A 143,043-nucleotide genomic window follows, 5' to 3' on the forward strand; every position below is an offset into this window, starting at 1 on the left:
TTTTTCAATAGAATTTATTTTTTAGAGCAATTTTAGGTTCACAGAAAAATTGAACAGAAGGTACGTGGAGTTTCCTTAGATCCCCCTGTCCACACACACGCACAGTTTTTTCTATTATCTACATCCGTCACCACAGTGGTACATTTGTTACAACCAGTGAACCCACATTGACACAAAATAGTCACCTAAAGTCCATAGTTTATGTTAGGGTTCATTCTTGTTGTACATTCTATGGATTTAGACAAATGTATAATGACATCCAGTGTTACAGTATGATACAGAACAGTCTCACTGCCCCAAAAATCCTCTTGGCTCACTATTCATCTCTCCCTACCGTCTAACCTCTAGCAACCACTGATGTTTTCACTGTCTCCATAGTTTTGCTTTTTCCAGAATGTCATATAGTTGGAATCATACAGTATGTAGCCTTTTCAGATTGCCTTCTTTGACTTAGTAGTATGCATTTAAGTTTCTTCCATGCCTTTTTATGGCTTGAGAGCTCATTTCTTTTTAGTAATGAATAATATTTCATTGTCTGGATGTAACCACAGTTTACCCATTCACCTACTGAAGGGCATCTTGGTTGCTGCCAAATGTTGGCAATTATTAATAAAACTGCAATAAACATCTACATGCAGGTTTTTGTGTGGACATGTTTTCAACCTTTGAACAAATAACAAGGAACACAGTTGCTGGATCATATGGTAAGGGTATGTTTAGCTTATTAGCTTTGTAGGAACCTGCCAAACTGTCTTCCAATGTGGCTGTACCATTTTGCATTCCCACCAGCAGTGAATGAGAGTTCCTGTTGTTCCACATCCTTGCCACCATTTGGTGTTGTCAGTGTTTCAATTTCGGCCATTCTAATAGGTGCATAGTAGTATCTCATTGTTTTACTTTACATTTACCTGATGACATATGATGTGGAGCATCTCTTCATGTGCTTATTTTCCATCTGTATATCTTCTTTTTCTTTTTGAGACAAGGTCTCACACTGTTGCCCAGGAGGCTAGAGGCTGGAATGCAGTGGCACTATCATGGCTCACTGCAGCCTTGACCTCCTGGGCTCAGGCGATCCTCCTGCCTCACCTCCTGAGTAGCTGAGACCACAGGCATGCACCACCTCCCCTAGCTAGTTTTTTATTTTTTTTTTTTTTATAGAAACAGAAGTCTCCCTATTTACCTAGGCTGAACTCAAACTCCTAGGCTCAAGCGATGTGTATCTTCTTCTCAAGTGATGTGTATTTTCTTTAGTGAGGAATTGGTTTCTACTTTTTATTGACTTATGACCTCATAATAGGGAAGGATTTCTTTAAAAATACTGTTGTATATTCTCAATATCTCCCATGTAATTTCACTTTTATCAGGTCTTTAACCTAAGTGGAAGAGATTTTTGTGTATGATGTAGGTAAGGATTGCATTTCACTTATTTCCAGCACTACATCCATACTTTACCTAGTGATATGCAAAACCATTCTTATATCCATCAGATGTCCCTGTGTGCATGAGTCTGATTCTATGCTCTCTTCTGTTCCGTTAGGCTACCACTCTATCACTGCACCATTAGCATTGCATGGTATAAGTTACTGAAATTTTGTGCTAGTGAATATCTGGGACATGTTGTCCACTCATCTTGTTCTTAAAGATCGTCATGGCTATCAAAGGCTTTGTACTTTCATATAAATTTTAGAATACACTTACTAGGTTTCATAAAAATGTATGAATTTGATTAGAATATCATTGAATCTATAAGATCACTTTGGGGAGTCTTTATGATATGAAGTCTCCCAATCTATTCTATTTGGCTTTATTGTCTTTCAATTACGTTTTGTAATTTTGCACACTGTGGACTTACACGTGCTGTTTTTCAGATTCTTCCTAGTTACTCTGCATTTTCGATACCATTGTACCTTTTATTGTGTTACTGGTGGTTAGAAATCATTGATTTTGCATGTTAATTTTTGTGTTCAGAAACTTTGCCAAAAACTGTTAATTCTAGTAATTAGAATTCTTTTGCATTTTTCGTGTTTTACATCATATCATACATATGAATAGTGAGTTTTGTTTCCTTTCCATTTTAGGTCTTTAGTACTTTTTCTTGTCCTCCTATGCTTGGTAGGATTTGTCGTGCAATGCCGATGGAAGTGGTAATAGTGGGCTCCCTGCCCTGTTTCTGATTTCAAGGGCAGTGCTTTCAGGGTTTCATCAGTAAGTGTGATGTTTGCTGGAGGTGTTTTCGTAGATAACCCCCTCAACTTAAGAAACTTCCCTTCTGTTATTACTTAGTGAGTTTTTATCCTACCTAAGAGCAATTATCAGATACTTTTACTACATCTGTTGAGATGTTCATATAATTTTTCCCCTCTTTTAAAGTATTAAGTTGATGAATTAATAGATTTTCTCAAGTACCTTTGTATTCTTGGGACAAATGCTAGTCAGTCATGATGTGTTATTTTTATTTTACATTGTTTGATTTGGTATGCTTACATATACACACATGTAAGTATTCACATTTACACATCTCATGGATTCATGTCGGGGGTGTGGGTATGTATATACTTCAGGTGTTTTTAATCTATGTTCATGGATGAGATTGCCTGTGACTTCCTGTTCTCTTCCTTGTTGGGCGTTTTTGTTTATTTATTTGTTATTTTAATTGACAGGATCTTGCTCTGTCTCCAAGGCTGGAGTGCAGTGGGGGCAATCATGGCTCACTGCAGCCTCAACCTCCTGGGCTTAAGTGATCCCCCTACCTCAGCCTCCCAAGTAGCTGGAACCACAGGCACGCACCCCTGCACCTGACTCATTTTTGTTGTTGTTGTTTTTGTTTGTTTGTGTGTAGAGACAGGGTCTTGGTTTGTTGTCCAGGCTGGTCTCGAGCTCCTGGTTTCAAGTGATCTTCCCGCCTTGGCCTCCCAAAGTGCAGAGATTACAGGTGTGAGCCACCATGCCTGGCCCTCATTAGGCTTTTCTGTTGAGGTTATACTAGCTTATAAACTAAGTTACAAGTGTTCCTTCTTACTCTGTTTCTAGAAAAGTTCTGTAAAATTAGAATTAATTTCTTCCTTGAATATTTGGAACTGCCTGGAAGAACTGCCTGAAAGCCACTTGGGCATGAACTTTTCTATCCAGGAAGATTTTTGATCAGTTGTTCAATTTATTTAATAATTATAGAACTATTCACACTTTCTATTTTTTGTGGAATAAGCTTTCATTGAGTTATTTTGGGTAAATCATAATTTTCTAGGAATTTATACTGATAAATTTGAAAATTCAGATGAAATCAATATCCTTCTATTATCTGTGTGATATGTATAAGATTTATAGGCCGGGCGCGGTGGCTCACGCTTGTAATCCCAGCACTTTGGGAGGCCGAGGCGGGCGGATCACGAGGTCAGGAGATCCAGACCACGGTGAAACCCCGTCTCTACTAAAAAATACAAAAAAAATTAGCAGGGCATGGTGGTGGACGCCTGTAGTCCCAGCTACTCGGAGAGGCTGAGGCAGGAGAATGGCGTGAACCCGGGAGGCGGAGCTTGCAGTGAGCTGAGATCGCACCACTGCACTCCAGCCTGGGCAACAGAGCGAGACTCCGTCTCAAAAAAAAAAAAAAAAAAAAAAAAAAAGATTTATAGTAATATCCTTTTTTTCTCATTCCTGATATACTTATGCCTTCTATTTTTTCTTGATCAGCTTTGCCAGGAACAGGCAGATTTTTTTCAATCCTTTTAAATAACCCTTACCAGCCATGTGTGAGAGATCAGTTGCTTTACATCCTGCCCAACACAGTATTTCCAGTGTTTTTAAACTCTTTAATTGTAATTTCTAATGGGTGTGTACAGTTCTTATTTTCATCTTAGTTTATAATCAGGGAATGATGTCAAGTACCTTATCATATGCTTATTGGCCATTTAGATATCTTCTTTTGTGAAATGCCTGTTGAAGTTTTTCTGCCTTTTTAAAAAAAAATTAGTTTGATTTTTTTTTAGTTGATTTGTGGGGGTTACTTCTGTATTCTGAATTTGAGTCCTTTGTCAGATTTACATATTACACGTACCTTCTCCTAGCAACAGCCTCTCTTTCACTATGTTAATGTTATATGTCAGTAAACAAAAGTTCTTAATTTCAATAAAAACCAATTTTCTTTTATGGCTAGTCATTTTGGTGTCCAATTTAAGAAACCTTTCCTACCCCAGAATTTTTTTTAATTCCTTTTTTGATACTTCATTGCATTGCCTTTCATATTTAGGTCTGTGATCCATCTGGAAATCGTTTTGTATATGGGTTACAGTAAGAGTCAAGATCCATCCTTTAGTTTTTCTTTTAGGGAAGGTCTGTAGATAGCAAACACCATTTAGTTTGTCTATAAATATCTTTATTATCTCTCACTTAATAGTTTTAAAAAGTAGAGAATTCTAAATTGGCCATTATTATTCTTTTTAGCACATTGAAGTTACTATTCCACTGTCTCTTGGCTTCAGTTATTTCTGCTTGAATCATCAGTGTAACAGCCATCATCCATTGAAAGTAGTCCACTCTCTTCTTTTCTGTTCCGTGTCACTGTGATACATCTGTGTGTGGGTTTGTTTTTTTCTGGTCCTGCTTGAGATTCTTTGGGTTCCTTGGATTGTTACTCTGAAAAATTCTCAGCTGTTTTATTTTCAAAAATGATTTCTGCCTCATTCTCTCTTTGCTTCTCTAACTCTGATAACATGTTAAAACTGTTGTGTCCTCCATGTCTCAACTTGTTTCTTGTTTTCCAATGCTTTATTGTGTTTTAGATTCTGGTAATTTCTTCAGAATTATGATCAGATTTGGAAAAGAACCAAATAGAGCATCTAGAAATGAAAACTACAATAACAGAATTTTTTAAATCCAACAGATGGGTTGAACAAAATTAGACACAGCTAAGGAGGTGTTTTTATTTTTTTTGAGGCAGAGTCTCGCTCTGTCACCCAAGCTGGAGTGCAGTGGCGCCATCTCTGCTCACTGCAAGCTCTGCCTCCCGGGTTCACGCCATTCTCCTGCCTCAGCCTCCCGAGTAGCTGGGACTACAGGCGCCTGCCACCACGTCCGGCTAATTTTTTGTATTTTTAGTAGAGACGGGGTTTCACCATGTTAGCCAAGATGGTCTCGATCTCCTGACCTCATGATCTGCCCACCTCAGCCTCCCAAAGTGCTGGGATTACAGGCGTGAGCCGCTGCGCCCAGCCCTAAGGAAGTATTTTTTTTAAAACTGGAATATAGGTCAGAATGTTTGTTTCTACTGGATGTTTAGGGGCAGTACCAGTTCAGGGCCAGTTCAAAGAATTCTTAGCTTGAAGTTCTTTGGACCAGTGTTGATTTGTGCTGCAAAATTTTGTGAAGCTCATTGACTCATCAATTATCAAGGTAAAATTTCCCTGCCTCCATTCAGTGCTGAGATTCAAATCAGGGAGCTTTTCCTAGCTCCCTCAGTGGGGTTTGGGTGGAGCGCCTTATTTCAAGCTCACTGCTGCACCAAGGGGTGGCTCTTTGGGATGCCAGCTTTATGGGCTGGAGTCTCCTATTTGATTCTTCATCTTGAGGTGGGCCCTGGACTTTTTTCTCTACCCCTGTGGACTTGAAAACAGCAGCTCATGGTCCTTACCCTCAGGGCAAAGCAGGCTCCAGAGCTTCCCTGACTTCTCTGGCTCCCTGCCTTCACTTGGATTTTTAAATTCTGTACAACTTTATCTGTTGTTTTCAGTGGGCACGCACTTCATCTCTCACACTGCCAGAAATGCACAAGTGGCGCAGTTTACTTTCTTACACTCTTCCCTGCACTATTGCTGAACCACTCGGCCCTGCTGAGCACACCTGAGCGTCTGCACCTGAGCTTCCTGGTGCTGTGGGTAGATACTTGTGGGGTGTTCAGCAGCCCCTCACCTTCCTTACAGTATCCTGACTTCCTTGTTGGGAATAAAGATTGAAATTGTGTTAACATGATCTAAACTGGCCTGCAGATGAATTGTAAGTTTTGCCTCTTGAAGTTTTGAATGCAAATTTGTGGGAATTCTTTCCCATTTATATTTTTATGCTGGTTGGATTGAACAGTGACTGTGGTGAATGCTAACATGCTTTGTACTGACCAGGACCCCAGGTGTTCCTTTGAGAAGAGGGCCTTTGCTTCACTTTTCCCAAAAAGTGCTGTGGCCTTTTGCAGAAGTGCTTCTTGGCGTCCCCAGCACCAGGGCCAGTCCACAGCAAGCACCGACTGTGCTGACAATGAACCAGGTGCCTGCTGTCTGCTACCACAGCCCTGCAAGTGAGGCGTGATCAGATGAGAACATGGAGGCTATAAGGTAAACAGCTTGTCCAAGCTTCTCCAGCTGGGGGCTGAAACCAGCTCTCACTCCAGTTTCCCCAGCTCCTTGCTCCCTCCCTGCTGCCTTGTGCCTCCCTGAGGAGCAGGGCCTATGTTCTCGTATGGGCGTGGTCGGTGTGTGTCACAGAAGTCTCCATGGCTTACTACAGATCCTTAGCTTATCATTCTGCTACATCTGACACTCTGACATCCATTTGTTCCTGAAACGTGTGTGAAGGGTGACATTCAGCCATCACACACAGCGATGTGCTGGTCACAAGGCACACAGACTATCACCCACCAAGTGCTTCTCGCACATACTGTGCAGCCCAGGGATTGGACTAGGCCCCCACCGTGTTGCCAATTCAGGAGGTGTGTGGAGGGGCCTAAGAATGGACATTCAAACAGGTTCCCAGGGACCCACACTTGAAAGCCACTGCCCTGGAGGAACTGCCCATGGCAGAGGATGGCCCGCCCAGCTCGAGGTTGTATCCAAGGCCAGAGCAAATCATGCACTCCCCCTTCTTCAGCTGAGGCAGATAAACACTTCCAAAAATAACTTCACCAGGAAATTAGGGATGCCATTGGATTTAAAGACCTAAAAAATGCCATTCACTAAAAGCTCAAGCATCATCTCCATGTCCCCATTTGCTCCACAGACACCCGAGCACCTGTCCTGCACTGCCCACTGCATGGGGTGGCAAGGCTCCGAGGCCCAGCTTCTGTCCAACACAGGGGCCCCTGGCTGTCCAAATTCACATCCCAAATTCAGCCCCTGGGTCACACTAGCCACATCCCAGTGGACAGGACCCACATGTGGTTGGCAGCTGCTGTACTGGACAGCACAGATACAGGACATTCCCTTACCCCAGAAAGGTTTCTGTTGGGTGGCGCTCACCTCGTGGGAATGATGACACTGAGCGCATAGTGAAAGACGAGCTGAGTTATCCCTGGGGTGCAGTCCCCACCGTCCAGGCCTGAGAACCACGGGAATGGGCAGGTTGGAGGAGCAGAGGGGAGTACCATGTCCTGTTCTGGAGCCTTAGTTCTTTTCCTTCAATTCCCGAGCTCTCATGTGCTCCCTCAGTGAACCCCTCTTCTCTGTTGCGCTTGAGTATAACTCATGACACCAGAAGCGGCCCCTCCAGACATGAATTCTGCAGGCTGCCCTGCAGGATCACGTCCGGGGGCTCTCCAACCTCCCCTGCCCCAGAGAGGCCATCTGACTCTTCTGCAGTAACAGTCCATACAGCCTGGCTTAACTAGGTATCCTGAACTTACGTGACCGTGCAATACAGCAGCCAGTGACATCTTTTTGGAGCTCACAATGAGGACAGCAGGACTGAACATGCCTCCTATAGCTTCTTTTGAGTCTCGCCTTATTCAGCGGAAAGCCCTTTGTCACAGAAAGCGTTGCCAGCTGGAGACAAAAGTCCCTTGCCCAGTCCCTCCTGGGAAGGCCACAGCAGGCCTGGCAGCCTCACCCTCCTCCCTGCCCCAGGGGACCCATGTCTCCAGCCAGCAGCAGGGCCACCCCCTCACCGTACATACACAGCAGGCAAGAGAGGGGAGTGATGTGTTCTTTTATTGAAGCAAGTATGTCCAGTCACACCAAAACTGACGTCCTGCATTATGGTACAGCTTCATACTCAGAGTTCATCTCAAATACCAAAACATCAAATCGGTATGTATCAAATTGGGAAAATAAAGTAGCAGACAGACACTGTTTCAAGTAGGTACTAGAACTGATCACCCGTGAAGTGCACGTGGATGTGTACAGAAACCGTTCTAAGGCTGTATTCCAAATATATATTCTCAAGTTTTAAGCCTTTCTCATCTCAAAGACATAAAGCAATATGTACTATCAATCAATATACAATCTGTACTAGCTAGAACCTCGGAAAGTGCAAACACACTGTGACAATACAGTGGAACTATTCCTGCTCCACCCAGGACCAGAGGCATGGGCAGCGGGCCCAGGGCCGCCTCCTCCCCAGGCCCAGCCTCTCCCAATGTCTTCAGGCTCTTCCAGGAGCTTTGAGAATTGGGACCTGGCCCATCCTCACCCAGGCTTCCCCATTGATCAAGGCTCCTGCGGAAACTGGAAATGCAGAGGGACGAGGATGCAGAGTTCCTGTGAGGAAGACGGTCCGCGTGGATGGACCGCACGCTTTCTGAAGGACAGCTGTCCTGCGCCATGGTCAGTAGGGCCCAGGGCTCACACCAGGAAGTCAGACGTGGGAAAATGGAGTGTGCTCCTCTAGCTGGGTGTAGAAAACACCTCTCAGTATTGGGCAGTTTTATCTGAATGGGCTCCAGCAGTATGGCCTGGCGGATTTTCTGTTTCCAATTCCAATTAGGGCGCTGCCTACCCAGGTGGGAAGAGGACTGTTGGCTGCCCTCCGCTCTGTAGGTAGGTTTCAAGACTAGCTCTAAATGTCACCACCCTGGAGTCGGCTGTGTATTTTTCTTCATCACAGCTCAGTGTGTCTTTCAGTCACAGCCCAGAAAACTGACAACTCCATGCTTCTTTCCCTTACCTTATTTTAGATTTTCTCCTTTCTAAAATGTAGTTGAAGAATGATTTGCTGGACACATTGTCACAGAAAATATGCTGCCAGGTGCCCCCTGCCCCTCCCTGACCCCACAAATCCCTGAAAGGAAAATGGAAATGTAAACTTTGGACAGCCCGTACTCAAAGGCTCACTTCCAGAAGTGTGCGGACGCGACCTCCCAGCCACCAGCCCTCCTGTGGAGCCTCGCAGCCCAGGCTCCTGAGGGCAGGCGCCTAGGTGGAGTGGGACTCACCGCAGCCCGAACCACAGAGCAGGAAGACCAGACCCCAGTACCCTCTAAGGCACTAACCCCGACGTCAGAGACACTGGCTGGAAAGGCGTCCGAGCAGGCAGGGCTCACGTTGGTTTTGGTTGGGTTTTTTAAAATATTTTTTTCATAAGATGTTAATAATCAAAAGTAGAAAATAAAAATCTACATTTCATTAGAATAAGATGTTATCATGGATACCATCTCCCATGATACTCTCCCCTCCCCCTCCCCAAAGCAGGGCCCTGCCCTGTTATTTAAAATAAACAAAAAAAACTTTGTAAGTGCCAAAGGTTGATGCGTGAAATAATTACCATTTTTTTTCTCATAAAAGTTATATACAAAATGGACCCCAACCAGTGAGGCCTCCTCATCTCAACCCACATCAGTCAAAATTTAAACCCAGTTAGTGCGCGTGCTTCCTCTGGCGTCGCGGGCTGCATCCGCCTCAGGCTCTGTTCAGGAGGGTGGTCCTAGAGGGGGACAGGGGACAGGCAGTGCTCAGGCCTGAGCAGGGTAGCTTGGGTCCAGGCCATCCTCAGTCTCCCACCAAATATGCCTGGCAGCCCTGCACCAGGGACGCGGCAGTGCCCAGGCTCTCTTTCCAGGAGGGTGACCCTCGTGCCCACCCTGAGTCCTCCCTCTTCCTCACAGGTTCCCGTGTCCCTGATGCCCCCCTACCTGAGGGTCTTCCAGCTGTCTTTTTCCATGTGGTTCTCGGGACCCTCACTTTCAAAGGAGGCGACGAAGAGAGCTGAGAGACGGGAAAGTCCCTCAGAGCCCGTGTCCCCATGCAGTGTCTGCCCGAACCCAGCTGTCCCTTCAGGGGTGCAGCCCAGCACAAGTGGACAGTGACCTCTGGCTGGGCTGAACACAGTTCTTTGCTGTGCGGGGCTCTCAGGCTGCCTGTTGGGGACTCTGGGAAGGTTCCTCGTGTTGCAGCACCTGCCCTAACCCCATGTGACCCTCTCCAGTGGCCGCTGGAAACTGAGTCTCTTGTCCTTCTCTTCCATCCATCCCATGACCCACCCTCATGCACACTCGCCCCTGCAAGCAGAGCCAGCCCTGTGTGGCATGGAGCAGCCAGCAGGCCACCTCCCAGGGCAACCCCAAAGGGCACCGGGCCTGGACAAGGAGTCAGGTGGGGAGGGAGGCATGCTGCATTGGGAGGTAGCCCTCACCTTCCTCGCTGTAGATGGGCGCTGTGAGCAGGTAACTCTGAATCTTCTTGTCCTTCTCGAAGGGACACTCTACCTGTGTCCATGTCATGAACTCATGGATCTGTCTCGAGATCTCCCAAAATTTCTGAAGGGAGCAAAACCAACTGATGTTCATCCATCACCTTAAGCACTGAACCCTCAGTCAGGGCAGGGGATGCAGGTTTTGGCCTCAGTCTCCTGCTCACTTCACTGGTCCCAGCAAGATGAGACAGTGGCCCTGCACACTGACCCCGTGGCCATGGTGGCACGCCATGCAGCCTCAGAGCCAGCAGGTGTCCCCGAAGGCCACTCTGTCTGGCCCTCCACCTGGGCCATCAGGCCGGCAGCAGGGTCTCTGCCTCTCTGTGCAGGGACCCAAAGAAGGCCCCACTGATGATTCCAGCCTGAGGCAGGCACCCCATCCAAACCTAGCCCAGCGGCGCCAACCAGAATGTGTCATGATGTCCCTTCTCTGGGACCTTCGGAGGGATCCCAGCTCCTGCCCACCCCTCACCTGTGTGAGATAGGCATCCAGCAGCCCAGAGCCATCTACACCTGCCCTGCCACCTATGTCCCACCCTCCCATCCTCACCAGGTGCCCTCAGGCCCACGAGGCAGGCTCTTCACTTCCATCTGGAATTCTCTGCCTGCCGCCTCCTCCCTGCTCAAGTCCCTTCCTACCCAAACCCCTCCTGACCTCCAATCCCACAGGGGTGGACAGGGCTCTCTCCCTGGTGGGGCCAGGCTGGAACCACGGTCCTGGATAAATACAATTCCCTGTGACTCCAAGCTCTGCAACTAGGCCATCCACCCAGAAGTACAGGCAGGCGCACCTCACACCTTGCAGTCAAACAGCACCCCTGACCCACCATGAGGCTTTCAGTCTTGAAGGCCCTTGTGAACCTCAGGCAGGGCTCAGGAAACCCACAGACCCCGACCCAGGGCTACTGCCTGGCGGCTCCAGTAGCTCAGTTTCTGCCTGGCCTGACCTGTGCTGGGATGAGCTCACCTTGAAGTTAATGTGCCCGTTGGGCAGGTGGTTGGTATGGATTTTGTGCAGGAAGTAGATGTCCTTAACGAAGAGGTTGAACACAGGGATGACGATCTTCTCACGGCTGCTGTTGGCCATCTGGGACCTCTGTGTGGCCCCCTGCAGGGCTGTGCGGTAGTTGCAGAAGTTGCTGGATGGGTCCATGTGATGCTGTGGGCACAGGGAGGACCTGGTGAGCATCACAGCCCCATGCCCCTCCGATCTGCTCCAGACGCCCCTCTGCAGAGCAGGAGGCAGCAGACAGAGAAGGCACCTGGCCCCTGGGCAGCCTGGGAGTTAGCACAGGGGAGGGGACGCCCAAGGGTGCCTGGCTGAGCCCTGGGGCCAGGGCTTCTGAGTTCAGGTCCTGGCGTCCTCTGGAAAGCCATAAAGAAGTGTCACTGCCCTGCCTGCCAGGCCTGACCCTCGCCCTCCTTCCTTCAAGACTTCCCTTTGCTCCTCTACTTAAATCAACACCTCCCAGACCTGACCAGCTCCACAAGACATATGCTTTGCAAAAATGGACTCTGTGATCACACACATCTGAGGAAGGCTGCAGGTGACCCTGTCTGCCGGCCTCTGGGCCATCTAGACCAGCCAGGACCTGGAGACACTGACCAAGGAAAAGGCAGTGTCTTCCAACACAACCCCACTCTTGTCAAACTCTTGCTTAACCGCATTCCACTCTGGAACTCGCCTTAGGCGATGCCAGGTCTGCCTGAAGTAACCAAGGACAACTTAAGTCCCCACTGCTGGAGGACGAACACGCCAGGCCAGCTCAGCCAGCACTGTAGGTGCTGACCCCAGGGAGAGGAGGGCAGCCCCCCACCCCCACTGTCAGGGCCCCCTTCTGGCCATTGCAGGACGAACTGGGTGCGGCTCGCAGCTGTGACAGGCGCTCAGGTGCCTACCTCCAAGACATCAAACTTGGCTGTCTTGACCTTGGACCAAGTTTTCTTCAGCCTTGCCACAGGACTGAGGTTCATGCCAGCTGCAGAGGACAGCAGGTAGGGTCAGGGCCGGGGGGTGGGCCACGCAGCAGCCCCACCTTGGGTGCCCAGTCACTCACAGATGATGGCCATCATGGAGTTGAAGTTCCCGATGTTGAAGCACTCCCGGGCCACATCAATGAAGAACTCCAACATGCGGGTCCGGTGTTTCTTCTTCACCACCTGGAAGGTGGCAGGTGACCTCAGCACAGTGCTGCCGGGGGACAGCAGGAGCTGGGGCCGCCGGGCAGAGGAACAGAGGGGCAGGGAGGACCTCGGGACTTAGCTTCTGGCCACAGCGGGCTGGTCCAGGTCCATGGCTGCATCTGGGAGGCCCAGACATGCGCACGGCCTATGCTCAGGCTCCTCAGTCATCAAAGGGAAGGCACCATGTGCCCCAGACGGGTATGAGGGCCGGCAAAGCCTCACACAGGTGAGAAAAATGGTGCCGGGCACAGGGGGAGCATTCCACGGATGGGGTGTCTGTTGTCATTGAAGCAATCACTGTATGTTGGGGTTGGGAGACCACCAAGGCCCTGACAATGCAACAGGGACTTCATGCATTCATTCTTAAAGTTCCATCATCTAACTTCTGGGGCAGGATCAGGGTCTTGCTGGGTGTGGGCATGGCAGCCACCCCACCATGTCTGCTGTGGGCACTTACCCGGCACACCTCAGTGGCCACCAGCATGCTCAGGCAGTTGAACCAGTTGTCGTAGGCCTCCAAGCTGTAGGTTTTGGTCAGGTCCCCTCGGCACTGGAAAGGACACAGCAGGTCATAGGGGGCCTGGAGGACTGTGGCTGGACAACTCAGTCCCCACAGCTGGCACTGGTCCCCAGCCATGGCTTAGCCTGCACCGCAGCAGCCTCGATCATGCCTGCCTGCTCCTTGATGCCCAGTGCAGGGCTGGCAGGCCAGGCTGGCTCCCCGGCCCAAGTCTGTGACCTCTCCCAGCATTCATCATCCATGACCAGCACAGCCATCTTGGAGCAGGTGCTGCCTCTTGGAGCAGGTGCTAGGAGGGCCAGTGCCACATCCATCGGGGCTCATGGCCCAGCACTCTAGAGATGCTCAGGGCCTGCTGAGTGAGGCCCACACCCACCCCGCATGGAGTGCAAGTGCCGGGCAGACAGAGCTGGCAGGAGTGCCGCGGGCCTTGGCCCACTTACCCTGTGGTTGTCCAAGGAGTCCATGTGGCTGACGATCTGCATCAAGTCCTCCGGGTAAATGCTGCTGACCCTGTCCTGGGGTGGAAGATAGCAAAGGGAAGGTGACAAGCCTCTCCTGGAGGAGAAGGGACAGCACTGCATAGGCATGAGGACAGGGAGAGGAGGAGCTGCCCAGGGCACAGGACCTTCACCTCCTCCCAGGCCAGTCCTCCATCCTAGGGCTACTGCAGTCCCCACTGCAGGACGACGCTGCTCCAGCTCCTCCCACTGACAGAGCACTGCTGTGTTCCTGAGGACATGAGTGCCAGGCACAGAGGTGCCTGCCACTCAGACGGACACACATCTGGCACGAAGTGTAGCAGTCGGGGCTGGCAAGCGGGCTTCCCTGATGGCTCAGTGTGACTAGCAGGGGCCTGAAGTGCTGTGCTGAAAGAGGCACTGTGGTCCCACAGCCCTCACCCCCCAGTCAGGGCACGAGGCAGCACTGACCAGCTCAATGTGAGTCAGCTGCTGGGCCAGCACCAGGGGGTCGCAGCACACGCCCAGGATGTCCTTCTGGGCGGCCGGTGGCTTGGTCTTGAGGATGGGCCCCTTGTCTACAGCCGGTGGCCGGAGCTTCTCTCGCAGTTCCTGGAGCTGGCTCCGGGCAGCCAGGGACAGCAACAGGCTCTGCGTCATCTGGGCAATGGCCTTCTTCACTGTGCCATTCTCCTGTGGGGTCAAGGGCAATAAGGGTGCCAGCATGGGCTGGCAGCAAGGCCACCACCACTGTGGGTAGGATCCATATCACCTCCAGGGATGTGCCTGACCAACGTGAGCCCACAGCCCCTATCTAAACCTCAGCCTTCAGGCCTTCAAGGACAAAGTGGGGCACAGTATGGGCTCCTCTGAGGACTGCTGGGGAGGGGTCTCAGTGGGCTGTCCTGCTGCAGGACGAGGCTAAGGGCAGAGACAGGCTCAAGGCTGAGCTTCTGGGTCTGAAAAGCATGGCTTTTTCAGAGGTGGCCCACTGAGCTGCTTCCTGCAGCAGGAGCAGCCCATAAAACAGTTCAAGGCATGGGAAAGGCTTCTGCCAAAGCCAGGAGTCTCTGCTCCCTAGGTGGAGGCAGCCTGGGGTCCCTGGCTCCTCCTGGAGTACTCTGGGTGAACAGGAGCTGCTAAGCACAGGGAATGCTTCCACTGTGGAGGCCCAGTTGGCCCAGGCACCTCCACCAAAGGCAAGGGTGAAGACATTTGAAAAATGGGAGGCCTATTTAAAGCCTTACCCCCACCTCCTTTCACTAATCCAAGACAGGCAGAGCCTTACAAACTCTCAATAGGCTCCCACTCCAGCGACAAGGACAGCAAGGGCCAGGAGAGGGTCGAGACAATGATCGCCAGGCCCACAACCGGGCTGCAAGGTCCCTGCGTGCAGTATCATAGGTGACCCTGGCCCACTGCTGGCCAGCTGAGCTGTCATCTGGGGGAACGGAGGTTGAATGGGGCCACCCAGCAAACCCCCTGGGGGAGTAACATGGAAGGGGACCACACACAGAGTTGTCCCCAAAGCCCCCACTCTCCCGAGGGCAGACCCTGGCACACACCCAAGGACCCTGGCCAGAGCCCAGGGAGCACTCACCTCGTCACACTGGGTGACACGGTGTGTGATGGCTTTCAGCTCGGCCATGGCCTTCTCGTCCTGGAAGTCATAGGGGAAGGCCTCCGTCCACTCCTTCAGGAGCTGCACGATCTTGGCTGAGAAGGACTTCAGCTTGGCCTGGGGCAGCAGGGGATACAGAGTGAGGCCCCACAGGGCAGAGTAGGGGACTAGATGACAAATGGTGCAAGTTTCCCACATCCCCAAGCCACACCCCAGGGCCTGTGCTGGGCACAGCCCCCAACTGCGTGCCACCTGCGGTTTGGCCAAACCTGAACCGCCACACGACTCCTGTTTGGTTCCTTCTTCCTTCCCCTTAAGTTGGCTTTCTTTTTCACTTAAACAAACTTACATTTAAAAAACCTACCCCATCTCTAAGGTGACAAAAAACTAATTCCATTTGCTATAATTAGAAGTTACCCATAAAAACAATACAGTAAAATAACCCAAGCCAAGCCATCCAGTTAGAGGAGAGCTCCCGTCTGCCCCCTGCGGTCGAAAGCAGGGCGACAGCGCTGAAAGGGGTGTGATCCCGAGGGGAGGCGACGCGCCCCCGCGCCCTAGTCCACAGGCATGCACGACCCCACCCAGCACAGGGCCTAGGGCATGGGGACTGGCCCTCTTGGCTGAAACGACTCCGACCCTCTCGGAAGATGCCCGCGTGTCCTCTGCCCCCGGGGAGGGGGGACTGTGCCTGATGCTCAGGCGCCGCGCCCCCATCCTCCAATCCCCCAGAACGCACCACAGGCCAAGCCCCTCCTGCGCCAGCCAAGACTCCGCGCCAGCCCACTCAGACCGCTGGACCCCGCCCCCGGCCCCCGCACCACCCAGCCCGCAGCCCTGCAGCTTTCTTCGCCCACGCCGCACAGCCTTCAAACCACCGGATTCCACCCACGTTGCCAGCCCAGGCCGCCCCCCACACCCTCCCACCACGCCCCTAACCCGGACCCAACCCACTGCTCCATCCCAGACCTCACCCCAGCCTGGCGTGGCGCCACGCCCCAACTCAGACCAGCCCCACAGCCCCAGCGAGGCCACGCCCCAACCCTAGCCCTGACCCCGCCCCCAGGCCCCACCAGCCCAGCCAGACCAGGCCTAACCCAAGCCCTGACCCTGCCCCTACCCGGAGACCCCACCGCCCCAGCCAGGCCACGCCCCAACCCTAGCCATGACCCCGCCCCCTGGTTCCACCCTGGACCCCACTCTGCAGCCCCAGCTAGGCCACGCCCAACCCTAGCCCCGACCCCGACCCTGCCCCAGCCAGGCCACGCCGCAACCCTAGCCCTGGCCCCACCCTGGACCCCATCCCACGGTCCCAGCTAGGCCAAGCCCCAACTCTAGACCTGACCCCGCCCCCCGGCTCCACCCTGAACCCCGCCCCATGCCTCCAGCCCCCAGCCTTGACCTCGCCTCCCGCCTCCTGCCCACGCCCGTGCCCCAGCCAGGCCCCGCCTCACCTTTTCAGGCCCGGCCTCCAGCTGCTGCTTCTGCTCCACGCAGATCTGCCCCACGCGGGCCAGCAGGTCATGAGGGGGCATAAAGACCCGGGAGCTCAGGAGAAAGGTGAAGATGTACGTCCTCTGAAGGCAGGAGACGGAGAGAGGGCGGAGGGAAGGTGAGGCAGGCCCCCGGGAGCTCACCGCGCTGCTTCACCTGGCCCGGCTGCCTCCCAGGCCCAACACCGCCCGTCCGGAGGCCATGCCTTCGCCTGCCCGGTTCCCTTCGCCTTGCAGGCCCTTCCTCCTTTTACTGCTACCCCGGCCCTGCCTACCTAGGAGGCACAGCTTGAGCCCCGCCTCCCAGCAGCTCCCCCAGGCCTCCTAGCAGTCTTCCTCCGTTGGGATTCTCCCCCTCTCTGCCCCACGCCACCATAGGGCTAACCCCAGCCTGGGACGTTGGTGGGGCTCCATGGTGCTCGCTGCGCCAGGCTGCAAGCCAGCTGCTGTTTCAGATCCTCGTGGGCCGGGCTGGGGGTCAGCGGTGGGGAGGGTGGGGGATGCAGGGAGGTTGGCACAGGAGCGGAGCCTGTCGGGAGCAGGGCTGATCCATGGGGCGGGGCCTCATCAGCAGGAGCGGGGCTCCATCAGCAGGGCGGGGGGGGGGCCATCAGCAGGGGCGGGGCCTGAGGGGCAATGCTGGTGGGGGCCCCTGCACTCTCTGACCAGCTCTGGGCCTAGACCCTGACTGCCAGAGCAGGGCCCCTCCATACCACATCCACGTGCCCTCCATCGAGATCCTCGTGGGCTGGGTTCTTGGGCCTTTTGTCTAATGAGGGTCAATGTCTGTGGGAACTTCACTCTAGCTCCTGCTTGTGGACAGGGTAGACTTGCAGGTTAAGGAGACTGCCTGGGGCTCCCTAGAGGGACTCCGCCCCACGTGGCTGCTGCAGGCTGGGCTACCCAGAAGCCTCTGCCTCTACTCCCAGCCCAAATAACCCGGTTTTTCTTGCCCCAGCCAGAAGCAAGCCAGGTTGTGTTTGCTGGGAGTACAGGCCTCCTGGAGCAGGACTCAGGGACCTGGGCTGACACTGCCCACTGCAGCCCTCCCTGGAGCATCAGGGACTCCTCTAACATCCTGCAAACTTCCTACGCCCTGCCCCAGGCTATGCAGCATGGGGAATTGGGGGGTCAAAGCCAGCACATCTGCCAGGGTCCCCCTTCTAAGGAGATAACTAAGACGTGGAGGAAAGGGCCCACCATGGAGCTCTTGGCCAAGGGCAGGGCACCCAAGGGGAGAGACTGTGCATCTCCAAGGAGGAGCATGGAGACCCTGTGTGAATGTTTGTGTGCATGTGTGAGTGTGTTCAGCTACCCTCGCACATGGGGAAGGGTGGGGTGGCGGGGGAGGGGTAGGTGCTCGGCAGAGGAGCCAATGCCCAACTGGACTCTCGTGGGAAGCTGGTCAGATCCCAGGGCACAGGGACCACAGTGGGTGACCGCCAAGTGACTCCTCTGGGGTAGGCCTCTGAGAGGGGCGGCTTCTCCAGCTGTGGCATGAGGCCTCTGCCCCACAGACGGCCCTGCCCTGGACTACTTCAGGGCCTTGAGCCCCTCCCCTGGCTCTGCCCTATGGGCACTCACCAGCCTGTCTGCACTGCCATCTCCAGCCCCAGCCAAACACTGACAGGGCTTACAGGACAGACAGAAGGACAGATGGAGGAGGAGGAGGAGGAGGAGGAGTGGGCAACAGAAAGGCAAGGCCCCCTCACCCAAAGCCCAGGAAGGCGGAGGAGGCCTGGCAGGTGGTGAAGCCAGGCTGACTGCAGGCCCATTCAGTGGAAGCTAGAGGGCAGCATCCCTCCCGCCCACCTCCCTGCAAGCTGTCTGACTCCCAGGCTGACAAGCAGGGCAGGGAGGGAGAGGGGATAGCATGACGCGGGCAGGACTGGCCCTCCCAGAGGGTAGATGCTCAGCTCACAAGAGGGAGCTGGCAGGCCCAGTGCCACTGCTGCTAAGAGACATCACCCTCCAGGGGAAGGGAAGCCACACTTAACAAGGGAACGCTTTCTCTGTTCCAAGACTGTATCATGCCACCTTGAGGTGAAAAGGGAGGATTAGGGTTGTTGCCTAAGAACAGTCCCGGAGTCAGCCTGAACAGCGCTCTGCTGACAGGGCAGGGCAGGCCGGGCCATCTCCTCTTCATTCTGGACCACCAGGGTTTATGTACAAACCAGCTTCCCAGCTCAGCTCTGGGCTCCAGGACCTGGGCTGGGTGTGCCCTCACCAGGACCCCAAGTGCTGGCTTTGCCCTTTAAAACTCCTCTTCCTCCTTGGAGGCCCTGCTCGGCCCTTGCGTGTTTCTGCTTCCCGTGTCCCCAGGATCATCTCCTCCTACCTGGGGCAGCAGCAGGGAAGTCACAGCAGGTTCCCCCAGGCCCCCTGCTAGCTGGGGGTGTATGCAGAGCAGAAAGCAGAGAAGGCCCTAGAGGTGGGCCTGGGCCCCCCACTGCCCTGCCCCTCCTGCAGCCCTGTCCAGCTCTACCACTCTGTGGGGGCCTCCCTCCCATACCCGACATCTCCTGGAGTAGTCTCACTCCACATTAGTGAGTAAGTCTCAATCCACAAGGCCCCACGTACTCACATCGGGGTAATAGTCCACCGTGGGAACAAGGTGCTCCATCAGGGCCTCCAGGGACCCAGAGATGAGGCGTCCATCTTGGAAGATGAGGTCCCCAGAGCCGCCACCGGCCCCACCTCCACGCTCCCCCATGCCAGGCTGCACGTGTCCGCTACAGCTGGGCCCGAGGATGCTGGAGAAGACAACGGACGTCTGGGGCATAGTTTCCTGGGAGAAAAGAGCAAGGACATGAAGCATCAAAGGCGCCTCCACAGCTCCACAGACCCTCCTCCCAGGCAGCCTGCATGCATGTGTGCAGGGGTGCGTGGCAGGGGCGCAGCAGCACTGGCAGAGGGCATCCCCATCCCAGGGCAGGGGCAGGCGGGCTCCTCGGTGGTCCCCCAGTCGCTGCACATCTGATCACTGTGTCTTCAGCTCCCTGCAGGCCAGGCCTCATTCCAGGGCCCTGGACACTCAGAGCCAGCAGAGAAGAGAAACTCTGGGAAAAATGTCCAAGAAGGGACAGGGAGCCCGCGGTGGGCAGTCAGGGCCGCCTGGGGTGAGAGGGCTGTGAACAACTGATGGGGCTGGCCGCGCAGCTCCCAGGATAAGAAAGGAACACCCTAGGCATGAGGGACAGTGAGTGCCGAGGTCCTGACCCAGAGATGTGTGTGGTGGGGAGCTGGGAGGACAGTCTGAGGACTCAGGGCTGGACATACAGACTGCATGTGCTGCTTCTCTGAGGTGGGAGCCTGGGGCTCTGAGCACAGTGGTCTGACTTATGGTGGATGCCGCGTGGATGGTGGGTCTTGCCACAGCCCAAGGAGAGCTTGCTCAGGCAGGTGGTAGCAGGAGTGGCGAGCAGGGCCACTCCACATGGTGAAGGTCTTGGGCTGAGTGGCTGACCAGTATGAGGCAGGGCTGTGGGCAGGGCTGGAGAGAGATCTGGAACTGGCTTTGGGGCCTGTGAGTCTGAGTGCCCCTGAGATGCAGATGTCTGAGCAGCTGGGCCTCCTGGCGGCCTCGGTGCCCACACTGGGACTGTCCTTCATGGCATGGCCCACTGTGATGGGGCTCAGGGTCTCACCACACCCTGCAGCTGGGAGTTCTTGTGAAGCCTAGGGGAGTCTGAAGCCCTCTGGGCCTGTTTCCCCAGTGGCCCAGACAGCCAACCATGCCTGGGAGGAGCCAAGTGGGGACTGGGTGATGCAGCATTTGCCAGCCTGAGAGCCAGGGGTGGCCTGCCTGTGGCCTTGCCTGCACACAGAGCCAGCCTCAACCTCCTGGCCCTCAAGGGAAGGCAGCACAGGTGCCAGCGGCTGAGGTCAGGTGGAGGAGCGAGACCCTCCTGCCATTTTGGCCTTAGTTTCCCCATTGCGCAGAGCAAACTGTTGCCATGATTACTTCAGTGCCATGACAGGACCATGGGCCCTTGCCCTGTAGGGGCCTTACAAGCAGAGAGCGGACCACCTGCCTGCACCCCCCCCCCCCGCAACACACACACACACAGCACATCCCTGTCCATCCCACCAGGGAAAAAAGGGCATCTGGCCCAGATGACACTGGTTTTCCCACCAAACGCCTAAAGGTTTTTCCTTAGAATTCTTAGAAAATCTTTGGCAAGGAGAGCAACAACACAACCAAAGGCCCCACAATGAGGCTGGGTGGAATGTCCAAGCCTCCAGGGTCAGTGCTGCCCCCACTCCAGGGCAGGGAGGTCATGGCTCAGACTCACACAATGCTCCCCTCAAACTCAGGCCAGCAGCGGTGGCTCACACAAGTTAGAATGCACATTCTCAGGCCTAGCCCCAGACCTGCTGGTCATAAACTCGGAGGTGGGCTGCTTCTGTACTCCAACATGCCCTCCCCTCCAGCTCAGGAACCACTGATGTGAGCCAATCCTTCATTTTTCAGATGGTGAAACTGAGGCCCGGTAGGAAGGAACTCAACTAAGGAAACCCCAGAGTTCCAAGTCCAGCCTAGGTGTCACCACCTCCAGGAAGCCTCCCTGGGTTTAACCTAGACTGTTGACCCACAAAGCCAGAAGTGGCTGTATCATTCACCTGTGTATCCTATTGCTGGCCCAGGGTGGCACTCAGTGACCATTTGTGCAATGAAGTCACGAAGGCAGGCTCACAGACCTCTTGTTGCCCACAGCTGCTCAGCACTGTCTCAGGCATCTTACCTGAGGCCACTGCGGGACAACTTCCCCAAGATCATACAGTTCTGGGTTCAAAAGGCAACCAGCAGGTGGTAACCTTGGTCAGTTGGGCCTCCTCACCCCAAGCTCTTGGGGTCATCAGAGAGGGCATTTGCCAAGCCACTGGCCTCTCTCACTGCAGGCTGCTCTGGTCAGGAGGTAGTATGTGGGGGATGCACTCTGACACCCCACAAACTCAGCCCCAGCCGATCCCCCACAGGGCAAGGCCACTCCATGTCCAGCCTGCAGAGAGACCTGCCTCAGTGCCGGTAGGCCTGCCTAGGAGCTGAGGAGCCATCCTGGGGACCCAGCCCACTGGTCAGCAGCCAGAGAGGGGCTGGGAAGGCCACGCCTTCGAGGGTGGGGGCCTGGAGGAGGAGCATGCAGGGGTGTCCCAGGCAAGCAGAGGTTCTGCACATGCTCAGAATCCCTTCGGGGAGTCAGCAGAGCTTGAGGGGGGCCGTGTGGAGCCACACTGACCTAAGATGTGGGGTGCTCTGGGTTTCTTCTGTCCTGCCTACCTGGAGACCCACCTGGGGACACGGCCCAGGGCTAGGTCTCCTGCATCAAACAAACCAAGACCCTGCAGGCCTGGGGGATGCCCCATGAGCCCCTACCCCCAAAAGCTCAAACCTAGCAGGGCCCACCCTGCCCAGCCACGGAGCACTTCGAGGAGGGTCTCCAGGGCTCAGTGCCAAGTGGAGAGGCAGGTTCCCTACATGGCTTTTCCCAGGCAGGAATCCTGGCCCTGCAGCAGGCCCACTCCTTGTTCCTGGGTGCATCTGGCCAGCCCTCCACCTTCCCAGCTGTGAAATGGCGATGATGACAGCACTTCCCCTGCGGGGTCCCCTGCCGGCCACCCCCACCCAGCCCTGAGGTCCCTTGTTCTTGCACCTGCTTCCTCCTCGCCCCAACAGCAGGGGCAGGCACTTCGGCATGCAGCTGCAAACCTGTGTATCCAAACGGCTGTGTCCACCACCAGGTGGCCCCTTCCCAGGGAAGAATTGCACACTGGGCTCTTGGCTCCAGTCACAGCAATAGCGATCATGATACAGCGATGGCCAGGGTGCTAAATACTGAAAACCTCAATGCTAGAGTTGAAGAATCGCAGTTACTCCTCCCAGTCACCCCCTATGATCCCAGAGAACCCGTTATTCCCTTACGCAGACGAGGGCTGAGTAACTGCCCCAGTTCACAGCCAGAGGGCAGCAGTGCCAGGATTCACGCCGAGCAAGCAACAGGGGCAGGCAGGGAGCCCAAGTCCGAGCCTGGCTCCACCACCTGTCTTGGCTATGTCAAGATCTTCAAACCCTTGGAGCCTTAATTTCTTTGTCTGTAAAATGGGCACAGGGAGCACTACTTCAGAGGTTTGCAGGGAAGATCAGAGGAGCCCCTGTGTAAGGTGCTGGGCACCAGGTGCCTCCTCACCCCCAGGAGCTGATTCCCACCAGCATGATTGCTCAGCACCCCTACAGACCACACAGGAGGCACCGCTTATTCTAGACACACTGGCCCTTTGTGTCTGGGCACTGTGGAGAGTTCAGGAAGCCCCCCCAGGGCTAGGCAGAGATAGGGCTGTGGCGGGTTAGCTTGTTCAACCAGCAGTTGTGGGAACCATCACCTCCACCCCAAGTCCAGCTGGGGCTGGCCTGGACAGAGCAGGCCACTCTGACCCCAGAGAGCCAGACCCTGCATGGATGCTCTAAGGCCAGGTGTGGTCCCCAGAGCAGGAGCAGTACCTTCTCCTGAGCCGGAAACTGGTGGGAGTGGGCCCAGCGCTCCCCTTTCAGGTAGCTCAGCTGCACACTGGAGTTCCAGACCCTTCCCCTACAGCCTCTCAGTTCCAAGTGTGGCCGCTGGACCTGCAGCTACAGCATGACCTGTCGATTGTCAAAGTGCAGATCTCAAGTTCCAGGCCAGGCCTGCTGGGTCAAATCTGCTGCTGAGCAAGACACCAGGTGAATCATGTGCAGGTGAATGGAAGGCCTGGGAAGCCCACCTGTGTGAGAGCCTCAGCCTCCAGGTAAGCTGCACTGGCTAACTCAGAGCAGGGTACGGAGGCTCATGCCTGTAATCCCAGCACTTTGGGAGGCCGAGGTGGATGGATCGCTTGAACGCAGGAGTTGGAGACAAGCCTGGGTAACATAGAGACCCCTGTCTCTACTAACATTCAAAAAAAATTAGCCAGGTGTGGTGGCACATGCCTGTGGTTCCAGCTACTTGGGGAGCTGAGGCAGGAGGATCACTTGAGCCCAGGAGGTTGAGGCTGCAGTGAGCCATGATCACGCCACTGCACTCCAGCCTGGGCAATGGAGCCAGACCCTGCCTCAATCAATCAATAAACAAACCAGGGCAGGCCCTCAGCTGTAGTACATGCACACCAGCACCACGTGGGGATTTTTCTAAGACACCGTGCCTGACCCCCGCCCCAACAACTCTGATTTAGATGTGTGTGGCACAGAACCACATATCTGGTTCCGCTCCAGGCACACAACCGCACTAGCTTCCGTCTCTCCCTTCAACCTCACTGCAACCCTTCAGGGAGGCGGGACAAGACATTCCACACCCAGTGTCCAGAAGAGGAAGCAGGCTCAGGGCCACCCAGAGGCTTCCCATGGTTGTGGGGACACAGCCTGTTCTCTGGCATGCAGTCCTAGGCCCAGGATCTGCAACTGCAGGAAAGGACTCAGGTGTGTGGGGGTGCGGACAAGGGCATGAGGGCATCAGGGGCAGGAGAGGCACTGGCATCTTCCACAGACTTCCAGGAAGCACAGGGAGCCTCTCTCCTGCCTCAGCTGCTCCTGGCTGCACCAGACCCATCTCAAGGCAGCAGACACTGTGAAGGGCTCAGGAAGCACCCTCCTCCCGCCTGGGATGTAGACACAGACAGGGCTGGGGCCAGCCAGTGTGCCAGACCAGTGTCTGTGGGAACCCTCACCTCCACCCCAGGTCCAGCTGGGACTGGCCTGGAAGAGCAGCAGCCCCTTGCAGAGAGTGGGGGACAGGCTTGCACCCAGCAGCCCCTCTGGCTCCTTGCAGCCCCTCCTCTGTTCAGGCAAGAAGGAAAGCGCCTCCTAATTATAGAGCTAATCAATGCAGAAGAAACGTGCTTACACAGAGGCGGAGAAGAGTGACTCACTGTCTCCTGGGGGACGCACCTCACTCCCTTCTCACCTCCCACACAGGGCCGGTGGACACAAGGGCAGTCCCAGGGGCCCAGCCTGCTGGTGAGAGGGGTGCCCTCTTCCATCTCAGGAGAGAGCCGGTTTCCATACCTGGCTTTACTTGGCCCTCTGGGGGCACCATTCGAGAAGGGGGTCCTCCCTGTATCTGAGCCCAAGTATTCCTGGCTGGGCCTTGAGGGTCACACCCCTGCCCTGCACAGCCTCAGCAGCACTGTAGGAGGTCTGGAGTGGAGGCTGCCTAGGAGAGGCTGAACCTAGAGGCCCCTTGCCACCTGCCTGCCAGGATGCGCTGCAGCAGGCCAGAGGGGAGGCGGCAGACAACGAGGCACGGGGCTCTCCCCAGGCCTCCACTACTCTGCCTCACTGTGGCTGTCCCAGCCTTTTCAGGCTTGGCCCAAGGTGCCCCACGTGGCACATGTGCTGCCGTCCCCCAGAGGATGAAGTGACTCGTGGGGTCCTGCTGCTGTCACTCCTTGGTCTGCCGCAGGTGATGCCATCCTGAGAGGCCCCCCACAGCTATACCCCCAGTCTTTCATGCCCTTGTCTGCACCCCCGCACACCTGAGTCCTTTCCTGCAGTTGCAGATCCTGTGCCTGGGACCGCATGCCAGAGAACAGGCTCTGTCCCCACACCCACGGGAAGCCTCTGGGTGGCCCTGAGCCTGCTTCCTCGGCTGGATACTGGGTGTGGAATGTCTTGTCCCACCTCCCTGAAGGGTTGCAGTGAGGTTAAAGGGAGAGACGGAAGCTAGTGCTGTTGTGTGCCTGGAGCGGAACCAGATATGTGGTTCTGTGCCACACACATCTAGGCCTTGCCTCAATGGTACCCAGTGGCTCGGTGCTGGGTGCCACTGCTTCAGACCTGTGGCCTCTGACCTAGGCCCTTAGGGCCATGGGCACACACCACACTGCCAGCCCTGGGAGAGGTTGGGGCTGGGGCAGGTTAACACCCTGTAGGAATCCTCACCCCAGAGGCACTGTTTTGAGACGCACAGGTTTCACAGAGCCTCCCCAGAGATGCCTGGGATGCCAGCTGTTGTTGCAACACATCCCGGCATCTCTCCACTCGCTCCCAGCCTCCCGCTGCCCGGGACTGTGCTTCCCAATAAAGCGAGCACAGCCAACATTTCTGTGAGCTCTGATCTCAGGTGTAAGATGGGCTCTGAGACCTTCACCCCGCCCCACAGAGTGAGTAGGGTAGAGGAGGGGCTGTCATCTGGTTTCTCAACCCCCTCTGACTCTAGAACAGCCACATGCTGATGGCGCCAAAGTGCCAGGAGGGGAGAGGCCAGGAGCCTGCATCCACATGTGGGCCAGGCCTCCCATCAGTGGTTGGCCTGGGGCAGTTCCTCCGTCTGTGTGAGCCTTAGTGGCACTGGCACCTGAACCTCATGGTGGCTGTGGGGAGTGCGGGGGTGGCAGGGAGACACATGGAGTGTGGCTTCCAGCCCAGCACGAGCGCTCACACGCAGGGCGTGCTTCAGTGCAAGTGAACGCTGCTCTTGGGGCTCTGCTCAGCCTGGGTGAGGGACTGTGGGAACACAGCCCTGGATCTCCGGGATCTTTTCCAGTGGGTACGTTCTGGAGCTCGGCCTCAATACAACTCAGGGGAGAGGCACTTTTAGGGGACACAGCCTAAAACTTTAGCTTCTGAATATTCACAGCTCCCCCCACAACACTCACACAGGTTCACATAGGTGCACACATGCACACACAGGTGCACACACCCCTTCGCACCAAGGAATACACTGTGCCAATCACGCAGCACTGAGAGTGGAGGTCACTATGTTAAGTGGAGCAAGCCAGGCACAGAAAGACCAACGCTGCATGTTCCCACTCAGGTGGGAGCTGAAAACCTTGCTCTCATGGAGGTAGACAGTAGAATAATGGCTACCAGAGGGCAGGAGCGGGAAACAAAGATAGCTTGGGCAACCAGTACAGACTCACATTTAGATAGAAGAAATAACTTCTAATGTTCCATAACAGACTCAGGTGGCTATAGTTTGCAGCAATGTATTGTATACTTCAAAAGAGATAGAAGACTTGAAATGTTCCCAACACATAGAAATGATAAATGCTCAAGATGATGGATACCCCAAATACCCTGCCTTGATCATCACATACCCTATGCATGTAAAAAATACATGTACCCCATAAATATGTAAAATACTACATATGAATAAAAGAAAAGAATAGCTTGAGGAGAGGAAAAAAGCATAGAGAGCAAGAATGGAAGCAGCTAGACTGAGGGTCCAGAGTGAGAAGAGGGGAGAGGGCAGCCAGGATCTGAGAAACTTTCCAGCCTTTTAAGAAAGTAAGAGGAGGGACCCTATGCAGCCCCAGTGCTGTGAGAGATCCTGGGAGACAGAGGAAAAGAGGGATGTTTTTGCGAAAGAGTATGAATGGCATTCCTTTTTGCAGCCTCTTCAAGGACGTTGGAGAGTTTTTTGTTGTTTTTTGCTCTGTGGCCCAGGTTGGAGTGCAGTGGCACGATCTTGGCTCACTGCAACCCCTGCCTCACAGGTTTAAGTGATTCTCCTGCCTCAGCCTCCCAAGTAGCTGGGATTACAGGTGTATACCACCATGCCCAGCTAATGTTTGTATTTTTAGTAGAGACGGAGTTTCACGATGTTGGCCAGGCTGGTCTCGAACTCTTGGCCAGCCTCAAGTGATCTGCCCGCCTCAACCTCTCAAAGTGCTGGGATTACAGGGTTTAGCCACTGCACCCAGCCTGCTACCCAGCTTTCTAATGTGACCCATGCCCATCCCCCAGGCAGCACACAGAGAGAGGCCATCTGCCTCTGGCCTCATGTGTGCAAAAGCTGGATGCGCTCCTCTGGAGGGGCAGCCACACAGTGTGTACACCTTTCCTGAGCTGGTGCACAGTCTTTCCCTCCACTCAAACTCCAGCCATGGACTCTGAGACCTTGCACTCTGCCCAGGAGTCCCTAAGAGCTGCAGCTACAATGGAGGCCCAGCGGCTCCGAGCCCAAGCCTGTGGCCTCACAGCAGCCAGGGCCTGCTGTGCGTGTCATCTTCCAGTGCACCCACTCATGTGTCCAGGCCGGGGCAGCAGCTGGGTCCCTTTCCACTCCCGAGTGTTCTTCCTGTGTCCTGCACTGAGGATGCCCAGCGATGAGGAGACCCAACAGAGCCACAGGAGGCCTGACACCACTGTGGCCTCATAAAAGATCCCCAGGGAAGGGGGACGCAGGGGTCAATGAGCATTCACCCACCCCGCCCCCCTTCGTAAGTGTGTGCACAGAGCACATCTGTCCAGCTCCCCAAAAGGGGCTATGGGAGGAGCATCAGAAGGTGGCCCCATGGGGTAACTGGCCATCCTCCAACACCGCCAGCCCCACCACAGCAGAGAGTGGGGACAACAGGCCAGGAGGGGACAGAGTCTCCTGCACAGCCGGACAGGAACAGGGTCAGGCCTCCGTTCAACTCCAAAGGGAGAAGCAGTATACGGCAGGCTCCTAGCACACTGTCGGAATTCTAGGACCCCTTCTGGATCCTGCAGTCTGCAGTTCTGGAAACTTCCAAAGCAGGGATTAGCCTTCACTTGACTAACCTTGCTTTGCTTTAAGTGTGCATCATTAGGAGTTAGAGTGAGCTGTGTGCTGGCCATTCCATGACTCATCTCAATGCAATTCTCCCTCACCCAGGGAGACAGCCCGGAGAGGCCCGTTTCTCAGATGAGGACTCTGAGGCTCAGCTCACAGGACACAAGAGGCCGTAATGTGCAGGTCTGCCCAGGTCTGCCCTGCTGTTCCTCGGACCTCAGCATTGCCCCTGAGAGCACCTGGCAGGGGCATGGCCCCCTGAGCATCAAGTGCAGGCTGAAGCCCTGGCCTGGATATGTGGACAAGCACACAATTCCCACGACCTTCTGCAGATGATTCTGGGGACCGATGAGCTCCCAGAAGCTCATCTGTGGACCTCAAATTAAGAAACCCAGCTTCCTGGAAAACTGGGACAAAAATAGCTCTCAGGGCCCATCATGCATGAGTCCCAGGGATCTGCCAGGAGGTGGAGGAGGGGCTCGAGCCAACCCCCTACCTCTGCCAGCCTTGGCAGGGGGGCTTCTTTCTGAGGCAGCACGTGGGCTTCTATTTTTTAACCTACTCAACAAAAACGGAGACTATTTTTAGCTCAGCAAGCTGCAGGGCATCACAATTAGCAACTGAAAATTACACATCTCGCCTGTCTCCCCTCTCTTGGCTGGCGGGGAGAGCGTGCTCCTGGAGGGAGCTGGGGGCAACCCTATGCCATGACCCTGGTGGGCCTCAGGAGGGGAGAGACCTGCGCATCTACCTGGGCTGGGCTGGATGCATGCCACGGACCCGACAGAATGGGCCCTTCGCCCTTCAAGGGATAACCGGCCGGTTCTCTGAAATTACCGGCACTGGGGTGGGAAAGGAGGTGGGTGTTCCCGGAGCCCTATTCTTTGCCCATTCATTCATTCACAAGTGGTAATGATCCCTGCCTAGATACTGGAGATACACCAGGGGAAAAAAACAGGGCTCTCTGGCCCCAGAGAGCACCCCACAGAGCCTGTGTGGTGCCACGCACAATGGCCACAGATGGCAACATGATATTATGGGTTAGGAGAGAATCAGTGCTCCGACAGAGGAGACAGAAGGTCATGAATGTGAGTGGGAAAGCAGTAACCTCTGCCTGGGCGGTGAGGTTGGCCTCTCTGCGGAGGTGAGGCCTCAGCTGACGGGAAGGAGCTTCTGGGAAAGGACGAGTGGAGTGGACAGAAGGGCTGGCGCCAAAGCCTGGGAGCTTTTGGCCCATTAGTTCTTGGCAAACCCTCCCTGGGGCACCTCCTGGCTGCCTCACTTACTCCAAAACATGCACTGACTGATGATGTGTGTGTCGGCCCTGCTAAACCTGGACCTGTGATGTGCCAGAGTCAGGGTCCCCAGCAGTGCCAGGATGCCCCCCAACCTGGCCCAGTCCCCACCCTGCCAGGAGCGGGGGCGCTGGAGCCACCAGCACCCCGGGCACATCCCACCACCACCGCCATTGCCATCGGTACTCAGGGTCTATGCCTACAGTGGGTGGGCCGCCTGCCCCACTCTTCGAGGGTGTGGGCTCCTCCCACCAGGACATCGGGAATGAGGCTCCCCTCCCCAGGAGGCTCCCCCAGGATGCAGCAGGTGATTCCTGGTTCCCTTGGGGGACCATCTTGTGGGGGTCCTCACCTTACCCAGCAGGGAGTCAGGTGCAATTTGTAAGTGAAGTGCTTGTTTGAGTGTATGGGAGGCAGGCACCACGGTTACAAGATTCCCCATGCAAATGCACATCTTTTGCTAAACCTTCAGTGGGCCCTTTGCCTTAGTGAGGATTTTGACCTCCTCCTTGATAGTAGACAGTGCTAGGTAGCCTGCCCAGGGGCTGCCCCACCCAGAGAAGGCCGTCGGGATGTGGCAGTGGGCCACGTCACAGGGAAGAAACTGCCCGCCTCAGGGAGGGTAGAGGGCTGAGTGTGCCCACTTAGCTTGAAGACTCAGCCACCCTCGGGGAGGAAAGGAGGGGCACTGCTCCTGATGGGATAAGAAACTGCATGAGGTGGCAGAGGAGGGGGAAGGAGGTTAGGGGCCTCCTCCCTTCCACCCAGCATGCAGCAAGGACAGACTTCACTCCATCTCTCTCCCGAGCTCCATCAGGACCGGTCAGATGGTGGAGGCAGCTGCGCCTCCTTTGCCACTCACCCTTCCCATCTTACACACCCTTCCCCATCCTCTGACCCTGCCAGTCCAGAGCTTCGTTCTCAGACCAGTAAAAAGAGGCCTCTGGGATCCCACCTGCACTGAGAGGCATCGTGGAGGGGGAGAAATGAGGTAGGGGCCACTCTCACCTCCTGGATGTCACTCACTGGCAGGGGAGCACAAGCGAGGGGAGCCAATGGCCCGCAGAGACAATGGGGCCACTGCACCCTCAGCTGGCGGAGCCTGCTGGGACCCGACCCTGAGGGCACCACCCCAGCATGGGGCTGGGAGACCTGTATGGAGCTGAGAAGAGGGGTGCCTGCCCCAGGCAGTCCCCAGTCCTTCCATCCCCCTTTGACTCCCACTTCTCTAACACCCCTGTCCTGGTGACATGTGTCCCTCGCTCATGCTCCCTCTTCCCAAGCCAGGGCTACAGTGTTGTCTCCAAGCTGGTGCTATAGTCCCAGGCACTGGACGACCCGCCTCAGCGCCTCCATCCCCAATGCACCTAGGCCCTCCCAGCTCTGTGGAAGAAGGCTGGGTGACCAGCCACTGCCCAGCCCCTCCACCACACCTACGTCCTCCCAGCTCTGTGGAAGAAGGCCGGGTGACCAGCCATTGGCCAACCCCTCTGGACATCATCTATCCACAATGCGCAGGCGAGTGACACCTGCCTGGGAGAGTCTGGGGCTTAGTCTCCACCATTTCTGAGATTCTAGTGCCTGCTAGAGGGACTAGAGCCAGGACTCTAGAAGCCAAACCCTGACTCTGCCCAGGTTGGCCCCAGGCCTGCCCTCAACAGCAGGTGGGCCACATCAGAGCCCCTTCCCACAACCGGGCTGCATCCACCTCCTACTCCCTGACCCAGGGCAGGAAGGGTTCTCCCCCAGCCACCCAGCCAACACTCAGATGTCCTCCGCATCCCCAAATCCCAGCTCTCAGACTGTCCTGACTGAGCTGAAACGTGTCTCCCTTAACTCCAGGGAGCCCTTGTCCCATCTGCTGAGGCCATGCACAGCAGATGGGCAGGGGCAGACTGCAGGCCCAGGCTGGATCTAGGCATGCGCTGGGCATCCAGTGGGAAGGGAGTGGGCCCCACCTCAGCTGAGAGCTGGCACCCTCCTCTGTGAGATGCCACCTCCAGCACCTGCTTCCCAGGCGACCGTGAGCACTAAGTGAAGCCACAAAGCTCAGGACAGGCTCAATGCCTGGTGGGTTCTGATGGCATCAGCACTGCAGAGCACTAGCGGTCCTATAGGTTTCCCAGCTGCCTCCCTAGACACACAGCTCTTGGGAGCTGGTGCTGCCCCCTCCCTCATCCCACTTCTGGGTCCTTCTCACCTCCCATGCAAGGGACAGCCAGTGCACCTGCTGCAGACAGCAACAAGTGAGAAGCTGCCTCCTGCTTCTAGGTAGGTGGACCCGTTGACCTGGTTGCACTGTCCTGTCCCAGGCATGGGGGACTCGGAGATGGCTCTGGTCTAGGGATGGGGGGCGTTGGGGGTGACACTCCCCTGCAGGTCAGCCTCTCCAGTCCTCACCCTCCTCTCTCTCAACCCTTGTGGCCTCTGCAGCAGCATAGTCCTTGGGAGCACATGCTGGCCCCATTCCTGCAGCAGGGCAGGGAGCTCCCTGCAGCCCCTGCCTCTCCATCCTCCGGGCCAAGCAGGCATCAGAGGGCAGGGGCCACGCTGTTTCACATAAGCCAAACTTCAGGTGCTGCGAAGAAGGGCCGGATTTACCTTTGTGAACCTTCCAGGCTGGCCAGGGCAGTCTCAGGGCCTGGCCAAGGGCCTCAGGCCGGACTCCAACAAGGAGGCGGCTGCCATGGGAACCAGCGCAACAGCGCCTCGCAGGGCGCCCGCTCCAGAGGCCTGGCCACAGGCGCGACGCGGATAATTAAAGCTTTGTTACAGACACATGATTCATTTTTTCCTTCTGAATTCCCTTCTATTACCCAATACAATTTGAATTGACTGAAGGAATCTGGTCGTCTCCTCTTCACGCTCCTCAGATTCTGCCTAGTCTGGGTTTCTGCCTCTCCCTTTTCCCTTTCTGTCCAGTCAGCTTCTTCTGGGCCTGCTCAGGGCACAGAACGTCATTGTCCACCAAGAACCATTCCATTCTTGAGACTCAAGAGGCCCATGGATGCAGCAGGTGGGACTTCAGAGAATCCCTGCCCTTTCCCGGCAGGCGCTGGCAGCCTGGCCTCCCACTCCAGCTGCCTGGGGGGCCCTGCTCCCCACTCCCCTTGGCCTCGCTCCCTCTTCGGCCAACACCGTCAGATTCTGCAGGGTTAACAAGAGCCTCCTGTAGATGGGTGGGCAGCTCTGGGCCTCCCAGGGACAGAGCTGGGCACAGGCTTGGATGGGGTCATGTGCAAACTCAGGCAACCTTGGTGGCCAGTTCTGTCTTTTCCAGGGAGACCCTCAGGGTGCCACGGAGGAGGGGGCTGGGAAGCAGGGTGCAGATTCCACCCCAAGTGAAATCACCCCTCTGGTGTCCCTGTCCTAGATGGGTTGTCCACTGATGATGGCAGGGCAGAGCAGGGTGTCCTGCTGCTCATCAGTTCTGGGCAGTGGCCAGGCCGCTGCTGGCTCCAGTAGGAAAGCACCAGCAACCTGTCCTGCCCGGGCCCACCCGGGCACACTGCCCACATCCAGCCAGCCCTGGAGTCAGCCCTGAAGCAGCAGCCCATGACCAAGAGAGAGGGACAGTGAGCGGGCAGGGTCAGGGCTGAGGGCCTCCAGAGGCGGGAAGGGATGGCCAGTCGCGCAGGCCACACACAGACCTGTCCCAGGTGAGCCGCAGCCTCCACAGCCACCTAAGGTGCTAGGATATGGAATAAAAGCCACATGGTTCTTTTACGTTTAAATAACTAATTAGGCTGAGCAAAGATTTTTCCTTTGTGTTTCAAAACAAATAAAAATCCATTTCCCTCACTTGAATTGTCGTCCTCCTGGCAGATGGCTGTGGGAGCAGGGAGCTCTCTCTGGGCCAGTCATGGGGGTAGGGGAAGGGGGCACCCAGCTCCCTGCTGGGTCACAGAACCATGGGCATGCTCAGTCTGGCAGCCTCTGGGAAACAGCACCCAGACACACGTCCTGACTGCCACCCCCATGCCGTGGACACAGGCAGCTCTTCTGTCACATGCTGTGCGTCTGTCCCCTGGCCCTGGGGGCTGGTAACGGGTGGTTAGACACTGGCCAGCCCCAAGAGTACCAGTGCACAGGAATGTGTAATAATGTGTTGTGGTCCTTAGGGTCTCAAAATAAATGGCCAGGCACAGTGGCTTACACCTGTAATCCTGGCACTTTAGGAAGCCGAGGTGGGAGGATCGCTTGAGCCCAGGAGTTCAAGACCAGCCTGGGCAACATAGGGAGATCCCTGTCTCTACAAAAAAATTAGCCAGGGGCAGCGGCATGCACCTGTAGTCCCAGCTACTCAGGAGGCTGAGGTAGGGGGATTGCTTGATACCAGGAGGTAAAGGATGCAGTGTGCCAAGATCATACCACTGCACCCCTGGGTGACAGAGCCTGGGCAACAGAGCAAGACCCTATCTCACCGGGTGTGGTGGCTCACTCCTGTAATTTCAACATGATGGGAGGCCGAGGCAGGCAGATCACTTGAGGTCAGGAGTTCAAGACCAGCCTGACCAACATGGTGAAACCCCATTTCTATTAAAAGTACAAAAAATTAGCCAGGCATGGTGGTGCACACCTGTAATCTCAGCCATTCCAGAGGCTGAGGCATGAGAATTGCTTGAACCTGGGAGGTGGAGGTTGCAGTGAGCTGAGATCATGCCACTGCACTCCAGCCTGGGCGACAGAACAAGACTCTGTCTTAAAAAAAAAAAAAAAAAAAAGGGAGTACTTATGACAAGTAACTCAGCTTAGAGTGAAGTTGCTGAGCCCTCAGAGTGATAAGCATAGGTGTGGTGGACTGCAATGATCAGATGATATCTGCTGTGGCCAGGCATCCCTGAGATCCAACAAGAAAGTGATGCCAAAAGGCAGCTGAAGATGATGGCCAGGGACACTCCTGTGGAGGGCCATAAATACAAAGAAGCTGCTCACGACCCAGACACCTGCAGAAGCACTGCCCTCGAGAACTCCAAGGCCTCTTTTCCATTGGAGGCCACCAGACGCCCTGCTGAGAGAAGAGGAGTGATCCCATCCCTCCACTTGGGAGTACGGGCCCATCCCTCCACCCGGGGGTCTGCTCTCCCTCTGCTCTGAAGGAACTCTGACCTTGCGCAGTCAGCAGCTGGTCTCCCCGTCCCCCGACACTGTGGTTCGCTCCCGCCTCCTTATGACTGCCTGGGTGTGTGAAATATATTTGCATGATTGTTGGTGTGTGAAAACGTCCCAATAAGCCGTGAATTTGTAAGCATTTAATTGGCTGCTGAGTCATCCTGAAACCTCGCCACATCAGTTAGCGCCACTACGCTGATTCGAACCTAAGCCAGACACAGCCGCCTCCACACCTCCCCCGGGTGGCTCTCCTGCTGCTCCCCCTTCTCCAGATGAAGGAACAGAGGCCCAAAGGGCCTCAGTCACCAGCGCCAGTCTGGGAAACTGGTGGAGCTGGGATTGGAACCCTGTCTGATGTGCCACCCAGGGCAACCAGCACAGGGCTCCGGGGAGGGAGAATGGTGTGAGGTGACAGCAGGGGAAGCCAGCCAGGCCTGTGGGATGGACAGGGCCTGACCCAGGAGGAGCTGCCCCTGCTGCATTTGCAGGCTAGGCTGCAAGCGCAGGGCAGCGAGGTGGGGTGGGGGAAATCAGGCTGGGGTCCAAGGGGCCCGTGCTGGATTCCAGCCCCCGCAAAACTGCCCACAAGCCTCACCACCAATGAGTGGCGAGGGCAGAGGGCCTCCCACCTGCTGGGCCCTGTGACACCTTCTGGGGGCCTCTGAGGCCCTGCTCTCCACTTCCCAGATGAGATACAGGTGTGGGGCTGAGGACAGGGCACAGCTGGAAGCAGCCCAGGCCTCCTGCCTGCAAGTTGGCCCTTCCTGTCCATGTGGCCCAGGCACATACAGTCATGCATCCATTTGCGATGGGGATACCTCCTGAGAAATGCATCTTAGGCGATTTTGTCGTTGTGCAAACCCCACAGAGTGACTTACACAGACCAGGATGGCACAGCCCACTACACACCCAGGCTCCGTGGTACAGCCTATTGCTCCCGGGCTCCCAACCTGCACAGTATGTGACCGCACTGAATATACTGGAGGTAACTGTAACACAACGGTAAGGATTTCTACAGCTAAACATAGAAAAAGCACAGTGACAATATCATATTATGAATCTCAGGGGACCACTATGTGGTGCATGACACTGTCTTTTTTCCCAGCACACCCTCCTAACACTCTCAGAATCTCCAAAGTGGTAAGTGTCTTCTGTGTGCTGATGGACTCCTGGACAGCCTGGCTGGGGGCTGGTTGTCAGGGTAACCAACCATGTGATGACAGGGTGGGGACTTTCACTCCCACCCCCAGCTCTAGGGACGAGAGAGAGGCTGAAGGTTGGGTCCATCACCAGTGGCCAATGATTCAGTCAGTCACGCCCATGTAATGAGGCCTCCACAAAATCCCAAAAGGAGCGGCTTCAGAGCTTCTGGGTAGGCAAGCAGGTGGAGGGCCCTGGAGTGCAGTGTCTGGGAGGACAGGGAAGCTCCATGCCCCTTCCCACATGCCTTGCCCTGAGCATCCCTTCCTCTGACTGTTCATCTGTGACCACTGTAAAAACCTGTATAGTAAGTGGGTAAATGGAAGCAAGTGCTTCCCTGAATTATGGGAGCTGCTCTAGCAAATTAACTGAATCTGAGAAGGGAGTCCCAGAAGTGCTGATTTGCTGGGTGGGTCAGAAGCACAGGCCACAACCTGAGACTTGCAAATGGCATCTGAAGTCGAGGGAGGGGGACAGCCTTGTGGGACCAAGCTTTCAACCTGTGAGATCTGACTCTGCCTCCAATATTGTCCAAATTGAATTACAGGGCACCCAGCTGCTGTCTTAATGTTAGAGAATCTGGTGTCAGAATGTTGTGCTGAATGGCTGAGAGTGGAGAGTAAGAAAAACACTTTATGGTTTTCTTTTCTAACCCTATTAGAGGTAAACTCCCAAGAACACAAAGCTATGCCCAGGAAATACAGTGAGCACCTCTTCATGCTGGATTCACAACCAGAAATTGCCCAGCAAGTGGTAGATGCCCAAGGGATGAAAATATTGCAGTGCATGCTCTCTGGACGGGGGATCAAGATATGTGAAAAACTGTGTCTAGAAACAGAAAGGCATATTCTACTGTCCAGAGTCTCCGCCACATGGTCATATGTTATACCACCAATGAAAGCCAATAAAGTCCCCAAACGGAAGTGTGCGGGTGAGAGAATGACAGAAGCACAATGTACTATAGTTGGATATTAATATATAACTGATAAAAAAAAACCCACTTCATTAAAAAGTTCCCTAAATCACGCCTGTGTTAAAGATTCAAACTCCAATTACAGATGTCATAAAAATAACTTTTATAGGAAAACTCTGTATCGAATTTGATATGGCCAAAGCTGTACTCACAGAAAAGTTCATAGACTTCAATAACGTATTGAAGTAAACACTAAGCACTTGATTCAAAAAGCTTAAAAAAGAGCTTCTCAACAAAACAGTGAAACAAACTGGAAGAAGAAATTGCTAAAAGGCAAATTAGATGACTCAATCAAAGAATAGAGTAGAACTCCTTATAAACTTTAAGAGCTGATTATTTGAAAACACAGATTTCAGGGATAACCCTCTTGCAGTTCTAATCAACAAAAGGAAAGAAGAAAGGGAGGGAGGGCCAGGCACCCTGGATCATGCCTGTAATCCCAGCACTTTGAGGGGCTCTCGTGAGAACCTGTCTCTATTTCTTTAAAAAAATTATAAAAATGTGTTTAAAAAAAGAAAGGGAGGGAGAGAAGAAGGAAGAAAGGAAGGACATGAAAAATACATTGGGCATGAAAAAAGGGAATCTAACTCCAGAAATGTAGAAGAAAGTTTAAAACAAACAACTACCTAAATCTGTGGTAAATGATCTGCAAGAACTTTGAATGGTTACTTATATTATCTAGAAAATACAAGTAACCAAAAATAGACTAAAAATATTTAGAACCCAAAAAGACCAATAACCATAGTACAAATTACGTTGACAGCCAACTAAGCCTCTGGAAAAAATAAAAGCAAGCCCTGGCTGAAATAGTGTCTAAAATGAATTATTTCAAGCCTTTGAGGATAAGATAATTTTATATGATATATAAACTATTTCAACTACACAATTCATATTGAAAAGCCTTCCTATTCATTTTATAAAGCTAAAATAACATGATTTATAAATGTGACAAATATGTCTCCTAGTAGAAAAGTATGCATAAATTCTTACCTCTGAAAATAGTGAAAAATACCCTCAGCAACATAGCAACACATCAGTAAAATGAACTCAGCAGCATTTTTAAGCACAATAGAGCCTGACCCAGTGGGCTTTATTCCAGGAACAAGAGGATGATTTAGCTCAGAAGAGTTAATAAGTCAACACATTAATAGGTCCAAGGAGGAAAGGCATTTGATGATTTTGCTAGATATAGGAAAGCCTTTGATGAAACTGAATATCCATTCCTGGTGTGCACTCTTGGCAATTAATGTAGGATTCCAGCATACTGTCCTTGATGACGAATACCTATTGGAAATATAGGGCCGATTTCAGACTTAGTAAAACATGAGAAGCCTCCTCATTAAAATGAAGATCAAGCCAAGGACAACTGCTATTATTTAATGTTACTTTGCACCTTTTAGAAAACATAATAAGATAAGAAAACTAAAGATACATTAGAAATAAAGAAGTTGGCTGTTCCTTATGTGTAAGTAATATAATTAATTTCTTGGATTTTCCAGGAAGCCAAACTAAAAATCTGTTCAAACTAGTAAGGTATCAATAACCAATTACCTAACATAAACTTTTAAAAAATCAATAGCTTACCTATCTACCTCCCCTGGGTATATGTGTCTGCACATAAGTCTGTGTGGAGCTGGTATGGAGATGCTCACACCAGTGGCAGTAGGGGGAGGTGTGTCTGTGTGTCTGTGTTTCTCTGTGTTAGTGTGTCTCTGTTTCTGTGTGTGTGCCTGCGTGTGTCTATGTGTGTCTGTGTCTCTGTATGTGTGTGTGTGTCTTTGTGTCTCTGTGTCTGTGTGTGTCTCTGTGTCTGTGTGTGTGCGTGTGCCTGCATGTGTCTCTGTGTGTGTGCATGTCTGTGTGGGGGGGGTTTCTGTGTCTGTGTGTTTCTGTGTGTCTGTGTTTTTGTGTGTGTCTGTGTGTCTGTGTCTCTGCATGTGTCTGTGTGTCTCTCTCTACGTCTGTGTCTCTGCATGTGTCTGTGTGTCTGTGTCTCTGCATGTGTCTGTGTGTCTGTCTCTGCATGTGTCTGTGTGTCTGTGTCTGTGTGTGTGCCTGCATGTGTCTCTGTGTCTCTCTGTATGTGTCTGTGTGTTTGTGTGTCTCTGTGTCTGTGTGCCTGCGTGTGTCTCTGTGTCTGTGTCTCTGCATGTCTCTGTGTGTCTGTGTGTCTGTGTCTGTGTGTGTGGACCTACGTGTGTCTCTGTGTGTGGGTATCTGTGTGTGGGTGTGTGTGTCCACGGATCTCTCAGCTCTCTAAGCTCCACCACCAACCCCCAGGAACATGATGTCCACAGTGGGCCTGCTCTGCCAACCAGCTCAGCTACCCTGAAGCCACTTTTCCTGGTCACCCACCCAAAACACCACACCACTGCCCCCTCAGGCTGGGCACTCTAGGAACATGCCAGTCCCTGTTTTAAGGACATCTGTTGTATGTGGCCCCAGGGAGGCCCCCAGGGAAGTCATACTCAGGTTGGGGCCAGAGTTGAAGGCTGAGCCTCCTCACCCACGGGGAGCGAGAGGGAGAGGTGGGCGGCGCTCTGACGCACACTTACCGGCCCAAGGCCGAGCAGGGGCAGCTAGTGGCAGTCACAGTGACATTTGGGAAATGCCAGGGACTGGGTCCCGGCCCGGAAGGTGGGTGTGGGCGGTGATGGGGCAGGGGCGGGGTTATTCCCCAAGGCTGAGACCGCAAGACACCAGCTTTGCCAACAAAACTCCACTTGGCCAGTGGTGCCAGGGGCCGCAGGGCCAGGGCCCAGCCAGCAGCAGGGGCCAGAAGAAGGAACAGGGGGCCAGGTTCAGTGTCTCATGCCTGTAATCCCAGCCCTTTGGGAGGCCAAAGCGGGCAGATCATCTGAGGTCAGGAGTTCGAGACCAGCCTGACCAACATAGAGAAACCCCATCTCTACTAAAAATACAAAATTAGCCAGGTGTGGTGGCACATGCCTGTAATCCCAGCTACTCAGGAGGCTGAGGCAGGAGAATTGCTTGAACCCGAGAGGTGGAGGTTGCGGTGAGATCGTGCCATTGCACTCCAGCCTGGGCAACAGGAGCGAAACTCTATCTCAAAAAAAGAAAAGAAAAGAAAAAAAGAAACAGAGAAGCTGGGGGGGTCTTGGCTGCCATCCTCCTCCGAGATCCACGCCATTCATAGGCTCCCACCTGACTGTCCCCAGGTTCCCTCAGGAGCCCCCACTCCTCGTCTCCTCGTGTCCCAGCTGCCTCTGAACTCCCCTTGTCCTGGGACCCACAGGGACCCAGGCAGCCCAGAACCCACATAGTGGAGCCCTCATGACCCAGGAGCCAGCTCTGACCCCTGACCTCCTGGCTGACCTCAGGCAAGACAGCCCCTCTGGACCTCAGTTTCCTCAGATGTAAAACAAGAAGTAGAGAGCCTGTACAGGCCACTTCCCGCCCTCATCTTTGTTCCTTCCTTTCTTCCTTCCTCCTTCCTTCCAGAACTTGTTCAGTCAAGACAGCATCCCTTGAGGCCCTTGTGGCCTATGCCACACACTCAGAACAGAACAGCCCATGGACCTTAGTGTCTGTGGGAAGACAGACGCAACTCCATGGCATGGCATGATCTCTTCGGGATTCGGGGCCTGTGCTGGGTGTCGTGGAGGCACAGAGGTGGGGAACTAACTCTGTAGGGAGTAGTCAGGGAGGGCTTCGTGGAGGAGGTGATTCTGAGATCAGCTTCCAAGGATAACCAGGGGTTTTCCAGTGGGCTAAGGGGGAAAAGGGAGGTTGACATGACAGTTTGGTCTCCTTCCTCTGGTCACTCACCAGCAGTTCCCTGGAGGGCAAGGCCCAAGAGCCCAAAGGTGTGGGGGATGCAGACAGCTTCCCCTGCACTAAGTCAATCCTCATGCATCCCACCAAAGCCAGTGTGAGACTCTCTCCCCCAGGCAGCCCTTCCTGACTGCCTGCCCCCCACAGACGGCACTGCTGCGGCCCATGTGTCTGTGAGTATGTGACCGTGGGTTGTGCTGTCCCCAGTGCCCCCTGCATCCTGGCCAGGCCTGGACCCCCAACGCACAGAGGTGGTGGGCTAACATGAGAGGCCATGGCTCTGCTGTCCTTCCCCTGGCCTGTGCCCCGCTGAGGGCTAGAGTCCTCATCCCACCTCTCCTGGGGAAGCTGAAAGAAGGTGGCTCAAGCTAGCAGGCCCAGCAAGATGGGCTTTGGGCCTGGGAAGGCTGGGGCCCAGGGCTGTACTGTCCTAAGCCAGCAGGTGCAGGTGTGGGCAGTGTGGCCAGGAGGCAGGGCAGCAAGGAGCCTGCAGAGTGGAGCAAGCCAGGCTCTGCATGAGCACATGCAGCCTAGACCTCTCCCTGGACTCTAGACTGCCCACGCCCCTGCCAGGCAACACCTCTGGGGTGGGAGGTGTTGAATTGTCCCTGCTCCCACCTGCTGCACCTGCCATCTTGCCCCCCTCTAAGGGCAACACCCTCCTTCCTGCGCCAGCCTGACCCTTTCCCATCTCAATGAAAACAGCCTACCCACCAGCATGGCCTCCAGGTGTTGCTTTCAGAATACCCCGAGAATCAGTCCTTCCCTCCTCTTCCTCCTCTGCCATCTCCCAAGGCTGGGATTCTCATCTGTCCCCAGACCACTGAGGTGGCACTCTGCTAGCTTCACCCCTCCCAGCAGCAGCCAGCGGTGCCATGGCAGCCCCACGGGGAGCACACCCTGCTCCACCACCTCCCACTGCAGCCCAGTCACCCCCGCTGGCTCCCCTAGCCACACCACCTCGCTGGCCTCACTGTCCCACCTCCTCATGGGCTCTGCTCCTGATGCCCCAGTCTCCAATCTGGCCCCAACATGCAGGCAGCTTCCACTTCAAAGCTCTGCCCTGGCCTTTTCCTGCTATGCCCCCCACATAGCTCCCTCCCTCCCCTCCTTCAGCAGGTCCTGTGCACACGTCTCCTCTGGCCAGCGTACCTAAGGCACAGACAGCCCCCCTCTTCACTGGTGGTCAGCACGCTGGGCACCAAGTGTGTCAGACCCCTGGTTGCTGGGGGTGCAGGACTGTCATTGGAGGTCCGAATGAAACTGGGTGGAGCCGTGGGGTCCACCTGTCTCACAGCAGTGACTGGAGTACTGGGCTGGGGCATTTAAATGCCAGTGCAGGGCCCTCCCCACTTCCCTACCATGTGACCCCGCCAGCCTGGGTCCCTGAATGAGGCTGGCCTGGACCAGGGCTGACACCAGTGAGTGGAAACTGCACCGTGTTGTGAGCAGAGGGACTTCGGGGCTGCTCTGTCACTGCAGAATGACCTGAACTACCTTCACCGATGAACTCACAGGCCCTGCTAGCTCTCCTACATTGCTTTTTCTCTAGCCCTCAGCACCAGGGGGCACTCCACCCATTTTACCTACCCATTGTGCTTGTTTCTCTGCTGTGTGGGCACCGTGAGGACAACACCCTCCTTGCTGTGGTGTTTGGTTCCCTACCGAACCGCAGTGCCTGCACACAGCAGGGGCCCAATAAACGCATGCTGAGTAAGTGAAGGAAGGAAGGGACAGATGAGTCCTGCATCTTTCACGTGGCCAGGGCTGGCCAAGGCTCAGCTCTACGCTGTGGGCGCTCAGAACCCGGGGGTCTGCTGCAGCCGAATCACACCGCCTTGCGCCTCTGGGGGTGGGTCTCCATAAACAGTGCGGGAAATGCCAGTGCTCCACGCTCAGGTCCTCTCCAGGACCAGTTCTCCGCCTGCACCCTACAGCGCCCTCGCCCTGGAGCGCACACTCCTCGAAGCCCCACGCTGGGCTCCACTCTCCCTAAACGCACAGGAGCGCGTGGGGCTCACAAGGCACAGGCACGGCCGCGCTCCCTCCCATGTACCGTGAATAAGCATGCCCGCGCTTCCGCAGCCCTCCCCCGCCGGCACCTCACACAGACCATACAACGCGGACCACCCCTCGCCCGGCACATCCTCCTCAGAGCAACAGGTGGTTCTGCGCCCCTCAAGTCGTCCGGGCTCCTACACGCCCGTCCCCACCCCTTCCAGGCTCGCAGGAGTCGCTGTGCTCTCGGCGTCCGCGGGCCGCACCGCGAAGGGCAGGGCAGGGCAGGGCAGGGCAGGAGCAGAGGCAGGCTGGGCGCCGCCCACGGGGCAGTAGGTGCTCCAGCGGGGACGCACAGAGGGCGGCGCGCGGGTCCTCAGGGCGGGCACCCTCCCGCGCGGGTCGGGATGCAGGGGACCGTCGCACCCCTCCCGAGCCTGACAGCGCAAGAAACCCTGCCCCGAGGCCCCGCGCCTGTGCCCGCCGCAGCCCTACCTGGAGCTCCAGGAACATTCTGGCCACTGGCTCCCCGCGCCGTCCTGCCTGGTCCGGCGTCCAGCGAGCGGCGGCTCCTCTGCCCGCGAGCCGAGCAAGCGCCCACTCCAGCGCCGGTCCCTGCCGCTGGACGCCTCCGCTGGAGGGGTGAGACCCAGGAAGCAGGGAACCGAGGGGCTGGGCTGGGGACCGTGGGGTCCGGGCGGGGCCGAGGGACCGCTAGGCCGGCCAGGAACGCGGGGCGGGGCCGAGGCTAGGAGCATGGCGCGGAGGTGGGGCAGGGACCCGGAGCGGCCTAGAGCGCTGTCAGGAGGCGCTGCCTGGGCCGGGCGCGCGCCTGGCGCTAGGTGTGGGGACGCCGTAGGTGCCGTGGTGTGAGGCTGGACGGGGCGTCTGGGATCGGCCGTGCCGGGGGTCGGTGATGGCGCGCAGGGCCAGCGAGGGGGCGCAGCGTGGGTTGGGGCTCGGCACGGGGAGGGGACGCCTCTTACCCCGCCCCGGCCTCACCTGATCGTAGACATCCACTACGGAACTACAGCAGGTGCTCCGCCAGCGTTCGGCTTGAATGCCTCCGCTGACGGGGTGCTCACTCCACACAGCTCTGGCCTGAGACGGGAGTCGCACAGAACTCCCTGTCCTTCCATTTCCTTGGAACGCGGGGGACACGGCAGCTGCTTTTGTGGGAGGACTGATCTGAGCCGCAGCAAGGGGTGGGCCGGGCACATGGCACAGTGACGCTCCTCCCGCCCCTAGAGCCCCAGCCTCAGAATGAATCTGTCAGGTGATGGGGCTACCCCTCCGCGCATTCCTGTGGTGGACCCCACTCCCTCAGAGGATGTGGACGGGAAAGATGCGCGGAGCCGAAGAGCGCCCTCTCCGGAGGTCTGGATTGGAGCACCCAGCACCTGAGCTGGGTGAGAGACCCCTTGGCTCTGGGGGAGTCCCAGCTGGACGGCAGGGCGGCCGCTAGGGAGAAGCAGGGTATGCTCAGCTTGAACCTCACAGAGAGGCTCTGACAACCCCGGAGAGCTCACAAGCCACGGGCTGATGGACAATCGTGACCCTGACAACATCTGGCCGCCCCAGGACGCCCATATCCTCACCCCACCTCCACCCCCATGGCTCTTGCCCAGGCCTTGCCAGAGGCCCTCTGCCTCCCAGCTTATTTGCCTGCTCACTTACTAGCAGCAAGAGTACCTACTAGGCTGGCTCGATGGGCAGTTGTCTCTGTCTTGGGAAAGTAGGGGCTGTGCTGGGTTCATTCACTGGCCTCCCTCAAGCCAGCTCAAGGGCCTGGAGACAGGAGTCCTTCTCCTGGAGTGCTGCCCTCTCACCCGCTCTTCTCTACCAGTGAGTGTTGGCCTGGCCTGGAACCGCTTCCCACTGCTCAGAGCATGTACTATACATTACTGCGTGGTACGCAGCGCCTGTGGGTGGGCAGTGCAGGGAGTATGAGGTAAACAGGCAGAAATGGCACAGTGGCCCTCCAGCTTTCACAATGTCCTCCCCAACTTTTGCTCTGCATCTTGTTTCAGGCCAGCCAGAAGATGCGAAGCTCATGGTAACCTTGGCAGGCGGACAGGTGGCATCAGGATGGTCTGGGCCTGCAGGGCCACCCTGTCCCTTCAGGTGGCTTCATGGAGAGCACCAAGAAGGTGAAACCTGGTGTCTTGCCTCTGGGGAAGCCTTCCAGGCACCTGCCCCTGCCTTCCTCAGCCCTGTACCGTGGCCCTGCAGAACATCTGGGCCCCGGGGTGGCCCCAGTGTTGTCTCAGGAAGTCCATGTGAGCAGTTGGCCCTGCTGCCTCCTGAACCCAGAGCCAGCATCCCCTCTGCCTCCCTGAATGTGACACTCTAGAAGAGGTGGTGGATGGGTGGGCAGCCCTACAAGCCTTCTTATGCAGTCACAGGGTCACTTCCTATCACGCTCATCCCAGATTGCACCAGTGTTACCCAAGGACCTTGATAAGGCAGACGCTTCCCCATGCTGACACAGATGGTGCTGTCTCCTTTACCCACCAGTGTGGCCTCAGCATTCATGTGTGACCTGACCCACATCCTTCCTGGTGCCTGAGGACGTGAGGAGGTTGCTATGCTGGGGCTGAGCCCTGCCAGGCGTCTTGCTTGCATCCCTGCAGCTGGGGCTGAGGCTGTCCTGCAGGGAGGGCCGGCAGGCTCCAAGGCAGAATCCCACTGCCACTTCAGAAAGTAGAGAAGAAGCCAGGTGTGGTGGGGCCAGTGGCCATCTGCCGGGACTTTGGGGAGACCAGACACACAGGAAGAGGCACTTTCTCCAGACGCCTCCTCTAGGGGCAGGGCACAAGGCCTGGAACAAGGCTGCCTCTGACCAGAGCAACAGAGGCTGCTCTGAGGATGGTGGAGCCTAGAGCAGGCAAGCTGTCAAGGTTCTGGGTTGAGGGTCACAGGAAAAGAGGCTGGACTCCCACTGATATGATTTGGGTTTGTGTCCCCACCCAAATCTCATGTTCAGTTGTAATCCCCAGTGTTGGAGGTGGGGCCTGATGGGAGGCGATTGGATCATGGGGGTGGAGTTCTCATGAATGGGTTAGCACCATCCCCTCAGTGCTGTTCTGTTAGTGAGTGAGTGAGTTCTGGAGGGATCTGACTGTTTCAAAGTGTGGGGCACCTCCCCCTTCTCTCTCTTGCTCCTGCCATGTGAGACACCTGCTCCAACTCTGCCTTCCACTATGAGTGAAAGCTCCCTGAGGCCTTCCCAGAAGCAAATGCTGCCACAATTCCTGTACAGCTTGCAGAGCCATGATCCAATTAAACCTCTTTTCTTTATAAATTACCCAGTCTCCGGCTTTTTTTTTTTTTTTTTTTTTTTGGAGATGGAGTCTCCCTCTATCACCCAGGCTGGAGTGCAGTGACATGATCTCAGCTCACTGCAACCTCCACCTTCTGGGTTTAAGCGATTCTCTTGCCTCGGCCTCCCAAGCAGCTGGGATTACAGGCGCACGCCACCATGCCCAGCTAATTTTTGTATTTTTAGTAGAGACGGGGTTTCACCATGTTGGCCAGGCTGGTCTCAAACTCCTGACCCAAGTGATCTGCCCACCTCGGCTTCCCAAAGTGCTGGGATTACAGGCATGAGCCACCATGCCCGGCCAAGGCCTTTCTTTATAGCAGTGTGAGAACAGACTACTACACTCGCAAAGGCTCCCTCTCAGGGTCCACCCTTGCTGTCGCCACACAGCAGCCGGAGGGGATCTCTTAGAACCTGAGTCAGAAGCTCCGTGACTCCCACCTCAATCTCAATGAAGGCAGAGTCCTAACGAATAGCCCCATCAGGGACCTCAGTGCTCCCTGCTCAGCCTCGACAGGCCCTGCCCACCCTCCCCCTGCGTGGAATGTGCTCTGCAGTGTCTGTGGCCCCCCACCCCAACAGGCCACCTTCTCACTAACACAGCTGCAATGCCACCCTCTGCCCCAGCATTTTCCTGCCATGGAACGGTTTTCCTCAATGTTACTGGGTCCAGCAGAGCCTTTCCACTTCCTGGTTCATTCGTCTGCTCTCCTGAGAATGTGAGCTCCATGAGGGCAGGATCTTTGTTTTGCTGACTGCTACATCCCAGTGACTGTAACAGGTCTGTGCACAGAGGCACTCAGAACCTATGTGTGTGCACGTGTGTGTGTGTGTGTCTGTGTAGGCAGATACAGAGACACAAGTGTGGATAAGGATATGGTTGTATATATCCAGCGCAGGACTCATATCCAAAATATATAAAGAACTCATGTAAATCAAAAAAGTCAGAAGACTCAATTTTTTACAAATAGGCAAAAGACTTGAAGACATATTTCACTGAAAGAAGGCTATCCAAGGGGTGATAGGCCTAAGAGAGCACCCAGCTCCATGACTCATCTGGAGAAGGCACTAAACTGTGGTGTGGCACCCTGCACATCCGGCAGCAAGGCTACCATCAAAAGGCAGAAAATGCCACGTGCTGACAAGATGGCACAACCCAAATTCTCAGCTGCTGGTGGCGAGGCAGGGTCAGCTGGTGCAGCCAGGCAGGAAAACAGCCCGATTATGCCTATGAACACCGACCACACCAGGCCCAGAAATTCCATCCTAGATGGAGGCCGGACAGAAACACTAGAGACTCACACCAAAGGACACACGCAGGAGTGTCTGCGGCAGCCCTACTCACAAGGGCTTCAAACTGAAAATGATCCAAGCATCCCCCACAGGGGACTGGGTTTCCACCGAGCTGCGGCATGTGTCACTCAATGGAATGCTCCAGGCCAAGGATAACGCACCCAGACAACCACAGGCAAGGGCAGGGAGTCAAGGACACCAGGCACAAAGAGCATCTAAGGCTGGCCCCATGCAGAGCCAGCTCAGGGCCGGGGAGGGCACCCTCACCCCCAGAGGTCCAGGGTGCTGCCCTGAGGCAGGGGCTGGAATGGGCTGGAATGGGCTGGATCTGGGTGTCCCCGCGGAGTCACCCCATGAAAAATCAAGTGTACACTGTGGCTCTGGCTCAGGCATGTTTCTGTGTGTGTTACACTTCAATCACATGAAGAAAACTGAAGGAGAGAAAAATAAGAGAGAACATCTGGGCCAGGACAGGCAGAAGCTGTCGGCACCTCAGGGCCTATCTAGGTCTGCTGTGGCCACACCTGAGGGAAGAAGGGACGTGGAGGAAAGGGCCTGAGCCTCCCTCCGCTCATCCCCCCAAGAACAAAGGCAGAGTTGGGGCAAACCCTGCTCCCTCTTCTAAAAGGCACAGCCTACAGGGTCAAGCAATGGCGAGTGAGACGCATCCACTGGTTTTGGAGGATGGAAGGTGGCCTGAGGCAGGTGACAGACCTTGCAGAACAGAGAAGCAGGAGCCCAGTGCCCCACAGGAGGCTGATGAGGACCACGCCAGTGCTACAGAGGCCCTCATGAGGCTCAGCCCACAGGGCCTTGGGTTCCAGGAGGAGGGTCAAGGGACAGAAAGGCCCTGGCCCCCCACCCTGCCCTGCCGGTGCCACCTCATTACCGGGCCACACCACACAGTCCAAGAGTTTCGGGTCCAAACCCTGAAGGTGATGGTGCACACCTCTCTATCTCCTTCAGGGCATGAAGTGGGGCCTGAGATGCCAATTCACAAGGGTGCTGGCAAAACACGAAGCAAAATGAACCAAGCCCTCAGTGAGCTCCAGAGGCTCCTCAGACAGCCCCTGCCTCCACAGGGGTCTGAGGGCTCACGCTGTCTGCCAGACTCAAGCCTCCTGCACACACAGCCATGGTCTGCAGAGGCCCCTCCAGGCTCCTCCGAGGCTGGTCAGCACCCCTGGGCAGAGGCCACTGATGGCCCCAATAAACCCACACCCAAGCACACCCACAGGCTCCAGGGAAGGTTGTCTGGCAGCCAACCCTGTCCCTTGGGTCAGTGGGGAACCCCTAAGCCTTCCAGAATTTCCCTCAGGCCATACCATTAGTGCTCCCTTTTGGAGAATAATGTTCCATGCACTGAATCACTCATGGCTTTAGGCAGAAGGCGTGAAGGAGGGGGTGAATGGGAGTCAGCTGAGCTTTCTGATGCGCAAGGCGGCATGCTTCCAGGCACCGGCATACCTGGGCAAGAGCCCACCGGCCACAGCGTCAGGCATACCTCTCCCCAGTCGTCTGAGTCAGAGCCTCCACCCTCACAAATGGGCACCTTTGAGAAGCACATCAAGGTACCATGGTGGATTTAGCCCTTACACATCCTCTTCTGCCTCCTGGGGTCCATGAGTCTTTCCTGAGGCTCTTCCTGGGGTCCTGTGTCCATGCGCCTTTGCCACCTCTCCTCAGCCACACTCAGAGCATCCAGAGTTTCAGCAACGCAGCAGTGTGGGAAAGGCAGGAATGCCAGGTTGGGAGGCTTCCTCCAAATGGGGCTTTCAAACCTGACCACACTGCCCAGGAGCTTGCTAAAAAGGCAGTGCCCAGGTGCCGTCCTCAGAGATCCTTCCTGCCCCCATGGGTGTGTGGGACTCAGTGCTCAGGGAGGCGGCACCAGTTAGAACTCGGCTTGGGATGCAGGGCCTCTGGTCCAGGGGAAGGGAGCCCACCACACTGAGTGCCAGCCTGCCACATGCACAGGGGACAGTGGAGAATGCATCCAGGGATGGGGGGGACACAAGGCATGGGGTGGGGACACAGCATCATGCCCAGCACAATGGGACCCAACAAGGGAGGAGGCTGCAGCCACACAGGCAGGATGGGTGAGGGCGAAGACAGGGCCCGGGAAGTCACTTCCCCGAGATGAAGCAGGTGATGACCAACAGGGACCCCTCCCGTCACAAGGCTCTGGATACCCACCCCATCACCTGAGCAGAGACCTGCACAAAGTGAGACACAGATAATACCCCTGACACCCCAATGAGAAAGAGAGAAGAGGGACAGCACATGGAAATAGGGCAGGCCCAGCCAGGAGCAAACTACTTCATGGTGACAAAAAGCTTGCAAGTTAAAGCCTTGAGTCATCACTTGGCACCTGTGAAATCTGCAAAAATAATGTTAAAGGTAATAAAGAGTGTGAGCTTAAGCGTCAGGGAGAAGCCAGGGTCACTGGCAGGGAAAGGAGAGAAGTGGACAGCAGGTATCCCCAAGCACCTCCCTGGAGCAAGGACAGCAGTGGCCCACTCAGGGCTCGCCCCTCCCTCGGAGCCCTTCACAGCCTCCTGAAGAAGGGAGACTCAGAAGAGACCCTGCCTGAGAGCTCACAGCTGAGACGCCCTGGTGTGTGGGGGACGGGGGGTATGCTTAGGACCATAGCGGGGTCTCAGGGCCAGCCGGGCCTTGTGGGAGGGTCTCAGGGCCAGCCTAACCTTGTGAAGGTCTTAAGACCAGGCTGGCCTTGTAGGGTGTCTTAGGACCAGCCTGGCCTTGTGGGGAGTCTCAGGACCAGTCTAACACTGTAGGGTATCTCAGGACCAGCCTGGCCTTATAGAGGGTCTTGGGACCAGGCTAACCTTGCAGGGAATCTTGTGACCAGCCTGGACTTGTTGGGGGTCTCATAACCAGCCTAGCCTTATAGAGGATCTCAGGGCAAGTGTGGCCTTGAGAGGGGGTCTCGGGGCCAGCCTGCTCTATGAGAATTTGGAGGCACCAGTCAAGGAGAGAGGCTTCTGTCTCCCTGGGCCCTTGGTTTCCACCCATCCTTGGCCAGCACCCTCACTCCTCCCCGACCCCGGAGGCTCCTAGTCTGTTCTCCTGCTTCACCTGCCCTCCAATAGAGCCCCTGGCCATCATGGGCCTAGGCCCCGGAGCTGATCCCTGACCCCACTGTTGTGCCCCTAACTCCCACTCTCCCCCTCCTCCCCTCCCCTCCCCCTCACCTCCATTTCCCCTCAGCCTCTGCCCTCTCCAGACCACAAATACAGTCTTCCTGACCCCGGCCCCTCCTGAGCTGCTTCCCAACCTCTCTTTTCTTCTCACCTACATTTCTAGAAAGAGCAGCTGCAACTGCTATTTTGCAGCCAATTCTGCCTCCTCCCTCCAGTCCCTGCTGTGCTCATCAGAGGCACCAGGCTAATGCAGGGCATGGGTTCCAACCAAGCCCAGGCCTGAATGCACTCATGCTAAGATGCCTAGCTGGCTCCGCTCTCCCCAAACTCAGCTGCTACTCCTCAGGGATCCCACGACACCCAGCCCCATAGAAGTCCCAGGGACCATCTCAGCATGGCCCCAGCACATAGACCACAGAGCTTCTCTGCCCTAATGTCCCAGGACCGCCATGGGATGCCTCCTCTCCCACAGGGATAGAGCCCTGTCCTGCAGACACTCAGGCACAGGCACACAGAGACCCAGCCATTGTACCTGTGGGCAGGGTTCTAGGCTCAGCACAGCCCACCTGCCCATCAGAGGAGTGGGCCGCACAGGCCAAGACGGACGGGCCTGACGCAGGTGTGCCTGAGACCCGCCTTGAGGAGGATTAGCCATCGTAGATTGAGACCCGCCTTCCGGGGGTGAGGAGGCGGGTGCTGCAGATTGAGACCTGCCTTCAGGAGGGTTAGCCACCACGGACTGACACCCGCCCTCAGGAGGGTTAGCCGTTCCGATTGAAAGTGTCTTCAGGGGGTTAGCCGTGGCTGGTTTGTGCGTGCCTACAGAAGGGTTAGCCGCCGCAGATTGAGACCTGCCTTCAGGGGTGTTGTATCGCAGATTGAGACCTGTCTACAGGAGGGTTAGCCATCGCAGAGTCAGACCTGCCTTCAGCAGGGTTAGCCATCGCAGATTGTGTGGTTTCCTACCCTTGAGCTGCTCAGTGTACTTCACCGAACTGCAGTACTTTGGATAGCTCTACTATTAGCGTTTTTGACAGTTTACTTATATTTTATTTAAGTTTAGTGGGGAAAGCCTGGGTTCCCCAACCTCCTCGTTCACTGCGCCAGCCCCATGTCCACATACACTCCTGCAACTCTGCAAAGACACCAGGGTGCTGTGAGGGTCCCGTGGGTTTCCCCAGCTCCTCTTTTGGCAGGTCCCTATAACACGCTGCAGGGCAGGGGAGAGGCTGTCTGTGATGGGCAGGGCCCCGACTGCCATTCGGGCAAGTGGGGATACTGGGGGACCCTGAAAGATATCAGGGTCAGGATGGTAGGACATGTGGACAGCAATGCATCTCAGGGAGTCCTACCCCCTCCTCCATGGGGAGGGCCCACAGCTGCCATCCCCACAAGCCAGAGAGGATGACACTCTAGGCTGGTGGAAAGGGACCTGATATCAAATGGAAATGAGGCAACCCACGAATACACAAGTCTGCAAGTGCTTCTGTGCATGTGTCTGTTCCTAGAGCAGACACAAATGTTCCAGAAGTTTCTTTCTTAGTCATTCACAGCATCACAGGCTCTCGAAGAAGGGGTATTATTCATTCTAATCAGCGGTGCTTGGAATGATGCCCCTGTAGTTTCTTCCCTTGCCCCAGACACCTGCAGCTCCCTGGAGAGAGCCCCTCAGCTCCTGGCAACTCCACGTGTTCCATAGCAGCTGCAGGGTATTCCACTGGGTAGGTGGGCTGCCACACATGTAAGAGGTCCTCTAGCAAAAGACACCGAGGTGCTTTGCAGTCTTTGGCAACTAAAAACACTCCTGCAATGGGCATTCTTGATGAAAAGTTTTTATTCAAATGTGTGACCATATATAAAAGATGAACTCCTAATACTTGATGTGCTGGGTCAAAGGTTATGACCATTGTAAGTTTAAAGAGACATCACAGAAGTGCTTTCAATAGAGTATAGCCAGGTAGTGAAAATGGTGGAGTAAGGACCTCTAAAAACCCTCTCTTCCATAAAAGCAACAAGAAAACCAGCAAAAAACAAAAAGGTCAGAATCCACTTTTTTAGAACTTCCAAAATTAACCAAAAGCTTGCAGAAATCTTAGGAGGATTTATTCAAAAAACATAACTGAATCTCAGTAAGAACTGCAAATTTTATAGCACTTGAACTTGCCTTAGTCCCATCCCTGACTCTCTATCCCAAGTGCCTTGAAAAGACCCCACATTCATCATGAAAACCACTAGCGTAGCAGCCCCTGGAGGGAAAACAGCAACGGAACTCTTTCAAAGCTTCATTCTCAGGAAACTGTCATTATTTGACCTGTCCAGTAGTTCCCATGGAGACCCCACTTACAAGGATGTCTGTATTTGACCTGACTCAGAGGTCTCAAGTACAAAAATCATATTCCCCAAGGTTCATTGTCAAAATAATTACTGGTATTTAATTTCACAAATGCCTGAAGCAGTAGATAACAGTGAAGCAAGCAATAGACTAACCAGAAAGCTTAAAAGGAAAGTTTCAGTAATGACATGATCATAGGGGTTTTGAAAAACTGCAGTGCATTCCTGAGAATCTAGAAGGTCAAGTGCATGCTCAGGGCTGTGCACATGCTCAGAAAAGTACTTGGGAAACCCTAAGCACTCACTTCTGGCTGACTTTGAGTCTCTGTGCAAGCAGGAAGAGAAGACTAAGGCAGAGTTATCAACTGCTTAGCTGAGAGCTGAAAGCATACCCAAAGGCACATCGCCCCTTAGCGAAGACTGAGAACTTTGTTGGCTCCAGGCACTTATGAAAATTTCTTTCCAATCATTATTTGACCACTAAGATAACTGAGCAGAGATTTCAGTGCCACACACAAAAGAATGCAGACTTTGCAGAGGTAATCCAGAAATGTCACAAAACAAACAACCGTTACCACAATAAACAGCAGCAGCAACAAACCCCAAAGAGTGGGGAGAATCTGATTTCCAGAATTGACTTACTAAACAAAAATTTTCAATTAGCTACTTTAAGTATATTTTTTAAAGACTGAAGGAAATGATGTTTAAAGAACTAAAGGAAAGTATGGAAACAATATATCAAACAGAGAATATCAATAAAGGAATACAAATTATAAAAAAGAACCAAGCAGAAATTCTGGTGTTGAAAACTAAGTAAATGAAATGAAACATAGCAAGAGGGGCTCAACAACAGGTTTGAACAGAGAGAAGAAAGAATCAGTGACCTGAAAAAACGTCCATTGAGATTATCCAGTCTGAGGCACAGAAAGAAAAAAGAAAGCAACAAATAAATAGAGCCACAGACACTGTAATGGACACTATCATATGTATAAGAAGAGTCTCAGAAAAAGTGGAGAGTGAGAAATAAGGCAGAAAAAAATATTAGAAGCAATAATGGCTAAAACTTTCTAAATTAGATGAAAATATTCATCTCCATATCCTAAAAGTTCAACAAACTCCAGGTAGATTTCTTATCAGAAACCATGAAGGGCAGAAAGCAGTTGAGCTGACATGTTCAAAATACTGAAAGAAAAGAGGTGTCAACCATGAATTCTTTATGCAGCAAAACTGTCATTCAAATATGAAAGGGGAAATTATCTGACAAATAAAATAGAGAACTCATCAGTAGAATACCTGCCTTATAAGAACTATTAAAGAGAGTCCTTCAGGCTGAAATAATAGGACAATAAACAGCAACTTGAAATCATGTGAAAAAATAAAGAGGGCCATTAAAGGTAACTTTACAAGTTTTATATTTATTGCTATATATTAGTAAATAAAAAAAAAGTATAAACACATTTTATGCACTTAACTCTATTTTTCTCCTATTTGAATTAAAAGACAACTGGTCTATGACCATACTACCCTGAATGTGCCTGAATTAAAAGACAACTGCATGAAACAATAATTATAAGTATAGATTGATGAGCACACAAGGTATAAAAATGTAAATTTAATGACAATAACAGCACAAAGGAGAGGAGAGGCAACAGAGCTACAGAGGAGCAAAGTTTTTCAATACTGTTGCAATTGAGTTTGTATTAATCTGAACATTGACATGTACATATTACATATACATAGTTATATGTTAAGATGTTAATTATAACCCTACGGACAACAGGTAAGAAAATAACTCAAAAATATACAATAAAGGAAAAGACAGAAATTAAAATGGTACACTAGATAATATCTAAATATCTAACACAAAAGAAGAAAATAATGAAGGACTAGAGGAACAAAAATGGCATAAGACATAAAAAACAAATAGCAGGCCGGGCGCGGTGGCTCACGCCTGTAATCCCAGCACTTTGGGAGGCCGAGGCGGGCGGATTACAAGGTCAGGAGATCGAGACCATCCTGGCTAATGCAGTGAAACCCCGTCTCTACTAAAAAATACAAAAAAATTAGCCGGGCGTGGTGGCGGGCACCTGTAGTCCCAGCTACTCGGGAGGCTGAGGCAGGAGAATGGCGTGAACCCAAGAGATGGAGCTTGCAGTGAGCAGAGATCGTGCCACTGCACTCCAGCCTGGGAGACAAAGCAAGACTCCGTCTCAAAAAAAAAAAAAAAAAAAAAAAAACAACAAATAGCAAATCCTACCTTATCAGTATTTACATTAAATGTAAATGAATTAAACACTCCAGTTAAGAGTCAGAGATTATCAGAGTTAAAAAAAAACATGATCCAACTACATGGCTTTCTAAAATAGACCCACTTTAGAGAGAAAAACACAAATAAGTTGAAAATGAAAATATGGCCGGGCACGGTGGCTCACGCCTGTAATCCCAGCACTTTGGGAGGCCGAGGCGGGTGGATCACGAGGTCAGGAGATTGAGACCATCCTGGCTAACACAGTGAAACCCCGTCTCTACTAAAAATGCAACAAAATTAGCCAGGCATGGTGGCGGGTGCCTGTAGTCCCAGCTACTCGGGAGGCTGAGGCAGGAGAATGGCGTGAGCCCAGGAGGCGGAGCTTGCAGTGAACCGAAACTGTGCCACTGCACTCCAGCCTGGGTGACAGAGCAAGACTCCATCTCAAATAAATAAATAAATAAATAAGAAAGTGAAAATATGAAAAAAGACATTCCATGCAAAAAGTAATCAGAAGAGAGCCAGAATGGCTATATTAATATAAGAGAAAATAGACTTTAGGACAAAAATTGTTACTAGAGACAAAGAAGGATATTTATAATGATTAAAGGGCTAATCAACAAGATATAACAATTACAAACAAATATATACCTAACAGCAGAGCCCCAAAATTCAAGAAGCAAAAACTGATAGAATTGAAGGAAGAAATAAGACAATTCAACAAAAATATTTGGGGAATTCAATAGCCCCACCTTCAATAATGAACAAAAACACTAGACAGTAGATCAGTTTAAAAAAAAAAAATCAGAAGACTTGAACAACAATATAAGCCAACTAGACCTAATAGACATCGACAGAACACTCCACTTAACAACAACAGAACACATACTCTTCTCAAGTGCACAGGAAATATTCTCCAGAATAGATCTTATGTTAGGCCATAAAGCAAATCTCAATAAATTTAAAAGGACTGAAATTATACAAAGTATGTTCTGTGACCACAATAAAATAACAGAAGTCAATAGCAGAAAGAATCTGGGAAATTTACAAATATGTGGAAATTACACAACATATTCTTAAATAACCAATGGAAAAAGAAGAAACCACAAGGGAATTCTCAAATTTACTTAAGTAAAAATACTATGAAATAAATGGACATGAAAACATAACATGCCAAAACTTATGGAATGCAGCAAAAGCAGTGCTGAGATTAAATATATATATAACTATAAATGTCCGTATTAAAAAACAGTTCTCAAATCAATAACCTAACATTCCACCTTGAGAAACTAGGAAAAGAGAAGCAAATTAAATTAACAAATAACAGAAGAAGAAAATACTATAGAGTGAAAGTAAATGAAATAGTAAAAAAAAATTTGAGAAAGTTAATGAAAAACCAAAAATTGGTTCTTTGAAAAATAAAACTGACAAACTTCTAACTACACTGAACAAGAAAAAAATAGAAAAGACTCAAATTAGTAAAATCAGAGAGGATATTACCACCACCTTTACAGAAATAAAAAGCACTATAAGGGAATACTATGAACAGCTGTTTGCCAAGAAATTAGATAAACTAGATGAAATGGGAAAATTCCTAGAGAAACACAAACTCTCAGACTGAAACTTAGGTCAGAATAAACCTATAACAAGATGTTGAATTAGTAATCAAAAAACTTCTCGCCCACAAAGAAAAGCCCAGGGCCAAAGTCACTGGTGAATTCTGCCAAACATTTGAAGAATTAACACCAATCTCTTACAATTTCCTTCAAAAAATAGAATACAAAGCACTAACCAATTCATTCCATGAGGTCACTATTGCCTTAATACTCAAACCAGGTAACAAAATCACAAGGAAAAAAAACTACCATAAATGTAGATGCAAAACTCCTCAACAAAATATTAGCAAATCGGATCCAACAGCATATTTTGTAAGTATTCATCACGACTAAGCTGTAAGTATTCAAGGAATGTAAGGTTAGATCAACATACAAAGATCAATGTAATATACCATATCAATAGACCACATAATCATCACAATAAATGCAGAAAGATCATTTAATAAAATCCAACATCCTTTGAAGATTTAAAAAAATGCTCAACAAACTAGCAACTGAGGGGAACTTCATCAATCCAATAAAGGATATCTGTGAAAAATCCAAAACATCATAGTTAATTGTAGAAGACCAAAAGCTTTCCTCCTAAGGTCAAAAACAAAACAAATATGTCTACTCTTGCCTCTTCTATTTAACATTGCTCTGGAGGTTCTGGCTTAGGCAACTGGATAAGAAAAAGATATAAAAGACACCCATATTGAAAAGAAGAAGTAAAACTATCTCTATTTGCAGATGATCTCGTATATAGGAAGTCCTAAGGAATACACATACACACACAGACACACACACTATTAGAACTAATAAATAAATTCAGCAAGGCTACAGGATACAAGATCAATATATGAAAATCAATTGTAATTCTATATGGTAGTAATGAACAATCTGAAAATAAAATTAAGAAAACAATTCAATTTGTAATAGCATCAAAGAGAATAAAATAATTATAAATTTAACAAAAGTATAAGACTTGTACACTAAAAACTACAAAACATAGTTGGGAGAAATTAATGTAGACTTAAATAAGTGGAAGGACATCCCATGTTCATGGATTGTAAGACAATATTCTTCAGATGGCAATACTCTCCAAATTGACCTACAGATTCAACGCAATCCCTATCAAAATTCTAGCTGGCTTTTTTTGTTGTTGTTGCACAAATTGACAAGCTGTTCCTAAAATTCCTATGAAAATGAAAGGGACCTGGAACAACCAAAACAGTCTTGAAAAAGAAGTACAAAGTTGGAGGACTCACATTTCCTGACTTCAAAACTTACTACAAAGCTACAGTAACTAAGACTGTGTGGTAATGGCATAAAAATAGACCTATAAATCAACAGAATAAAGGTGAGAGTCCAGAAATAAACCTACACCTCCATGGTCACTCAGTTTTTGTCTAGAGGGTCATAATAATCTAATAGGGAAAGAATACTCTCTTCAACAAATAGTGCTGGGACAAGCAGATAGCCTCAAACAAAGGAACTCATTTGGACTTGTACCTCGTACCATATACAAAAATGAATTCCAATGGATCAAAGACATAAATGCAAGACCTAAAACTATAAAACTCTTAGAAGAAAACAGGTGTAAATCTTTGTGACCTTGCATTAGGTAATAGCTTCTTAAATATGACACCAAAAGCACATGCAGTCAAATTTAAAACAGATAAATTGGACTTGATCCCATAAAAAACTTGTGCTTCAAAGGACACTATCAAGAAGAAATGGAAAACACTACCCTCAGAATGGGAGAAGATATTTGCATACCATATATGTTATAGGGTCTAGTATCCAGAATATATGAAGAACTCTTACAATTCAATGATAAAAAGATAGCCCAATTAAAAATGGGCAAAGGCCCTCACAGACATTTCTCTGAAGAAGATGTACAAATGAACAATAGGCACATTAAAATTGCACAAAATTATTAGTTATTAGGGAAATGCAAATCAAAACCACAGTGAGACACTACCTAACAGCTACTGGGGTGGATATAATAGAAAAGACAGTAATAACAAGTGTTACTGAGGATGCTGAGAAACTGAAACTCTCATACTTTGCTGGTAAGGATGTAAAATTGTGCAATCTATTCAAAAAATGATCTGGTATAGTTCCTTAAATTGTTAAACAGAGTTATGATAGGACCCAGCAATTCCGCTCCTTGTATTCCACAAAATATTTAAAAACCTCTGTCCACACAAAAACTTGTGCACAAATGTTCACAGCAGCATTCTTCATATTAGCCACAAAGTGGAAACAACCCAAATATCCATTAACTAATGAGTGTGGTTTATCCATACACAGCAGTAAGAAGGAATGAAATACCAACATGCTACAACACTGAAGAACTTGAGAACACTATGCTAAGAGAAGGAAATGTGACAAAAAAGGCCATGTTGCATGATTCCACTTATTCAGATATCCAGAATAGGCAAATTCGTAGAGTCATAAAATAAATTAGTGGTTACCAGAGGCTGGTGGGTTGGGGAAGGGGCAGTTTGGGGGATAATTAAGAAGTTCTGGGCTGGGCATGCTGGCTCAGGCCTGTAATCCCAGAACTTTGGGAGGCCTGGGCAGGCAGATCACCTGAGGTCAGGAGTTCAAGATCAGTCTGGCCAACATGGTGAAACTCCATCTCTACTAAAACTACAAAAAAATTAGCCAGCCATGGTGGCACACGCCTGTAATCCCAGCACTTTGGGAGGCCGAGGTGGGAGGATCACTTGAGCTCAAGAGTTTGAGACTAGCCTGAGCAATATAGTAAGACCCCCATTTCTATTTATAAAAAATAAGATAATTGAAAAAAAAAAAAAAAGTGGCCGATTATGGTAGCTCATGCCTGTAATCCCAGCACTTTGGGAGGCTGAGGTGCATGGATCACTTGAGGTGAGGAGTTCGAGACCAGCCTGACCAACATGGTGAAACCCCGTCTCTACTAAAAATACAAAAATTAGCTGGGCATGGTGGCGCATGCCTGTGATCCCAGCTACTCGGTAGGCTGAGCCCAGAGACTCAGTTGAACCTGGGTGACAGAGGTTGCAGTGAGCCGAGATGGCACTACTGCACTCCAGCCTGGGCAACAGAGACTCGGTCTTAAAAAAAAAAAAAAAAAAAAAAGAGGTTCTGGAATCAAAGATGATGGTTCCATTTGTGAATACACTAAAACCCACTAAATTGTGCACTTTAAAAGGGTAAAATTTAAGTTATGTGAATTACATATTTCAATTTCTTAGAAGAAAAGATGACAATGGCCAAAATCCCACTACCAGGACAGCACTCAATGACCTTCACAGGCACCACAATCTAACAGGTGAGAATGATCTCACTGCAGGCTTAATTTGTATGTTGTTAATTATGAGTGCGAGTGAGCAATAAGGCATTTTTTTTCTTGAATGGTGTGTTTGGGGTTTCCCCTTTATTCAACTAGTCTGTAGATTTTTTTCTGATTCATTTTTCTTTGGCCTGAGTTTAAGGCTAGGTAATGGTATTCATTCATCCAATAACTGTATCTTGAGGGCTTAGGGTTGCCTCGCCCTGTTCTAGGCAGTGGGATATGGTCATAAACATGACCCACAGAGTCCTGGGCCTCATGAGGCATAAACGGTCAAGGGGAGACACAAATACTAAACAGGGAAACACATACCAGCCGGCAATAAGAGCTGTGGAAAAAACTAGAGCAGGTGGGGAGAGCCAGGAGTGGATGGGGGCAGGGCTCCATTGGTGATAATATGGGCCAGCTGGAGAAGGCTCCTCAGATGAGGTGACTTCTCACCCGCAGAAGCAATCCACATAGGGAAGAACTGACCTCAGAGGAAACAGACACTCCAGGCAACAGAGGAAAGCATAAAAAGCAATTGTGAGGGAGAGAGACCTGGTCACCTGTGTCCATCTGAGGAGCAGGACACCACGGCTGAGAATCAACCAGACTCTAAGAACAGTAGCCAAGACCTGCAGCCATCCCCTCACTGCCCCACACCCACACCACTGCCAGCTCCCACCTGCTGTTGTGCTACCCACTTCCCACATCTGACCATCTGTCTGTCCATCCTCCCTGGTAAGCCCTCATCCAAGCGGCCATCCACTCTCCAATGCGGGGTTGCAGGACCCCCACTCCACCCCAGCTAACCATGCTCTTCTGAGTCAGGGTCCTGGGGGAAGGGGGTTCTGTTGGCCTCAGCTTCTGAAAGCACTTTCGTGGCTCCAAGAAGGAAGACAGTGCTGGTGATTTGGCCAGCAAGGCCCAGCCTCACCCTCTCTCCCCATTGCTGTCGGCTGGCTCTGCTCCCCCAGGCACACAGCGGTGCAGGGTCCTGCCCAGGCCAGCTGACATCACTGCCAAGATGGGACTGAAATATCAGTGTCTGCACACAGCTCGGGCCAGCAGGGCATCCTGGTCCCTGGCTGGCCCTGGGGCTTCCTGTTCCCCTTGCCTGCCAAGCAGGGCCAGCTCTGTGTCCCTCAGAAGGAGCCAGCTGGGAAGGCCCGTGGTCAGGAGGGGATGGGCCCCAGAGTGTCCCCCAATCCTCACAGTCCAAAACAGAGGATGTTCCTGCCCCCACCACTGGCCCCCACGCCAGGAAGCTGCTGCAGCCACCAGGGTCTGATGCTGCCTAATCAGGGAAGGTGCTCCTGCAGGGACTTTCATGTGTGTTTAATGTATATTTAAAAGCAAGATTATTCAGTGCCCTCCCTCGGGGAAAGTCCCCTGGGGAGAAGGCACAGTGCTCACAGCAGGGTCCAGCGGCCAGGGCAAGCACACCACCTCTGTGTCTCCCACCAAGGGAGCTGGCAAAAGCCCTTCACCTTTCTGAACTTCAGTTTCCTCTTCTAGAAAATGTGGTGAATGACATGTGCCTGAGGGACCGGTGCAGCTCCCTGCGAGGCACCTTCTCTGGCACTGTGTACCCTTGGCCAATGCGCAGTCTCGGAGCTATGGAGGAATGCAGCCTGGGAGCCAGCTGCCTGGACACTGGTTTCACTACAGCTGGGGAGAGGGGGGCCAGCTGGAATGGAGGAATGGGGACAGCCCCTGTGGTGGACACACCTGAGCAGCTATGATGGTTTCCCTGTTGAAGGATGCAGAGACCACCTCCCAGGTCCACGTGCCATCACCAGCCATAGGACACAGTCGTCCCAGCTGACCCATGACAGTGCCAATTCTGCCTGCTGCTTGACATAAGTCACTCTCAGAAAGTGCCCTACCCCACTCGAGAAGACTGCTAGAAACAGATTCCTGGGCTCCACCCCCAGGCCGAGTAAATCAGAGTCTGGGGGTGTGGCTCTGAGGTTGGAATCTTCTGCCAGCTCAGTGGGGACCCCAGCACACAGCCAGACTTGAGAAGCCCCAAGTGTGGGGTGTGCCGAAGGGGGAGGCGGTGGGGGGGGGGGGTCAGGCACCCTAGGGGGTCCCTTCCATGATCCATTCCACAGAGGCTCCTTGCTTACATCTGCCCCTCACCTAGCCCCAAGGTCAGGTCAAATGTCAAAAGCACATGAGGGGCATTGTTGCTCCGCTGTTTTCCCACCTGTGACCTGGTCAATGGCGGCTTCCCAGCTGGAAGGGGCAGAGAGGGCTGGAGGTTTGGGAGTGGTGGTCCTGGGGAACAAGGCTCAATGGACCCAGGCACTGACAGGCAGCCCTGCTGAAGCCAGAGACACCTGGGTCGAGGTGGGGACGTGCAGGCAGGAGCTGCCCAGGGCCAGGCAGAGGCTCCAGCAGCGAGCCTCACAGCTGAAGGAAATGTGTGAGGAGGGGCCTGGGCCTTGCTCTAGGGAGTGCCTCTGAGGCTGCAGGGCATGGAAGGAAGTGCCTATCCCCTGATGGAGGCCGGGAAGGTGCCAGAAACCCAGAAATCCAACAGGAAGGGCTGCAGGAAGAGGCCTGCTCTGCTGGCTGGGCCCTGATGGCACTCTTCTGCAACCCAACTTCTGAGACTCAGTTTTCCTTCCTGCCGCAGTCCCAGCATGCAGCACTGATCAGCCAGCGGCAGCCGCCTGGGGCCCTCATGAGAAGCACCCTGTCGGTTCGGCACCAGGTCCCTAATATCCCCCCAATATGAGGATTGTGTGCTTCCCATCTGCACACCGCTGCTGCCTGAAGCGTCTTGTGGGGCCCCTCACCGTCCTAGGATTTGCACCTCAGCTGGAGTCCCCTAGGAGGCACAAAGGCTGGACCAGGAACAGCGTGGCTTCCAGAACACACCCACGCATGCCCAGGAAAGAAAAAGCCACACAGATTGATTTACTGCTTCTGCTTTGCCACTGAGCACAAGGTGTCAGTGTGTGTGATGGACGCGGGACGCTGTGAAAATTGAGATGTCAGCCCAGAGCCCACAGCCCACACCACCTCACCTCCAGACGCAGTCAGGGGCGGCACAGTCCTGTTAATTGCGAGCCCTGAGCAGACTGTGAAACTTGCTTGTTGAGCGCTACCTGGGGAGCTCACCCTGTCCGGATGGTCGGGAATCCGCACTCTCTGGCTCATGGGACACCTCTGCTTCTGCCTCCCTGTGCACAGCCACTCCTCCAGGACTGTGAGGGGGACCAGGCCTTCGTCTGGCCCAGCACTGGTGTGGACCAGACCCCCGATCCTCACAAGTACCAGTTCTCTCCTTGCTGTTGTCAGGTTCGGAGGGGACAGGTGAAGGTGCTGTGCCACAGGGAGTCTCCCCAACAAGACAGACCCCTGGAGATGCAGGAGCAGGCAGACAGGGAGGCCCTGCTGGATGGTAGCGGAACCCTGAGGACACACAGGGTGGTGTCGAGCTCTCACCTGGCCCTGGCCATGAGGAGTGTTATCAGAGGGTGAGGACGCAGAGGGCACCTGTCGCCATTGATGCTGGGATGACCAAGGACAGTGCCTGGGTCAGGCCCCCAGACGCAGAGGTGGCTTGGGGAAATAGAGGGCTGACCCAGGCACTCCTGTGTGTGCACGGTACTGCCACTCACCCACACGGGTGTGCATACACAGGCACACTCCACATCGTTGACATATCTTTAGTTTCAAGGGTGTCAGCAGGTGGGACACAGAGCAGTGCACCCCAGAAGGAGCAGACAGACCAGCAGACCCACCTCTCCACAGCCAGGCCTAGGTGGGCAGGGGAACCAGGCCAGGAGTCAAGGGCCTGGCCAGGCACTTGGAGTTGGAAGGCAGGGAGGAAGGGGTGGGCTACAGGGCTGCGGGGCAGGCTGGGGCTCGGCATCCAGCAGCTCTTTCTAGTAGGCAGGCCTGCCTGGGAAGGGAGGGCAGGGCATTAAGCCACGGTCAGAAGGCTACCAGGCAGGCCACTGGGCAGGCTGACCCTCCAGTGGGGCACAGCTGCCCAGGCACACAGCCAGAGGCAGACAGGGTGGATGGGAGGCCTCGGTCTGCCACCAGGCAGGGCTCAGATCCCACATCTGCTACCTGCTGTGAGTCCTGGGTAGTCAGTGACTCTGTCTTCCAAACCCAAGTGCCTGACCAGGCCCTTGACTCCTGCTCAGCCGCGGACTCCCAGGAAGGGAGGGGACCTGACTGTGAGGCAGACATGGTGCACTTTCTTTTCTGAAGGTCTGATTTCCCCTCACGTGTCCCAAGCTCAGGGGCTTTTAGCAGAGGCAGAGGACCCTGTTTCAGGGCTCGGCTGCCAAACTCACCTGACTCTCACTGGCAACAGAGCCCCTCCACAGAGGCTTGCAGGCTCCCTCTGCTGCACACCCAGTGATTGGCTGGCAGGGGGAGGCAGCACCCGAGAGAGACCCCTGTGCCTCCTGCTCACCCTCAACACAGACCCACTGGGACTAACCGCTCCCCTGCACCCTGGCACTCATCGTCTGCACCCCACTGGAACCCACAACCTGCTGCCAACAACCCCAGCTCTCCTCACAGAGCACCGCACCCCACGCCTTCAGGATTAGCGAGTTCAAAGGAGCCCATCATGGGCAGACCCCCATGGTCTCCTCTGTCCATGCCCCAGACAGAGGGGCTGTGCACACCCAGCCCGGGGAAGGCCCACAAGCGGGGGTGCCCCCACATATTCCCACGCCCACCGTAGCAAAGCCACCTGCAGGAGGGGCCCGGCCAAGTCCAGCCTTCCTGACACCCACCCCCACACCGCCCACCACCTCATTCTGATGTGTTCAGCGGGTGCCGCAACCTCCAAACTGCCCCGTGTGTGGATTTGGGGTCCTTGTAGCTCCCCAGACTGTAAACTCCCAAATCCCCGGGGAGGGCTGTTTTGCTCACCTCATGTGAGGGATTAGGCTCTCAAGAGTGGGTATGGCCCCCAAATATGCCCACAGCCTGATCTCCGGAACCTGGGAATGTTCCCTTATTCGGCAAAAGGGACTCTGTAGGTGTAATTAGGCAGAGGCTCTTGAGGCTGCTGGGAGATTCTCCTGGGTGGGCCCATTGTATTCACAAGTCCTTAAAGTTGAAGAATCTTTCCCGGCTGCAGTCAGAGAAAGTGTGAGGACAAGGCAGGGTCAGGCAGATGGTGGCGTGAGGGGACCCAACACCTGTGGCTGGCTCGGAGATGTGGAGAGCCTCACACAAGGCCCAGAGGGAGGCTCTAGGGGCCCTCAGGGGCCAACATCCCACAGGGGAGGGGGACCTCACGGAACAAGATTCTACCAACAGACACATGCGTGACCACCATTCTGCCTGGAGCCTCCGAAGAGGCAGGCCGGCCAGCGCCTTGACCTCAGCCCCTAAGACCCGACCCAGCCTCAGACTTACTGGCCGAGATAAGCAGCATGTGGTGCTGAAGCAGCTCCATCTGTGGGACTTTTTTGCAGCAGCAATAAGAGGCAGGGGCAGCCCACCCTGCTCTGAGCACCAGCCAGCTGGCCACAGGCACAGACCACAAGGGCAGGACCCCTCTAGGGCTCACCCGGCAGTGCCCCTAAGCTGGGCCTGGGGCAGGCCTGCCTCGCCATGGGGTCTGGCACCATCCTCCCCACCCTCAGGCCCATAGAGGGCAGACAGAGACCCACATGCCAGGCCCAGTGCTCGGTGGATGGCCTCCCACCAGGGCTGTGCTCTGTGACCCCAGCTGTGCAAGGAAGAAGTGGGCTGCAGGAAAATACCCCCTGCAAGAGACCCTGGAGCCAGGACACTTCAGGGAGGGCGGGAGACAAACAGAGAGGGCCTTCAGGGGCCTCTTGGGAACTGCAGTGTGCCAGTGGCACCAGGACAGCTGTGGGGCCATGGAGGGCTGCAAGGGGCCATGTAGGTAGACCCCCCAGTGCTGGCGGCCTCCACTTGTTGCCGCCTTAGATCTGTGTGGTGGGGCACTAGCCCTCCTGCTGAGGGCACGGGTTTCCTAACAGGCACCTATCCTTCAAGCTCCTTGGGCCTGGCCCAGACCTTTCCGCCCTGTGGGCTGTGCTCTTCCTGCTGGTCCTGCCTGCCCTCTCCACCTTGGGCCTCACGGCAGCACCGCTAACCCCTGCCCTAGGGCCTGGTATACTATTGCAGGGCCTGGAACTGACACCTTCACACCCAGGTCACAGTGCAGTGACACCCGGCCTCTGGGCCTCAGCTGCAGGCAGAAGGCTGGGTGGGGGCTAGGTGGGGGCTGGGAGTCCTATAAGGCTGTGTTCCCTGAGCAAGTGGCTGTGGTCACAGGCAAGGATGGAAACCGCTGCTGTAGCTCAGAGGTAAAACGGGTCTCTGTGGGATGAGCTCCAAGCAGGGGTCCAAGCAGAGGCTCCTCTTAGGGTCCCCAGAATAATACCTGACTAAAGGGAGGGATGAAAGGAGACAGTCCCTTTATGGCACATAAGCAATGACACCAGTGCCTCCATTGGGTCTGACATTGGGACCTCCTTGTGTAGCTGGTGGCCCCAGGGCTCCTGACACACTCGGCTGGGAATGCTGGGGACTTTCCTCCCGGACAGAGGCTCCCCATTCCCAGGCATCTGGAGAGGAAACCAGGAAGTGTGGGGTTTCCAGCATCTCCGGGAAGCCCCAGCCACTGCCTGGTCACTGCCTGGCAGAGTCCAGCCCCACCAGCCCAGCCCCTCCAGCCGGTGTCGGGCTTGGCTGCAGTGGGAATGCACAGCAGGAAGGACAGCAGGATCCAGGAAATCTCCCAAAGTCACTATGCTGCACGGCCCCACCCAGGCCCCAGCGCCCTCCAGGCCCCTCACACCACCTAGGCCAAGCTGCCCGGCCCTGCCTGCCTAGGCTGCCCACTCAGCATCGCTCCTTCCTGCCCCACCCACTGCCATCTGGGCCTGGACGGCTCCAGGATATCCTGGACAGTGGGGCAGGCTGAGGTGAGAGAGCTGACCACCGTCCTGACCCAGCCCCAGGGCTGCACCCTCATGCAAAGGCTGGGAACAGCTGCCCCCACCTCCTCTTAGGCTGCAAGCTCTGGGGGCAGGCACACTCCTCACTCCTTGTCTCACAGCCCTGCCCAGAGCCTGCACCTGGAGCAGGACAGGAACATCACAGCTCTGCCATGTACCCTCTGCAGCCACCGCTCTGAGGAGGTGAGGAGTGTCACTGGCATTTCATAGCAGCACAGACTGAGGCCAGAGACCGGAAGTGTCTGTCCAAGGACACAGGACACTGGTCAGGGCCAGAGTTAAAACCAAAACCCAGACTCCCATGTCAGGGGAACCCTGGAGCCAGGGCTAGGGGTGCTGGGGTGGGAGTAGGCACGAGTGTTGGCTCAGGACCACCAGGTGGTGGGTGTGTGGCCGTTCCTGGGCACCCGTCACCCTTGGCTTCTCTGGGCTGGCTCCTGGCCCTGTCTGCCCACTGGCACCCCACTCCCCCAGAGGAGGACCAGTCTAGAGTTGGGGCGCAGTGTGGTCTGGGCTTCTCCGATGCCCTCCTTGCTCCCCTGGTTGCCAGCAATGCTAAAACTGCACGCCTGTGATCAGGGAGGCCCTCTCAGCTTGACTGCTCTCTCCTGCCCCCTAGAGCTACCACAGTGTTTACACAGAGGCTGTCCCCAGCCTAGGGGGAGCACTGTGCAGGAGGAGGCCCCCAGGGGACCCGGAGTGAACTGACTTCAGGGAGCCCATGCTAATGACTGTCCTGGCCACACTGTGCCCCACAAGCCACAGGTGGAGTGAGGATGCTGAGGGGGCCTGGAGCCAAGACAAGGCAGGCCAGGCAGGGGCAGGTGCGGCAGGTGCTGCTGGAGTCCCCCCCAGCCCTACCCAGAACACACAGCAGCCTGCATCCAGGCAGCCAGTGGGGAGCTTGGTTCTTGATCCAGCTGTGACTGGCTGTGTCCTCCCTGGACCATGTTCTCAGAGATGGGACAAGGGCTGAGGGGCTTGTCACAGGCAGAAAGAAGAACGGGAACAGGAACCTCAAGGAAAGAAAGGGCTGGTGGGGGGTTGGGGGGGTGAATCAACAGCCAAGGGAGGTGGGTGAAGAAAGTGAGGTGCAGCAGGTCAAAGTCACAGACCAGAGTGGCCTCTCCGGGGTCCCTGCCCACATTGTAACGCATGGGCTACCTCTCTCGGCTTCCAGGGCACTGCACACTCAGTGTGACTCTGGACCTCAGCCCCTTCCCCCACCTAGTCTCCCATCCCTGGTTCTCTCCACGTTGGGGCTAAGGCTGTGTCTGGTGTGGACCAGCACACACCACAGCCACGCAGCAGTGCCCCCACTCACGCCATCTGCACACAGACACAGATGAGCCATGAAGGTGGCATGAAACCCCACGCCTGTGTCCCCCGGCTTTCTTGCCATTCCCTGGTTGCCGGCATGAGTCCATCTTGCGGCCCAGCTGTTTCCTCTATGACCGGAAATCTCCTTCCTCCCTTCAGAGTTTTGCTCGAACCTGGCTTTCCCAGGGTGGCTGCCTTCATCACTCCCTCCTGGCACCTCTCCCTCCTTCCAGAGTCATTAGGCTCATTGCTGTCTATTTTCAGGTTGTGTCTGCACTCCCAGAGTCTGGGCCATGCCTGGCGTGCATGGCAGTGGGTGAGATTCTGATCTGACATCTCTCCCCAGGTCAACTTTCCACTTTCCAATGGTTCTGCCTGAGTCCATCTCTCAGGTGGGGGTGAGGGTGAGCAGCACCTTGCAGAGTCCCTCACATGGCTCCAGAGGTCACAGCAAGGGGGAGGAGCCATGAGGCCTGGGTCCACACCCTGGACTGGCCACCTCTTGGTTATCAGCACCAGCAGGACTCTTGACCCCTCCAAGCCTCGCTGACACACTGGTGATGATTTGCATGCCTGCCCTGGGCCCACTTGTGTCTAGACACCCCTCACCAGGTGAGCAGCTCATCACCCACACGGGGCCTTGCCCCAGAGTACCACCCATGCAGTGTTTGGTGGGGAAGGAGGAGCACAGGTCCCGCCCAGGAGGCAGGATTCTGGGACTGAGCCTGCCTCTGCCGCCCAGGGGCCTCTCCTCCACACCTCGGTCCCATCTGGCCTGCAGGCGGGTTCCACCAAGCGACATTCTCCCTCCTAGGAGGGTGGGGATGTTCTCGGACTCCGTAGTCCCCTGCAATTCCTCCGGGCCTCCCCAGGGGGTAGTGACTGCACACAGCGATGGGCAATGACAGGGTCCAGGGTCCCGTCAGCAGTGCCCTCCCCATTCGAAAGCAGGCCTGGGACTCACATTCTCCAGAGCCAGCCCTGGCCCTGCATTAGACTGCGCTGACCATTTTCACATGTGCTGTATAATGTCTGGTTGAGGCCAAGGGTTCTCCCCTGGGCTCCCACAGGGGTGCATGGCTGTCCCCACTAGCCGGGGAAAGGTGTGCCCCCTAGGACTGACAGACACTCCTCACACCATCCAGGCAGCCAGTGCTCTGGCCGAGGCACACAGCTGCAGCCTGGAGAGGGCAGACAGGGTGAGGCAGGGGAGGGCAGCTGCCTGGGCCAGGACATGAGGGCCTCCAGTATTACAGTTATGGAGGCCCAGAAAACAACTAGGTTGGGCAGGTTTCCAGTGGGCATCTGGGGTGAACTCCTTCCCTACTCAGGATCTCAGGCGAAAGCTCTCTATACTAGGTGGCTCATAGCTATGGGGAGGGGTACCCTCATGGAGGTCTGCCTGCTGGAGCCCCCAGAACCCCGCGCCAGTCAACTCTTCATTGAAAGATAGGGAGGCACAGTTTCGTTGAAGTCAATTTTGCAGCCTGCATCATCTGAGTGGGTGGGTATGGAGTGTCTCATCTTGAGGTGAGGGATTCTGTGAGCAGGAGGATCCCATGGCTGGCCTGGCCCGTCAGGAGGCTGAGGTGAGGGGGCTGTGGAGGGTGAAGTCGCCCCTCCTAACATGGCAGCAAGAGGGTGATGTCCAGCCTCGGTCACCACTTCCCCTGCCCCATGCCACCTGCCCTCCTCTTTCATGGCCAACCCAGTGCCCCGCCTCCCTCAGGGCCATCTGCCACTCTGCGCTTGATGCCAGAGGACAAGTGCATTTCCTTGGGGCAAAGCTGCAGGCCACACCAGGAGGCTGGCCCCGTGGGAGAAGGAGAGCAGCTCAGTTTTGGTGGGCTGAGGGGCACCACCAGCAGGGAGACTCAGAGACCCTAGCAGGCTTAGGTGAGCTGCTGAGCTGCAGGCTTGCTGGATGGATGCCCCACAGGCCAGCCCCCAGGAACGGGACTGCCTCTGTCTTCTCTTTGTGCCACCCACACCCACCATCCACCCACTCAGCACAGCCTCTCCATGCCTGGTGGGCTCTCCTGGCAGCTCATGTGCTGCCACCTGGACTGGCCCTCCTGGCAAGCTGGAAGAGCTCACTGGGCACATGGGCCTCCTGACCACCAAGCCCGGGAAGGACAGCTGGGGGCCAGAGTGGAGAGAAGGCTGCAGCAGGGGCTGATGTGCAGGCCCCAGACTCCCCGGCCAGTGCTCCCCACCCTACACTGCCTTCACTGGCCTGGGGCTGGCCCTGGTCTCTGGTTCCCCCATTTCTGGCCCATCCAGCCTGAGCCCAGGGTTGACAACATGACCATCAGTCAGTCCTTCCCTGGACAAACAGACAAAGCTCCTCTGTGTGACATGCCAGCACAACACTTGGTCCCAAGGCTGGCAGCCAGGAGCACAGAGAAGAACCCGCAGACACTCACAGTGACCCCAGGAAGACAGACATCCATGCAAGGTGATGGTGCTGTGGGATGCAGGAGCAGGCTGGACCTGAGGTTGCATTCTGAGCCCCCCAGGGACCGGCTGAGGGCCTGCAGGCACAGTGGGTAGCCTCTTGCCTGGGGGTAGTAGCAGCACCCCCTGGGACTTGCAGCTGGGCCCTGCCCAGACTCCCCCAGGGCTGTGCAGCAGCCATCCACACTTGCAGCCTTCTGCAGAAGACTGGAGTGCCAGCATCCAAGGGCTGAGCAGTGCAGGGGCCTGACTCCAACTCCTCTGCCTCAGAGGGAGGCTAGCTGTGGGGTCAGTTGACACTCTGGAGTCCCCATGGAATCAGGCTAGACTTCCGCTGCAACTGCACCTCTGTCCAGCCTCCTCCCCTCCCTGCATGGTGCTTGTCATTCCCACACAGCTGTCTCCTGACAGCATACCCTCTCTAAACCCCTTCTATCAGAATCCCCAGCCCAGGCACTAAGTCATAGCCCTCACAGGCAGGAACGAGATGAGAGGACACAGAACAAGCACTCAGAAGCCAGGTGCAACCGCTGCACGTTCAGGGGCTCAATAGGCCAGAGGAAGGGGGCATCCTCACCTCCAGGGGGTGGAGGTGCTCCCCACTGGGGCCATCCAGCTTAGCCCCAAGGTGGGAGTGTGCATTCAGGAGGCACACAGGCAGGGGAAACCACTCACAAAGGCAGGAAGGGGGATGGCCAGCTCAGGAGCTGGATGGAGGGGCAGGGCGGGGACAGCAGGAAGGCTCAGGGAGATGAAGGGAGGCACCAGAGAAACACACCACCTGCTTTCTAACATGCTCCCTAGAGCACGGGAGTGACCTGGCCTCAACCTCTGCCTCCGCCCCTCTCTGCAGACCCCAGAGGCTCATTGGCAAAATCGGTGTAATGATGCTGGCATCGAAAAGAGGCACATTAAGTCACATGTCAGTGAAACGCCCAGCAGAGCCCTTGGACAGTAGGCTGGTCAGGGGCCCTCCCAGGACCTGGGTGTGAATGCACACACCCAGAATGAATGTGTACACCCAGAGCCCCCAGGCACATGACTGTACACCACACCCAGGCCTGGGCACCAGCAGGGTGGGCCAAGGGCACCGGCCTCCCCACACCTGCTGCTCCTTCCTCTCCACTCTGCAACCTGGGCCCTGCCTGGCACTGGTGCTGTCCTGGAGATCCCCTCCTGTGTCTTCCCCTGACAGCGTCCCCAGTCACCTCACATAAGACAGCTCTGCACTCGGTGCACCTCCAGATGCATCTGGCGTCCTGCCCAGGGCTGAGAACACCGTGCTGCCCTGGAGTCCAACCCTGGGTGCTATGGCAGGCCAGAGAGCCACTGTGGAACCCCGGTCCCCACAGGCAGGGCCAGGTGGCTCCCCAGACCCAGACCCCACAGAGAAGCTAGGGTCCGCCCCCCTCTCAGGACCCCAGCAAGCAGTCTCCCGTGCCCATAGGAGGCCTGGCCATTGTCCCGCCCCCTCCCACCTTTCCCACTGCAGGAGTCAAGGAAGGCACCTGGGCATGGACTTCTCCTGTACAACTGGGCTCTCCAGACGTCAGCAAGCAGCAGGGCATGTAGCCCTCCACGGCCATGATCCACAGCGCACAGCATTCTATTTTTATCATTTAACCCCAAACTTTCTATTCCATTGTTTCTTTGACCCATCATTCAAACATGCATTTCAATTTTCTGTTTTCTAAATATACGACTCTTGTAGAGTTATCTATTTTGTTATCACTTTCTCTCTTAATTGCACTGTAGTTGGAACACTTGGCCCAAATGGCAGCTTCTTTGACATTTGTGCGGGCATCTGCAAGCCAGCACTGACTGCGCAGCCTGTGTGCACCCACCAGGCTTGGTGGGTGCCTGGTGACCGCAGCTGTGGGTCTCCCCTCCAGGCCCCACCCATGTGGGAGCACCCTCCCCCTCGGCCCCACCCCCTCTTGGAAGTGGTTCTGGCTGCCATGGCCTTTCCATGAAGAACAGCTGGGACCTCTGGCCACACCTGCCAGCACAGTTTACTATCAGCCCTCTCCACCACCACCACTCCCCACAGGGCAGTTGATCTGGCCCAGCTACCTGCAGGCCACCTCACAGCAGGTCCAACTCACTCCAGCTTGGTCAAGGTGAGCCCGGCTCCCAGAGACACCCAGGCCAGAGGAGGGAGGGGCAAGGGGCATAGAAGGCCCTGTCTCCGTAGCAGGGCCGAGCAGGAAGGGCCCTGCCTGCAATGGACAGTGTGGGCAGGACTTGGGCTCTCCCAGGTGCCACCAATGCTCACCTGGCCTGGCCTGGCCTGTGGGGGACCCCACTCCTCATCCAGCCACCCACTGCTAACAGCAATAATAAAATGAATAATTGATGCAGCCCCCTGCCTGCTCTGAGTAATTAACTCATGAAAGCATCAGGGCATCCCCAGAACTCCCAACCTCATCCAAGCCCCATCCTCCCTGCTGGTCCACTCACCCTGCCTCCGGCCCACCCTTCCTCCCCCAGCTCTGAGGGCAGAGGCTTGGGTCCTAGCAACTGGAGCCAACCCTCCTCTCCTCAGCCAGCAAAGCCGGGGCTGCCCAGCTCTCACCCAGAGCCTGGCTCGGGGCTGCACATTACCTTCATCCAGACCACAGCCCTGGGAGAAGCAGGACCCAGAGGGCATGCTCAGACCACCGGCCAGAAAAAGCTGGGCACAGAACTAGCCTGCAGAGAAGTCCAGGCAGGAGAAATCTGGACCTTGGAGTTTGCGTCTGTACAGAGACAAAATGCAAATCCTCACCGTGGGAAGTACCTGGTGCTGTGGCTGGGCATGTCTCCCCAGGCCCCAAGGAGGAGGCCTGCCCCAATGCCCCAGCTGTGGCTGGGGTCCAGGACACACCCGGATACACTCAAGGCTGCCTGACATTCACATTCGGCGGGTCTGGGTACCAGAGACCTGGAGACCACCATGGGCAGAGAGAGTGGGGGAGGGTCCACCAGATTTGGGCAGCCTTGGTGGGGGTGGGGAAACAAGCTCTGCTGATAAACCATCAGAACGCGCCCCCTCTCCTCTCCCAGCTCCCGCCAGCCTCCTCCACTGAAGCTACTCTTTGTTAACAGCGTTGCCATGGCAACCAGATCCAGGGAGAACTCTCTCTTCAAGGTAGAGTCTGAGGGTGACACTTGGAGAAACAGAAGTGGTGATGACAACAAACAGGGTGCTGGCCTCCCAGCCCCATCCCCCAGGATTCCTTCCTGGTCCAGGACCCCAGACACCATCCCCCCAGACTGTCCCAGAGCTCTCAGGTCTGCTTCCCTCTCCTCTCCTCTCCCTGGCGTGGGCGCAGCAACGTGGCCCAGGCCAGGCACCTCTGCCCCACCATGCACGGTGGCTCAGGCACTTCCATGCACCTCCCATGGATGTTCGCTGAATCTGCCAGCATAGCCACTGTCTTGTGGCTGGGCTCCAACAGGCCTGGTGCAGACTGAACCCCAGGGGATCATAGACAAGTACCCCCAGGGCGGCTGCTGCAGAGCAGCCCCGGGCCCCCTGCACAGCAGGAAAGTTCAGGAAGGCACCCGAGGAAGGCTGGGAGCCTCCTGGGAGGAGGGAGTCCCAGCAAAGGCCATGCCCTGAGTAGGGGAAGAGACTGCTGGGTAAGGAGGCCACTGCAAATGTCCTGGCCAGGGGATGGCGGCCTGGCCCACAGAGGTGGCAGTGAGCAGGGAGAGGCAGAAGGGGCAGAAGAGAGGTCTGGAGTGGGGTGTGCCAGACTGGCTGACAACTCCAGGCAAAGGGAAGCTGGCAGAGGGTGTGAGGGAGAGCCAGCTGCCTACCTGCTCAGATGGGGAACCTGGGGCAGGCAAGGTTCAGGGGCATGATGATGTGCATCATCATCTGGGAGGTGTCCAGCAGGCTCATACGCTGACAGAACCCAGAGGACAGGTGGGGGCTGATGGGAGCTGGAACCGGATCAGCACAGAGGAGGGAACAGATGCTGTGGCTGGGTAGAGGGTTTGAGCCCAGGTCCTGAGGAACAGGGAATTTGAGTGTCCCAGGACAGAAGGAGGAGAACCAGGGGCCGGCCGAGCCCAGGAAATGGGTGTCTGGGAACAAGGCAGTAGACGTCCACGGCCTCTCAAGAAGACATCCCTGGACTGAAGGAGGTGTGTGCAGATTGGCGTGGGTGGGAGTGAGTGGGAAGTGAGGATTCAGAGTGAGCAGAGAACATGTCTTCAAAGTCAGCCCGCACAGGCGACCAGGGTGGGGACGGCTGAGCAAGTTTCATTGTTTTTAAAAAAGGAAAAGCACCTGTCAACCGGACAGCCACATCTTTGCATCCCACATATGAAGTGCCCGCCCTGAGCTGTTCTGTCCAGAGTCCCAGCCCAGGCCTCTCTTCTTCGAGCTGGTGCTGGCCTCTGCTCCCTGAATTCACAAAGAACCCCACAGCCAGCTCACAAGAGACAAGCAGGTCTTGGAGCCCCTGCTGGCTGCCCTGGGCAGCACAGGCCCGCAGCTCAGCCCCTACCCCAGCCCGGGCAGTGCCCAGGGCAGGGCGGGCAACCACAGGTGGGGAGAAGCTTCCCAGAACAGGATCACTGGGTGTCGTCCTGAGCCGTGCCCAAAAGCACCCATGTGCTTCCTGGGAGGCGCTGCAGCACAGCCAGGACAACCTGACTACTCTCCCTGCCTGGCTTCCCTCTCCATGGTCCACCGGGCAGGGGCGGGCACAGCAGCAGTCACACCCCCACCCTGTCCATCACAGCACAGGCCCCACTTGAGTCCTCACACCTGTCCACTCCTGGCCGGTCACCCCTCACAGCCCTCTGTCATGATGCCTGGAGCAGCCTCTACCAGCCTGTCCCAGTTGGTGAGCCCTGAGGCCAGAGCCCCTCTCCCACTCTGAGCAGGCCAGGACCCCAAGGGGCTTTTGGGCTTCCCTTCACACAGTGCCCGCCAAGCCACTGCTGGCCATACCAGCTGACCTTCCCAAATCCTGCTCCCAGGCTGCTAGCTGGGGAATTCCTGGTGTCCCAGCGCGCAGGGACATTCTGCATGGGTTCCTGGCAGCTCGCCACTCTGGGCCAGCCCAGAGCCCACTCACACACCCACAGCCCCAGGCTCTGTGCCCAGAAAGTGGCGACAGGGACACACCCAAAAAGTGGGCAATGAGCCCTCTCTGGACCCCTGCAGGTCAGGCTGAGAGCCATAGGGGAGGGCCTCTGACACCCCCAGCAGTCCACCAGTGGGTATCAGAGGCCCTCCTCTATGGCTGTCAGCCCACCAGTGCCACTTCAGTTCCCTCCCTCCGCACATCACACCCTTGCTAGGTAAACATTCATCCTCCCCAGCAGGGAGTGGGCAGGGGAGGGCAGAGGAGCTGGGAGGCAGGCTAGAGTGGGTGGGAGTTACAGGAGGCAGATTGCAAGCTCCAAGAGAAAAACAGCCAGAGTGCCGGGCCCAAACAGATGGCCTCAGGAGAAAAAGGGGGAAGGGGAGGGAGGGTCCGTCAAGGGGCAGCAGGGAGGGGTGGGGGAGATGCCTTGAGTCTCCTCCCCATCTGCTATCTGCTGTGCCCCCGGGACCTACCCCCAGCAGCCCAGCACCCCTCCCCTGGGGTGGGCCATGCAGAGAAGAGCATTCCTCCACCAGTGCCTCTCCTGAGGACAGTGGGGAGCCAAACCCCCTGCCCCCATCCCTGCCTTGGCACAGCACCTTCCTTCACTTGACCTATTTGACAAATATGGCTTCTGTGAAACCCACGGTTCTGTTGCCAAAAACCAAAGGCCAACCAAAGCTGTCCCATCCTGCCCCTGGCATCATTCTACAGGTGGGGACTGGCGTGCTCAGGGGCTCCTGGCCACACTGTGTCCCAGCGTCCACTCGCTCTCCTCCCTGGCTGGCCCCTCCCACTGCCGGGGGCCACTGTGTGCGTGGCTCTCCCCACCACAGCCACTGTCCAGCACAAATGCCATTTATCCCTCCTCCTCCTCCTCCCCTGCCTGCAGTTGCTAAGTTACACCAAAAAACCCCTCTGCTCTGTGTGAACTGTTCCATTTCCACGATTCGCCAGGTGGAAGGGAGCCATCCGGCTGGCAGCTCGAAGATGCCTCCCAGAGAAAAACAAACTCGCTGGCTGGCCTTTGGGCCAAGGCACACCTGGGATACCTGCTTGGTTCACAAACCCAGGGGCATGTGCAGGAGGATACAGCTTCTCCACTTCACCAGAGAGCCTGGGGGATCCACACAGCTCATGCCCTTCTCAGGAGCAGGGCCTGTGGGCCTGCTGCACTCGCCTTGCTGGGTCACTACCACCCACAGCCCTAAGGACACACACTGGCTGGAGGGGCAGAGAACCCACTCACGTGTCCCTGGCCACCCAGCCAAGGTCCTCCATGTCCCCCTGCTCCGGATCTCCCCTTCCTGGGCTGGGGTCCTGAGGTTCCAAAGCAAAGTGTCACTGGACATCAGGGTGGAAATGTCCTTAGAGGTCATCAAAACCGTGTCAGTCTACAGATGGGGAAACTGAGTCTCAGAGGCCTGCAGCCTGCCCGTGGTTCACGAATCAAGACCTGTAGCCTCTCGGCTGGAGGCCCTCTAGAGCCCCTTAGAGTCCAGGGCACCGAGGTGGACAGGCTGGGCTGGCAAGACTGCATCCGGAGGGGGCAGGAGAACCCTGGGGGGGCAGAGGGAACCAAGGCCTCTGGGAGGCTCCCCTGCACCCAGCCTGACTCCTGTGTTTCAGGATCCTGCGGCCGACGGCCATCGGGGCCCTTCCTGCGCAGGACAGTGGGAGAAGAGTGGTAATAGTGAGGAGGGTGAACCAGGGAGAAGCTCACTGCTCTGAGCAGGGAGGGAGGGAGCCCCGGCCACCACCAGGTCTCTGCCCCCAGGTGGCTCCCAAGAGGCAGCCGCCTCTCTGTAAATATCCACCAGGTCCAGCACCCAGAGGCAGCCAGAAATGCAGGGCACAGGAACCTGCCAGCGCGTCCCTCCACACACAGCAGGGGACTCCCGCCCCCACCTCTCACTCACCGACCCTCAGACCAGAACCAGCTGCACCTGCCCCGTCCCTGGGGCCGGCAAGGCCTGGGGCAAAGAGAGCGTGGTCCTTCAAATGACCCTTGCCCAGCAGGGAGAGGGAGACACCTGGCATGTCCCTGGCCTTCTCCCCCAAATGCAGAGCTCAAGCCCCAATTCCTCGCCAAACAGCAAGGGCGTGAGATACCACGGCGGGGCCCAGAATGCAGAAGAGCAAATGGAAACTTCCAACTGCGCAGCCCTGAGCTCCTCCGATTCCCCAGCCCCCACACCCACGCCAGGCCCCGGGCAGCGAACCTGCCCGCAGTGCCCACGCCCGCCCGCCGCGTGCGCTCCTGCCACGCCCGGTCCGGCCCGCCCGGTGCCCTGCAGGGGCGGAGGGTGCAGGGGGTCCTGGCGCCGTCCAGCTCGGGGCGGAGTTCTCAGCAACTCCGCAAGCCGGGATCCCGGCCGCCCTCCCCGCGCGCGTCCCCCGCCCCGCGCCTGGAACCCGCGCCCCGGCCCCACGACGGCCGCGCCAGGCGGGACCCCGGGCCCGCGCACGCCCCGCCCTGCCCGCTCCGGCGACCGGAGGGCACGGCCCCAGGCGCGGGCGGGGGCCCCGAGGGACTGAGGGTCTGCGGCCGCTGCCTACCTCGGTCCGGGCCAGCGTCGCTCCCGCGCCGCCCTCGCGCCACAGTCGGGCCCCGAGCAGCGCGCGGCCGGCGCCGGCGGCGGCTCATGCTCGGCGCCCGGGCCCGCGGCACCCGCCCACCCGCGGCCGCCCCCGCGCTGCGCCAGCTGCGGGCAGAGCAGCTCCCTCCGCAGCCGGCGCCGGGGAGCGCGAGCGAGCGAGCGAGCGCGGAGCGAGCGCCGAGCGGGCACGGAGCGGGCGCGAGAGCGCGAGGAGCGGGGAGCGGGCGGGCGGGCGCGGGAAGCGGAGGGAGGAGGGTGCGGGGCAAAGGTGCAGGGGGAGGTAGGGCGCGGGACGGGGCTCGGGCAGAGGGCACTTGGACAGGGCGGGCGCCGGGAGAGGGCGGCCAGGCTTTCATTTAAAAAGGATAAGGCATCACGCCTGTAATCCCAGCACGTTGGGAGGCCGAGGCGGGCGGATCACGAGGTCAGGAGATCGAGACCATCCTGGCTAACACGGTGAAACCCCGTCTCTACTAAAAATACCAAAAAAAAAATTAGCCGGGCGTGGTGGCGGGCGCCTGTAGTCCCAGCTACTCGAGAGGCTGAGGGAGGAGAATGGCGTGAACTCGGGAGGCGGAGCTTGCAGTAAGCCGAGATCGCGCCACTGCACTCCAGCCTGAGCGACAGAGTGAGACTCCGTCGCAAAAAAAAAAAAAAAAAAAAAAAAAAAAAAAAAAAAAAAAAAAAAAAAAAGAATAAAAGGATAAGGCAACAGACAAGCTAGGAGGCGATAAGGCCACCGCATTTAAAAGGCCCTCTGGGGACTCCCGCAGAGCTGGCAAAATTTTTGTCAGTGGAATCAGACGGTGAAAGCCCTTCTGTGGGCAAGTCCTGGCCCCTTGGGTTATTCCCCTTAACCATTGCAATCGCTCTGTAAGGTCGGTGGTGGATTTGTTCCCGTTGGACAGGTTAGTAAACTGATGCACAGGGGGTGTGGTTACCCTGCAGGGTCTCAGAGCCGGTAAGTGACAGAGCAAGGCTCCAAAGCCACCTTGAGAGATTTCAGAACCACTAAAGCAGGACACAGGTCTTCTGGCGTCCACTGGAACTTCCTGTCGCTCTGAAGGGTCACCTTCTCTTGAACGGACACCCTGTGGCCTGACCCCAGGGTGGCCTGGAGTGACTCTTGCAGGCAGTTAGACGAGGGCCAGTGAGAAACAGGTCTGGGGCCACGAAGCCCCCAGGTGGGTCTGTGTGAAAAAATGGGGAGGAGCCCTACAGCACCCCTTGAAGAGGCGAGGACCTTGCTTACTCACTTAGTCCTTGTGTCTTGAACACCTGTATGCCAGGTGTAAGATGGGGCACTGGGATTCGGCTGTGAATGTCCCTGTCTGGTTGGAGTTTGCATTCTTGTGGGAAGTAGGCAGTGAATAAAAACACACATAAATAGTTCATGTTTCAGATGCTGCAGATCCCAGAGAGAGGCCCAGCGGGGAGAGGGAGCCAGCGAAGAGAGGGGGAGGGGAGCTTGTAGGGTGGGGGATTCTTTTTTTTTTTTAAGGGGAGGTGTCACTGTGTGGCCCAGGCTGGAGTGCAGTGGCTATTCACAGGTGCAATCACTATGCTCTACAGCCTGGAACTTCCTGACTCTAGTGAGCCTCCTGCCTCAGCCTCCCAAGTAGCTAGAACTGTAGTTTCTCACCACCACCCTTCCCTGCTGGGTTGGGGATTTTATTTTGGGTGATCAGGGAAATCTTGGCTGAAAGGATCATATTTGAGCTAAGACCTAACTGAGGCAAGCTATGCTGAATCCGAGGAATGAACATTTTCAGCAAAGAGAACAGTACATGCAAAGGCCCTGAGGTGGAGGATGCCTTAGAAGGAGGCCAAGTGGAGATGAGTGAGTGTGGTAGAGAGGAACCTGCAGGAGCCGCCAGGTGGACCATATCGCGAAGAGCCTGGCCAGCCATCAGCCCTCTGTGGCTTTGACTCAGAGGGAGGTGGAGGATTTTGCACAAAGTAATATGATCTTACTATTTTTTACAAAAAATATTTTATTATGGAAGATTTTAAACACTTATAATAGTAACGACTAAAAAGGTATATACAATAAACTCAATGGCCCAACTTCAACAATTGTCAATACATGGCCAATTCTGTTTCATCTGTATGCCCACCTACCACTCCCCATATTATTTATTTGTTTACTCATTTTAAGTAAACTTTTACAGCTTTTTTATTTTTTTGAGACAGGGTCTCACTCTGTCCCCCAGCCTAGAGTGCAGTGTCACAATCATAGCTCATTGTAGCCTCGAACTCCTGGGTTCAAGCAATCCTCCTGCCTCAGCCTCCCAAGAATAATTTTTTGTAAGTATAACATACATAGACAAAAGTCATAAAGTTGTGCTCCATGAATTTTCAATAAGAATACACCCATTCAGTGAGAATATTAATAGCTCTCTGCACCTGGATTTTCACTGTAGAAAGGTTTTTAATGACAGATTCATTTTCTTTAATATATATAGGACCATGTAGATTATTTGCTTCTTCCTATGTAACTTTTGCAAATTGGGTTTTTTATGGATTTTGCCCATTTTCTCTAAATTTTCAGATTTTCTGACATCCTCATATTGTTGTTTATAACATCTTTTATATTATCCCGCAGATGTTTGTAGAATCTGTAGCTATGTCCCACTTGCATTCTGATATTGGGGACCTCTGTGTTTTTCACTCTCTTTTTTGGATCAGTCTTGTTAGGGTTTTGTCAATTTTATAATTTTTTTTAAAGAAACAACTTTTGACTTTGTTCAGCTTTCTCTGTTGTACTTTCTATTTCATGAATCTCTGCTCTTAGTTTCATTGTGTTTATAGCTCTCCTTTGGGGGAGTGTTAACTATCTTTCTATCCTTCCTTCCTTCTTCCTTTTTAGTTTCTGAAGTTGGGGAGTAGGTTCATTGGTTTTCAGCTTTCTTTCCTACTCTATGGACTTAAAGCTATATATCTGCTTGTTAAGCACTGCTTTACTCTGTCTCACAATTGGTGTTTTTTTCTCACTATCATTTTGCTCAAGAGACTTTTAAATTTCCATTTTGACTTCTCTTTTGGCCCATGACTTATTTGGGAGAACATTGCTTAGTTCCAAATATTAGGGGATTTTCTAGCTACCCTCCTGCTACTGGATTCCAATTTAATCACACATCAGGCAGAGATTTTCTGAAATCTGTTGATACATTCTTTATGGCCCAAAATGTGTTCTGTTTTGATAAATGCCCCATATGCCCTTGAAAAACAGTGAATATTCTGTATATTTCAGTTAAGTCAGATTGGTTAATCAAAGCCAAATCTTCTATATTGTTAATGAATTGGATCTCATATTCTATGAGTTCCTGAGAGAGGTGTCTGAAAATCTCCAGTATGGTCCCAAACTGGAAACAACCCAAAAGTGGCTGAATGCATAAACTAACTGTGGTATATCCATACAATGGATGACTACTCAGCAGTAAAAAGGAGCAAGCCATTATTCAATGCAGCAACTTCAATGACTCTCAGATGCGATGTGTTAAGTGAAATAAGTCAGACTTCAAATGATCCGTTGGACTTTTTTTTTCGAGACAGTCTCACACTATCTCCCAGGCTGGAGGGCAGTGGCACAATCTTGGCTCACTGCAACCTCTGCCTCCCTGGTTTAAGCGATTCTCCTGCCTCAGCCTCCCAAGTAGCTGGGATTACAGGCTCCCGCCACCACACCCGGCTAATTTTTTGTATATCTAGTAGAGACAGGGTTTCACTATCTTGACCAAGCTGGTCTTGAACTCCTGACCTCGTGATCCACCCGCCTCAGCCTCCCAAAGTGCTGGGATTACAAGCATGAGCCACCGCCCCCGGCCCATTGAACTTTTATATGACATTCTAGAAAAGGCAAAACTGTGGAGATTAGAGAACAGCTCAGTGGCTGCGAGGAACAAGTAGTAGGGGAAAGTGTTGGCTAGAGCATTGGGAAATGTTTAGGCACCATGAAGAGTGTCCTTGTATCTTGATTTGTAGTGGCGGTCACATGACTATGCATTTGTGAAGACTTAAAGTAGCTGCACAGCAACAAGAGTGAATTTTACTGTATGTAAATTGACAACTAATTTTTTTTTTGAGGTGGAGTCTTGCTCTATTGCCCAGGCTGGAGTGCAGTGGCGCAATCTTGGCTCACTGCAACCTCCGCCTCCTGGGTTCAAGCGATTCTCATGCCTCAACCTCCCTAGTAGCTGGGATTACAGGTGCGAGCCACCACACCCAGCTAATTTTTTGTATTTTTAGTAGAGATGGGGTTTCACCGTGTTGCCCAGGCTGGTCTCAAACTCCTGACCTCAAGTGATCCACCCACCTTGGCCTCCCAAAGTGCTGGGATTACAGGCGTGAGCCACCATGCCCAGCCAAAAAATAATTTTTAACCTCCAATATAATTAGGGGGCTTTTGTGAATACTTTCTCATCACTTTTCATTCAGGTGTTGCCTATGTGTTTTTGGTTTTCAACCTCCTTTTACCGCCTCTGTTTTTACCGGGCAGGCACTCTTCTGCAGGAGAGTGTTCTGGACACCGGATCCAGGGAAAGGGGGAGCTGGGAGGTGCATCTCCAAGGATGTCTGCACAGCAGGACGCAGCAGTACGTGGAGTGTTGCTTCCTTTGGGGCTTTGAGGTAGAGGAACTTCTGCAGGCTATGGAAGCTAAAACCTGTACATCAATGACACTTCAGACACCCACTGTTTACTGTGACACAGACATTGTCCTGCCCAAAATGTGCTTCCCCTTCAAGATCTCTCCAAGGTAGACCCATCACCACCATGTCACTGGTTGGCAGCATGGATCATTGACTGTACCAGGTCCTCTAGATCGCTGAGCCCCCACAAACCAGCTCTTCCCAGCATTTCAGCTTTCCCCCTCCTGATTTCACATGCCAGTTCATTCAGCTTTGTTTCCACAGAATGGATTTTCAGTTATTCCATACCAATACACTACATTTCCCTGTTCCTTTTACCTTCATGTCTCCCACCTGGCAGAATTCCTGTGACAGAGGAATCCAACTCTGCCTTCTGCAGGTCTCCCATTAGGTTTTCAGCACTGTAGAGCAGTGGTCCCCAACCTTTTTGGCACCAAGGACCAGTTTCATGGAAGGCAATTTTTCCAGACAGGGTAGTGTGTGGCAGGGGAGTTGGTTTGGGGGGTAGTTTCAAGATGAAACCTTTCCAACTCAGATCTTCAGGCATGAGATTCTCATAAGGAGCACACAACCTTGATCACTTACATGCGAAAGTCACAATAGGGCTCACACTCCTATGAGAATCTATGTCCCCACTGATCTGCCAGGGGGCAGAGCTCAGGCGGGAACGTTCCCTTGCCTGCCCGCTCACCTCCCACTGTGCGGCACCATTCCTAATAGGCCACAGACCAGTACCAGTCTGTGGCCTTGGGGTGGGTGGGGACTCCTGCTGTAGAGGATATCATAGGGTCCTGCTATTATGCCAAATTCACGATAAATTCTTCAGTGGAACAGAGAACTCAACACTACTCTGTCATCCTGCTGTGTTCCTGTCTCTCTCTCTTTTTTTTTTTAATTGTGAAATATGTCCTACATACTGAAGAACTGTAAAATGTAGATGTGCAGTCTCAGGAACAAACCCACAACAGGGGTGAAGTAGTGGGGCACAAGCCCTCCCCACCACCTCCTCCCAGAGGTAACCACTATCCCAATGTTTATTTCCCTAACCTCTTAAACTTCCACCCCTAGATAAGTATGCCGGATTTTGAACTTTTGGGAATGGTATCAAACTCTTTCTACTGTCACTTGTTTGTGTCATCAATATTACATTTGTGAAATCCACCCATTTTGATGGGTGTAGCTCTTGTTCATTCATGCCAACTATTGTTTGGTACTCGATGGAAATACAGCACCTCCCCCCGCCCCCACATCCAGGGTTTCACTTTTCTTGTTTTAGTCACTGGCAGTCAACTGGAGCCTAAAGATAGGTGAGTATAATACAGTTAAGATATTTTGAGAGAGGGAGACCACATTCACTTAATTTCTGTTATGGTATATTGTTATAATTGTTCTGTTTATTGTTGTGATTGTTTTTAATCTCTTACTATGTCTCATTTATAAATTAAAATTTATCATAGATATGTATGTATAGGAAAAATAGTATATATACGCTTTGGTACTATTTGCAGTTTCATGCATCTGCTGGGGGTCTTAGAGGGGACAGCTAAGGGGACACTACTGTATTCTGTAGTATCCCACCAACAAAAAAGTTGTATATGAGGTAATGCATATGTTAACCAGCTTGATTTCACCATTTCACAATGTATACATATTTTAATACAACACATTGTACACTATAAATACATACAATGCCTATTTGTCCATTTAAGCAACTAATTAACTTTTAAAGGCACACTGTAATAGATTTATCCAATCTACTGCTAATAGACATTTGGGGCATTGACATATCTTTGCTATTATGAACAAAGCTGCTATGAATATTCATCCATCCACTGAACAAATGTTTCTTGAGTACCTACTGTGAACTGGCCACTATTTTAGGCATGGGGATACAGCAGTGATCAAGACAGATGAAAATTCCTTCCCACAGGGGTATTCTAGAGGTGGCTGACTATAATGAGCAGGAAAAAACAGGGAAATTGTGTTTTATGTTAGAGGGCGGTAAGCGCTCACTGGGAATGAAAAGCAGAGAAGGTGAAAAGTACCAGGGTAGAGGCTACACAGCCCTGAGTTGATATGTAGGCGGAGACTTGGGGTGAGGACAGTGCTGTGCAGCTGTCCAGTGATAGCTCCAGCAGAGGGAGGGGCCTGTGCAAGGGGGCGGTGGGTGGGTCCACACTGAAACCAGTGGAGAAGGGCCTGGGCAACACAGCGCAGCCTGACTCCCCAGGCCGAGGCCAGACCTCACAGGTTAAGAGTGCCCTCACTGAGATACACACCACAAATTTGGAGGCCCCAGGCCACCTGCGCTTCTGACCAACTGGGTACAAATTTAGCGGTTCCCCCTTGAGTGGAATTCACTGGAACACGCTTGGAACTCAGGCAGCACTCTGCTCGTGACGACAGCTTCACCATAGCAGAAAGGGCCAAGTCAGGACCAGCCACAAGAAGAGTCTCAAAAAAAAATGAAGAGGTCTCGAAGGACGAGGTCTGGGAGGGTTCCAGACGCAAAGCTTCCATTGCCTCTCCCAGGGAGTCAAGAACATCACCGTCCTGACACATCCATGGGTAACAATATGCAAAAGGCATTGCCCATGAGAGAGGTTCACCTGAGCTTGTGTGTCTAGAGTTGGGTTTCTGCATCCAGGACTTCGTTGCACAGGCATGAGTGAGCCATCAGCACCACCTGCTTTGTGCTGCAGCTCCTCTTCCCAGAAATTGGGATGATAGCATGTGGCTCCAAGGCCCACCCTCTAATCACGGGGTTGGTCTTTCGGGCCTGACCGGCCCCACTCTGAGCCATCTTGGCATAAATTCAGATGTGGTCCATGGTGCCCACCAGGAATAACAAAGACATTCCTGTCACTGGGGAAATTCCAAGGATTCAGAGGCTCCCTTCCAGAAACCAGGACAAAAGCTGGCCTAATTCCTCATTCCACAGCAGCCTGTGTGGCTGGAGAAGAGTAAGTGTGGCCAAGAATAAAAGGAGGCAAGATCAGAGGGTTATGAGGACTAGACCCAGGGAGTGCTGGGTACCTGTCTCCTGGTGCCCAGGTGCAAGATTTCTCCAAACGTAGGCTGGAATTTGCAACTCCTGGGTTGTAGGCAATACACATGTTCAACTCTTGGGAAATGTCCCATTGTTTTCTATAGAATAACCACCCCCCAAATGTCTGTGTCCGAATCCCTGGAATCTGTATGTTTCCTTATATGATAGCAGGGACATTACAGATGTGATTAGTGGAGGACCTTGTGATTATTCAGATAGGTCATCTCATCTCAAGGGTCCTTACAAGAGGGATACAAAGGGGTTTGAGTCATGGAAGGAGACGTGATGACAGAAGCAGAGGCCAGAAAGAGTGAGACCGGGCACAGTGGCTCACACCTGTAATCCCAGCAATTTGGGAGGCCACGGTGGGTATATCGTTTGTGGCCTGGAGTTCAAGACCAGCCTGGGCAACATAGTGAGACCCTGTCTCTATAAAAAAATACAAAACTTAGCTGGGCATGCTGGTGTGTACCAGTGGTCCCAGCTACTTCAGAGGCTGAGGTGGGAGGATCACTAGAGCTCGGGAGGTTGAGGCTTTAGTGAGCCATGATTGCATCACTGTACTCCAGCCTGGGGTGACAGAGCAAGACCCTGTCTCAAAAAAAAAAAAGAAGAAAGAGAGAAAAAGTTTGAAGATGCTCCACTGCTGGCTTTGAGGATGGAAGAAAGGACTAAAGCCAAGGAATGCCTGCAGCCTGTGGAAGGTGGAAGAGGCACGGAGACAGCTTCCCCTCCAGCTCCAGAAGCAACCAGCCCTGCTGACACCTTGGTTTTGTCCCAGTGAGACTGATTTTGGACTTCTGACCTCTAGAACCATAAGACTGTGGGTTTTTGTTGTTTAAGCCACAAGATCGCGGTAATTTGTTACAGCGGTAGGAAACGAATACACAATCTTTGCCCACCCCTCTAAGTGATGACTTCCCTACTTTGGCCAGTCTTTGGTTGAATTGTGTTGTCTCATTGTGGATTTCATTTTTACTTTCCTGATGATGAATGATGTTAAGCATCTTCGTAGGTATCTATTAGTCATTTGGGTTTATCCATTAGCAAAGTGCCTGCTCAAGATTTTTGTTCAGGTTTTTTCCCCCATGGTTTTTAGCATGTATACAGAGTTGTGTAGCCATTACAACCGTCAATTTTAGAACAATTCTATCACCCCAAGAGGAAACCCCAAACCATCCAGCTGCTCTTCCCACCCTTCCACCCCCTCCCAGTCCTTTGCAACCATTGATCTACTTTGTCTTTATAGATTTGCCTATTCTAGACAGCTCATGTAAACAAGAACCACGTAACATGTGGCCTTTTGTGTCTGGCTTCTTTCACCTTGCATAATGATGATTTTCACTTTTTTTAAACTGACAAATTTAAATTGTATACATGTATCGTGTACAACATATTGTTTTGCAGTATATGTATATTGTGGAATGGCTAAATCAAGCTAATTGACATAGGCACTACCTCACATACATGTCATTTATGTGTAATGAGAACACTTAAAATCTACTGTCTTAGCAATTTTCTTTTTTTGTTTCTTTAATATTTATTTTTTATTTTTATTTTTATTTTTGAGACGGAGTCTCGCTCTGTCACCCCGGCTGGAGTGCAGTGGCGCAATCTCGGCTCACTGCGCACACGGCCTGCTGGGTTCATGCCATTCTCCTGCCTCAGCCTCCTAAGTAGCTGGGATTACAGGTGCCTGCCACCAAGCCTGGCTAATTTTTTGTATTTTTAGTAGAGACGGGGTTTCACTGTGTTAGCCAGGATGGTCTCAATCTCCTGACCTTATGATCCACCCACCTTGGCCTCCCAAAGTGCTGGGATTACAGGCATGAGCCACTGCGCCTGGCCTATTTATTTATTTTTAAAGACACCTTCTTATTACATTGCCCCAGGCTGGTATCTAATGACTGAGTTCAAGTGATCCTCCTCCCTCAGCCTCCTCCCTCAGCCTCTCTTAGCAACTTTCAAGAATCAATACATGGCTATCAACTATAGTCACCATGTTATACGATAGATCTCCTGAACTTATTCCTCCTGTCGGACTGAAATTTTGCATCCTTTGACCAATATCTCCCCAGCCCCACCTGCCCCCAGCGCCTGGCGACCACTGTTCTACTCCCTGCTCCTATGAGATCAACCTTTTTAGATTCCACATATGAGTAAGATCATGCAGCTTCATCCGCCTGTCACTGGCTTAGTTTACTTACTATAAGTCTTCCAGTTTCATCCATGTTGTCCAAATGAAGGATTTCCTTCTTTTCTAAGGCTGAATAGTATTCTGTTGTGTATAGGTGCCACATTTTCTTTATCCATTCATCTGTTAATGGACACTTAGTTTGCTTCCACGTCTTGGCTTTGTGAATAGTCCTGAAAATAACATGGGTGCAGACACCTCCTCAGCACACGGATTTCATTCCCTTTGGATATATACAAGGTAGTGGGATTGCTGGATCTTTGCTCAGTTTTCTATTGTTTATTCTTCTCATTGATTTGAAAGATTTCTACATATTCTAGGTGCTAGTACAATGAGAGTTAAATGTGTTAAAAATATCTTCTCCCCCTTTGTGGCTTATATTTTACTCTCTTTGTGCTGTCTTTCAATGCAAGAATGTCTTAACTTGTATAATAAAGTCCCCCGTGCAAATCTCTTCCTTTACGGCATGAGCTTTTCAGCCTCCTCTTCTCTAAATTCTCCAAACATTCCCAGCAATTTCAAATCCTCCAGCCTTCCCCCAGCCTTCTCTCTATTCCCCTGCCTGTCAAAGAATGACTCTCCCTCTTTTACATCCTAAGGAAATTTGAAACCACTGTTAGGAAGTGTCTCAACTCTTACCCCCAAGTTTATACACTTACCTGCATACCTCCCTTCTTCCTTCCCATCATAAAGGAGCACATGGTCTCTTTTTTCTCATAGGTCACCCTCTCTCCCTCTGCCCTGGATACCATCCCCACCACCCCATCCTCTTTAATATTGTGCCATTAAATATACCTTTCTAGGAGAGGGAAAAATATTTTTCCTCTACCCTTTTAGGTTCTCAGCTGGGGCCCCTATTACAAAGGCAGACTGACAAGAGAAAAACAGACAGAGGCTGATTAACATGTACATCTCATATATACATTGGAGATATATATATACATATATGCATTGTATAGATATATACACTTATTGTGTGTGTGTATATATATATACACACACACTTACATACATTGGAGAAACTCAGGGATGAGTAAACTCACAGAGGTGGCTAGAACTTGGGCTTAAATACCATCTTCAGCTAAAACAAAGGAAGAAGAGTGTCAGGGACGCTAGTTGTAGGGATGTGACCAGTAAAAGCACAGTCACAAACGTAAGGTTTGGTATGCAGATTTAATTCAGTGCCTCCTCCATTGATAAGAGTCTCTTATGATTTAGAGCCATCCTTTTCTTACTGGTATAGAGAGAGACACCCTTACAAATTGACACTTTTTAAAAATAAATTTCCCTTATAAAGGGGTAATTATTTTATTATTTATTTATTTATTGAGATATGGTCTTGCTCTATTGCCCAGGCTGGAGTTCAGTGGCATGATCTCAGCTCACTGCAGCCTCCACCTCCCCTGTTCAAGCGATTCTCCCATCTCAGCCTCCCGAGTAGCTCAGATTACAGGAGTAATCCACCACACCTGGCCAGGATTGTGACGTTTTCCATAAAGGCCAATATATACGTACAGCAATTTGACTGGTTACAGCTTGCTGCATGCCAAGGAAGATTGCTTGAATATTCGGCCGGGCGCGGTGGCTCACACTTATAATGCCAGCACTTTGGGAGGCCGAGGCAGGCGGATCACGAGGTCAGGAGATCGAGACCACGGTGAAACCCCGTCTCTACTAAAAATACAAAAAAAAAAAAAATTAGCCAGGCGTGGTGGCAGGCGCCTGTAGTCCCAGCTACTCGAGAGGCTGAGGCAGGAGAATGGCGTGAACCTGGGAGGCAGAGCTTGGAGTGAGCCGAGATTGCGCCACTGCACTCCAGCCTGGGCGACAGAGCGAGACTCCGTCTCAAAAAAAAAAAAAAAAAAAAGAATATTCTGTGAGGAGGGGTGATGATCTGCGGGGGTCTCATCTCTGGCGCAGCAAAGCCTTTCCTAATCACTTATGAGAAGAAGCAGAAGTTGCAGCTGCAGGCTATGTGACTCAGGCTGCATAGCCACATTCCTCTCAAGGCTCAAAATAATTTAAAGTTCCAACAGCTTTAAGTTTGAATTATTTTACTTCACACACCCCAAAATATGCTTCTTTGGCATGAGGATATCTTTGAGCTCATTACCTTGAGAAACAGCAAGCTCAAGAGAATCTCTAAAAGCAGAATATAAAGTATCCCTTTAGAGTCAGGCACAGTGGCTCATGCCTGTAATCCCAGCACTTTGGGAGGCTGAAGCAGGTGGATCACCTGAGGTCAGGAGTTCGAGACCAGCCTGCCAACATGGTGAAACCCCCATCTCTACTAAAAATACAAAAATTAGCCAGCTGTGGTGACATGTGACTGTAATCCCAGCTACTTGGAAGGCTGAGGCATGACAGTCACTTGAACCCAAGAGGTGGAGGCTGCAGTGAGCTGAGATCATACCACTGCACTCCAGCCTGGGCAACAGAGTGAGACCTTGTCTCGAAAAAAAAAAAAAAAAAAGAAAAGAAGAGCATCAGAAAATGAATAAATGAAGGTAAAATAAAAACTGAAGGTAAATGAAGGTAAAATAAACAGTGAAACGAACGACAGCAATGATACAAGGGATGGGGGGTGGAAATTAGGACTGTTTTATTTTATTTTATTTATTTTGAGATGGAGTCTCGCTCTGTCGCCCAGGCTGGAGTGCAGTGGCGTGATCTCGGCTCACTGCAAGCTCCACCTCCCAGGTTCAAGCAATTCTCCTCCATCAGCCTCCCAAGTAGCTGGGACTACAGGTGCATGCCACCACATCTGCTAATTTTTGTATTTTTAGTAGAGATGGGGTTTCACTAGTTGGCCATGATGGTCTCGATCTCTTGACCTTGTGATCCACCTGCCTCAGCCTCCCAAAGTGCTGGGATTACAGGTGCAAGCCACCTTGCCCGGCCAAAATGGACCAATTTCTTGAAAGACACAATTTAACAAAAACCACACAAGAAGAAATAAACAATCTGAATAGGCCTATATTTATTATAGAAATTGAATCTGTAATTAAAGACCTTCAAATCAGAAAGTACCAGGTTTAGATGGGTTTCCTGGTGAAGTCTACCAAACATTTAAGCAAGAAATTATATAGTCTCTTTCACAAGATAGAAGCAGAAGGAACATTTCCTAGCTCATTCTATGAGGCCAGAGTTACCCTAATACCAAAATCAGACAAAGACATTACAAAAAAAAGATTCAACTATTTCAGAAAATATAATCTATACATACCCTTAGCTGGGTTCATGGAAACTATAATAAGTGCAAAATTCTGAAAGCAAGAAACATGTGGGGGACCACTGTTCTCTCTCTGCAGTGGGGTCTCCTGCTCTGACCCAGTGGGTGGCCTTTACCAGAAAAAAACAGAATCCACCTGACATTGGATCAAGGCAGGTGCCAGGGTCAGTCTGCAAATTAGTTATTAGTAAAGCTGAATTTCTGTACTTTAATTAATAGATATAAATGGATCATCCTGCTTACCCAGCATTGGAAACCGCTGCTATATTTAGGAACAAATAGTCACCAAATACCAGCCCAGTGCTGAGTCTGTAACATGAATTACTTTATTTAATTATCACAACTGTATGAAGTGGATTCTAATATATCACTCATTTATGAATGAAACTGGTGGCTGGGTGCAGTGGCTCACACCTGTAATCCCAGCACTTTGGGAGGCCGAGGCCAGCGGATCACTGAGGTCAGGAGTTCAAGACCAACATGGCCAACATGGTGAAACCCTCTCTCTACTAAAAATACAAGACAGGCATGGTAGCAGGAGCCTGTAATCACAGCTACTCGGGAGGCTGAGGCAAGAAATCACTTGAACCAAGGAGGTGGATGTTGCAGTGAGCAGAGATTGCACCACTGCACTCTAGCCTAGGTAACAAAGCAAGACTCCATCTCAAAAAATATATAGAGAGAGATAGATATATAGATATATAGATATAGATATATATAGACATATATATCATGGCAGCCATAGCTGGGGCAGCATCCCTGTTCTTTGCTTAGTACAGTCACTCTTCTTATTGGACACAAATCAAGTGCGACCTTATGCCCCACCTTCTCAGTGACCCAAGGCTCCAGTCCCTTCTCAGAGAGAGGATAGAATCCAGAGATGCCCCAGCCATCTTGCCTCTAGTTCTTGGATCTTCACAATAAGCGATGATCATGGGGCTCTGCCAGTGGTTGGGTCAGGATTTCTTTCTATTTGGTGTTGTCCCATCCTTTTCTGGAAGAATATCTTGAATATCCAAGTTTCTGATTTGTCAATGTCACACCTCTCCAATTTCTGGCATCGATGCATGCTTTTTCTATTTCTGTGTTCTGTTCTTGGCCATTTCAATGGAAATTTAGAAATAACTCAGAGGTGCATGCAAATGTAGCCATTTTATCTGGAAGTGTCTTGCATCAAGTACAAAAGCTAAATGTTCTTCTTGCCTCTAGAATGTGATCATGGGCAAATTTTCTGAACTGAGGCATTATTTGTCTCATCTGGGCTAATGGCTTGTACCTGAAACTATTGTCTAGAGTGTATTTCTGTCAAATTAGTGGAGGCAGGAGGAGCTGGAAGGTAGAGGAAGGTAGGATCTTCAAAATGTTCCCAGGATGCACTTTTCAGTTCACCCCACAGTTCAAAGGCTGCTGTTTACAAGGCTCTTTCTAGGGTTAAGGTTTTCAGTGTGAGCTCCGTGAGCCCCTGAGGAGTGGGAAGAGACTGAGTATGAGACTCCAGCGTCCCCCATTTTTTCCACTTCACCCAAGCAGCTTTGTGAGAAGATCTATGCTAGGAACATGGTCCAAATCCTGGTTGGACATTTACAGATGATGTAAGCAGGACTGAGCCAGGGGCACCATTCCAGAGTGGGAAGGGTGCAGGGGCTCCTGGGTTTCAGTCCTCGCCCCAAGTCAGGAATTCCTGAGCCAGGAGCCAAGAAGTCCTGTCAGACCTGGAAGGACCCTGTCACAAGAGGTGGTGGGGAGTCCTGTCCCCTCTGTACCTGAGGGTAAGGTACACTTTGTCTCCTTAAGGAGATCCAATGTCTCTCATTTCACAGAAGAACTGGGGATGTTTCTATTACATGTAAAGTGAAAGACAGCAACATCAAAGCAACACTTATTTAGGGCTATGGGCAAGACTGATGTCCCTCCACCCTGGAGAGCTTCCGCCTCTGAAGTGCGGAATGCGCCCCAGCAGCAGCTCTGCAAGGGACGAGTCCACGTAGGGCTCTCAGCACCCGCTTCTGAGGCTGAGGACAGCCAGGCAGTGTCAGACATCTGCTGTTGTGAAGGCTTAGGGTCCTGCAACTCTGCAGCCTAATCCAGCTTTCTACGAAAGTTGGAACCTCACTCTGTCTGAGGGTCCTTGGCTGCTGGCCACAAAGACGTGCGCTGTTGATCAGCACCGAAGACAGCGCTTGGGGGCGGTGCTCCGGGGAATTCCTGGATGATAAATACCAGGACAGAAGGACCTCCTTCCCAACAGCAGGAAGGATCAGGCTGAGGGTAGTAGTGTGCCCAGGTACCCTGCAAATGCCACAGGCAGCTGACGAGCCCCTTTTCGTCATCATCCAGGATTAGGATTATCTAACTGCACCCTAGGGGCTAGAAGGCCAAAGACGTGAGTGGAAGCCAAGGGAGGGTTGGGGGCCAGATGACCTCCCTGGACAGAGAGATGCGATGTGTTCCCCAGAATGGCAAGCCCTGCCCAACCAGCACAGACCAGCTCTGTGGCTGTACCTCCCAGCCCAGGACACACCCTCTCTCTCTGGCCTGCCTGCTCACACTCTTGACCTTGGGGTTCTGTGCTTTCCAAGGGCCCTTGGTGTGGAATGGAAATGCCTTTACTCATCCACCTTTATGTGGAGAAATCATGAGAGCAGCAGGGGCCAGTGCAAGAGAGAGAAGGCCCCACTGGGATGAGGCTGCCCAGTCCTGCCACAGGTGCCAGCACGGCTGCTGTGCTGAGGCAGAGCTCCATTCAAAGCGAAGCTCTCTGTTCCCAGCGTTATCGAGTGGTGGGACACTGTTCCCTCTTTGCCCTTCGAGGGGCTGCCCTCTACCGACCACTTCCTGTCCCCCACCCACTAATCGTTTCCCTGCATCCTCTCTGATCCTCACAGCACCCTGTTGGGTGGGTGCTACTGTTGTTCCCATTTTGCAGGCAGGAAAGACAGAGAGGATAAGCGACAGCCGGTGAGTGGTGGAGCTGGGACTCTAACCCAGCTCTGTTTGCTGCCAGCATCCTTGTGTTGTGCTGCATGGCCCCAAGGGTTCTGTGGTAAAGTTCACACTGCAGCTGAGCTCCAGGGCCTTCCTTTCTAAGTAGCCAGAGGCCATTTAGATTTGGGGCTGGGCACAGTGGCTCACGCCTGTAATCCCAGCACTTTGGGAGGCCGAGGCGGGTGGGTTACCTGAGGTCAGGAGTTTGAGACCAGCCTGGCCAATATGGTGAAACCCCGTCTCTACAGAAAATACAAAAATTAGGCGTGGTGGCGCGCGACTGTAGTCCCAGCTACTTGGGAGGCTGAGGCAGGACAATCACTTGAACCCAGGAGGTGAAGGTTGCAGTGAGCCGAGATCACGCCACTGCACTCCAGCCTGGGTGACAGAGTGAGACTCCATCTCAAAAGCAAAACAAAACAAAAAGTGGATTTGGAGGTCATACCCAAATGACCATGCTCGGTGCCAGGCTTACAAAGTTCCTGTGCCCTGAAGCTGAGAGTCCCTGGAGGAAGGCCCATGTTAATGCACACATACTCGCACAAAGCCAGCCCCTCCCAGCCTCCAGTGTCTCACCTGGTCTGTGAAGGGCATGACAGTCGTGCCTCTCCCATAGCCCTGTCCAGGGTACTGAGCAAGGATCCCACTGAGAAGTATCTGGTCCAAGGTACATACTTCAGAAACATGACCTCCTTTCTAGCTACATGTTGGAGACCCGAGAACTCAGCCTGGTTTTTTGGAGACTGGGTCACCAGCAGGTCTCCAGCCAGGGGATGTGAAGGTTGAGCATGGGGGCCTCCCTGGCCACATGGGGCTGGCATCCCAAACTAAAAGGTGAGGGGGTCCAGGGGCACATGAACCAGAGGCAGAAAGAGATGGGGGTGCTGTGAGCTAACTCCAGTCCCAGCACTGCCACTTAACTGTCTGTGTGAACTGGGCCAAGTCCCTTGTGCGCCTGAGAAGCAGTTTCCACGTCAGTAACAGGGGAGTAAACTGAGGGCACCTCTTTGGATAAAGGAGGAGGGAACACCAGGAAAGTGCCTGGCAATGCCAACAGAGCACACGAACACATGCACACACATGCATGCACACACCCCCCCGCCAAAAAAAATACTCTTAATTAGCCCAGCAGAGCGAGCCCTCACAGACTGGGTTTTGAATGGTAAAAATAGTGGTCTGAGAGTGGTGAGCCCCCGGAGGCTAACAGCATTCCTCAGGAGGTACAGTCTGTGTCCCTCTTGTATGGGGCACATTGAGCCTCCTTAAGACAGTGGGAATGGTGGGTCCTTGAAGAGGAACATGGGGCCCTGTGGACCCTGCCATCTGCTTCCCTCATCTCCTGGGCCCAAGCTGGCCCTGGTCAGGAGAGTCTATGGGGACTCCCTTCCCATCTCCCCTCTTTGCCTCCTCCTCTCTCTTCTAGAAAGAAGACAGAGGGAAGAGGATGCACTGCCTTCCTGCTAATGGAGGGGGAGGCTTGGGCACTCTCTTCTTTCTAGAGTTTGATGCGTTTGTCAGAATCCAACTTCTGTCCCTGCTAGCAGATTAAATCACTCATTTCTAATTGGGATGGAAAGCTCCTGCGTGGGTGCCACTGTGAATGGCATTGTTTTTCAACTAAACGGATCATAACTGATCAGGAAGGGTTCTCCACACTTCCAATGCTTCCCAGAAGCAGCCAGTGGATACTGGGTTGCAGGGGAGGCTTAAAGCAAAGGCCCCTAGAGAAGTGGCAAGAGGGTTTCCAGGGCCGGGTCAGACCGTGCTACCATACCCCATGCACGTGCAGTGTGCAGTACAGGGCAGGCTCTCAGCTCACACTTGCTGAACAAATGAGGGGGGTGAATTAATGAATGGAGGGAGGACGCAGGAGCGGACATGGGAAATGCAGAGAAGACTCACATTAGTTTAGCCTGGCAAGATAACCCTCAGGTCCCGGAACACCCTCCTCGTTGGGGAGGACAGGCAGCCATTTCACAGAGGAGACAGCCTGAGGGGTTGGGAGGCTGGCTGCAGCCAATGGCAGGGGCAGGCCAGAGCCCAGCCTTCTGCCTGGGCTTGGACGGGTCATTGTCAGGCCCCCAGCCATTCTGCCAAGAGAACTGGGGTTGGGGGCGGCTTCCTATGGTGACCCTAGGAAAGGAACCACAGCTGGCCCTGGGGGTGGCCCCTAAACCGCTGCCTGGGCTAAGGGATGGGAAAGTAAGCTTCTGCCTCATCCCAGGGCAGAGGGTGGCTTTGCTCGGGGAGCTCCATGCAACTGGGCCACTGCTCCTAATTTTCACGTCTTATGTGACCCCACCCTCGCCAGCCCTCCTTGAGGGCAGTGGGGCAGCTGAGCCTCTCCCCCATGCTCTGGGGCTGACTTGGTGGAGGGGACCGCACCAAGGGGCCGTGGATGCTGAAGCGACCTCCCAACTCTACTTGCAGCACAGCTGACACCACGTGATGAAGCCAAGAGCACAAACAGGCCCGGTCAAGCTGGGGAGAGGGCACAGGAGACAGAAAAGGATTCTTTGAGAGGGAATGGGAGCGGGACAGGGAAAGAGGAAACAGAAGCAGATGTGGAGAAAGAATAATTCCGCCCCACTGAGGACTGTGGGGTGCTGTGGGCTGCTCCACAGGGTGCATGTGTGTGCACATGTTTGCAAGGGCACCTGTTGGTGTCTGGCGTGTGTACCCAGAGTGCAAAGGTGGCATATTCAGGCACACTTGGGCACCCCCCGCAAGACAGCAGAGCTTGTTGGAATCTCTGGAACCCAGAGTGGGGAGGCGCTTGGCCTTCTCTGCTCCAGTGAGTCCCCACAGACCCTACAGGCCTGTGGCGCAGGCACTTCCCAACTAGCCCACAGGGAGTTGGTGAGACCCCGTGACACCTGAATGCACCTCAGTGCACAGATGCCTCCGAAGCATGCCCTGTGTTCATTCCCATGTTGGCCTTTCAGAGAGGAATGTTCTACCCATTTTACAGAGGACAGGGGGAAGCCAGTGAGGTCAGTTTTCTAGTCCCATATTGCCACAAATGGGAGGCTGAGCCAGGAGGATCCCTTGAGCCCAGAGGTTCGAAACCAGCCTGGGCAACATAGGGAGGCTCCGTCTCTACAAAAAATTAAAAAGTAGCCTGGCCTGGTGGTGCATACCTGTAGTCCCAGCTACACAGGAAATTGAGACAGGAGGATCACTTGAGCTCAGGGAGTCGAGGCTGTAGTGAGCTGTGTTCACACCACTGCACTTCAGCCTGGGTGACAGAGCGAGATCCTGTCTCCAAACAAAAACAACAACGAAAAGAGACACCTGGGCTGTGCTGCAGGCTCTGGGAGGAAGCAGCAGAGGGTCCTAGGCTCTGAGGGCTTTGAGACCCTGGACAGGAGGTGGGAGTCAACCCCTGTCCTCCTCCTTCACTTGCTCCAGGACAGGGTGGAAGTGTAGGCATTTGGGCTTCAGAGGCCAGGCAGAGTCTGGAGCAACCCCAGGCAGCGGAGTGGCCCCACTCCAGGAAACTCCTCCAGGTGAGCCCACAACTGACCACAAGGCTTGCCCTGCCCCCATGTGCCTTGGGCAGAAGAAACAGAACAGTCACACTGGTAAACAGGAAGTGGAAGGGCGAGGAGGAGCCCAGTCGTGAGTCACTGCGATTTAAACACCCGAGGCAGACAAGTAGCACAAAAGAGGAAACCAACACATCTCATGGAAAACACATTCGGGGACCCAGAGCTAATGCAACAAACAGAATAAGACTTTAGAATAAGTATAATTAATATCCACAGAGAGATGTGCGTAAATAGGAAGCCAGAACATATTCCACTGCAAATCTTGACAGCATCCGGATTGGAAAGGAAGAGGTACAACTCCCTCTGTTTGCAGATGATGAAATCTTGAATATAAAAAGTACTAAGGAACACACACACACACACACACACAAACAGCTAATAGCAAGTTCAGCAAGGCTGTAAGGTGCAAGGTGAATATGCAAAAATCAGTCATATTCTATACACTAGCAATGAACAAACTGAAAATCAAATTAAGAAAACTATTAATTTGGAGGGACACCGTAACAAAGTGCTACCAATTGGGTAGCTTACGGGTAGCTTACAAATATATTGTCTCATAGCTCTGGAGGCCAGAGGTCCAAAACCAAGGTGATGTAGGGTTGCTCCCTCACAGAAGGCCGTGGGGGAAAGCTCTGTCCCAGGCCTCTATCCTTATTTCTGATAGCTCCTTGGCTTGCGACAGCAAAACCCCAGTCTCCACGTGCAGTTCTCCCTGTGTGCCTGCGCCTGTGTCTGTGTCCAAATTTCCCTTTTAATAAGGACACCAGTTGCATTGGATTAGGGCCCACCTTGTTCCAGTGTGACCTCATTCTAAGTCAATTATTTGTATCTGTAGTTACCCTATTTCCAAATAGGGTCACATTGTAAAGTACTAGGAGGTAAGACTTCAACATATGAATTTTGGGGAGATATAGTTCAACCCATAACAAATTCTGTTTACAAGGGCATCAAAAAGAATAAAATATTGACCGGGCACTGTGACTCCCAGCACTTTGGGAGGCCAAGGCAGGAGGATGGCTGGAGGCCAGGAGTTTGAGACCAGCCTAGGCAACATAGCAAGACTCCATCTGTACAAAAAATATATACATAATTAGCTTCTCAGGAGGCTGAAGTAGGAGGATCGCTTAAGCCCGCGAGGTTAAGGCTGCAGTGATCCGTGTTGGCACCACTGCACTCCAGTCTGGGCAACACAGAAAGACCCTGTCTCAAAAAAATTAAAAGAATGAAACATTTATGAATAAATTTAACAAAAGAAATGCAAAACTTGTACACTGAAAACTATAAACACAGTTGGAAGAAATTAAAGAACAAATAAATGGAAAGACAACCACATTCATGGATTGGGAGACTTAATATTGTTAAGATGGCAATACTTCTTAAAGATCTCTGGGTTCACAGAATCCATATAAGAATCCCAGGTGAATTCTCTGCAGAAAGTGACAAGCTGTTCTGAAAATTCATATGAAAATTCAAGGAACCCAGGATAGTTAAAACAATCTTCAAAAAGAAGAACAAAGTTGGATGACTCACAATTCCTGATTTGAAAACTTACTACAAAGCTACAGTAATCACCAGGTGCGGTGGCTCACAGCTATAATCCCAGCATTTTGGGAGGCCGAGGCAGGAGGATCACTTGAGTCCAGGAGTTCAAGACCAGCCTGGTCAACATAGGGAGACCCTGTCACTAAAACTAATTTAAAAAGTAGCCAAGTGTGGTGGTGTGCACCTGTGGTCCCACTACTTGGTAGGCTGAAGAAGGAGGATCGCCTCAGCCAGGGAGGTTGAAGCTGCAGTGAGCTGTAATCCATTGCCACTGCACTCAGCCTGAGTGACAGAGCAAGACCCTGTCTCAAAAAAATAAATTAAATTAAATTAAATTAAATAACTTTTAAAAGAACACCAAAACAAGCCAGGCTTGGTAGTACATGACCATAGTCCCAGCTACACAGCAGGCTGAGGCAGGAAGATCACTTGAGCCCAGGAGTTGGAGGAGTTGTATGCAATGATCATATGTGTGACAATAGCCACTGCACTCCAGCCTAGGCAACACAGAGAGACCTTGTCTAAAACAAACAAACAAATAAAACCCAAACAGAAATTACCAACCACTTAGAAATGGGTGACAGAACAGAATATTCCACTTTTTAAACTTGTGAAATGTTTCAAAGCAATATCCACAGAAAATGTAGAAGCCTTAATACATTTATTAGAGAAAAGGAAGATTAAAAATAAAAGAACTAGTATCTTAGTTCAAAAACAGGAACACCAACATCAAAATAAGCCAAATAAAGTTGAATAAACTGATTGATAGAGAAAAAAGCAAGGCTGAGTGCTGTGGCTCATGCCTGGAATCCCCCTACCCCTCACCTGTGAGAGGCAGAGGTGGATGGATCACTTGAGCCCAGGAGTTTGAGACCAACCTGGACAACATGGTGAAGCCCTGTCTCTATAAAATACAAAAATTAGCCAGGCATGGTGGCGGGCACCTCTAATACCCGCTACCTGGGATGCTGAGGTGGGAGAATGGCTTGAACCTAGGAAGCAGAAGCTGCAGTGAGCCAAGATCGTGCCACCGCACTCCAGCTTGGGCAACAGACCAAGACCCTACCTCAAAAAACAAACAAAAAAAAAAAACAAAAACAAAAACAAAAAACAGAAAAAAGTAGAAAGTCATGAAATAGAAATAAATGGGAAAATAGAAATTCAATAGGAAAAAAACTCACCCTCAGAATGGAGTGATGCTGTGAGTTTGGATGGAAGCAGGTGAGGCTCAGGGCTTTGCATGAGCGTTCCCAACCTGGGTAGTGCAACCTGGGCAGACGGTCAGGAGAAGAGAGAAAACACAGACAGATGATGTGGGGAAAGATGAAGTGGGTGAAGGAAATTAGTCATCATGGCCCAATATGTATGAGGAAAGCTTCGAAATCATAGGCATCATGGAGAAGTGTATGGAAAAATACAATTTATCAAAATGAGTGAGAAAACCCCAGTAGACTTAAGAACTACAGGGAAGGAAATGGACAAGAGAATACAAGGTTTATCGTAAAATGCAGTGTCATTTTTTCAGACAATGTGACTTTCTACACTGTCTAGAAAATTGAACTAACAAACTATAAGAAAATTAGGACAAATTCAACTATGTGGCAAGACCTATCTACACAAAACCCTCCTAGCTATTAGCAATGATGAATTATAACATAGAAAAGAAAAATGTCATTCATAATAGCAACACTGTTACAGCACATAGAGGGGAAACCCAACAAAAAATGAGTAGTACCAACGTGGAGAAGACTATAAAGTATAGCATGGTATTGCACAAATACAGATATACTGTGTTCCTCAATGGAAGACTGAACATGGTACGAATGTCAGTTTTCCCCTAAATTAGTGTAGAATTTAAATTTGGCATCAATTACAATCTAACAGGATTTCTCCTATAAAACTGACAAGCCAATTAGAAACAGAAAATGTACAAAAAAAAGACAAGTGTGAAAAAAAGAATGCAGTAGAGATTCTCTGTGATACACAAAATATGCAATAAATGATTTTAATTGAAACAATATATAAAAGTAAACATATAGCCAGCCTGGACAACATTGGAAGACCCTGTCTCGGCCTAAAATAATAATAATAATAGAAATCATCTAGGTGTGGCAATGTGCACACCTGTAGTCCCAGCTACTCAGGAGGCTGAGACAGGTGGATCGTTTGAGCCCAGGAGTTTGAGGCTACAGTAAGCTATGATTGTGCCACCACACTCCAGCCTGGGCAGCAGAGTGAGACCACCTCTAAAAAAATAAAAAATAATAATAAATAAAATTTTTAAAAAGAATAAATATATAAAATACTCACTTTAAAAAAGAACAGTGTCCTGAAATAGGCCCAGGCATTTAGTAACTTCCTATAAACTAAAAGAATGTGAAAATATAAGCTATTCAAAAAATGGTTCTGGTTTGACTCACTATATTTGCAACATAAGATAGAGAGCTATCTCACAACACTCGAACAATCCAGATGATGTATTAATCTAAACCATTGTAAGAAAATTATAAAACCTGGCCGGGCGCGGTGGCTCAAGCCTGTAATCCCAGCACTTTGGGAGGCCGAGGCGGGCAGATCACAAGGTCAGGAGATCAAGACCATCCTGGCTAACACAGTGAAACCCCATCTCTACTAAAAATACAAAAAATTAGCCGGACGTGTTGGCGGGCGCCTGTAGTCCCAGCTACTCGGGAGGCTGAGGCAGGAGAATGGCATGAACCCGGGAGGCGGAGCTTGCAGTGAGCTGAGATCGCGCCATTGCACTCCCGCCTGGGAGACAGAGCAAGACTCCGTCTCAAAAAAAAAAAAAAAAAAAAAAAGAAAATTATAAAACCTTCAACTCATTTGATAATGAATGAAAGTTAAAAAAAAGAAAATTATAAAACTTAAAGAAAATATGCAAAAATATAAGTGAAGAAAATATAAAAGGATGTATATTGAGGTAGAAAAGTCATTCCTTTTTTGAGATGGAGTCTTGCTCTGTTGCCCAAGCTGGAGTCCAGTGGCTCAATCTCGGTTCACTGAAACCTCCCCCTCCCAGGTGCAAGTGATTCTCCTGCCTCAGCCTTTCGAGTAGCTGGGACTACAGGTGTATGCCACCACACCCGGCTAATTTTTGCATTTTTAGTAGAGACGGGGTTTCACTACATTGGCCAGGCTGGTCTCGAACTCCTGACCTCAAGTGATCCACCCACCTTTGTCTCCCAAACTGCTGGAATTACAGGTGTGAACCACCACACCCAGCCGGTAGAAAAGTCATTATTAAGACATGAATTACAAAAGCTAAAAATGAAAGATTAATACATTTGACCACATCAAATTTAAAACAAAAATGTTCTATAGAATAAAAGAAAAAGGCAAAGCAGGGTAGCTCACACCTGTAATCCCAGCATTTAGGGAGGTTGAGGCAGGCAGATTGTTTGAGTCCAGGAGTTCAAGATCAGCCTGGGCAATATACCATCTCTACAAAAACTAGCAAAAAATAGCTGGGCATAGTGGCATGTGACTATATTCCCAGCTACTCAGGAGGCTAAGGTGAGAAGATAGATTGAGCCCAGGAGGTTGAAGCAGCAGTGAACTATGATGGCACCACTGTACTCCAGCCTGGACGACAGAGAGAGTCCCTGTCTCAAAAACAAACAGACAATCAAAGACACTAATTGCAAACCTAAAAGGCAAGTTACAGTGTAGAGGAAACATTGGCCACAGCTATACCAGGAAAAACAATCCCTGATACACGATTAAGGAAAATTCAACAACTAAGTAGGGAGAGGACATAAACAAGCAAATCAAAGAAGAGGAAGCATAGGCAACTGGGATCCACGAAAACACGCGTAATCTCAAGACACAAGACACATTTTTCACTTGCCAGTTTGGCAAAAACTGTGAATTATGAAAATGTTTAGGATCGGTGGGGTGTAAATAGGTGCAGCATTTCTGGAGGGCAATTCATCCATAGCTATTAATGTCCCCAGTGTCTAGCAACATGGAAAAGTGTAAATAAATGATCCCTATTCAGCAATTTAGAAATGAGGTCGTCCTATATGCATTAATATGGATTACATTGCTAAGCGGAAAAAGCATGTCAGAGAAGCTTGAATCCATGGGACACTTTTCATGTTATCCATTTGTGTTAACTCACAGATGAAGCTCAAATTACACAAAAGTGAATTAAGCAGAAGCCCTCAGGAGGGATGTACACTGGAGGGTTGCCCTGTCATCTCCAGGGAGGGCCCCAGGCTTGGTATTAGAGAGCAGGTGGCCTCACGAGGACTGCTACTGCATTTGAATGATCTCCCTGCTTTAATTGACAGAACAGGTTTGTGTATTGTGCATACAATGGATTCCTGGGCTGTCTTCTCAGGTCACAGAATCCCAGGGAGACATAAGGAAGAGGCGAGAACTCAAATGCTCTGCCAATCATTGGGGGTAACTTGTCCCTAGGGCAGAAGAAAGAGCTGCCTCTTCTGTCCCTAAAAACATGTTTCTCCTCCTTACTAATATCATGGGGTGGTGGGGGAGCAGGGAGAGAAAGACTGAGCAAGAGGGAGGCGCTGGAGTCCCTTTCTGATTCTGAGACAGTAATGCCCAGGTTTTGCACACCATGCCATCCACTTTGCCAGCAGGACTGGGTGGCGTGGCACTTCTGACAGAACGTCTGCTGTCTTTCTCCAGATTCCATTCTGTGCCCTTCTGTGAGGTCGAGGCTGGTTCTTCATTGATCATACCAGCAGGTGTCAGCAGAATGTTCTGGACACCATCCCAGACACTGGCTTCTTCCTCGTGGTCCTTCAGTGGTTTGTTGGAAATGCTGAGGGCTGGGGTCGTCCAGTCAGCTCCCAGGTGAAAGTGTGCAGAATCACCTGCCACCTGCCCAGCTCCTGACTCTGAAATGCTGAGAGTGAACACAGCTTCAGAACAGATGAAAGGCACTGCTTCTCTCCCATCAACTCCACACACCCAGTGATGACAGAAAAGGGCAGTGCAGTCTTCCAGTCACCCTTCGATGGATGGGGCAGCTGCAACCCAATTTTAGATGCTCCGAGAGGTTAAATCAATTCCCCAGGGCACACAGCCATAAACGGCAAAGACGGGACTTAAACTCGAGACTGTGGTTCTGAATAGTGCCCTGTCTACACTACATGACCAAGAGGGCATTTCTGGAGGGCTTGAGGCTGCGTGTGTCAACCCCTGTGAATCGCAGGGTGACCAGGAGCAAAAGGCCTGCCACAGCTGAGACCCCCCAGGGTCTTGCTCTGGGCCTTCCCCTCCCTGGACCAGAGCAGCCCCATCTATGAAAAGATCATGCTATACTCTAGGGTCTCTGAGAGTCCCCGAGCACCACAGCTGCATGACTAAGAAACTCCAGAAAGAAAACTGTGAAATGCGGCTTCACTTCTCTGCATCTGGACTCAGGATGGGCCTCGTCCAGCCTGAGGACCCTGGACTTCATGCCTGGCAAAAGGCTGTGCCACTGAAGTTTTCTGAAATAACACTGCCCGATTCGGGGACATGCCCTACAGTCCTCTGGATCCAGGGAACACCTGTGAGCAACAGCCTCTGGGCTTGGACAACTGATCCTGCCCCTCATGTTGACAGCTGGCCCACTCCCACAAAGTCCCCGATCCTAGAGGGAGAGACAGAAATGGGGAGGTCTGGGTCTGTCCGGCAACCAGGACAGGCACCTCCTTCTTGATCCTGGAGACAGGCTTGGGGGGTGAGCACAGAGGGGACTTCCCAGGGTCGAGAAACTGCTTCCGGTGGGGCGAGAATGGATAGATCACCTGAGGTCCTGTGCTTACCCCACCCACCCCACTTGTGGTCCCCCGACCTCCTGTGGTGACTCCACCCCTTCCTGCATCCGCCCAGCTCCTCCTGTGGACACCCCACATCCTCCTGGGGACATCTCAGCCACTCCTGGGGACATCTCACCCCCTCCTGGGATCCTCTCACCCCCTCCTGGGGTCATCTCACCCCCTCCTGGGGACATCTCACCCACCTGTGGTCACCCGCCCCCTCCTGGGGTCACGGTCTCCCCACCCCCTCCTAGGGTCATCTCACCCCCTCCTGGGAACATCTCACCCCGTTGTGGTCACCCAACCCCTCCTGGGGACATCTCATCCCCTCTGAACACCTCACCCCCTCCTTTGGCCCTCCTTGCCACTTTCACTGACTTCTCTTAGCCCGCAGCCGCTGTGTGGTCCCCTGAGCACCCCGAGTCCCTGTACCTATAGCTAGAGCTGGACTCCAGGGCACTCTGGCTTCATCCCCTGCTGGACTCAGCCCTGAGATCCCCCCGGAGGACTGCAGCACCACTGAGTCGCTGCTCACCTGGCCCCAGAGCTCTGTGGAGCCGCTCCTCTCCTCCTCACAGGGCTCTGAGGAGGGGCCTAAAAGGCGAGTGGACAGCCAGCCGTGGAGGGTGCCATTTGCTAGGAGTCCCTGCCATCCCTCCCAGCTGTTGGGGGCCTGCCTCCCCTGTTGACAGCAGGCTGGGGATAGGATGGGCTTCGGCAAGGAGGTCTGAGCGGCCATGGCCTGGGCACCCCCAGGTAGAGCTGAGGGGCCGGATTTTGGGCTCCCTTCGCTCCTCGCCTCCCACAAGCCTGCAGGTCCTATTTGTGGCCTCTGCATCCTAAGGCCCCGGCTGAGGGGACTCGCAGTAGATAGTCCACGTGGGTAAGAAATAGTCCTCTGGGTCACCAGTCTCTGAGATCTGGGCCCCTTCATCACAGCAACACGTCTTAGCCTGAGTGGGCTGGTGTCAGACACAGCGAGTGGCGGTAAGTGTGGGCCCCTCACCATTTCCCCTTCAGGGATGGAGAGGGCCTTGTGCCAGCAAAGTGAATAAGAAAGAGCAGTCCCTCAAGAGGAGAGCAGGGAAGGGCAAGGGATGGCCGGGCCGAGGGCAGTGGCTGGGAGCCACCGAATGGAAAGGGGGGGCAGTGGAAGGGGCGGTCACGAGGCTGGGAGCTGTGCCAGTGTCCAGCAGGCCGCACCCCTCCGCCTCCTCTCACCCCTCACAGGAGGGTGTTAATGCATACATCTGGAGACCCAGAGAGACCAAGTGACGTTGCATTCCTGGCTGTGTTTCTATTTTCTGTTTTGGGGATTTGTTTTTTGAGTTTTTTTAAGACAGGATCTCGCTCTGTTACCCAGGCTGGAGTGCAGTGACATGAACATGGCTCACTGCAGCCTTGAACCCTGGCCTCAAGCAATCCTCTTGCCCTCAGCCTCTCAAACAGCTAGGACTACAGGAGCACATCAATACACCCAGCTAACTTGTATTTTGTGTAGAGCCGGGTCTCACTCTGTTGCCCAGGCTGGTCTAGAACTCCTGGCATCAAACAATCCTCCCACCTCAGCCTCCCGAAGTGCTAAGATTATAGGTGTGAGCCACCATGCCAGGCCTGTGTTTCAATGCAAAATAATATCATTACATATCTTTCAAATCTCTCGAGAATGATGAAATTTTGCAGGTGCCTCATTTGATGAGGTCAAGGATCCCATCTTAGATGTGCAGGCAGAGGCCATGCCAGCTAGTACAGGCCTAAGGCGTGTAGAGGTGGATGGCATGGCCGAGGGATCATAGGCTGGGTGCACTGGTCAGGAGTGGGTGAAGTAGGTGGAGCCTACTGGGGGGAGGGCGCAGCCACATAGAGAAGTCCTGTGTCCCCACTCCTGCCCCAGGCTCCTCCACATGTGTCCCAGCAATGGGCAGGTTGGGAAGAGGCAGGCTGGGCTTTGTATGAGGAGAGGTAGAGACACCTTTGTGGTCTTACCCTGGAGGAGGGAGACCACCACCTGGTGAGAGACTGTCGGGCTGGGACTGCTGGGGAAGCCTGCACTCTATCTAGCGTTAATGAGAATAGTGTCTCCTTGGAGGCACAGGGTAATCTCATTGGGGACATTTATCTCAGCAAACATGAAGCCCAGCCACAGAGATTTGAGTGGAAGGAACACAGATTTCTGCTCCCGTTAATTTCATGCTTGACTTAACCGTCCTTACGTGATTGTGGCACTGGTGACAGTGCACTGGAAACACTCCTTACTCTTCTTCCCCAGCCAAACCTTCTCTTTCTTTGTCCCAAAGATTTGAATTCTTGCTTTCAACTCAAGTTCCCTGTCTTAGGGATTCATGGGCATCATTGTGGGAACATGTTTATTTTGCCTCTCCTGGCTGGGTGCGGTGGCTCACACCTGTAATTCCAGCACTTTGGGAGGCTGAGGTGGGTAGATGGCTTGAGCCCAGGAGAAGACCAGCCTGGGCAACATGGTGAAACCCTATTTCTACAAAAAATACAAAAAATTAGTCGAGTGGGCTGGCACGCACCTGTAATCCCAGCCACTTGGGAGGCTGAGGCAGGAGGATTACTTGAGCCAAGGAGGTTGAGGCTACATACAGTGAGCTGTGATCACGCCACTGCACTCCAGCCTGGGCGACAGAATGCAATCCTGTCTCAAAAACAAACAAACAAAAACAAACAAACAAAAAACCTATAATAGTAGGTGCTCAATAAATGTTTATGTTTTAAAAAGGAGTATCATGATCATCCACACTTTGAGAATGATGAAATTGAGGCTTGGGAGAGTGGGACATTTGCCCAAGGCCATTCAGCGCATAGGTGGCAGAACAGGAGTGGGAATTCAGATCCCTCAGACCCCAAAGGTTGAAACCTGCCTTTGCGGGTGGGAATAATTCCCCCCTCCTCAACAGCCACATTGGACTGAAGATGGGAGTTAGGGAAAGAGGCATTTGGGGAGGACGTAAGTAAGAATTTGTCAGCAGGATGGGCTACATGGTTTTGAATAGACTGTGATTTAGGCTGCACATTGATCTAGGAGCTCTTGATTGCATTTCTAAAGGTGGTCACACATGCTCTTTCCATGGTATGACCTGGACACACCTCCATCGAGAGGTGCAGTCCAAGTCCCCACCCCTTGACCTGGGTGGCCCTCAATAACTGCCTTAACTCATAGCGTGTGGCTTCTGAGACACAAGGCCACACAGCTTTGTCCTGGGCCTCTCTTGGGGCAGGCGCCTTGGGATCAACTGCAGGTGTGAAGCCTGGCTGCCTTGAGGCCACCATGCTGGGGAGGCCACATGGAGACTCTGCCAGAGATAGTGATGCACACACCCTTTGAGAAAGGAGGATCACTTAAGCCCAGAAGTTCAAGACCAGCCTGGGTAACATAGAGAAACCTCATCTCTGCTAATAATAAATTAGTTGGACATGGTGGTGTGCACCTGTAGTCCCAGCTACTGGGGAGGCTGAGGTGGGAGGATCGCTTGAGCCCGAGAGATGGAGGCTGCAGTGTGCCGTGATCAAGACCCTGTCTCTAAAAACAAACAAACAAAGAAATATCCTTTAAATACTCTCTCGACTCTTTTTCTTGTGCCTCTTTTTGCTCCCATTTCCAGCAAAATATGCTCAAAAATTCATCTACTTTCATGGTCTATACTCACTCCCATCCCATCACTCTTGAATCGATTTCAAATCATTTCCTCAACCAAAACTTGTCTTGTAAGGCTTCAGTGGCCCCCACAGCAGCCAATTCATTTTTTTTTTTTTTTTTTGAGACGGAGTTCTGCTGTTTTCACCTAGGCTGGAGTGCAGTGCTGCAATCTTGCCTCACTGAAACCTCTGCCTCCCATATTCGAGTGATTCTCTTGCCTCAGCCTCCCGAGTAGCTGGGGCTACAGGCATGCGCCACTACACCCAGCTAATTTTTGTATTTTTAGTAGAGACGGGGTTTCACCATGTTGGCTGGGCTGGTCTCGAACTTCTGACCTCAGGTAATCCACCCACCTTGGCCTCCCAAAATGCTGGGATTACAGGCGTGAGCCACCACACCCGGCCCACAGCAGCCAATTCTAGAAACTAATCCTTAGTTCCCTGTGATGACATAGCCTATCATGACCTATCTGTATGGGCTCACCCCTGCCTTCCTAAGCCCCTCCTTCCCCTATGTCCTCCTCCTCCACAGCCCCTCCTCCTCGGCCTCCTAACCTGTCCCAGGACACCCCTGCCCTGTTCCCTCCCTCAACCCCCTTTCCTGGTTCCTCCACCTCCCACCTCACACTGGCATGCCCGAGGCTCAGTCCTCGGCTCCGTGCCTCCCTCTGCATCCACCTGCTCTTCGATCTGTCCCTCTCTGCACTGCAGACACAGTGCGGGTGCTATCAGGTCCAGACTCACACGTCCAACCTGGGCCTCGCTGGCTGGAACCAGCCACCTTTGGGTGATGATCTGTGGCCGACTGCCACTGCTACTACTTGAGACTGTCATTACAGCAGTTACTACTGTTACTGCTTGAGACTGTCATTACAAGACGAACATAGAAATGATAAAAGACAAAAGTAACTATTTTAAGGAAAGGCTAGCATGGGGAAGAAGAAGAGAGAAGAGAAGAAAAGGGCTCTCTGCTTGTAGTAAGCAAAGGCAGCCGCCTGAGCTTATACAGCCCTTTGTATTTATTGGGTAACAACAGCAAGGAGGAGGAGGTAACGACTGGTCAGATGCTTAATTGATCACAGGTTCATATTGTTACTAACAGGCTTCAATTATGTCTAATCATCAGAAACATTTGTGCGGCCTCCAACATCTCTTCCTTTTTGTTTTTAAATTAATTGAGCAAGGCAATTGCAGGCTGTACAGCCCTTAATTGCAAGTTGGTGATCCAGCTTCATTTTTCTTAGCCCTTATTCAAAATGGAGTTGCTCTGGTTTGAATGCTTCTTACATATCTCCCCCTTCCCTTTTACAAGAGGACCCTTAATCCTAAGGGTTGCAGAAAGATGAAGGTCTGTCTTCTGCAACTTCTTCATGCTGAACAGGGGCGAAGATATTCTTGCCTATTAGGTTCTCTTGTATTCAGGGTAGAGAGGAGCTCAGTCAGAAAGCATTGGTCCATTAAGCATCGATTGTACCTCTGAGTTCCAGCACAAGGTAAAACCCTGGCACTCCAGCAGTTTCTCAGCTTCCTGTGTGGTTTTCTTGATCTGTCCCCATGTCACGGGGGTTGGTGTCAGCATGACTCTGGTCGGTCCTCGTTCTGTTTTTGCATTCAGATTCAACTGGCTCATTGCTCATACTGGGGGAACCAGGCCTGTAGTTGGAATCCATGGGCCCCTCCCGTCTCCCTTTCCATGGTCACACACATCTTGAGGGCACCCACATGGTTTGTTCATCTCCTGCAAAAACACAAGCATACCCTTGACCCCCCATTAGTAAATCTATAAAAGCAAAGGTTTTTATGGCTATAGCCAGGAGGCATGCCATTGCTGAAACAACTGTAACTCAACTTCTGCCTCTTTAGTCAACTGCCATGGGGTAAAACTTTCTACTGATAATGAAAGACAGGCTCTTTCTGATTAACAGAAGACACAGAAAAAGCAAATCGAGGCTTATCCTTCTGATAAACAATCCTCAAGATCTATTACCACAAGAGACCAGTCTCTTGCTCCTGTATCCATAAGCCCACAAAACTTATTTTCTTCAATGTACACTGCACAATTGGGTCTATGAGATGCTATGGGTTGTGATAGATAAATTTATCTCCTAATTATACCTCCTCAATCCCTGACCTCCTCACTTCTTAGAGAAGGGTACAATTTACAGGAAATAAGCAACAACTGAGCAATACACTCTCCTGGTTCAAAAACCCAAAGATCTTGTGACATTACCACTACCTGAATTTCTCCTTCACAATCAAAATCAACAACTCCTGGACCTGTAAGTTAAGACAGCTTTTACCAAAATCAGTCCCATGTATATTGTTGGCAAAGGTCCCCAAATACCAACAGGAATCTTAGCGAGTTTGTTTCTTTCAATTAACATAATTTTTTTCTCTAGGAGAGCTAATCCTGCATTTCCAGGTGTTCCTGAGGAGAGGGAATCAATGTGCCTCTGGAAACCCACCCCTGAAACGGAGTTGTGGGCTGGACGGGGAATGCCCTCATAGTTTGAAGTGCCTGGGTCCAGGTCCCCTTTTCGCTTCCCGTGCCATTTTGATGAAATTTTGAGTGGCATTGATTAGCCCAATGATTTCCTTTACTGCAACGAGGACAAAGTCCTGGTGTTTTTTCTGTTGAGAGGGGAACCATGTTATAAGATCCCTTCCGCCCAGAAGTCTGGTGGTGTTCTTTTTTGAAACATCCAATTTTTCTACACTTGACATTGTGTAATTGACATTGCGGACCTCCCAAGTAGAAAGCAATTAAGCACCAGCGGTAGAACAAAGGTTAGTCTTAAGACCACGTGATTAAGCAAGTTAGTTGGATAAACTCCCTACACTCCTTTGTTTCTACTCTAATTTATTTAACTAAAGGTAAGGGGACTAGGCTGCCTTCAGCCAGAATTATTGCCGAAGTTATGCAAACTCTCAGGCCTTCCAAGAGGGTTTGTGGCTATTATAACTAAAATTTTTCCCACCAGCCTGACTGAACCCCCACATCTCCCCCCTTTATGTTTTCTGCATCAGGTCTTTTGCACTGGAGAACGCAGATGTGTGCAGCAACAGGTTTGTCAGGCATGGCAGTCATTGCTCTTATTCCAGCTTTACATCCTAGAATTAACAAATAACATAAAACAATCATGAGTACAATTTGCAACATTCAGTTCCAGTCAGAGTGACCTCCAGGAGTGGGGGTCTAACCAGGAGAGATGATTTTGCACACCTTTCCATATGGCTGTTTGTTGAGTGTGTAGATCGATGGTGTGAAGGGATTCTAAAATTTCTGTTTTAAGTTGCTTTCCGTCTGCTGTTAAATTGTCATGAAAGGTTCCCCAGAGATGTTGTTTCACCTCATCTCAACTATGTATAGATTGATTCCATGGTAGAGAAGTGACACGGATATGTTTATGCTCCCAGTCAAAGTTTAGTTTAACGGAATGCCAGTGCATCTTGTTGCTCCCCCACATATTCTAAAGCAGCCTCGTGGGCTTTCAGACGTGCAAGAATTTTTTGATCTATACCTTGCTGTAAGAGAAGTTCATTAGACACATTTTTGGCCAGATTATCTACAAAGGCAGCTGTTTGTACTGACTCAGTAATAGATGCAAGAGCAACGCGAGCAGTTGCCAGGATGACTATGGGTTAGACTAAAAAAGCCATAAGTGTAACTATGAATCTTTTGTGTCTGACTTGGGATACGGTATGTTCTACGTTCTAAGGTGGCAAGGACAGAGGAAACTTGCCAATCGTGCGTCAGATTGACTGATAGGAATGCCTCAGATTGTCTCCTTAATATCATGACACTAGTAATTTTTAAATTAGATATATTGTGGTGATACATGAGGCAAACCAAGCCTGTCCCTGAACCCGGGTCACAAACGTGGAGTTTTGAGGTGTAATGGAAATGTTAGTTCCCATAAGGAAAACATGGATGGGTAGAGCAAATCAGGCACTGATCAGTGTGATTATGAATAAAGGTTATGGTATAGTTGTGACTGGATTTATGACATGTCCCATGCCAGGTGTTAAGGGAGGTGCTAAGATGGCCCAGGTGCCATAAGTTTCACTGGGTTGGCATGGACTTTGCTTAGGGCCTGGGATATCCCATCCCCCCATCGGCCCAAATTATAGGGGAACGAGGTGTGGCTATGAAACTGTGATTGACGCTGTGATGGATGAAGACATTAGTAAGGCTGCCCTACAATTGGCCATGGGGGCACCAGTCTAAGATGTTATAATTGCCTAACTGGAGGCTATGGGCTTGTCTCCTGTGACGGACCTCCCAGCTAAAGTGGAATCCATTACTTTCCTGACTTTGTTCTTTAGCACAGGAAGGAATGTTTGGGAAAGCGGTGTTGATTGCATTGCCTAGTTTGAGGCTTCCTGCAGCTAAGAATGCTAAGGCATTTCCTTTACTGTGATGTAGCCATACTTGTTTTGGGGCAGGTACACAGTAAGAGTTAGAGCCTTTATAACTTACACGCAGTGGGAGGATAGCGGAGTGATATGTAGTTTTATCTGGCATCTTAGTCCAATGTGTGCCATTATTGCGGGACCTCACTGGGGGTAAATCTATTCCTCCTAACCAAGCAGTCACGTTATTATAGGCTGGGAAGGGAGTGTCTGCCCAGGTGACAGGGCAAAAGAAAGGTGGGTCTAAGATATGAGCCCAATACAGTGTAGTAGCAGGTACAGGTTGCAGACAAAGCGAGAGCATAAAAAGGATTAATACCCTATATGAGATGCAATGTACAACAGAAAGTATAGCAAGAAACAAATTATCTGGAGTAAATGGTGTTTGTGTCTGGAGCAGGATTCATTCAGCCTCCTGAGTTGTCCTCTTCAGCATCCCCCAGGTAACATCCGGGACTCACGTCATCCACGGAAGCCACATTGTCCAGGGCTGTGGGTCTTGCAAGGTTAACTCCTTTATTTCTGGTACCAGATTCGGTCGTAGTTACACCATGGTATGGTTTGATGCGTCATGCTGGAATCCAAAGAGGACCTGAGGGGGTGTGGACACAAGCATACCCTCTTCCCCACGTTAATAATTCATTTGGACCACACCATTCATTACTGTTCACATCTTTCCATAAAACCGCAGGTTTTATGCCTTGAGAGGTTTTATCAAAGTGCTTTCATACAGCTGATTGAAATTTGTGATCTAAACTTTTAAAATTAAGGGTAAATAAGGCTTGTGCCAATAGTGTTCCAGGGTCTTTACCCATACTCCCCCTTTTTTGTTTTTTGAGCATATTTTTAACAGTGGAGTGGGCACATTCTACTATTGCTTGTCTTTGGGGGTTATATGGGATGCCTGTGGAATGTTGGATGTTCCACGTGTGACAAAATTGTTGAAATTGTGAGTTGGCATAAGCCGGACCATTATCAGTCTTAATTTTTGCGGGTTGACTTATAAATGTAACAGTTAAAAGATGTTTAATGACATATTGAGTGGAGTCTCTAAGCAGAGCATGTGCGCGAATTAAATGAGTGTTGGTATCAATGGATACATGCACATATCTTAGTTTTTTTAATTTAGGGATGTATGTAACGTCTGTTTTCTATAACTGATTAGGTTGTAGTTCTCTAGGGTTAACACCTGTTGAAGGAGGGGACGTGCCTGTGAGCTGGCCATCTGGGCATTGTAGGATAATTTGTTTAGCCAGTCTCTGTGTAAGTTGAAATTGTTTAGATAAGTTTGTCCAATTTTGGTGGAAAAATTGATGTGATTGGGTGACTTGGTCAAGCAGTGATGTCATAACCTGAAGGTCTGCTTGTTCATTGCCATAACCCAACGGGCCAGGCAGTGAGCTGTGAGCTTGAATGTGTGTAATAAAAATAGTATGTATACGTTGATCTAGCAATTGCTGAAGTCAAAGAAAAAGAGCACACAGGGCTGGCTCCAGAGTAGACTTAATTAGTGCTGTCTCAAGGTTCTGTAGTAAATACACAGAGTAGGCAGAATTACTAACTATATTGATGCGCTAAGTTGAAAAAGTTTCTGAAGCCGGTATCAGAGCCCTAATCTCAGCTCTCTGCTAGTAAACAGATTGAGTCATTGAATTTGGTCTCTACTAGACTGCCACTTTTCTCTGTTTACTAGACCCATCACTAAACAGTGTTAAAGCATCAGGTAGGGGGGAATGAACTATTTTTGTAGGTAAAATATTTACTAGACTTTTTGGGAATGACGAAAATGGGTGAATTTTAAGGGCTGTTAGAATATTATCCATAAAGCCGGGCGCGGTGGCTGACGCCTATAATCCTAGCACTTTGGGAGGCTGAGGCGGGCGGATCACGAGGTCAGGAGATCGAGACCATCCTGGCTAACACGGCGAAACACCGGCGAAACCCCGGCGAAACCCCCTCTCTACTAAAAATACAAAAAAATTAGCCGGGCGTGATGGCGGGCGCCTGTAGTCCCAGCTACTTGGGAGGCTGAGGCAGGTGAACGGCGTGAATCCGGGAGGCGGAGCTTGCAGTGAGCGGAGATCATGCCACTGCACTCCAACCTGGCGACAGAGACTCTGTCTCCAAAAAAAAAAAATTATCCATAAAATGAATAATCTTGCAATCAGGAAAATTTTTTTTCACTAGGGAGCAGAGCTTGATTTTAATTGTTCCTTAACTAACTCATGGGACTTTTGTAATTTCTCTCCCTTTAGAGGTTACTGTTTTGCTTAAATTGGATTTGGAGAGTCACGCTAGGGGTAAGAGAAAGAGAACAGTAGCCATTATCAGAAAGAGGTTTTTCAAATTCTTAAATTTTACTTAAATCTTAGCATAGAATTATACTTTGGTATGTCGCTCCTCTACAAGGAGCGCTCGAAATTTTGCCCTGGGCCGCCTGCGGAGCTGGAGAGTTGAGCAGGAGGGTCCTGGGGCAGCGGCAGCATTGCGCTTGCAAAGACGCCCCTTTTTCTCTGTGCTGATTTTCGCCTGTGAGACTTCCTCCCCCGGCCGCAGCTGGCTAGGCGGACTTTCCCGCGTGCCTCCTGCCCCGCCCTAACAGGCTAACTCTTGCGCGTTGGGCCTGGCTCTTTGTTGCAGTTGCAGCTCTCGGTGCAGAGTTCCCCGGAGCACTTGCTGGCTTCGGTTTCGCGAACTTCCTGGCCGCAGAGCTTTCCCTTCTACTTAATGCTTGCTTGCTCGGCCGACCCCCCGCCCGCTCGGGCCTCTAATGCCTTTTCTTAACCCCTTATGTACCTGATTGCCTTGCCGATCTTGCATTACGGGCAGGCTAAGGGCTCCCCTGCTAATGCCGCTTGCCTAAGACAAGGTCCCATAGCTGGAGCATGTTTCTCGTCTTTTTTCCTACTTATTGGAGGAGGGGGCTCAGGTGAAAACCTCCCTTTCCTCTTTGTTATTTTACCCCGGTGATACTGGGGCTGAGGGAACAAGAGGCGATAAGGCTGGTGACGGTTCCTCCTCCTTCCTCTTTTTAGGCTCTTGCATGTATAATGGAACCAGGGCTGCTCTAATTAAAGCCCATAGTATTAAAACTGTTACTGGGACCTGTTGCCCTTGTGCATAATGTTGTTTAAGATTTCTCCCCACAGGCCAGGAGCGGTGGCTCACGCGTATAATCCCAGCACCTTTGGAGGCTGAGGTGGGCGGATCACCTGAGGTTGGGAGTTCGAGACCAGCCTGACCAATATGGAGAAACCCTGTCTCTACTAAAAATACAAAATTAGCCGGGCGTGGTGGCATATGCCTGTAATCTCAGCTACTCCAGAGGCTGAGGCAGGAGAATCGCTTGAACCTGGGAGGCGGAGGTTGTGGTGAGCCAAGATTGTGCCATTGCACTCCAGCCTGGGCAACAAGAGTGAAACTCCATCTCAAATAAATAAATAAATAAATAAATAAATAAATAAATAAATATTTCTCCCCATTTGTTCCCAGAGCTTCATGTTTAGTGTGCCTTTTTCAGGGAACCATGGGCTTTGAGATTCAACAGTTTGCATTAAGTCCCTTAATTGAGCCTGTGAAACTGATGGTCTGCTAGCCTTTAGCAACTGTTGCAACAGTTTTATATACTGTTTCTGTTGAGCTGATAACTGTTGTCCCATGATGAAATCTCAGCATGAACAATCTCCCCCGAACTTAGAAATCCCAAGTGGGCACCAATGACTTACTGATTACTTACTGACCACGTGGTTCCTTTTTCACCTTCCTTTCTCCGAGTCCATTCCGCTTCCTTCCCAGTGTTCACATGGGGGCACAGGCTGCTGGGGTCTGTCCCGCAGTCCCTGACCCAAGGAGGATGAATAAAGTACACTGATACACAGATATTCTGTTTTGCCAGTCTAGCTGAGCGTCTGGGCAGCTTACAGACTCCATGCAGAGTGCTGTAAACAGTTGCCGCTGCAGCCAGAACAGCTAGTGAGACTCGCATTTATTCAGTAAAGATTAATTGACAAAGGCTTGAGTCAATACCACTAGAGGGTAATTGACATTGCCGACCTCCCAAGTAGAAAGCAATTAAGCACCCTCAGCATAACAAACTTTAGTCTTAAGACAACCTGATTAAACAAGTTAGTCAGATAAACTCCCTACACTCCTTTGTTTCTACGCTATTTAAAGGTAAGGGGACTAGGCTGCCTTCAGTCAGATTTATTACTGAAGTTATGCAAACTCTCAGGCCTCGCAAGAGGGTTTGTAGCTATTATAACTAAAATTTTTCCCACCAGCCTGACTGAACCACCACAACTGTCCACTACCATGACCAGGAGCCACAGGCAGCTGATGGACATTTGGAACGTGGCTGGCCCAAATGGAAATGTGCTGTGAGGGTAAAATACACACTGCATTTTGAATGCTTTGTAAGAAAAAAAAGGATGTGAAATGTCTGGTTAATAACTGTTATATGGCTGGGCACAGTGGCTTACACCTGTAATCTCAGCACTTTGGGAGGCTGAGGTGGGAGGATCACTTGAGACCAGGGGTTTGAGACCAGTCTGGGCAACAAAAGGAGAGTCCATTTCTACAACAGCAACAAAAATATTAGCCAGGTGTGGTGGCACATGCCTGTGATCCCAGCTACTCTGGAGGCTGAGGCAGAGGGTGGAGAGGGGTGGCCAGCTTTTATTCCCTTATTTGTCCCTGCCCGCATCCTGCTGATGGTCCATTTTACAGAGTGCCGATTGGTGCATTTACAGTCCTTTAGCTAGACACAGAGCACTGATTGGTGCGTTTTTACAGAGCGCTGATTGGTGCATTTGCAATCCTCTAGCTAGACAGAAAAGTTATCCAAGTACCTGCTGGACCCAAAAAGTCCAGCTGGCTTCACCTGTCACTAGGAAAGCTGAGTGTGCATATGGGCTCCACACGCTGCTGGACTCTGTGGCCCCTGGGCACTCTGGGGCCACACTAGGAGCCCCCAGACAGGGCCCTCTGCTCCTGGTTGAGGGCGGGGTGTCACCCCATTTCCCACCTGGAGAGCTGCATCTCTAGTGTAGCCTGCCAGCCTGCAGTGCCATCACCCTAGCTTATGGTGATGACGAGGCTGAGGCTCCTGAAAGGTCTGTCAAGGGGCAGCAGAACCCTGTGCAGACCCAGCTGCTGGGCCACGGAGCCTCCCCACTGGCCCTGCCAGCCACGCTGGGACCTCTCACCTGCACCTGACCTGCTCGTGGGAAGGGGCTTCTTCACCTCTCTCCCGCATAAAATTCCTCCATTTTTGGCCAGGCATGGTGGCTCACGCCTGTAATCCCAGTACTTTGGGAGGCCAAGGCAGGTGGATTACCTGAGGTTAGGAGTTTGAGACTAGCGTGACCAACATGGTGAAACCCCATCTCTACTAAAAATACTAAAATTAACCCCATCTCTACTATAAATACCAAAATTTACCCCATCTCTACTAAAAATTAGCTGGGTGTGGTGGCACATGCCTGTAATCCCAGCCACTTGGGAGGCTGAGGCAGGAGGATTGCTTGAACCTGGGAGGTGGAGGTTGCAGTGGGCAAATAATCGTGCCATTGCACTCCAGCCTGGGCAATGAGAGTGAAACTCCTTCTCAAAAAAAAAAAAAAGAAAAGAAAAGAAACTGGGCCGGGCACGGTGGCTCATGCCTGTAATCCCAGCACTTTGGGAAGCCAAGGCAGGTGGATCACCTGAGGTTGGGAGTTTGAGACCAGCCTGACCAACATGGAGAAACCTCATTTCTACTAAAAATACAAAATTAGCCGGGCGTGGTGGCACATGCCTGTAATCCCAGCTACTTGGGAGGATGAGGCAGGAGAATCGCTTGAACCCGGAAGGCGGAGGTTGCAGTGAGCTGAGATAGCGCCATTGCACTCCAGCCTGGGCAACAAGAGTGAAACTCTGTCTCAAAAAACAAAAATTCATCCATTTTAGGTGTAAATCAATAATTTTTAGCTAATGTATGCAGTTGAGCAACGCTCACCACAGTCCAGTTTTCAGGCACTTCCATCAGCCCCCGACCCCATCGTGACACCACTTTCCGTCACTGTGGATGTCCTTCTCTCAGCACTTGAGGCAAATGGAATCAGATCATATGTGGCCTTTTGCGTTTGGCTTCTCTCACTTAGCATGATCTTTTAAAGGGGTGTCCATGCTGTGACATATTTTTTTAATTGCAACTGATTTCTTCCTCTCAGAGAAGGCAGCTGCACCCATTCCTGAACTTACAAGAGAGGTGTTTTAATTTGGGGGGCAGGATGCCCCTCTTCCTGCAGCCCATTCTGAACCTGCCCTCCCCTGGTCAGCACACCTCCCCTTGTGCATGTGGAGATCGTCACACTCTTCAGATCTGATTCTGGAGAGGAAAGGAAATGTCAGCTTTGTGTCACTATTTTCAATGGAAAGACTGTGAGACATCTGCTCCCCAGCCCAGTCCGTTGTCCTGCACTGACATCTCCAGGTGTGGCCCTGGGCATCTGCTTGTTTGCTCATGGTGGACAGAGTCGACAATGGAAACTCTGCTTTCTGCTTAACTCTTACATTCCCTCTTATTTCTTCAATTGAGAACTAATCTTTGAGTTAGAAATTATGACATTCCCAAGTTCTACTCCAATCCTTTTTTCGTGTTTATGTGTCACGTGGCTTATTTAATAATTCTTTAGCAATTGTACACCTCAGTCTCACAATTGGCCTGATGGATTAACATTTTGTTTACTCAAATAATTGTGCTTGGATGATAAATTAGCCTGTTAACACTTCTTTCTTAGCAATATGCTCACTGACAATAGGCCTCTTTCTCATGGCTGTGTGCTCACTGCATGGATGGGGTGGAATCCAAAGGTCCCGTCCTCCCGACCCAAGCAGCGCATGTGGTTTCCCAGTAATCTCTGTGACGCAAAACCTGAGAGAAGGAAAGGCCCACAACATGCAGTGTCCTGAGTGGACACTTTTCCAGTTCCGTTTTGCACTTTTTTGGTCAAGGAGTGTGTTTGCACATGCATAGAGAGAGGGAGAATGTGTGATACACACACGTATGCTATTTATGTACTGACCCCAAGGGTATTTTTTTTTTTTTTTTTTTGAGACAGAGTCTTGCTCTGTCGCCCAGGCTGGAGTGCAGTGGCGCAGTCTCGGCTCACTGCAAGCTCCTCCTCTCGGGTTCAGGCCAGTCGCCTGCCTCAGCCTCTCAAGTAGCTGGGACTATAGGCGCCCGCCACCACACCCGGCTAATTTTTTGTATTTTTAGTAGAGATGGGGTTTCACCATGTTAGCCAAGATGGTCTCGATCTCCTGACCTCGTGATCCGCCCCCCTCGGCCTCCCAAAGTGCTGGGATTACAAGCGTGAGCCACCGTGCCCGGCCGACCCCAAGGGTATTAAACACATATTAACTATAGAAAAGCTGATGTTTGGAGCTCATCTTTCTGCCTCCCGTGCTGCCTCTAGGATTCCCCTAGGGTGCGGAGGTGGAAACAAACACTTTCTTGCTGTGGGAACAACCACGGTGTTGAGTGTGTCCCACCTCCTTTCCTAAAGCCAGCTTGGGCATGCCCACAGGGGCAGGGGGCCCCGATGAAGGGGGAGCCTCATGGTATGCCAGAGCAAAACGCAGGAGACAGCTGTTTCATTTGGTAGGTGTTCTCCATACATGATTACAACCCCTGCAAACTGCAGCTAACTATGGCACAATGATGTGCACATCTGATCCCGTGCTTGATTTTAAAGGGGATGCTCCTAAAGTCTTAAATGTGGCAGTTGCAGGTCTTGGTAGATAACCTTTAACAAGAAAAGGAAGTTCCCTTATAAATGTAGTTTGCAAAGAGGTTTTGTCTCTTTGTTTTTCTTTCATGCATCCGCCAGATAGATCATGCTTTGAGGGCTTTTTTGTGGTGCTTTAAAAGCACTGTACTCTGGTTTTTTGGTTTTTTTAGGTTTTTTCGAGACAGAGCCTTGCTCTGTCACCCAGGCTGGAGTGCAGTGGCACGATCTTGTCTCACTGCCACCTCCACCTCCTGGGTTCAAGCGATTCTCATGCCTCGGCCTCCTGAGTAGCTGGGATTACAGGCATGCGCCATCATACCCCACTAATTTTTATATTTTCAGTAGAGACAGAGTTTTGCCATGTTGGCCGGGCTGGTCTCGAACTCTTGACCTCAAGTGATCTGCCTGCGTCAGCCTCCCAAAGTGCTGGGATTACAGGCATGAGCCATTGCGCCCAGCAGCAATGCACTCTTTATTTTTATGGTGGTTGTCCTTAAGATCCACACTTACATTTATTTACTTGTATTTGTTTCATAAATTTAACAGTTGTCTATTTCTTTTCTGCCACAAAAAGAATTTTACAAATTCTCAAGCCCCTCCCTTTGTCTCTCACCCCTGTATGTGCTCTGCCTCACTGGGAAGGTTTCATGTATACTTATGATGAGCAGGCTTACAGCGCTGTCTCTTAGCCTGGGTATTATGTAAAGAGACACCCATTTCTCTGAGAATGAAAAAGAATTTCAGTATTTTGGTTTTCTTTTTTTTTTTTTTTTTTGAGACAGAGTCTTGCTCTGTCACCCATGCTGGAGTGCAGTGGTGTGATCTTGGCTCACTGCAACCTCCATCTCCCAAGTTCAAGCAATTCTCCTGCCTCAGCCTACTGAGTAGCTGGAATTATAGGCACCTGCCACCGCGCCTGGCCTTTTTTTTTTTTTTTGAGAATGGGTCTTGCTCTGATGCCCAGGCTGGAGTCCAGTGGTGTGATCTCAACTCACTGTAACTGGGACCAGAGGCATGCACCACCATGCTTGGCTAATTTTTCAATATTTTTGTAGAGATGGAGTCTCACTGTATTGCCCAGGCTGGTCTTGAACTCCTGGACTCAAGCAATCCTCTCGCCTCAGCCTCCCAAGGTGCTGGAATCACAGGCTGAGCCCTCGCCAGGCCTAAATGCACATTTCTAGCTCTGAGCTGTCTGTTGATGGCCTTTGCCATTTCCTTCTCATTTTCCTTTTTAGTGTCTGCTACGTAATACTTGTTGATTGTAGAAATTAGAAAAAACAGGCCGGGCGCGGTGGCTCACGCTTGTAATCCCAGCACTTTGGGAGGCCGAGGCGGGCGGATCACGAGGTCAGGAGATCGAGACCACGGTGAAACCCCGTCTCTACTAAAAAAAAATACAAAAAATTAGCCGGGCGTGGTGGCGGGCGCCTGTAGTCCCAGCTACTCGGAGAGGCTGAGGCAGGAGAATGGCGTGAACCCGGGAGGCAGCGCTTGCAGTGAGCCGAGATCGCGCCACTGCACTCCAGCCTGGGTGAAAAAGCGAGACTCCGTCTCAAAAAAAAAAAAAAAAAAAAAAAGAAATTAGAAAAAACAAAGAAACTAGAAGGTAGAAAAAAGTGGCAGTCGCCTAAATTCCCAACATAGAGCCACATTACATGTTTCACTCTGTGGCCTTTCAGGTTTCTCTCAGATGTTCACCACATAGACCTGATGTGAAAATTGCCACACTGTAAATGGTGATGCTACATGTTCAGACATTGAGATGACCTCGTAAATTTCCTTCAGGTATTAACTTTAGGAAATACTCCTTACATAAACCCCAATGCTCCAGTGTTGACATGGAAAGGAGACATTCAGAGTAGAGGAACAGCTTTCATTGAAATATTGATTTTGTTCTCAAATTAACCTTAGGGATGACATGATCCCTTCCAAACCAGCACAGACACGACTACAGTCCATTCTCCTCTGCTGGATGTAGCTTCAGGATTTTCCCATCTTTATTTCTTTTTAAAGTTTGAGAAACATAAAGATTTGCTTATGAGCTCTTAGATTATTTAAAATTATTTGTTGTGTTAACAGACACTTGAAAGGATAAGAAAAAATAAATTTTAATTCCTCCAAATGGTTTTATATTAGGTGATTATTTTTTACTTCTTTAATTTGCTTACATCATACATAGAAAAACAATCATAGAACTCATCTGAAATACCTACTGTCGACGGGGCATGGTGGCTTATACCTGTAATCCCAGCACTTTGGGAGGCAGAGATGGGAGGATCACTTGAAGCCAGGAATTTGAGACCAGCCTGGGCAACATAGTGAGACCTGGTCTCTACAAATAATACAAAAATTTGCCAGGTGTGGTGGCTTGCACCTGTGGTCCTGGCTACTCCTGCTCGGGAGCTGAGGTGGGAGAATCACTTGAGTTCGAGGCTGCAGTGAGCTATGATCCCGCCACTGCACTTCTGCCTGAGTGACAGAGCAAGATTCTGTCTCTAAAAAGGAAAAAGAAATATCGCTATTGGCTGGGCGCGGTGGCTCAAGCCTGTAATCCCAGTACTTTGGGAGGCCGAGGTGGGTGAATCACCTGAGTTCAGGAGTTCAAGACCAGCCTGGCCAACATGGTGAAACCAAGTTTCTAATAAAAATACAAAAATTATCTGGGCATGGGCCCGGAGCAGTGGCTTACACCTGTAATCCCAGCACTCTGGGAGGCCAAGGCGGGCGGATCAGGAGGTCAGGAGATTGAGACCATCCTGGCTAACACAGTGAAACCCTGTCTCTACTAAAAATACAAAAAAAAAAAAAAAAAAAAATTAGCCGGGCGTGGTGGTGGGCGCCTATAGTCCCAGCTACTCAGGAGAATGGCGTGAACCCGGGAGGCGGAGCTTGCAGTGAGCCGAGATCGCGCCACTGCACTCCAGCCTGGGAGACAAAGCAAGACTCCGCCTCAAAAAAAAAAAAAAAAATTAGCTGGGCATGGTGGTGGGCACCTGTAATCCTAGCTACTGGGGAGGCTGAGGCAGAAGAATTGCTTGAACCTGAGAGGCGGAGGTTCCAGGGAGCCGAGATTGCACCACTGCACTCCAGCCTGGATGATAGAGCGAGATTCTGTCTCAAAAAGAAAGAAAGAAAGAAATATCTACTGCTGTTCATTTTTGTTTCCTTCTTTCTCTTCCTTTTATTCCCTTTTTCTTCTTTCTTTCTCCTTGCCCCTCCCTCTCTCCCCTGCTCTCCTTCATTTCTCTGTAGGATGGACCTGAGAAGGCAGACGCTGCTCCACCGCATGGTGGCAGAAGGGCAGGGCCGAGATGTCTGGGAGACTATGAAGTCTGGTTTAGGGTCTTTCAATGTGGGGCTGGTTAGCATTAGGGTAAGGGTCACAACACAGCAATTTAGAAGTGGCAAACACAGCAAGGCAAGGGTTCAGAGAGCCCTAGGGGTAAACTTGTTTCTGCTTTCTACCGGAGAGTTGATGGGCCTTTCTGGAAGTTGCTGGAATGAACAATGAAGTTGTCTCCTAGAAAGCAGGGCTGTGCTGGGAAGGCGGCCCTAAAGCTATGGCCACTGGTGCGGACGCTGATCCGTGGGCTCCGCCTTGGCGCCCCCTGTGGTCAGAGGACAGCGCCAGTGAGGGAATGATCCATGCAGTTCCCCACAGCTGAGTGCCATCCAGGGTGGGCGTTTCAGCCCCCATGCAGTTCCCCTGCTTCGCTTGCTGGATGATCATTTTGGGATCATTTGCAGGGCAGCACCTGCACAACAGCATTTTAAATCAAACACTGGGCCAGGTGCGGTGGCTCACGCCTGTAATGCCAGAACTTTGGGAGGACGAGGCAGGCAGATCACTTGAGGTCAGGAGTTCGAGACCAGCCTGGCCAACATGGTGAAAGTCCACCTCTACTAAAATACAAACATTAGCCATGCGTGGTGACGCGCACCTATACTCCCAGCTAGTTGGGAGGCTGAGGCACGAGACGAAAATCACTTGAACCTGGGAGGTGGAGGTTGCAGTGAGCCGACATTGAGTCACGGCACTCCAGCCTGGATGACACAGCGAGACTCTGTCTCAAAAAAAAAAAATCAAACACTGGGCTGGGCATGGTGGCTCACGCCTATAATCCCAGTGCTTTGGGAGGCTGAGCTTGAGGCCAGAAGTTCCAGATCAGCCTGGGCAACACAGCAAGAACCTGTCTCTACAAAAAACTTACGCACAACTCTAGCTCACTGCAACCTCAAATTCCTGGATTCAAGTGACCCTCCCACCTCAGCCTCCTGAGTAGGTCGGACTACAGGGGTGCCACCACCCCAGCTCATCTGCAGCATCCCAGTCATCTGGTAGGTCTAAAGCAAAAGAAAGCGGTAGGGTCCTGTAAGGCCTGTGAGAGTGAGGCTGCCTCCACCTGGTCTCCACCGGCTCCCTGCCACCTTCCAGGCTCTAGCTCAGTGACGGCCCAGTGCAAAGAGCAGCTCCTGCCAGAGCCCCGGCACTGCTTAGGAACATCAAGACAGAGAGGCTTCCATTTCAGATGCCTGGCCTGTTGTGGTTTCTGCTCTAAAAAAATCACCTAATGGTTGAGTCCAGTTGAGTCCATTTGCCCAGACACACAAACCAAGAGATTGCAACCCAGATGGCAACCAAGCGAACTTGGGTGAGTTCCAAAGAAAACTGAGCAAGGGACAGGCGCTCTGGCCAGCATGCTTCCCTGCTTCAGCCACTTTGAGGGTAAATCACACGCAGGACCAGCCCCAGACCACGCTGTCTTAGCTATCCCAGGACCACAGTGGGCACAGACCTGGCCCTTCACTGACAGCGCCCCCACCCCGACCCACAGCAATGCCCCTCACGGAGCCCTGAAGCTATGGTAGGGGGCATTCAGTGATTCATGCAGGTCCCTAAGTGAGCCCCAGAAGACCATGGGGCCCTGGCCTGCCTCCCACACCCTCATCCCCAGCCCAGGCCTGAGGCTCCCCACAGACGCTGCCCCTTTGGGAATGGGAGCAAAATGGGACCCAGAAAGAGTCTGTCTCAGGCCTTCCAGAGCAGGATGGGTCTCCTCCGATAGGTGCCTCTTAACCCCCCAGGAGTCATGGACCCTTGGAGAGCTGAACAAATTGGCTGTCTCAGAAAATGCACTTTGTCACCTACACACACAATTCTGAATACACCTACGCTGCACACCAGCATGAACGCGATTTCACAAACCAGGCTCCATGGGCCTCAAGTACAGACTGGTCCTCGAGGTAGACTTGCTTCTGAGGACTGTTAATGGGCCCCTCAGACCCTAGAGGAGGCAGCACAGATCAGACCTGGTGCCTCCCACGATCAGACCGGTGGCCGGCGGCCTGGCAACTGGTGGGGAGGAGGTTTTTACTCAGCCACGAGCTGCTGGCCAGGTCCAATGGGGAGACAGTCAGGGGCTTGGACACGGAATCAATTCACTGCCAGACAGCCCAGGTCCCGGCCATGAAGATGTCTCCTCATCATGATGACAACACTCAGGGCAGCTGGGCCACGTGCTGGACAGCTCAGCGTTCAGCAGGGGTTAAGCCGATGGTGCACAGGACAGGCTCAGCCTGGGGAAAGGATGTCCCTGCCATTTTGCTAGCCTGGAAGTGCTCTGGAAGGAGGACAGAAAACCTGCCTTAGCCAGGGCATCCCAGGGCATTGAGACAACACGAGGACAGGAGTGCAGACCTCCGGGAGCAGGCAGGAGGGAGCTGAGGAGGGGCTGGGGGATCTCGGCCAGGGAGGCAGGGGATGACCTGGGGCTGGAGGTATCTCAGGACAGAAGAAGCTGGGCTTCACTGGCAGCTGCACTGGCCCTGAGCACTCCCCACCTCCTGCCCTGCCGATCGTCAGCCAAGTGTTCTGGAAAGAACAGAGTGAAAGCAGAGCCAGCCGGAGAAAGCCGAGGAGAGTTCATGGAAACAGCAAGAACGGCACGGTGTCAGAAGGCAGGACCACCTCTGTGACCTTGGGGGCAGGGCTGCCTTCTGCGAGGCAGATAGGGATGAGCCTGCGTCTGCTGCCCACCCAGCAGCGCCTGAGCTGAACCCCCTGCGCCACCATGAACAAACATCTGGCATCAACTTGCTCGCTGCCCCCACCCGCCCTCAATCTGCTTTGGTAGAGAAGAGCCTGGGTTCAGGCGGAGCACGGGCTACGCTGACCCTGCCCGTCACCTGGGGAGACCAGCAGAGGTGGCAGCATGAGGAAGTGGACCCCAGAGAGCACAAGTGACAGAAGTCCCGGGAGCCAGAGGATGGAGCTGGACTTTGACTCACAGCGCCTGATTTCAGACGCTGGATTGGTCACGCGCTAGCTGTGCAATCTTGGACAAGTGACTGCACGTCCCTGGGCTTTCTCTCACTTTTTCAAAACTGGTGGTTGTAGGCATTGAATGAGTTAAAGTACCAAATGCTCAGAAATAGGACAAGCACAAGGAGTTATTCAGGGCTGGTTCTCCTGATAATGTCCTCACTGCAGAGGTTGTGAGAGAACTTCATTAACCTTTGGGGATCCCGCGTCCTCATAGCTCCATCCTGAGGCCGCCTGGGATGCCAGTGCTGCACCTTTGTCAGGCCCCAGCAGGAGCGCCATAATGAACTAGAGTCCTCAGACCCGGATCCCTTTGGTAGAACTGCTAGGATGAGTGCTGCCCACACTGGAGTGTGCAGCAGATTGCCCTGGGGAGTGTTAAAATAACATAAAACAAAACTATTCTTGAAAAAATTACATTTACACTAAAGTGCTCCATCCACTGGAGGCCAAGGGAGGCCCTTTTTCAGGCCCAGATTCTATTCTAGGACCATGATATTTCCACGAAAAGGAGACGAAGTGCTGCCTCAGCGACCCAACCCCCGCCAGGGGAAGCCTGGGCCTGGGACCCCTTCACTAGGGATCTGAAGCCCAGGTCTTCCTGGAGGTGCTTTTACACTGCTTGATCTTCGAAGTATTTCCATTTTGAGATGTTCTTCTCTGAAAACTCCTCCTCATTCAGAGCCTGCCTACAGCCGGCCCTGGAGCATGGAGGTCACAGTCTGTCTTGGTACAGGGACACCACCTGGGTTTCAGATGAGTGGACAGTTTTCTGTCATTTTTCCCTGCACTTCTTGTCTACTCTTCTTGTTTAGATGATTTTTTGCTTATTCCTTTCTATTTCTACATGTTCTCATTTTCTCTTTTCTTTTCTTTTTTTTTTTTTTTCTGAGATAGGGTTTTGCTCTGTCACCCAGGCTGGAGTGCAGTGAAGCAATCAGCTCAGTGCAGCCTCCACCTCCCTGGCTCAAGCGATCCTCCCACCTCAGCCTCCTGCGTAGCTGGGACCACAGGTGCACACCACCACACCTGTCTAATTTTTGTTTGTTTGAGTTGTTTTGGTAGAGATGGGGTCTCACCGTGTTGCCCAGGTTGGTCTGGAACTGCTGGGCTCAAGGGATCCTCCAGCCTCAACCTCCCAAAGTGCTGGGATTACAGGCGTGAGCCACTGTGCCTGGCCTGGCTAATCCTTTTCTTTTCTTTCTTCCTTTCTGTGGATCAAAGGCCTTCTCTGCCACTCACCACAGCACTGTGCTTCCTGCCTTCCCTGCCCTGGGAGCCTCTGCAGGCCAGAGCCCCAGTGAGTGCGCCTTGTGGCTGTACACCTGAACTGCCTTCCTTCCCTGTGGCTGGAACTTCCTCCCAGATTGTCGCTGTGCACCTGGCCTGGCTTCCAGAGGCCTTGGGTGATTGCCTGGGTGAGGCCCATTCCTAGCCTTGCAGGTTTTCAGAAGGTAACTTTGCGGCTTTGGCCGTAATGTGGCAGTATTCAGCAATGTGGCATTTCTGTGCAGATAGTTTTAAACTTTGGTTCAGTTCGTTGCTGATTCATTTGATGTCTTAAGGAGCACAGAGCTCCAAGAATAAAATGTTAATAAGTGAGGACTTCCGGTTCTGGTTCTGCATGTACAGAGCTTGGAAGATATCTTTCAGTAGGTATCTGGCACTAGGTTCCCTGCAGCCTACTCCCAAGGAAATCATTTCCGAGCTGGGCTTTTCCAACCTCGAGCTTGGCCAGGCCGCATCCCCTCTCCCCAGAGGCCCTGCCACCTCCCTACACTCTCATGCATGCCTCTCGTTTGCAGTGGTGGCTGCTCCCTCCGCCAATATCACCTGCTGTTCATGCAGCACGTGGCTGAACCTTCTGGTCAGTGCTCTGACTCACCTGCCTGTCAGTCATTCTTCTGTGGGCCAGGTCTTCAGGATGATCCTTTGCTGGTTCCTTGTCCCTAAGTTATCTCCAAAGGTGAGTTTTTCCCAAACCAGGTTTTTGGTTTTTGCAGGACATTTGTGCTGGGGGGATCAAGGGCTGTGTTCTAGGCTTGTGCAGGGTTTGTTACAATTCCGGTTTGGTGTGTGGTCATTTTCCTCATTTTAAAGGAATAAATGAGGCTGGGTGTAGTGGCTCAAGCCTATAATCCCAGCACTTTTGGAGGCTGAGGTGAGAGGATCACTTGGGCTCAAGAAGTCAAGGCTGCAGAGAGTTGCACTCCAGCCTGGACAACAGAGTGAGACCCTGTCTCAAAAAGGAAAAGACAAAAAAAAGAATAAACAAGATATCGTGTGTGAGAGAGGTTATAAAGGTAAGGTATAAATAATAAATAGAAAGACTCCGCATAGAAAGCAGGACATGCCATGTCCTCAGGTGGCCTCTGTGTGCCTGAGCCTGAGTCAGCCTCTCAAGGGTACGACCGCTGGCCTTGGAGGTGAGCGCATCCCCTGACCCACCCCTAGGCTCCACTCTCGTCCTTGGTGTGAATTGTTTCCTTGCTGCTTGTTGTGGTTTTATTTTGTGTTGTGCCCTGAAAGAACACACCAGAGGGTTTCATGTGCCCTCCCCTTCCTCTGTGCCCGGTCTTGTCCCTGCCTCACCCTCGGCCAAGGGGCCAGCCTCTGCAGACCTACCTTTGTGATGTCCTCTTCCCTATGATCAGACACTAAACTCAGGAAGACACCAAGACTGGTGGCATGGCTTTACACCCAAACCATCTTGGTGCTTCATGGACAGCCAGATCCCTCACCTCACTGCCCGAGGTGGCAACCACATGAGACAGGCCCTGGAAATAACAGGTACCGTGGTGTCCTTGACCTTGAATTAGCTCCACATTTTCTATTTGCTACTCACTGAAGAGCTGACCTGCTGACCTGTTTATGCAGCCCACAGGGTGGAAAAAGTTCTAAAATCTAAAAGTGAAGCTCAGAGGCTAATTTTATATATGCAAAATGTACAAGATATGAATAAAGTGTTATATTAATAAAATGCCCTAGAATTGGTACTCTTTCCAGAGGGAATGGGAAGGCCTGGGGCCGCGTCCATGTCCTGGCTGTGCTGTGCTGCGTGCCCCTGGGGAAATCCCTACCAAATCACTCTGGGTCATACCTCATGAGGGGTTACTCCTCCTCTCGACTCTTCCGTTGCCAGCTACTGTAACCATTTAACCAGGCTGTCAGGTCACCTCGGGATAGATGGTTTCTGCTTTTCTGCCATGCTTGCCTGGAGACTCAGTTTAAGCTAAAAGCTAGAAACTGTATCTCCAACAGAGGACTGTCTCAAAGCCAGGGTGGAAAGAGCCGGATTGGACACTCAGCAAATGACACCATGAGGACATGGCTGGTGGTGCAGGCATCTTCGCACCAGACAAGATTACCTGTGAGACTGCGCCCAGGAGCTGAGTGAGGGTTTCTAGGACCCTTCGGAGGGAGCAGAAGGAAGCAACTCCCCATGACTCCATGGCTGGCTGGGGCACAAGCTCACATTCGGGAAGCTACAGAGGGGAGCGTCTTGTCACTTTGTGCCTTAGCACTGCGGTGCCCTCAGTGTGGGGTGAGCAAAATCACACCTTTTCTAGCAATAGGCCCTTACACTGACTGACAAACTCCACAGATAAACAGTGGTGGGGCTTCCCCCGCTCGTGGTAAGTGCATGGTGCAGAAGAGAATGCAATGAGTGGGTAATGTCCGAGCGTGCCTGCTGCCCCAGCCTCCTACCCCACAGGGGAGAGGCCTGGGGTCCGGCTCAGGACACACCGCAGTCCAGCTTCCCTAGGGACACCCCTGCGTGCTCATCCTCTGCTTCAGGCCTGATCATCATCGCCAAGGAGAAACTTCATGTTTTTAAGAAGTCCCTGCGGTGGTCAGCCAAGACAAGCCTGCTTCTTTGCCCACCGCAAGGCAGGATGCTGAGGAGGAGTTTGAGAGCCAGGCTGAAAACAGTGAGGTGGATGCAGGAGCCAGCTGGGATCTTGGCCAAGGGCGTGGACACAGAGTCGCAAGCTGGCTGTGGCTTCTATGCATTTCCAGTTTGCCTTTTTATAGAATAATGATAAGAGAGCCTCCCCACTGGTGGGTCGTGTATTTTCAATGAGTTAATATGTGCAAAGGGACAGGCGCGGAGGTCAGGACTTCAAGACCAGCCTGACCAACATGGTCTTGAAGTCAACATGGTGAAAACCCGTCTCTACTGAAAATACAAAAATTAGCTGGGTATGGTGGCACGCGCCTGTAATCCCAGCTACTCAGGAGGCTGAGGCAGGAGAATCACTTGAACCGGGGAGACGGAGGTTGCAGTAAGCCGAGATCACGCCACTGCACTCCAGCCTGGGCGACAGAGCGAGACTCCGTCTCAAAAAAAAAAAATTGCAAAGAGCATCAAACAGTGCAGCGTCATGAGTGAGCTCATGCTCTGGCCCCTCATTTTCATTTAGTGCCACTAGAGACCTTGAGGAAGAGGGTCCCTTTGAAATTTGGTGACCAACATCCATCCATCTCAGCTCTGTCCTGGAGGTCAGCCAAGATCATGGGTAAGTGCTTTGCCAAGACCACTCGCTACAATGTGTCTCTGGAACAACATACTTTTACTGCCGCAGTGCAGTTCCAAGCTCCTGTTGGAGCCGGTGCCTGTCTGGACACCTCCCCGCCACCCCCACTGGAGAACCTAACATTCCTGCCTCCGTTTTTGCCTCCAGTTCTTCAACATAGAATCTCTGCTCCCAGGAGCAGGGTGGTTTTTTTGTTTTTTTTTTTTTTTTTTTTTTTTTGCAGGGGGGTTGGGTGCGTATCAGTTGTCAGGCCTCTGAGCCCAAGCTAGGCCATCATATCCCCTGTGACCTGCACGTATACATCCAGATGGCCTGAAGCAACTGAAGATCCACAAAAGAAGTGAAAATAGCCTTAACTGATGACATTCCACCATTGTGATTTGTTTCTGCCCCACTCTAACTGATCAATGTACTTTGTAATCTCCCCCACCCTTAAGAAGGTTCTTTATAATCTCCCCCACCCTTAAGAAGTTTCTTTGTAATTCTCCCCACCCTTGAGAATGTACTTTGTGAGATCCACCCCCTTCCCACAAAACATTGCTTCTAGCTCCACTGCCTATCCCCAAACCTATAAAAACTAATGATAATCCCACCACCCTTTGCTGACACTTTTCGGACTCAGCCCACCTGCACCCACGTGAAATAAACAGCCTTGTTGCTCACACAAAGCCTGTTTGGTGGTCTCTTCACACGGACGCATGAGACATCAGTAATTCTATTTCGAACATGCTCAATTTGAAATGGGCATTAGACATCTGATATGGTTTGGATCTGTGTCCCCACCCAAATCTCCTGTTCAATTGTAATCCCCAGTGTTGGAGGAGGGGCCTGGCGGGAGGTGATTTGATCATGGGGGTGGAGTTCTCATGAATGGGTTAGCACCATCCCCTCGGCGCTGTTTTCCTGTTAGTGAGTGAATTCTGGAGGGATCTGACTGTTTGAAAGTGTGGGGCACCTCCCCATTCCCTGTCTTGCTCCTGGTCCTGCCATGTGAGACGCCTGCTCCCACTCTGCCTTCTGCCATGAGTGAAAGCTCCCTGAGGCCTCCCCAGAGGCAGATGCTGCCAGGCTTCCTGTGCAGCCTGCAGAACTGTGAGCCAATTAAAACCTCTTTTGCTTATAAATTACCCAGTCTCAGACCTTTCTTCAGCAGTGTAAGAACAGACTAATACAGCATCCAAGCATGATGTGTGTGAGGCAGTTGGCTGCTTGAGCCTGTGTCTACAAAAACAGGCTGGAGACAGTGGCTTGGGGAGTCAGTATGCAGATGGAACTTAAAAATCACGGCTCGATACCTTCATTTAAGGAGGGTGAAGAGATCAAAAGAAGGGTCCAAGGCTGGATAGAGCCTGCACCACTGCCACCACAAAGGTGAGAAAGTGAGACCCAGGGAGGCCCCCTGAGAAAGGCTGAAGACCAGGGAATGCTGTCTCAAGCCAAGTGAGGAAAGGGCTTCAAAGAGATGGTGAGGTCCACCGGAAAGCTAGGCAGGGTATGGGAGGGAGATGGCTGACCTGGAGACGGTGCAGTGACTGGTAATACTGAGGTCTAGAGTCTCGTGGGTGTTCACAGTGGGACAGAGGTGTTATCATAAGGATGGCATATTATAAATGATGCTTCCAGGTTCAAGTACAGGAAATCCTGGCCAAAGTGGCTTAAACAACAGGGTGTTGGCCAGGCATGGTGGCTCATGCCTGTAATTCCAGCACTTTGGGAGGCCAAGGTGGGCAGATCACCTGAGGTCAGGAGTTCAAGACCAGTCTGGCCAACATGGCAAAACCCCATCTCTACTAAAAAAATACAAAAATTAGCTGGGCATGGTGGCATGCACCTATAATCCCAGCTACTTAGGAGGCTGAGAAGGGGGAATAATTTGAACCCAGGAGGCAAAGGTTGCTGTGAGCCGAGATCGCACCATTGCACTCCAGCCTGGGCGACAGAGCAAAACTCCATATCAAAAAAAAAAAAAAAGAAAGAAAGAAATGAAGAAAAGAAAGAAAGAAAGAGAGAGAGAGGAAGGAAGGGAGGGAGGGAGGGAGGAAAGGAAGGAGAGGAAAGGAAGAAAAGAAAGGAAGAAAGTCATGGATGGCTCCGCAGCTCCACAAGTCATTTACCAAGGCCACTTTCCCATAGTACACACAGAGAGTCCTTGGTTTCTGGTCCTGCCAGTCAGAATTGGGCGGAACTGCCAAGTTGGCCCAACTCTACTCCAATCCCTGACAAAGGCAACGGCCTTCGGGAGGCTCCGCTCTCTGTGCGCTTTGCTCAAGATGCCTGATGAATGATTACTTTGAGGAAGAAAGGAAGACTTTTAGGGAAGAAGCGACTTTGTTTTCGCGGTCAAGGAGAGAAGGCCCCAAGAGACCAAGGTAGACGCTGAAGGAATCCAGGAAGATGACAGAAGCGGTGAAGAGACGCGAGGTGGGGCCAAAATCTTCACTAACCAACAAGGAGGGCTGCGGGGGCTTTGGAGGGCCTCTTTTGTCGCAACCGTGGCCCCTCCGCCCCTCACCTGCCCCTTGAGTGCCTGTGCAGGGGTCTCACACGCGAGCTCTGCTACTCAGACCGAGCCAGTGTACCGTCACCATGGCAACAGCGCGTCCTGGGCTGGGGCGGGGCCGGACTGCCAGCGCCTTCGTGGTGCATTCGGAGCTAAGCCAGTGATTGGCCATCTGGGCGCGGGGCGGGCTGAGTCAGTCGGAGGGGGCGGGGCTGAGGCTCCGGTGAAGGCCCTAGGCCTGGGCTGGGCCGAGGGAGATGATGGATGCCGCTTCTTGCCACTCCCCGGGGGCACCACAGAGAGCGGGGAGCCTGCAGAGAGCAGGGACAGAGGCTTCAAACGCACTGTTTCCGGGCAATGTCACTAATGCCAAAGTCATGCCTCCCACTGGACACTCCTGGGCTCCCATCCTTCCTACCAAGAAACTTTCTCTGTGAAACCCACGAAACAGCTAGAAATGGAGCCCAAAAGACAGCCAGGATAACAGACGACAGAGAGGATCAAGGCCCAGCAGGACCTGACGACTATAACACTCTGGCACCAGGGTGTCTAGAATGGGAAGCCCCCAAGGGGCTGGAGTGGGATGGGGGCGTGGTGCAGGCCGCCCACCAGGTTCCCTCCGGGCAGAGCGGCAGGGCCCCCGAGCTTCCTGAGCCTTCACGGAGGTCTAGTGGTCCCTCTGCCTGAAAACCTGTCTGTTTGTCAGGAGAAGTTCGGAGCATATAATTTTGGGAAGCAATTTTCTTCTAGAGAGTTCACTTTCCTGTGCGGGGCGGGGGAGGAAGACAACACATAACTGAACGACAGATGAAGATAAATTGTAAAAGAAAATTGTTTAAGTGTTTAATCAGACAATGAAGAGAAACCCAAAACAATAAAACCTTTTCAAGGAAGTAAGGTACACAATAAAAAATCTCTTGGAGGAAGCATCAGGGCTTAAAGATGAGTGGAAAATCGGCTTGCTTTTTGGGGACCAGAAGAGAACAGATTTTTTTTTTTTTTTTTTTTTTTTGAGATGGAGTCTCACTCTGTCTCCCAGGCTGGAGTGCAGTGGCGCAATCTCGGCTCACTGCAAGCTCTGCCTCCCGAGTTCAAGCCATTGTCCTGCCTCAGCCTCCCGAGTAGCTGGAACTACAGGTGCTCGCCACCACGCCCAGCTAATTTTTTGTATTTTTAGTAGAGACGGGGTTTCCCCATGTTAGCCAGGATGGTCTTGATCTCCTGACTTCGTGATCCACCCGCCTCGGCCACCCAAAGTGCTGGGATTACAGGTGTGAGCCACTGCACCCGGACTTTTTTTCTTAATACAGAGTCTTGCTCTATCGCCCAGGCTGGAGTGTAGTGGCTCGATTCTGGCTCACTGCAATCTCCAGCTCCGAGGTTCAAGTAATTCTAGTGCCTCAGCCTCCCAAGTAGATGGGATTACAGGCATGTGCCACTGTGCCCAGCTAATTTTTGTATTTTTAGTAGAGACGAGGTTTCTCCATGTTGACCAAGTTGGTCTTGAACTCCTGGCCTCAAGTGATCCATCTGCCTCAGCCTCCCAAAGTGATGGGATTACAGGCGTGAGCCACTGCGCCCGGCCGAATTTTTAAAATATACTTGAAAGCTGGTTATCTATGAGCTGATGGCAAGATTTTTTTTTTAAAGGCAGAGTGTCACTCTGTCGCCCAGGATGGAGTGCAGTGGTACAATCATAGCTCACTGAAGTCTCAACCTCCCAGGCTTAAGCAATCCTTTCACCTTAGCCTCCTGAGTAGCTGGGACCACAGGCGCACACCACCACACCTGGCTGATTTTATTTTTTATTTTTATTTTTGTAGAAATGGGGGTCTCACTACGTTGACCAGGCTGGTCTGGTGCTCCTGGGTTCAAGCGATCCTCCCATCTTGGCCTCCCAAAGTGCTGGGATTACAGGTATGAGCCACCATGCCTGGCCCCAGTTGCAAGATTTTATTAAAATTTTTATAGGTCAAAAATGTAGAGGTTAAAAGACCCTCCTAAGGAAGCTAAACAAAGTGCAGACAGGTACAAAGCTGAACTCTATCAGCTCAAAGAAAACAGTGCCCGGCAGAAGATGCCAGAGCAGTTACAACAGGAAGCTCCATGCCAGTGGGAGCAGCCCCCTGAGTGAGAACTCCCTGGAGCGTCTGTTCTAGAAGCCCTGCCTTACAGAGTGGATGATGTGAAATTGTGAGCAGTTTCAGCTGTAGGCAGCAGAAACTTGGCCCAACACCAGAGAGAGAAGATAAAACATCAGAAGAGAGAGAGGACAGATGTCACCCAGACAAATTCTTTCTTAACAAGGGTTGAAAAAGGAGGCGGTTAGTTCCCATGCAGTGTGAGCCATGGGTGGTGGGCAAGATCACAGCACACTGCACAAGGCAGAGGCGAGATGTGAGAATGAATGCAAGTCCTTGCCGGGAGCCTCCGTGACCCCATCAGCCACAGGCCGGGGCACTACAGCAGAGGCAGACTGCACATGGACGTGTGGTGTCTGCATGGGCTGCATGGACCCTCACATGCCCACTCCACAGCTCCATTACAGGCCTCTGCAAAGACCTCCTCTTGCCCCACCTTCTCTTATTAGTCTCCTGGGCTGCTGTAACAAATTACCACGAACTTAGTGACTTAAAAGAACAGCCTAGTTTTTTCTCACAGGTCCTGGAGTCCAGAACTCTGAAATTAAGGTGTCAGCAAAGCTGCACTTTCTCCAGAGCCTCTAGGGTAGAACCCATGCCTTGCCTATGGTGGCTGCTGGTGTTCCTGGGCTTGTGGCTGTACACCCCAATGTCTGCTTCCACCATCGCATGGCCTTCCAACTGTGTGTGTCTAATCTCACACTACCTCTCTCTCACAAGGACACTTATGATGGCATTCAGGGCCCACCCAGATAATCCAGGATGACCCTCACCTGAGGATGCTTAAATGAATCACACGTGCAAAGACCCTTTTTCCAAATAAGGTCACATTCACAGATTTCAGGAAGAGAATATGGAAACACTTTGCTGGGGGGGCATTTTTCAGCCCACCACACCTCCCAGTCTTTCTCCTTCTAGGCCCCTGATCACCAGCCCAGCCATCAGCCACTGCCCATCAGTTTCATGTTTACTCTAACCTCAGTCCGCTTCTTTCCACATAGTGAATGATGGTTGCTCTGTCAGAATTTCTGCCCATTGGGAGGACTTTCCCCCACCACTGTTTTTCAGGGCTTTCCCATGGCAGGCTATAGCACAGCAGCATTTGGGGCTTACATCCACCTATCAAGCCATGACCCAAGTCTGGCCACTTTACTCCCACCTCTACCCCAGTTCTGAGCTGAGTGAGGCAGGGGCCTGATGCAACCTTTGCAGACAATATGGGGCCTGGGCCACCTGCTTGGGCAGCTCCTGGCTGCCACGTGGCCCTGCTCTGGCCCAGAACAGAATGCACCATCACCATCGTACTGTGTATGGGGCTGTTGGGCCCATCACTGACTATAACTTGGGTTCTAGCCGAACCCAGCTCAGGATGGGCAGTTCTGGCTGCAGAGTCGCTTGATGTCTCTTGCTGGGTGCTCTGTCTCCATCAGGGCCCGGTGGCATGCTGGGAGCTATTCTGGTTGGGTTTGTTTTTTGGGGTGGTAGATGTATAATTATCAGTTACAGATGGTGTGGTCTTGATCCAGAACCCTAAGTGTCTGTATTGTGATTCTCCCATGGGAACCTGTGGTAAACTCCAAATGCCCTCTTTTTCTACCATAGATACCTCATATACAATAAGGTCTGCTGGATCTTATGATGCAAGGAGCAGGGCTGCTGACCCACATCCGGCACTTGCTACAGAGCCCTTTCCAGCTCTGGGCCCAAAGCCTTCATACAGCTCAATAAGGGGGCCAGAGCAGCATGCCCACCCATGGGGTTTGCTACCTTTAAACCCAAGGGAGCCTACTAAGCATTGTGCTTTATTCTTGTTGGTGCGAGGTATGAGATGCAATCATTTGTCTTTTACTTTGGAAGGAATGTCCAAGCATGTCCCAAACCACTGGATCCCTGAAGTCTCCACAAATGTGTTTAGCAGGTTGGCAGATACAAGGTCAATATATATATCAATTAGTTAGGTATACAAAAATAAACTCAAATTGCATTCAGAGGCCAAGCAAGGAGAATTTCTTGAGACCAAGGGTTCAAGACCAGCTTGGGCAACATAGTGAGATCCCATCTCTACAAAAAGTTTTAAAATTAGCCATGTGTGGTGGCTCCTCCCACCTCAACCTCCTGAGAAACCTGTAGTTTTAGCTACTTGACAGGTTGAGGCAGGAAAATCCCTTGAGCCCAGGAGTTGAAGGTTACAGTGAGCTATGATCATGCCACTGCACTCCAACCTGGGTGACAGAGAAAGACCCTATCTCTTAAAAAAAAAAATTAACTCAAAATGGATCATACACCTAAACATAGTTTTAGTGTTAGCTAAAACTATAAGACTTATATAGCATGGGTTAATCTCAGCTGATCTGGATTAACCACATTGTGACGGTTAATTTTAGGTGTTGACGTGACTGGATTAAGAAATACCTACAAAACTGGCAAAACAGTACTTCTGGATGTGTCTGTGAGGGTGTTTCAAGGAGACTGATGTGTGAGTTGCTGCACTGAGTCAGGAAGATGTTCCTCAATGTGGGCAGCCACCATTCAATTGGCTGGGGGTCCAGAGAGAACAAAAAAAGAAGGAAAAGGATTTCCCCTCTCTCTCCTGGAGCTGGGACACTCTCCTTTTCCTGCCCCCCGGTTCTCAGGACTTCAGCCTCAGACAGACTTACATAATTGGCTTCCCTGGTTCTAAGGCCTTTGGACTTGGACTGGGCCATGCTACCGGCATCTCAGAGTCTTCAGCTTGTAGACAGCCTGTCGTGGGACTTCTCAACCTCTGTAATCAAGTGAGCTAATTCCCCTAATAAACCCCCTCTCATATGTCTATATATATCGATAGCTCCTATTGAGCTGTCTCTCTGTAGAACCCTGACCAATACACGCATGCTTATTACAAGGTATTGACCCTTGGCCAATGCTGTGCAATGGATTAACTAAAGATAAAGATGTTCTATAGCTATGAGTCTGTGAGTTGTTTCAGGGCAGGACTACCAGCCTGTCAGCATTGTTCAATAATAATTGAACTCATTATTTGTACCTGGTTTTAGAGGGGTCTGGAAAATTTTGAAAGCTAAAGCTGGTCACAAAGTCGGAACATACCTATGTGATCAGCTCACTCTAAGACCCTCCACTCCCACCAAGAGCAGACTTCAGGCTTCTTGGGACCAAGGTGCTTCCACACACAGTGTTCAAGGGCAAGATCTGAAATCAAAGTGCATCCTATGTGTCCCAGTGTTAAAAATACCTAGATCTCAAGGTACCTTTAGTGCATAGCCTTCTGCTTTTGCTACTGTGCCTATAAAAAAGCACAAGTATAAACTGAGTCCTGCAGGTCCTTTCAGCAGCTGAACACTTAGGGTGATTAATGTGTAATTAACACAAATTCCTTAAAGAAGGCATAGGAGAACATCTTAACAACCTTTGGTTGGCAAAGATTACTTAGATAAGACACAAACAGCATAATCCATGAAGGCAACAAATCAATAAATTGAACTTTCTCAAAATTAAAACTTTGGCTCTACAAAAGACTCTGTTAGAAAGAAAAGGGGAGCTATATACTGTGAAAAATATTTGCAAAATAAATATCCAACAAAAAACATGAATCTGGAATACATAAAGAACTCCTATAACTCAATAATAAGAAGACAAACAACCCAATTTTTAAAAATCCAATTCGTATGTGAGCAAAAGACTTAAATATATATTTCACCAAAAAGGGTAAACATTGGCAAATAAGCTCATTAAATGATGCTCAACATGATTAGCTATTAGAGAAGCTCAAATAAACCCACAATCACCATACACCTATCACAGTGACTAAAATAAAGAACAGTTGCTTGGTGTAGTGTCCCACACCTGCAGTTTCAGCACTTTGGAAGGCTGAGGGGGAAAGACTGCCTGAGCCCAGGAGATCAAGACCAGCCTGGGCAACATAGTGAGACTCAATCTCTACGAAAAATAATAATTAGCTGGGCATGATGGCTCACACCTGTAGTCCCAGCTATCTGCGAGACTGAGGTGGGAGGATCGCTGGAGCCCAGGAGATTGAGGCTACATTGAGCCGAGATGGTGCCACTGCACTCCAGCTTGGGTGACACAGCAAAACCCTGCCTCAAAAAAAAAAAAAAAGAAAAAGAAAAGAAAATAGTGATAACACCAAATGATAGTGAGGATGCAGAAAAACTAGACCACACATTACTGTTAGGAATGTGGCCAGGCACGGTGGCTCACGCCTGTAATCCTAGCATTTTGGGAGACAGAGGCAGGTGGATTACTTGAGGTCAGGAGTTTGAGACCAGCCTGGCCAACATGATGAAACCCTATCTCTACTAAAAATATTTAAAAATTGGCCAGGAGTGGTGGCAGGCACCTGTGATCCCAGCTACTCAGGAGTCTGAGGCAGGAGAATGGCTTGAACCTGGGAGGTGGCGGTTGCAGTGAGCCGAGATCAGGCCACTGCACTCCATCCTGGGCAACAGAGCAAGACTCCATCTCACAAAAAAAGTAATGTAAAATGATACAGCCACCCTGGAAAATAGCTTGGTAGTTTCTTTCTTTTCTTCTTTCTTTTTTTTTTTTTTAAGATGGAGTTTTGCTCTTGTTGCCCAGGCTGGAGTGCAATGGCGAGATCTCGGCTCACTGCAACCTCCGCTTCCTGGGTTCAAGCAATTCTTCTGCCTCAGCCTCCTGAGTAGCTGGGATTACAGGTGCGCGCAATCATGCCTAGCTAATTTTTCATATTTTTAGTAGAAACGGGGTTTTACCATGTTAGCCAGGCTGGTCTTGAACTCCTGAACTCAGGTGATCCTCCCGCTTCGGCCTCCCAAAGTGCTGGGATTACAGGTGTGAGCCATCATGCCCGGCCGGTAGTCTCTTATAAAACTAAATATATACTGGCCATAAAACCCAGAAACCACACTCACATTTATCACAGAGAAATGAAAACTGTTCACACCAACACCTGGCCACAAATGTCCACGGCAGCATTATTCATAATTGCCAAAAACTGGAAAAAACACAAATGCTCTTCAGTGGGTGAATGGTTAAAGAAACTTTGATACCCCCATACCATGGAATACTACTCAGCAATAAAAAGGAACCGACAATTGATACATTCAACAACTTGGATGGATCTCAAGCAAATTATGCTTAGTGAAAAAGAACCAGTTCAAAAGGCCATATACTGTGTGATTCCATTTATATAACATTTTTGAAATGACAAAATAGACAGATGAAAATCAGATTAGCAGTTGCCAGGGTTTCGGGGCAGAGGAGGAGGGAGCGGACATACGTAAAGGGTTAGCATGAGGGACTTCGATGGTGCTAATTGTTCTGTATCTTGATTGTGGTGCTGGTTACACGAAACTACACATGTGATAAAATTGCATTGAACTATTCACACGCATACATACAACACATACAAGTGAGTGCATGTGACACTGATGAAGTACAAACAAGCTCTGAGGACTGTATCAACATCAACGTCCTGGCTTTGATGTTAAACCATAGTTAGAGAAGAGGTTATCATTGAGGGAAACTGGGTGAAAGGTACACGAAACTTTCTTGAACTTTTTTTTTTTTTGCAACTTCCTGTGGGTCTATAATCATTTCAAAATTTAACCTTTTTTTTTTGAGACAGAGTCTCACTCTATCGCCCAGGTTGGAGTGCGATAGCCTGATCTCGGCTTACTGCACCCTCTCCCTCCCAGGTTCAAGCAATTCTTCTGTCTCAGCCTCCCACGTAACTGGGATTACAGGCACACACCACCACACCCGGCTAATTTTTGTATTTTTAGTAGAGATGGGGTTTCACCATGTTGGCCAGGCTGGTCTTGAACTCCTGACCTCAAGTGATCCGCCAGCCTTGGCCTACCAAAGTGCTGGGATTACAGGCATGAGCCACTACACCTGGCCAAAATTTTAAAATTCTTAACATATATTATTTTTAAAATGCTTCTCCACCAACTCCTATCCACCGCTGCACTTCTGTTGCTATCTCAGGCAGTGGTCCATGAAGGCCAGCACCATGAATAAAGCTACAACTGCTCAGTGTTTATGTAACACCCAGAAAAAACCACCCCCACCCTTCTCCATGTCATCTCAGTGTAGTGACATAGCCAAAAGTAACGCAGGTCCAAAACCCTGAGCAGTCATGGAGAGCTTTGCTTCAGGTTTTCTTGGGAGGACTGTGGAGAGGAGGCTCCCATCTCATGATGCAAAGCAAAACTTCCTGATGTCGTCCTTCCCACCCCCGACCAAAGCTGCGCCTTGAAGCAGATCCTCCAGTATCTCCTCCCCTCTCCCCATCTGCTTCTCTCCCCAAAGCTTCCCAGCCTTCTCTTCCTCTCCCCTCCCATCCCCTCCAACAGGACTGCTGGATTTCCCGCAAAAACTCCCAGGTCTGTTCTAACGTGGATCAGCCTAGGCTCTTCCCGT

General features: G+C 51.8%; 1 protein-coding gene across 4 annotated transcripts; it reads right to left on the reverse strand.

Annotated features, from left to right (window-relative positions):
- Positions 1–7,891: 7,891 nt before the first annotated feature.
- On the reverse strand, positions 7,892–78,321 carry RASGEF1A (RasGEF domain family member 1A). Of its 4 annotated transcripts, none has more exons than XM_055275237.2 (13): positions 78,233–78,321; positions 19,253–19,456; positions 16,630–16,752; positions 15,155–15,292; positions 14,026–14,247; positions 13,537–13,611; positions 13,031–13,123; positions 12,447–12,549; positions 12,289–12,368; positions 11,357–11,548; positions 10,330–10,453; positions 9,830–9,902; positions 7,892–9,621 (listed from the first exon to the last, which is right to left on the reverse strand). In XM_055275237.2, exons 2-13 carry the CDS (start codon positions 19,448–19,450, stop codon positions 9,597–9,599), a joined length of 1,446 nt encoding a protein of 481 aa, XP_055131212.1. In that variant the 5' UTR covers positions 19,451–19,456; positions 78,233–78,321; the 3' UTR covers positions 7,892–9,596. The 4 variants fall into 4 exon arrangements, with proteins under 4 accessions (XP_055131212.1, XP_055131211.1, XP_055131214.1 ...); XM_055275236.2 differs by lacking the exon at positions 78,233–78,321 and adding an exon at positions 43,047–44,106; XM_055275239.2 differs by lacking the exons at positions 19,253–19,456; positions 78,233–78,321 and adding an exon at positions 16,944–17,189.
- Between the last annotated feature and the right edge of the window lie 64,722 nt (positions 78,322–143,043).

This window comes from Symphalangus syndactylus, chromosome 4 (assembly GCF_028878055.3).
Source record: "Symphalangus syndactylus isolate Jambi chromosome 4, NHGRI_mSymSyn1-v2.1_pri, whole genome shotgun sequence".
Lineage (NCBI taxonomy): Eukaryota > Metazoa > Chordata > Mammalia > Primates > Hylobatidae > Symphalangus > Symphalangus syndactylus.

Excerpts from the sequence above, each read along its gene's own strand:
- RASGEF1A (XM_055275236.2), bottom strand. Across the intron at positions 16,753-19,252 it reads CGGTGGACTATTACCCCGAT|AGGACGTACATCTTCACCTT; the intron begins GTGAGTACGTGG and ends TCCTGCCTTCAG. Across the intron at positions 13,612-14,025 it reads AGCTGACTCACATTGAGCTG|GACAGGGTCAGCAGCATTTA; the intron begins GTCAGTGCTGCC and ends CTTCCACCCCAG.